A 137,511-nucleotide genomic window follows, 5' to 3' on the forward strand; every position below is an offset into this window, starting at 1 on the left:
AAGCTGCGGGCCCCGCGTCCTGTCCGAAATCAGAGGTTGGTACCAGTACATGCGTCGACGCCGACGAGACGAGAATTTAAAAAACAAGGGTCGAGTCGGTCGCTCGTGACGCGACGCATTTGAAGGGCGGTCTAAAGATTGGGGGCGCTAGCTAGTGGCAGTATACTTAGCAGAAAGATGAGCAGGTTTAGTCAAAGACGCCTCGGCTCTGAGCTAGCCAGCAATTAGCAGACGACCGCGATGCATAATTAGCCGTCGTTGATTCTGCATTACGCGCATAATCGGTGGAGAGTTCATGCATGCGTAGTACTACGCTGATTAGATTTTGAATCTCCAAGACCAGGAAAGAATAGTCGTTATCGCTTCAGTCGTTGACACGTTTAAATTAAACAGTTTGGACTTCTCGTGGCATATGCTTGTCTCTTAGCATGTTATGGACGCAATGAGTTTGTCCTACACTCATTTGCTTAATTTGTGATCAGGCATTTTTCGCCTTAAAATGCTTGACGCGAAAGCTGAGTGCCCCAAATAAGAAAAAACTGATATTTATGCATGTGGCTGCCAAGTGGGCCTCCTTCAGTTTTCAGTGTGGGCTCCACTTGTCAGCCACACATCGGAAGATGCACACTTTGACAGGTCCAAAAGTTGAGTACTGAAGACCGAAACGTTCACACGCATAGCCGCCGCCGGCGTCTCGCCCGGCCGGCGAGCCGCGCGCGCGAGTGCTCACGCGTTCGACGAGGACTTTGATCGTCGTTGTCCGTCTGCTGCACGCGCGCGCACCATGAGAACAGTGCCCTTCTAGAACTCATAGACTTAGTCGCTCGCGCCCTTAATTAAATCTTAATAATTACTCATATTGCTTGGTGATGATCATCGATCGCATAATAACCTGGGCGGAGAGTAGGGACCATAGTAGCCATTTGCAGGCAGATATACTTGGGCACTTGGCAGAAATATTTTAGAGGCAGATCGTACTAAGAAGCAGGTGAAGTACTCGGCAATGGCGTGGCAAGCATTAGCCTAGCTATGTGCACTGTGAGCCCTAAATTATTGAGGAGCATTAGCATCCATAGCATCTACTAAAGCCCTGGCTAAAAAATTATTTTTAAGAAGCTGCTAGCTAGATGTGGAGCTCATGATAGGGAATCAACTAGGTTGGTGGTGAAAATTAATTACTAGTACTACAGCGCTCATGGATCATCTATTTCTACGGTGAAGTTGACGCCCAAAACAATGATATCTGTTACCTTGTAGGAGGATGCAAAATATCCTTTTGGTGGTTGGTAACTTTGTTGAAAGGCTGTAATTTTCAGTTATGCGGATAGAATGACCGTCAGGCTCGACAGCGAGTGCAGTGGAACTTTGCATTGGTGACATCCTTTTCCTACGGCACGGCTACATGACCCAGATCATTTAGTTATTCAACCAGGTTAGGGGAAACCCACACTCGCCGATATAGCGTAATAATAAGAAATCAACTGTGCATTTGGTAACTCTAATAATGATGCTTACTACTAGAATTCAATTCCGGTGTGCGTGTGGTAATAATGAAGTGAATCGTAGTGTACATCCGGATGTGTCCCTCACTAAGGCGCAGCAACATTTATAGATGAAAATATCTCTGTCACACTCAGCTAGAACTATTTAAAGTTACCTCATGTAGGAGTTCACTGCATACATTTTTGTTTGGTTGTGAATTCTTCAATACAATGTCAATTAAAAAGATTTCTTTGAGGAAGACCTTTACAAAACCTTTTTTTTTTGTCACTATGCTAACAGGCACCTCTTTGATTATACAGTATTAATCTATATATGTCGCTGACTTATCGTCATGTACGTAGTGATTATTGTTCACAGTATTGTTGTATTATTGTACGGACCTCGACGGACACTACCGCCACAAACACATGTCCCAATTGGAGTTCTTTAATCACACTTGCAGCATACGAACTGTCCAGTACTTTCCAAGTTTGCCGCAATTAGTAGACCTTTCCATGCAAATTTGTCTAAAAAATCATTTCAGATTGGTACCAGCAAAACTGATGCTAATACTTTTGTACCTACACAAACTTTCTTTTCCTCAGTTGATGTTGATAAGATTACTACAGAATCCCCAATCATTATACACCTCGAGCAGTTTAGCTCAATGCTTGGGAAAAAGAGACATCCAGATGCTTCATCCAAAGAATGGCCGATCCAACCACATGTTGCAAAACTTTTTCTTGTTTATCTGCGCTTGGTAATCATGATAAGAGAAGCCCTTATTTTCTATGCTTCCTTTAGTTACCATTGGAACCAACAGTGGTAGGGCACTGTTGGTGGAAAGTAGCAGGAACAGCCAGTTCCATGCAAAAGGCGAAGTTCACTCCAGCTTTGTGATTGTTAAAGGTAAGACAGCTTGATGGAGCAATTTAGTACGCAAGCAGAAGCAGAAAAGTAATTACACCATCACGCTCTTATTCTTCCGGTTAGTAATTCTTTTTGCCCGATGCTCTGATGATTCTGACTTGCAACAGCAGCGGCAGCACAAGGCTCTAAACAATTGTGCTCCAGTGTGCACGAAACAAAGCGCAAGTCCATTTCCACATCACCAAAGCAGTTTTGTAAAGCTTGGAATATGTTCTATACTGACTTTGATATGGAACTTCTAGATTTCGACAAAGTTGTTGGATATATATATGCTACCGCTAGACGCGGGCGACGCGGCTGGTTAGCTTCACCACGGCAATGCTATAATATGCTCAAATCAAGATTCTAGCAAGAAAAACAAGAAAGAGAAAGAGAAAGAAAGGTTATGATCAACTTTGTTGGTGTTTCACGATACTTCAACTTGGGAAATGTGCAGAACAGCCATCATATCTTGATGCCCATATAGAGGCTCTTTTTCTAAAAGCTATTGCCCTACTATTAGATGTATGTTAAGCATATCAAACAAGTGGTGCTTGCTTTAAGGGACATATTCTTGAGCTGTCCTTAAGCCCGGGGATGTTCCTTTCATCTAGATTTCTTTTTGTTTCTATCAACCTTATTTCAGCATCCATAAAGCAGTGCTAGCTAGGTATGTAGTGCCCCGATTTGGGCTCTTTGCACCTAGTTTAATCATGATGTGAACATTTATATGTATTTTTTTGTAAAAAAAATGCACACAATCTTACTTTTACTAATTGGATGCTCCTCTCCACGTTAGTTCTCACAAAACATCTGACCATCGATCCGTTAGGATCAATCAAAACCATTAGATCTAATTTATTTTAATTACCACCTCTGATATTAGAAAAGTAACCCAAAAGTTCTAAATAACTATGTATAAATTACCTATCTTTATCATTAGAGGAATTAACCAAAATACCCTATACCTGTTATAAATTACCCATCACCATTATGAAAAACAAAAACAAAATATCTCTGATATCTACTTCTAAAATACTCATATCTAACAGCTTTTCTCCTAAACATTAATTTAGCTCTCCCTCTCCTATGTCGCCGAGTCCTAAAACCAAACCAAAAAAACAGAAAAAAAAATTATGGCATGTATATATGGCCACAAAATATGAGGAAAAGCCAAGAAGAAAATTAATATGTGCAAGACCCTGGCTTGGTAGAGAAATATATATAGTAAGAGAATTACGTACAACTCAGAAAAAACAACATTATATTACACGTACATACAAGCAAAAAAAACTATAGCATATACCATGCACTATATGTGTCCATGTTATAACGGGAGCATCCATGGTGAAAATTCATCCAAAAACGCACTTTAAAGTTTCCAAAGGAAATGAAACTTCATACATCCAAACTTCGCACTTTGGTTGAATTTTCACAGTTTTCAATCGCCCCGTTTTCACTAGAGATGTTCCCGTATTATAACATCTCCATGTCAGCCTAACTACTTTGTCCTGATCAGCCGCCTCCAGGATCGGAACACGTAAAGTACTTGGCCGAAACTACCTGAAACAAGTTATTATACTGATAGCTTTTGCACCCTGAGCCCTTTGAAGCCTACAAATACTGACCCACACATCTAGTGCTCCCCTGATCGAACATCAACACGCTCATGCCTTCGCTTTTCCACCCGCACATCGCACACTGAACCTATGTGTCTCCCACTCGGCCATTAGCGTCCTGCTGCGCTAAAATATTTGCAAACGGCGATGGAAAGCCACGCAACCGTCCTTATTTTACTCGTCGCCGACGTGATCGTGTCTGATTTATACGAGGCCACGATGATCGGGGTGTTCGCTCGTGGTGGTGCGCTGCCTTTTCGCGAGTACTTGGATTCGAAAACGTGCATCGCGACTGATATGGAAGATTAAATTTGCTTAGGTTTTTGATACGGTGGTAGGGGTGCTTTAGTGATGGCTTCCCCTGTCCTGGCCTATTCTATCGCCACTGCCCTCCTTGAGGGGCGCTTTGGGGACAAGAGCTGCCTCCTTGTCGATGGAGCAAGTGCTAGCTAGGGCGTGCAAAAGACAGGCCGCCATACGTGAGACGCTCCTTAGTTTTTGGCAGCAAAAGGCTCATCAGAGCTGTGAACATTGTGGCGATTAATAGAATAATGTGTGCATTTGTCACGCTTTATTTGACAATCATGCTGCACTGGGATCCTTGGGGTTGTTTTGTTCAATTCTCAAGGCGATCCACCGCTCACCCTCGCTACTTGTAGTTCCACCACCAAAGAAGGATGCTACATCGTAACTCTAAGAGGCACAAATTCCAGAGCACCGTCCACCTAGCTAGATACACATGTCTCTGGGACCTCCTCTGCGACCCGGCTGTGGCTGCCATTTTCAGTTTGTTTGAGCAGGCCAGGAGAGAGAGCAGAGAAGCACTTGTCGAGACAGAGTTGGAGAACTTAAGGCACGGAGATAATCATTTCAGGTGAGATTTAACTGGCCACTAACAGGCTTTGCACGTGAGCTTACGTACAGGTACAGATCAAACGAACGAACGTTTCACCATCGTTGCGCACAGCATGTGGACGGCCGGTCTCCGCCTCTTGTTACTACTGCCTGTACTGCGTGCTTATCCTCGTCCAAGTCGTGGAAACCCACCCATCTATCGTATCAGGCGTCTCCGCGCGTCCTCCTCCTATGACAGTACGACGAACAATGACAGGCCGTGGAAGAGAACAAAACCGCCGCTCAGATCATCATTCCCATCGGCTAAACGTGCGTTGCCGCGCCGGGGCCGGAACGATGACCGCCGCGCGCCGGCGGTTTTCCAGACGCTGGAGCCAAAAGAGAGCTCAGAACCACGTACCCCACCGCACTCCTCGCGCGCGCGCGCGGGGGCGCATGGGAATCGCGGCGCCCGCCCTGACGGGCGGGTTCCGTGCATCGCGGCGGTGGGGATGCTGGTGGTGTCACGTCCCGGCTCACGGCGGCTGGTGGATGGAGCGTTTCTTTCCTACGCCCGTGCGTACGCCCGGACCGCGGTGTACGTAGGGCATATTGGGCCGGAACGACTAAGATGATCCAGAGAGGACGATGATGATTTGTACTGTAGTTTGCGCAGTATGCGATCGATGAGGATTCATTCACGGTCGAATAGGAATTAGGAGCGCGAGATTAAAATATCACAGTGCAGTTTGTGAAGTCAATGAATACACGCTCTCGTGCTGCATAAATCAAATTGGCGAACTTGGACCAGTAAAGAGCACATGGATATATAAATATATTAGTTATAGCAAATAAATTGACCTTATATTTTTTTAAAGATTTTCTTAACGCTTCAGCGTATACGTACTCTAAATTAAATTGGTGGACAAATGCTGAGTCATAATGGGCTAGCAATCTATGGACTAGCAACTTCATACCCGGATTTGAATTCTCAACTCATTTTTTTCTGAATTTATTCTAGAAATTTCTAAAAGTTTCGTAGGTTGTTTTTATTATATTTTACTTACAGGAGTAGGCGGTCGGAATAGCAAAGAGGAGGTTGCTATAGGGAGCGGATAGGATAGGGTCTTACCGGAAGGCAAGTCGTCAGTGTAGAACTTTAGCGAGACCCCTAGCCGCTATAGACATGTCTGGGCTGCAGTGGGGGTACTGCATTGATGGAAGAAGATCACGTACCACAACCATCCGATCCTGATCGAAGGAAAAAAAAACTCGGGTGATTTTTATAGTTTTTTTAAAAGGAAAAAGACCTGGAAAACGGTTATACAAGAACGAAGAACTGCAAAATGCGCAAGATTCAGTGTACTGATCAATGGTCACGGGATGTTGTATGCATCTGCGGTTGGGCTCGCATGAGGACAGCGATCGACATGGCAAAAAAATTGAGGCAGCAGACCGCGCCGAGCTGCAAGTGGCCGCGGCCCTCAGCCGCAGTCGGGGGTCAACGGGCACGCCCGTCCACCTCAGCTAACGCTCTGACCTCCATCCGCACGACGCTACCCAACAAGCACCCAGCTCCGCAACCACGAAACGGCGCGTCGAACCAAAACCGTGGACTCCCCTCTGACCGATGCATCCCCGTTTGTTTAATTTAAACCCCAATTTAACAATTCGAATTCAGATCACGCACAAAATCCAAATCCAGGGAAACATTACAAAACCGCTGCTTAGCTTAGCTAGCAGCCTGGACGAATCCAAATGCTCAATCCAGATCAACGATTCAATAATGCCGCAGCCGCAGCCTGTCATCCGAGATGAATACCCCCGCCCGGCATGTGTTGAAAACCGGGCGCATAAGAATCCAGCCGAAGTGGCCGAGATTTTCAAACCCCGGCGTGGAATCCGACCGCACCGCCGGCCCGGCCTCCCTCTCTGCAACCAGTTTTTTTTTTCCCCGTGCTTGTTATACAAGCGTCAACTTGCATCGGCGGTTTTAAATTAAATTATTTCACACAGCGCATTCAGCAGAGGACTTCGCAGCAGCTCGATGGCTCACTTGGGGGAGTTGACTCGTGCGGAATTCCGTCTGATAATAATTAGGGGCGACTCCGGCCAATAAATAATGCCCCACACTTGCACAGTGGGAGACGACCAGGGGCGAGCATCGTTTGGCCTCCTTCCTTTGAAAAATTCGAGCAAATCGTCTTCTCTTTTCATCTTGTGTTTTCTTTTTCAGAGCAATAAAATGGAATGGCAAATCGTGGATCCGTGTTTGGTGTTCGTACACCGTGACAAGATTGGTAGTTCGATCGTTGTGTCGTTTCGTGCTGTGCAGGGGGGAGGGTAGATAGATAGACGGCTAGCTAGCTAGCTGCCTGCACGCACGTACGCCGGTGACCGGTGTGGCCGACCGATCTCGCGGCGACCGGCGGTGCTGGGGCGGGGCTAGAATCCGAGCAAAAATGTCAAGCGTCGCTCGGTTCCGTCGGCGCTGTTGCTGCCGCTTCGTAGACCATGCGTACATGCTGTACGCTCGGGGTTCCGTAGACAACTGCACACGGCCGGGGGCGTACCTGTACCTGTCACGTATAGCTGCACGGGGTAGATTTCACACGGCGGCGCGGAGACCGGAGCGCCCTGCCGCCAGGTGTGCGGATTGGACAGTGCGCGTGGACATTGGCATGCGGTGATGCGGATGGGAGAGGAGGCAACGGGTTCGCTGTCCCCGCGGTCGAGGAAACTGCTACGCTGATCTGGTGTACGTGGATCTCTTCATAGCATCTGTTGGGGATCTTTTTTGGTGTTGTTGTGAGATCGTTTGACCGAGGGGGCGCTCAGAACTCAAAAGTGGCGGTGGTTTTGAGATGAACAAGTACCGAACATTTCCGGGAGAAATTGAATTAGGACTTTCTCTTGTATAAGTGCATTTTCAAGCGAGCACCAATTCTTGGGCCACCGGTGCTATTGCTACTCTCATCCCAACTCGCTCTTCGTGATACGAAGCCCTTCGCTTATATAAACCTATGCTTCCGGAAATCATCCACGTATTCTTATTAGTTTAAACTTTCATGGTTTTTTTTCTCAGAACAACTTGTATTTGTTATGTTCGCTTTTCAACTATTGCGACGTCCTCATAAGAGTAGGTCAATTGGCACAATTTTAGCTTTTGATGCAAAAACTGTTTAGCATATCTTACTAGGCTCTCACGTAAAGCCACCTAGAATCTTACGTGAATGCTAAAAAAGATTGAGAAATCGTAGAAATTCTTACAAAACTAGAAACATTCGGCCATCAATCCGACAACTCTAATCATAATAGTTATTGGATCTATTATATTTCCTAATAAATTACCCACCTGTGCAATTATAAAAATAGACTAAAGTAACCCTCTAAATATGTATCTAAATTACCCACCTCTGCTATTATAAAAAAATCTAAAGTAACCCCTTAATCTTCGTGTAAATTACCCATTATAACAATAATGCAAATAATCCCATAAATTTGTACATAAATTATCCAATTATTAAAGTTAAAGTAACCCTTAAATCTGAATTTAAATTATATAATTATAATAAAATATTAAAGTGCACCAATATAGAATTCTATATTACTATTTCTATCATTATTAATATATTATTCATGTTATTGTTTATATAAAAATACTACCCACGATATATGAACCATGTATTCATGTATGATGGAATCAATAAGAATACCAATTCATAAACAAATGGTTCAATTAAATATACATTAAACACACATGGAGGTGTGATACAAAATAAAATCTATTGCAACTAGATAATAATAAATATATATTTTTGAGTATGTGTTAGATATTTAAAAGATGAAAGTGGATGTGAGATAGATAATCATAATTATTAGTTATAAATTTTATTTTTGTGTTAGTTATAATTAGCTTGTGCGGGAGCACAGGTTGATAGACTAGTAATTATAAATTGGGAGTTACGAAAGTTCGTTACATGAAGTGTAAAAGAACTAAAAGATCACCACCGGAACTATGTAAACTTGCTTAGGGGCATATCCTATCCTCATCGCCATCCAAGCCGCGCCAACATTTGTGCTGAATTCGGTTTGGTTTTCCATGTGCTCAAATCAAAACCCACCGATCCCCACCTGAGTACCTGATGTGCACCGAGAGAGCTGCCCTTTACGCGCATCCACACTAGCTGAGTATAGCTGGCTCGTATTTTCTACTCTCGAATCAGTAGCCCTGCTTCTTTTCAAGCCAGGCCCACATCTGCGCGCGGCGAGCGCGTGCTCGGCGAGCTCTTCTTCACCTCGGTGGTGCGGTGCCAGTGCGAGTGAGCTAGCCGGGGGCCAGGGGAGCGATGGAGTCAACAGGTCAAACTCCCCCCAACCCGTGTACGCCAGCCGATCCATTGATTAGCCGTTAATCCCAGCGATTAACCCACCACGCCACCCAATCGGAGAATGTCTTAATACCCCCTGATTAACCCCAGCACCCCCTAAACTTTTGGCTTTAAAAGGGAAAGAAATCAAAAGGGATAAACTAATCTCCCTGGTTGCGGCGTGCTCCCCCACATGCCTCTTTTCTTTCCCAAGTCCACCCAGCAGCCTACCTCCCCTCGTCCTGGCCGGCTCCGTCTATATAAGCCCCGCCTCCCTCCTCTCCCGCCCACTTCATCGCCTTACTCTTCTTCTTCCTTCTCCCGCCTTCTCCATCCTCCCAGCAGCAGCTGCTGACACCTCTTCAAACTCCAATCCTACTCCCACACACTGCTGGTCCAGCTCGCGCGCGAGCTACAGCAGCGATTTCCCTCTGTTCTCCGGTTTTGATCGATCGATCGACCAGCTGTAAGGTCAGGAGGAGTGATTGTGTGTGTGAGAGAGAATCTGATGGATATGACGCACGAGAGAGACGCGAGCAGCGAGGAGGAGGTGATGGCCGGCGAGCTCCGGCGCGGGCCGTGGACGGTGGAGGAGGACCTCCTGCTGGTCAACTACGTCGCCTCGCACGGCGAGGGCCGCTGGAATTCGCTCGCCCGATCAGCAGGTGGGATACATGCTCCACGTATGATCCACTTATGGATCGATTACTTGTCAGAACTGCATCGCTAATTAGTACAGGCACAATTCATGTGTTCTATATTTCTATCACATCACCCACCGATCACCAGATGCTTGCCTATCGCGCGCCTCCGATCCTCTCCGCGTTGCCGTACAGGCCTGGGGCTTGACAAAGATGTCACTTTGCATCTACATGCTAATATGGAAACAGATAGCTGCCTAGCTATGAGCCTAGCAGCCATCCAGCTAACGAGAGCCTACAGTGAGCGAGAAAGGAAGAGAATTTTTAGTGGTTAGCATCATTCCCGGCCATAGGGATATTTACATATAGTCCCCTCCATTACATCATGCATCTTGTCATCACATACCCCCATGTCTGTCGTCTCATCTGCACATAACTAATTACCCCGGCCGGGCAGCAATGGCGTGACGTGACCCGTGGATTAATCTTCGTGTGTTCCTGTCATGCAGGGCTGAAGCGCACCGGCAAGAGCTGCCGCCTCCGGTGGCTCAACTACCTGCGCCCCGACCTCCGGCGCGGCAACATCACGCCGCAGGAGCAGCTGCTCATCCTCGAGCTGCACTCGCGCTGGGGCAACCGCTGGTCCAAGATCGCGCAGCACCTCCCCGGCCGCACCGACAACGAGATCAAGAACTACTGGCGCACGCGCGTGCAGAAGCACGCCAAGCAGCTCAAGTGCGACGTCAACAGCCAGCAGTTCAAGGACGTCATGCGCTACCTCTGGATGCCCCGCCTCGTCGAGCGCATCCAGGCCGCCGCGGCCAGCGGCGCCGGGGCGGCGGGGCAGCAGGCCGGCGCCGCGGACACGCCGCTGTCCTCGTCGTGGCAGCACGGCGCCGACGACGGCCTCTACGCGTCGCCTGAGCTGCCCACCGACGCCTGCTGGCCCGCGGAGTACTACGGCACGGCCGCCGGTGATCATCCGCTGCTGAACAACCCCGCCGTCCCGGAGCTGTCGAGCACCACGGCCGGGTCGTCATCTCCGTCCTCGGACTCCGGCGCGGGGGCGCAGCCCTGGCTTGCGCCCGTGGGTGGAGCGGAGTGGTTCACCACCGCCTGCGATGCCTCCAGCGCCGCCGTCGCCATGAACGACACCGTCCTGGCCGGTCAGCAACAGCAGCTGCCGTGCCTGCTCGGGGAGACGTGGACGTCCTCCGAGCTCCCGGAGCTCGGCGTCGCGGACTTCGAGATCGGCAGCTTCGACGTGGAGAGCATCTGGAGCATGGACGACAACTTGTGGTACACGCAGACGCAGGGCGTGTGAACTGAAGCCAGCACGGCGGCATGGAGCTCCACGCCTCCACGGCATCGGCGGTGGACACATGCGCCTGCGCGTTGGATACAATCAGCCGCCGGGGACGCCCAGCGCAGAGCAGAGCTAGCTGAGAAACGGATTAGAAGAAGGAGGGAGATTATTTGGAGGAATAGAAGACGACGACGACGACGACTAATCTTTGTTAGGCTCAAGATGCAGTTCTTGGCCTCTTGCCTCCGGGACTATTCCACTCCAGTTCTACCTCGTTTCTTATTAATTTTATTTTCTTGTTTAGATCCCCTAGAGGCTAGGGTATATACGCAAAAAAAGGAGAGAGAAAACCGTAGCTGTTGCAGTGTATGTGTCAAGTGTTTGTACGTGGCCCGTCTAATTTTACTCATTCTTTTTGAGTAAATACATATTATATATGAAGCTGAAGTTACTGAACTATCTGAACTGGAGTTACCGAACTCCTTTTGGGGGGGAACGAAGTTACTGGACTGGACTGATACTAGAATTGCACAGCTTCTAGAAGCGGTAACAAAAGCACAAAAGAAAAAGGAAGCTCCGACGTCAAGTCGAAGTCGTCTACAAGTACTACTCGAGGGTCCAGCATACGTACGCCCCGGCCGAATTCTCGCCGCTAATTGTGATCCTCATGCGCGCCTGCCTCTCAGAGTCTCAGTGGCGATCGATGAATTCCTCTTTTTTTTTCCTTTCGGTTTCTGTTGCTGTGGTTGGTTTAGTTATCATCATGATTATACCGACGGCGACGGCGACGGCGACTGGCGATCCCATTTGTTTATGCCGACATGGGTGTGTGCGTTTACGCCTGGGATTATGATCGATGATCAGGGCGGATCTGTGGAGTCTTTGCCAGCCGTCGCGTGAGCGCCAACAGTTCCCGGATCGATCGACGTGAGCTGCAGGCCCGCGGCATTACACATGTTGCTCCCGCAACTGGTCAGGACTGGAAGATGAGCTCTCGGTCGCGGAGCACACTGGCAAGTTAGTAATTCGTATTATAGCAACTGGCTAAGCAGATTATTACTAGTTAGCAGAGCAAAAGGGCGATGAGTTTGAAGTGGATGCCGAGGAGATATGCTTTAAAATGGCAGCACTAGCGACCTGGGGCACGCGCATGGCTGATCGACGACGAGGCGAGCGCCTTACTGCAGCAGCAACAGCAGCGACGCCAACGCTGCTGCTGCTTTGCATGGAGATGCAGCTGCGGCGCGGGCCCCCGCTCCTCGTCGGATGATCGAATGATGGATAGGAAAAGCGCACAAGTGAAAAGAGGCGGGGCCAGGCCGGGCCGCCGGGCATGTTGCTCCGGCTTCGATATCTCTTTCAGGGCCGGCGGCCAGGGTCCAGCAGCGGCCACGTTTTTCTACCTTCCGGGGGCCTATTTTCACACCGTATTTTTTATTTCCCCCCTCCTTTTCTGAGGGAGGGAAAAGAAAAGAAAAACACGTCGTAAAGGCGGGCGTCGCCTGGGAAAAGCGCCCCGCGCGCGATTGTCGTGCCCCGGCCGACCTAAGCCGAGCTCCCTCCACTCGCAACTGTCAGCTCTGTTCCCGTCCACGATTTCCCGATATTCCCCCCCCTGCTCCCCGATGCAGATGCAGAGGCGGCACCTGCACCTGCTGATTGTTGAACCGGTAAAACAGGGGGCACGCAGTCCCTCTCCTGATGCCGCTGAGGAGGCAGGGCAGCACTACGCCGCCGCGGGGAGGAAGACTCGGTGCTGCGGCGGACTAGTACGTATCTACGCGGGCGCGGTGGATGGATGGATGGATAGATACGGGGACCCGTACGGGAGCAGAAGATCCGCGCCGCCGCCGCCGCCGCGGTGATGATGGATGTATCGGCTGGCGAGCACGACGCGGCGGTGCGGCGCGCGGGCCCTCGCGCGCGCTGAGCCACGTCGGTCACGCGCGGGTCAAGCAGCCACAGCAAGCGCGCGCGCGACGGGGGCCGGAGGCCAACTGGGCAACTGGCCCGGCCACCCAGACCGGCCGCGCGCGGCGGTTGTGTGAACGGGTCAACGGCGCGGCCCGGTGGGCGAGGACTCGCGGAAGACCCTCGTGCCGATATGCATGGCCATGGGGACGGGGCGCCCTTTTCACACCCGGCGCGTGCGTGCCGGGAGGGTTTCCCCGGGTTCCTACTGGCCGGCCGCCCTCGCTCGCCTCGTCCGGGCGGCCTCTCGTGGACGCCAACATCGGCCGCCACCGCCAAGTGCTCCTGCTCCGCTTCTGCCCAGTGGCTGGTGGCGGTGCTCGCCGGCTGAACCTGAACTACGCCGCCTCAGCTGTAGGCTGTAGCCTGCACTTGCACTGCATGTGTACGTACTGTAATACCGCACAGTACTGTGCATCTTGGTGAGGACTTTTTGGCGGTGCTTAAAAATGATGCTTTCAGTGCAGAGAGATTGCTCTGACGTAGACGCGGTCGTATAAGATTCGGTTATCTTACCCGCTTGCCTTTAATTTAGTCCCTATGCGTCAAACAGGCTCGTCTATAAGGCAACCTTGACTCTCCAGCTAATGAAACAAGGGTCTGATTCCCACTTATCGCTGTTCGATCGATCAAGTGGCCATGTTCTGTGGTTAATTTCTGCGACTAGTTAATTTAATCTGTCTCTTATCAAATTAAAAACAAAAGAAAATAAATGAGTGATTAGAACCCGTGATCTATTGGTTGCGATCACGAGCGAGGCGCCCCATAATCCAACCGAGATCGCGCCACTCAACTGCGTCCACAAACTCAGAAAACCGCTGGCATTACGACCAACTAGCTAGCAATGATAGGTTGGCTAGTGTAGGATTGGACAAAAAACTACAAGAGGCAGCAATGATAGGGGTTCACTTCTTCAGGGTGACCGAAAGAGCCGAACAGATGGTAACTGAAAGCTCCGATTCCCTCTTCGTTCCTAAACACGGGATTCTGATTGGCTTAAGGTGGCATCAGTGGTAAATGCACCTAGTCACTAGGCAACCTACTGATGATGTGAACGAATGGTAATGACATCAGAAAGCAGAAAGCGCATGCATGCATGTACCAGATATTAATCCGCTGCCGATTTTTTTTAAAAAAAGATCGAGACCCCCTCCCCTTCAGATTTTCAGCTGTTCCAATCATGCGAAGCACTAGACAAAGAGCGCGCATGATCTTATCTGTCTAATCGATATCACCCGGCGCCATATATTTACGATCGGATCCGCTGATGCTGGCTAATTAAACTGAGACCGGACGGGCCTAGTAGCTCTACCGGCCGGTGTGTTTGTGTGTGAACCTCCGAGTCAACAGGTCGAGTGTTTCTGCACCATACATTTCGCCATCATCTAGACCAGATCTCCCATTCAGGCCGAGTTTCTAGCCATAGCCTCGCCGTCGTCTAAGCGCTGTGGCCATCGCTGCCTCCTCCCTCCACCAGCAGAAAAGCGCAGGCACTGCCGGCCGGGCTTGTCAACGAAAAGAGGTCTGCCTCCCCGCTCAAAACTGAAAGACTTCGGAAAGCGCAGGCGAAAAGTCCAAGGGTTGTCCGCAACAGATGGGTGCCAAGTCGCTATGAGGTTGTGAAATCGACCATTCATGGGAGCAAGTTGCAGCTCGCGGATCTCTCCTGATCACGAGTTTTTCTCTTCTCTCTCTCTTGGCCCTGCGGCATGCGAGCGATCGCGATGTGTCCAAGTGGCTGGCGGTCAAACCGGCACGTTGTACTCGAGTCTTATACAAACTTACCTTAAAACTTGCCTTATGGGTGTATTATCCACTATCCAGATATGTTCGTTCATGGGTGTGGCAAAATTTTGAGAAAGGTACTAGCAGATAAGCTAGTGGTGGTCATTCCGTAGTATTCCCCATGTGGTTGATATGCTCTACACCTTCAGTGACCATACTGCAGATATATCTTCCTTTTCTTTCTTTCGTTCTTAATTATTTCAAGGAAACACAGTAAATAAACTATCACTTGTTTTTTTTTTGAAAAGTTAAAATATCACTGGTGAATACTGGCACTTGGCAACTTGGCATTAAGACTGAAGATGGTACTTGTATGATCTTTACTACTACTAAGAAGACAGAAATACAGTGTACTATTCAGTGGCCGTACTGATCAGTCTAGCAGCAGACATTCAGTACGTACAGGTTTCGGAGTCTCTCTCCCCGTAATCTTCTTCCTCACGAAGAAATCAAGTCGCGAAACCCTGTCAATACGGTCAACCATACATACGTTACACAAACATGCATGCCATGAGAGTGACGGACCGCTGTATTCTTCGTCATCCACCGATCTCTCTCGCATCATATCGTCGTTCCGGCAACTCGTCAGCTCCCCGTGAGCTGCCGCCGACTTCAGCAGCGCCCGCGCGCATTTCTCGAAGGCAGCTTCGGAGCAGCTTCTTCCTGGGCGCCACGAGCTGAGATCTCGGTTCGGCTGGGTTCCATAAGCACTGTGCGTGGCGCTTGAAGTCACGGGCCTGACAAGCTCAGCCACTAGTAGCTTTCCTAGGTCGTCCCAGTTTCTCCCTCCGCTTTCCACCGCGGTTGCAGTTCAGGCGCCGCGCACAGTCGCCGCGAACGAACCGGATCCTACCTGCCTCATCCTTCTTCCTTCCTGCGTGCATGCCTTTTCAGTTTTTGGCACCGAGATACATGTGCTCGCGAGGACGACTATGCAGTAATGTAGGTAGCTTTGGCAGTTGGCACCGGGGCATTAGCGGCGAAGCTCGCACGATGCATCGTCAGCCGGAGGCTGCTGGCAACTTGCCGTCGGGCCGGGCTTCGGTCAGCAGACCAACGGACCCCTACTGCCACTCGATGGAGCGCTGGTGGTATCCCTATCCAAGGCTGAAGGATCATGCATGCGTGCCACTATTGGAAATGCGTTCCAGATGTTGCCTTTTGCAGTACTGTATTAGCGGTGATCGGAGAATATTACAGATCCATCAGGTGATAAGTGATATCGCATTCCTACATCGCTCTTTTTTCTACTTGAGGGAGAATTTATACATCACTTCACTTGTTTAGTACTCCATTCATTCCAAACTGTAAGTCATTTTAATTTTTTTAATCTAGAAAAATCAAAACAATCTATATTTTGCAACGGAGGAAGTAACTCGGAGTCAGAGAGTGGGAAGCGATGGTAGAAAATGCGGCGAGTTGATGCAATCCCAACAGGAGTAGGAAGCGAGGCCGGTAAATATTATGGTGTTTGGTTTGGTTGTCCTAGGTTATAACCAGCTGAAACGGATGGAGTTTCTCTTCACATTTGTTCGATTTGATCGTACCCCCGTTCTGCTTTCACCCGAGTTGGGATGAAAATAGTTCATCTGAAGTCGATATTACAAAAACAAGTTGCGAAAGGAGGACTGCTGAACCTGCAAATTGAATATTTTGATTTTCTTCATTTTCCTTTGTTTGTGTTTTTTAGTCTACGTTAGTGCTTTCTAATGTCTTAGCTATATGTTTCTTGGAATATGTACCTGCCTACTGTAATAATCCTGGACCCAAGAATTCTTGTATGAAGATGCCTGAAATCACAAATATATCCATTATCTTCTCTTTACGGGGAATGAAAGACTCCCGTACTAGCTTACAATATGGAAGGTTTTACGGATGCGCCAGGCCTAATACGGCCCAATAGCGCGTAACGTTGTGTTCCAAACTGTATGGGTGGGCCTGGCACAAAAAGCGTACCGAAGGCTTCGCATAGTTATCTTGGATTTTTTTTATAAAAAAGTTATCTTGGATTTAGGCCCATGTGCCTTGTACTCCCGAATGAATTACGGAATAATTTGTTATTCTATCGCGTGCTTTGAAGTTTGAAGGCCAACGGCGGCCAAGGAATGGGCAGTGAGCCACTGAGTGCTGCAGTACCAGCAGCAGCACATGGACAGAAAAAACCTAGCATAGGTCCACCTTATCTCGGGTTTTATCCATGTCACGACATCCGACCCTGACAGTGCTGTGCATAGAAACAGTACTGATTTTTTTCCTTCTAATCTCAGCTCTGAGTAAAAACAACCCCTGGATTCTGGGTTTGTGTGATAGAAGAGGCCTGTGTTTGTCACGATAAAGACGAGTCAAACCTCGACGAGCTACGCCCGTGGGGAAGCTATGGTTGCGTGGCCGCTTGTGTCCCGACCAACCTCGGTCGGTAGGCTCGGCGTGCTCGACCTTCGACTTGCCGGAACAGCGCTGCAGGCACGCTGGCTCTGGCTTCAGAAGACGGATCATGATCGGACGTGGGCGGTATTGGACATATCGGTGTCGTCTGAAGTCCAGACTATCTTCCGAGCTTTCCGTCCGCACCGTGCTTGGCGACGGCACCTCGATCTGTTTCTGGCTGGACAGCTGGTCGGAGGGAGATGCCATCCCTAGCTTCGCACCAAACCCGCTCGAGCTCGTGCGGACCAGGGCCCGGAATTCGCGCACAGTGGTCCAGGCACTTGCCGACCAGCGCTGGGTTTGGGACATCACCGGAGCGTGGACTGAGCCGGATCTGCAAGAGTATCACATACTTTGGGAACGTCTTCAGGGCATCAGCACACGGCCTTCCGTTGTAGATTCTTTCATTTGGAGGTGGACGGCCAACGGTCAGTACTCTGCTCGCTAGGCGTACAGCGCCCTCCATCTCGGTGCGGCATCCATCCCGGGAGTCAAGCTCGTCTGGAAGTCCTGGACTCCACCTAAGGTGAAGTTCTTCCTCTGGCTGGCAATTCTTGGCCGGCTGTGGACTGCGGAACGGCGGTTTAGGCACGGGCTGCAGGCAGACGCGACTTACAAGCTCTGCGACCAGGAAGACGAAACTTGTGATCACCTTCTCTTCCGTTGCTCCTATTCGGGGCACGTCTGGTGGGAGATCCTGCGGAAGGTCGGCTTCCAAGACATCACACCTCAAGCGGGCATATCGCTCCCGGACTGGTGAATGCACCTTCGCTTGCAGCTCCGGAAGGACAAACAGAAAGGCTTTGACTCTTCTCTTCGTCTTGATCGCTTGGCAGCTGTGGAAAGAGCGCAATGCACGAACCTTCCATGGGAGCCGAGAACCTCGGTCGTCTCTTTTTGCGAGGAGTAGCCTTCAGTCTCTCCCCCTTCCCTAGGTTGTTTTGCTTTGTGTAATATAGCCTTTAGGGTTGGGTTGGCGTCTTAGCACGCCGTTGGGCACGGCTTGCTGTGGTTGTAATTCTAAAACTCTTTTCTTCTTAATACAGTGATGCGCACCTCTCCTGCGTATTTAAAAAAAAAACCCTCGACGTGCTGTACAGGTGTAGCAAGGGACTGTAAGAACAGCGTAAGCTACAGCCCTCAAGGAATGAGAATATCAAATGCTAAGAGCACGCAATCCCTGTGTCCACATTTACACGATTGCTTTGATAAGATGATCACTGCCTTATGGCGAATGGGACTAGGGATATGCTCATGACAAGTTGTGCTTGTACGGTGCGTCCCACATCAGTAGGACTTTCGTTTTAGGCAATTGGGAGGTGAGATTCCTACCTATTTTTTCTTTTTTTACGAACCGTGATGCATAATGTTGTACAGTGCATATGAATGCGTGATACAGTTGATGAGAAAAGAAACCAAATGAAGAAGAAGAGTAGATATTGAAATCATGGCAGAGTAAGAAGCGATTTTAGTCTGTATTAGCCTATTATAGCTTGCTGTGTGCATTTAAACCCATATACATTTCTTGTTGTGCTTTAAGAGGTTCAACATTTCGATGCAGTTTTGCTTTTGCTTGATCACTTCTGCATGTAAGGTGATCCCGTCAAAAGTCTTCCTATTCCTTTTTAACCTGCTATGATTACTATTGATAGTTCCAAGCTGTGTCTTTGGTTAGGAGCTCTTCTCTCGGTCATCATTATTATATCAATTCAGCTTGAGAGAGTGCTAGGAGTTGAAATTCTTCTCATACTATCTCTGTTCTTGAATATATGATATCATTGACTTTTTTCATTCGTGCAATCATTCATCTTTTCTTTAAATATTTATACAAATAGATATAATTTTGATGATAGGCATAGTACTCTCTCTATTTTCATTTACATATCGTATTAGATTTACCCTAAGTGAATTTTATCAAACTTTGACCAAATTTATAGAGAAAGATAATAAAATTTACAAAATCAAATTTATTTCATTAAATTCACCATAAAATATATATTAATAGTGCATAGGTTGGTTAGTATTGTTGTTGCTCTATTTTTCTTAGATTTGGTCAAAGTTAGCCACGTTTGACTTAGGACAAACCTAATAAGATATGCAAATAAAAACGGAGGGAGTAGTAGTACTCATTTTAATTTATTTAACTAATTCAATTAATAAATATTATTGATTAAAGTTTGAAGAAAATTTAACGGTATTATATAATTAAGAGAGGACGGAGTATTTTCTCTTCAGGTACGGTTGCTGCCAAATAACAAACGTTGCACTGCTTCCTCTTCATTACATCCGCAATTACGCATTAGCATTCAGAATATGTGACGCCCGTAGAGAGAGAAAGGAATCACAATATCACATGTTCTTACAAAAACGAGAAGCTCACACGAATAGCTGCCAGTGACAGAGTACCATACATACAAGTGCAGTGCAGCCCTTATCTTAAAAAAACAAAGTGCAGTGCAGCCAAGCACTTTTTGCTCGGCAATTCCAACGCGAATTCCCTTCTCCTCCCCAAACAGGCAAAACATCTCTCGTGGAACCACGAATCACCCGCCAACCGCCACATCTCCCCCCTGGGCCCACCTATCCGAAGCTCGTGTTAATTTACCGCCACGAACGTGGCGCGTTCTGCGCCGTACGATGCTACAGAAGCCTATATTTTGCACTTTCCCAAACCAAAAGCTACCCAGTCTGTCGTTAACGAGTTTAATCCCCTTCCAACTGCGGCTAATTACCGCGGCGCGCCTCTGATCGAATCGAGCGGAACCTCAATTTCCTTCCCGTCCCAAAATTCTCCGATCCCGAACCCAATCGCAGCGGAAACCTTCCTTCCCCGCAATCCACACCGGACGGGCGCCGACGCCGGCTCCAATGGCGGCCGCCGCCATCTCCCACCTCCGCCGCGGCGCGCAGCGCCACGCGCTGCAGTGCCTCTCGCTCTCGCGCCGCCGCTTCTCCTCCTCCGCGGCGTCCCCGCTCGCCGCTGCCGCGCGCCGCCTCCTCTCCACGACGGTGGACGCCGGCACGTCCTCGTCGGGGGAGCACTACAAGCCGCCGCCCTTCGACCCCTTCCGCGCCGCCACCCTGTCGCCATCGGCGCCGCCGCTGGAGTCGCCCCCGATTGAGGATGAGCCGCCCAGCAGCCCGCCGCCGCCTCCTGATGAGGCGGTCGCGTCCGAGGCGGCGCACGAGCAGGCGACGCTGGCGTGCCAGGAGGTGGAGCTCGAGGGACTCAAGGCGGGGGTGGAGGCGATGAAGAGCAGGGAGGAGTCGCCGGAGGAGAAGGAGGCGTGGTGGCTGCTCGGCCGCGCGGTCGTCAACTACTGCGGCAGCGCTTTGGGGACGCTGGCCGCGAACGACCCGTCCACCAGCCAGATGCTCAATTACGACCAGGTGTTCATCAGGGACTTCGTACCGTCGGCAATCGCCTTCCTCCTCAAGGGGGAGAGCGAAATTGTGAAGAACTTCCTGCTCCACACCTTGCAGCTCCAGGTGAGTCGTGCGAAACCCCGGAATGATTTGCTGGAGACCTGGAGTAATGCGTGGTACTTCATTCCTGGTGTAGTGGTCTGCTGTGCATGTTCGATCGAAATGTAGTTTTTGGTGTCCAATGTCCAGTATTATTTGTTGAAATAACCAAATTAATCTGAAACTTTCAGTCTCTAGAGAAGAACAATGATTCATTATAGTCGTACAGTCTCTTGGATTTGGACCCTCTACGTTCAAATTGAGCAGTTGAATACACTGGAGTATATTGGCTTTGTATGGTTGCTGGTTAGATAGGTGAGAAGTTTTCTGTGCTGTAATTCCCACCTATATCTAGTCCTACAATATTGCAGAACGCTGAAATACTGTTTCAGTTGAAAGGGGGCATGAATCCTCATGTTGGCCTTTCCAGCGGCTGCCAAGAGGTTTCAAATGTTCGAATCTAGATTACAGAAAATACAGCATGCCTGCACTTTGGTTATATTGTGTTTGCTAAGACCTTAGAACTCTGTTGCTAGGATTGTTGCACACAATTGTTCACTTTAGATCCTTACAGTTACGAGGGATTTAAATGTCCTATACTTTTGGCATTTGTTACTAATGTATGTGTAATAAACGTGTTTTTACCAAGCTGAAGTAGGGCTCTTGCTATGGCAATCCTCTCCATTTATAATATATGCCTCCATTATATGATCTTATTGTTACAGTTGCTTTAATATCATTTTTTTCCTGTGAACTTAGTTCAACAGTTGTCCATGATTCTTTTGGACTAAGTTAATTTCAGCTAACTATTTTGGTTTTCTATATCACTATTCTTCCCGTCGTGCTCAGGTGTAGTGTGAATAGTTGAACTAATTTATATGGCACATGTTTAGTGATATCTCCATATATTAGACCCCCTTAGGTCCTTTGGCATTAGTTATGAACTTCAATTTTGTTTCCATATGTAATGCATAGGAAACATTACAGTGCTAACTGAAAAAAATAAGAAGTTTTCAAAGTAGTCCACATACTATCATCTAGAGAAGCATTATTTAGTTGGCATGATGGACCTACCGTAAGTGGTAGTGCACATGAAGATTATATTATCAGTTTAGCGTTCAGTCTTGTCATCTTTGAGGTTTCTGTTTCATTCAATTAGCTAAGTTATTTCCTCCATGTCTGTTCATAAGAATATCACATTGCAAAACCAACATGATAATATGTCACCATTTTAGCTTATGAATATTGATGCCTGTTGATTATTTAGAATTATGCATGGATTCCAGGAAGAATAGTTAAAGTGATCAAGGAAATATATTAGAGAAAGAAGGGAATCTCGCCGATATAGTTGGTTTTTACTAATATTATTGATGGTAGAGAGATGTGACAACTGATATGTTCCAATGAGACATATACGATGTTTTCTCATCAAATGAAGTCTTTCATTATTTTGGTCCCTCATCCTCCCAAGAAGTGTGCATGGGATTGAAAACCCTGTAAAGTACTACAATATATAAGCAATACAGAGATATATGCACTCCTTTGCTTGACCGACTCAGCAGTCTGATAACTCATCACCCCAATTCTGATCCCTTTTAGATTGAGCAGCACCCAAGCCACCAATAGAGCAATATGTCCAGCCTCGTGATACCATGTACCCATCAACTTGTTGAGCACTTAGTCTTTGCATTAGCTGCATCTCGCCTCACTTCTCTACAGGGTGAAATGGTGTCAGGGTTTGTGTTTGTGGCCGGCCTCGGGGGGCGGGGGGGGGGGGGGGGATGTTGTAGGTCATCAAATTGTTGAGTATTATCTTGTCATGTCTACACTCGTAAATTGTCTTATTGTGTACTAGATGACTGGTCTGACTGGGTGCCTTTGTTTTAGTTCATGATGCTCTTGTTGTACAATATGTAATTTGCCCCCATTTAATTTGTACATCCTCTGTTTCAAAATAATTATTGCTTTTGAAATTTCATTTCACAAAAATACTTGGTACTTTATGATTCCCAATGCATACCTGCTGACTGGGCCATCTAGATAACTTTTACCTTTTTATGTGTGCTTCAGATATTATTGAGTGGTAGTTTGGTCAAATTTTATCCAAAATCTGTATTCTTTGTCATGCACGTTTTGTCAGAACTGTATTTTGAAAACAGAGGGAGCAATTTGAATTTTTCTGCTGGAATGTTTAACTTAACCCACACCAAAATCCTATCTTCACTGATCCTCCAGCGTTGCGGTGCTTTTCTGGTTGGATTATTTGGGTAGCTTGAGACGCTGCATTTAACATGTTTCTTGACTTCTTCACATCATACTACTAGCTCTTGGATGTTTTAACTCACTCTGAAGTCTGAATATCTAGTTAGTGTTTGGAATGAAATGTAATGGTTTGCTTTTCTTTTATTGACCAGAGTTGGGAGAAGACCGTGGATTGCTATAGCCCTGGTCAGGGGTTGATGCCTGCTAGTTTCAAAGTTAGATCTGTGCCTTTAGATGGAAATAGTGAAGCATTTGAGGAGGTTCTTGACCCTGATTTTGGAGAGTCAGCCATTGGACGTGTGGCGCCAGTTGACTCTGGTGAGTATTTCTATGGAGTCACATTATAATCCTGAAGATTAGTTTTTTTATTCACCTTTTTTAAAATATCAAGCTCTCTGTTTCTAAGGTCTTTGGTGGATAATCCTGTTGAGGGCATATGGCAAAATTACTGGAGACTATACTCTACAAGAAAGGGTTGATGTGCAAACAGGCATCAGACTAATACTGAATTTGTGCTTGTCTGATGGATTTGACATGTTTCCGACATTGCTAGTAACTGATGGATCATGTATGATTGATCGGCGGATGGGAATCCACGGGCATCCTCTTGAGATCCAGGCAAGCTGGTTAACCCTTGTTCTTAACATTATCAGATATATTAGGTAGCTTTTGTATAATGTTGTGGTCAGCCTCGGCTGTGAGGACAAATCCATGCTCTCTAGTCAGTTCATTATTCGTCAATTCATGTTTGAGCTACCATATGTTAAAGTAATTTTTGCATGATGATGTTGTTCAGACATAGATGTTTTTTTTTATCCAGTCCCTATTCAGTTTGACTTTGTTGATTGGTGTTTGAAATTTTAATAAGATACTCAATTTGAATATGTTGATTGGTGTTTGAATTACGTAATTTTAGGCAGTAAATTTGACTTTGTTGACTGTAATTTGCTATCTAGCCCCTATTCAGACAAGACCTTGAAATTTCTTTGAAGTTTGCATATATGGAGTTTCATTGTAAGATAAAATCAGTATATAAAAAAAGAACTGTCATCAGGCATCTTACGAGGACTACTTCACAGGCTCTGTTCTATTCTGCTTTGCGCTGTGCTCGAGAAATGATCGGTGTAAATGATGGATCAAAGAACTTGATCCGTGCTATTAACAATAGGCTCAGTGCTCTGTCATTTCACATCAGAGAGTATTATTGGGTTGATATGAAGAAGATAAACGAGATTTACCGCTACAAGACTGAGGAGTACTCCCATGATGCTATCAACAAGTTCAACATCTACCCAGAGCAGATTCCTTCTTGGCTTGCAGACTGGATTCCTGTGAAAGGTGGTTACCTTATAGGCAATCTGCAGCCAGCTCACATGGATTTTAGGTTTTTCTCTCTAGGGAATCTCTGGGCGATTGTCTCATCTCTTGCTACCCAAAGGCAAGCAGAGGGTATTCTGAACCTCATTGAAGCCAAATGGGATGACATAGTGGCCAATATGCCTCTCAAAATATGCTACCCTGCACTAGAGTACGAGGAATGGCGTATCATCACTGGCAGTGATCCCAAAAACACGTGAGCAACTGAAAGTTTTCCTGTCTTCCAGTTTTCTTCTGTATTTTCAGATGTTTCATGGGGATATAAAAAATTCAATACATAATAAATAATAATTTGGAAATTCAGCATATCGTGACATGTTTCTCGGGAGATCATAAAATGCAGTGAAGTAGTGCATCCTTTTTCTCTCTTAAGCCAGTAGCAAACTTCTACTTTTGGCCCTGTGATGTGAAGCCTTCACCAAAAGCATAGTCCTGAGGCATTAACCAAGTTGCATTGCATTGCCTTTATTTTCAGGCCCTGGTCATATCATAATGGTGGATCTTGGCCTACATTGTTATGGCAGGTACACTTAAGCTATGCCCCTCGTTTTGGAACTTATCATCCCTATCTTTGATGCTTCCTTAACTTTTGTTAGAGTGATGTTTACTAATTTCTCTTCGCTGTTCAGTTCACCCTAGCCTGTATCAAGATGGGTAGGCGTGACTTAGCACGGAGGGCAGTTGAAGTGGCAGAAAAGAGGCTCTCAGATGACAAGTGGCCGGAGTATTATGATACCAGGACAGGAAGATTTATTGGGAAACAATCACGGCTATATCAGACTTGGACCATTGCTGGTTATCTTAGCTCCAAAATGTTATTGGACTGTCCCGAGATGGCATCCATACTAATATGTGATGAAGACTTCGAGCTGCTGGAAGGGTGTGCTTGCAGTCTGAACAAGAGTGCTCGCACCAAATGCTCACGTCGTGCGGCAAAGTCGCAGGTCCTTGTGTAGTTCCATGCCTGGTCTTCACCCCGAGAACTGCACTGCTCCTTCAACTTTGTTGAATTGTTCGTCACAGAAGTTGGCACTAGTTAGTAGTTACTTCAGCAGGATGACCACAGACCACCTATGCCGGTTATTTTGGCGAGTTTGTGGTTGATCCATTCATACAAGAGCATAGATTGTTGTGTGTACATTTTACTTAATCGATCTTATGTATCTTGCCAGTCAACTCAAGTTGATTGGTTGTTGTTTTTGTAAGCAGACAGCATGTAAATATCACCAGCTGTGACAAATGTACCATGCGAAATACACAGAGATTTCTTAATAGTTCTTGGTCTTTCGCCGGACGTTGCTGGTCTTTCGTATTTCAGGTTCGGTTCAGAGGACTTAACCTGGGTACGTGACAGGGTGCAAGACATGCTCTGTAGACGACTGCATCGAGCAAGGTCTAGCAGCAAACAGTGATCATGACGGGTGAGCCAAACTGTCAATATCAGGTTTCTCTTCATGGTCAGCTCATGTGTGCTTCATGTGAGCAGTCAAGGTTTGAAATTGATTTTTGCACTGATGCACCACCCTCTTCAACACTGCCGATTGGTCCATGCATGCACCCTCTGGCACCTGTAAGAACAGGTGAAATTTCATCTCTGCAGTACTTGATTCTAATTTCTGCTGTGACTTTAGTCTGAACGTAATGGTTTGAATTTCTGCTCTGTTGCACATATATGGAGCATTTAACTTCTGCGAGAACTGACTTGACCATGGTGACTACTGAGTCTGCCTGGCCACTTTTTAATGCGCTTCAGTTGCACAGTTTTACTTATTGTGTAGGTGTTTTGTTACTGTTTGTTGATCAGAAGTTCAGAACACAATCATGTTCCTTTTGCCTACTAGTGATAGGGTTTTCACTGCCCCGTCTTTCAACATGCAGTGGGCGGCACAGATGCTGCCCTGCTTCTCTACCCTGCCGCTTTGCGTCTTGTAAACATCACTAGGATGCAGGCACAGACAGGCCGTCCCCTGGAACTGCGAGGTCTCCCACGCAGCACGAATGAGATCCAGGAGAGATCTTTAGCTTGACAAGTGGTTATTTTGATTGAATGACAACAGCTCTAGGAGCTGCAATTTTTATTGTGCAACTTTTATTATTAGAAGCTAGTACCCATTTATGATCATTTCATGATGTGTCACTGCCCTGTCCTGCAGAGTTGAGGTAAATACGGTGGTCCAGATCTGACGAGCTTTCAAGAAAATCTGATGGACATCATAGTTTTCCCTGAACAAAAACAATAGGCAGTTCAAATTCCTTAGGAAGCTGCACCTTGGGCTGGTAAAAAAGAATTTTTGCTGTCTGCAAGCTGCCATTGCTGTAGAAATGCCGATGCACACAAGGTTACTGAATGAGCTACAGACCAAAATGAAAACTCTAACAGGAACAACGAATTACAAGTAGCAACAGCTATTTTGTTCGTTCAGAGGCTGGCTTGTGCAAGCTAAATCCTTTTTCTTATCGAAAGAGAACTAGTAGATATTTTCTTCTAGTGTTATACTGAAGGAAAGAAACTTCTGGTCTCCAGGATGCATCAAAGTTGCCTGCTTGAAAATGACAGACTTATCAGTCGATCAGGTACATAATCAGTCTTGAATTGACATACACATTTCGAATTTCTTGGGATCCTTGTACTCCAGTCCAAGCAATTCATGCTGTGTACCTACCTTATTGATTTCTACTGACAGGAGAAAGGCTACCACTCCTACCCATCCTCTGGAATAACCGGTGTGGCAAGAAAAGTTTCTCTTTTCAAGGAAGATGCAAAGAGATATGGAGCCATTAACTCGAGCCGCTCGAATGCATGCATGCGCGCATTAGATTTCGACTAGTCGGGTTGCTGCAGCACAGTCTTGCATGCTTCATCAATGCCCTGTGCTGTTCTGAGCCGAGGCGCCCTGTTGGGCAAAGGTAATGCTATTTCTCTTTGCTTGTTGCTGCTTCTGTTCTCGCTACTGTTTCTGGGCATGGCATGGATTCCTTCCTGCCCATCTATTGTTTGTGCACAGGGGCCGTTTCGCTTCACTATTTGGAATTGAATCCATTCTGTCTGCTCACCACTAACTTCTGAGCTTCTTTTTTTTTAAAAAAAAAACTGGCCGAGTCTTTGCAAGCAAAGCATGCATGCCAGCCGTGAGACGGTGCTGAGGCACAAAAGCACAATGCAGTTGCTGCTGCATGTTAAAATTCTGCATCCTGTAGAGAGAGATAGAGAGGGGAGCATTGAAGGACAAAACTATACCCCCTGTGTGAACTGTTGAAGCAGTTGTCCAATTGTGGCATATAGGGGTATTTCTTTTCTTTTCTTTTCCTCTGGAGGGGACAGATGGAGGTGGTGGGCGCCTCATAAATGTCCATCTCAAAAGCATTGTGAATCTTGAAATTGTACAATGGGAAATACAAAAATTAGAGAGTTTCCTGGGTGTCACATCGGTTTCTCATTCAGATAACTGTTTCTCTTCCAATCCATCCTAGCAAGTAGCAATACAATTATCCTGGCATGATAGAGTCTAGCATGTTCTAAAACCGTTCCCATGCCCCTTAATTTTGTTCTCTCTTTTTTCGTTTATTTGAAATTATCTTCCAGAGGAAGTATAAGGACATTTGCATAGGCTGAATTCGTATTCGGGACTTAACAGTTCCTGAAGCGACCATTTATTGAAAGACTAGAGACTTGGATGTTGAAGATGAGGAACGTGGGGAGCATTCTATCCTAGTTTGTTCACATGGTGACTATGAAAAACCTCTTTTGTACCTCGACAATAGCATGTGTGTCCACACTCGATCTGGTGCGCCGCTAGTTATGCATCAATGGAGCCCCCGTGCCCCTTTTGTCTTGTCGCGTTTGTTGTGTGCACAAGAAACGCCTTTCCTTTGTTTTTTTTCCCCTCTCCATCCTTTTTACCAAATTGCTGCCTGAATTCTGGTCTGGACAGGGCTTGGTGGTTTTCACAAAGGAAAGCGAGGTCTAAGGCAATGATATTCCCGTATAGCTAGCCTTTGAGCTCCACTGTCCTTGGCTATCTCTTGCCGTGCAACGCGAGGCCGCTGCTCGCCCATGTGGAGAGCACCAACCAAACCAGCTAGTAGATCAGTCCATGCAGGCCATAAAGCCTGGTTAGTGTTAGGGCATTCTGCCGCCTCCTAAATCCTGCTCCTACCCGTTGATTCCTGCATGGATGCTTGCATTGTGCTGTGTAGTAGTGAAGGTAGGTTGCTCCATTTGATGCCTTTGAATGGCTCATTTACTGTACACAGAGGATTGTGTGTAAGTGCCTGCCAAATAGACGTACGTGCCTACATGGCCTGCCAACTATGATAGCAGGCTTGATTGGACCTGTACGGGTTGCTGTTACAAGTGAAAGACGGACGTATTTATGTAGGATTTACTTTGTTTGCTGATTACTTAGGCCCTATTTAGATGCACCTCAAATTCTAATTTTTTACACTCTCTCTCCATCACATCAATTTTGGGACACATGCATGGAGCAGTAAATGTATGTAAAAAAAATAACTAATTGCACAGTTTAATTGTACATCACGAGATGAATCTTTTGAGCCTAATTAGTCCATGATTAGATAAAATTTATCAAATACAAACGAAAGCGCTACAGTTCCACTGTTGCAAAAAATTTGCAATCTAAACAAGGCCTTATTATCACGAGTTCAAGAATGCATATGGATGTAAAAGAGAGATGCTTTTTGGCATTTTGCTCTCCTTTCCCATTTCCTATGCAGGTCAGTGCTGTCAATGATTTATGAATTGACTTTCTATGCCTTGTGGAGCAACCTAGTCACAACCTTTTGCGCCTTTTCCTAAAGATATGTCCAGCGAGTGTTGGTGTTTGTCCCCCCGTAGTTCGGTAGTTGCTGGCCTATAGTGCTCCCTATTCTTGCTTAAGCTACACATTTTTAAGTTACCTCCATTCTGTTAGTTTCAGAGCAAATGTTGCACCTACGCTCTTCATTTCTCTCCATACATTTCTAGGATAGTTTTCAGAGCTCCCAGCTAAGCTCGAACAAATAAACAGTAGAAGCTTTTTAGAGCATAAATTGATCAGCATATATACAAGGTGGCATTGATCAGACGATCAGTGTAAAGGGGTAAGGATGCTCCGGATATACATGATCATGCTTTAGTAAACATTTAATTTTATTTTAAGATGGACTGAGTGTGATATAGAGCATTCTATTTACTCACTCTGACAGCTCGACCGGGAGCTACGATTGACACTTGCAATGATTTCTATCCTTTATCTTTCAGACTTAACTGGAACTGTTCTGCTAGGTCAGGATTGTACTACCCTTGGAACTATCTGTTCAGTTCTTTCTTATCATGGATACATACACCTGTCACGAGCTCTAGCTATTCAGGTCTAAGCTGTCCCCACCAGGCCTAATTAAACAATTTACGGTGAACTTAATTAGCCTCACTAACTCGTACTTGTAGCCTTAATTTGAATTCCTTGCATCAAATACCACGATGAAATGCATGGGAGATCGAATCGAGAGTGGGGGGCGGCATAACAAAATGAAATGACAACATATTAGTCTCGCATTGCGTGCCGTACCAAAATGAGCAGTTCTCAATATAGTAAGAAATAAGCACATGGATCCAAAATGTTTCAAGCAGCACACAGCCTACTTATTCCACTGATGGGATACATACGAAGCTAGCTTACAAGTAGGAGCCTACTTCACATGCCTGAGCATCATGGCGCAACAGGAACATGCTTTTGTGTCTCATCTACTGCACTCTACAATCAAAACAAACAAAATATACAATGGAAGGGATGGTTTTACACGATGAGTTCACACTTCATAACAGTGCACACATGACTATATGAGAAGCACCACACCACATCAATATACTATATTACTATATAGCTACTGATACTGATATCTAAGCTACTACTAAACCTGGGAACACAGCTCAAGAGGGATAGACGGAGGAAGGGCTGAAGAATGAGGAGGAAGATGCGAGGTAGAGAAGATCGAGCTAAAGAAAAGAAGCATCGTAAAGTTGGGTCTTACAAGGTCAAGAAAAGGTCTTGCAAGGTCAAGAAGATCTAGTTTTGCAAGATTTCAAACATTACGATGGTGAGAATATGAAGAAAGATGAGGATGGTGGTTTGAATGAAAAGCTCAATCAGGATAACGCCGTGATAGAACTAGACATGAACCATTGCTCCCGGCAGCCAAGGTGCACGCGCTCTTGGGTCTTCATGCCATGTGAACATCTGAAGCTCACGGGGCTGCTTGGTTATCGCAGAGCTCCTCCTCTCCATCTGATGAAAGCAAGAGAACAGCAAGAGTATCACTGTAAGTGCAAGATCAGATCGACACGCAGAGAATAAGGCTGCGTAATATAAGGGAATCTCCTGAGTTCTTACCGCGAGCTCCATCATGCCTTCCGTTGGGCTAGCGAGCGAGAAACACTGCAGGAAAGTGGCATCCAAACATTAGCAGGGCACACACAAACCGCAAGAAAGTAGCCGGTGAAGCTTAGAACGAGGAAGAGAGATTGCAAGAGCTTGCTCACTCACCAATCGAGCCAGGTAGCCAGCGGCGCTAAGGAAGAAACGCCCAGCTTCCCCCAACTCGAGAGGTTGGTCACCTTTGTGAGGGGAGTGTGTGTGGTAGTGCACAGGTGCTGTGGTGAATAAAAAGGCCGAGGAGGGCAGGAGGCGGAGCAGCCTAGGAGAGAGAGGGAGGGAGAGAGAGAGAGAGAGCTGGTTCAGGGGCCAGACATGGAGACCTGGCAGTGTGTGTATGCAGAAGCTGCAGCAGATGGAGATTTGGGGTCAGGAAATCTTTTGGGGAGTTAAGGGGGATTTGATCTCTTCATCCTTTCCAAGAGATCGATGTGCTATAGCTGGCTGTGGTCTAGTGCTCTAGTGACTAGTAGTCTGTAGCGTGTGAGCATGCGCCAAGCAGTTGACAGAGAAAGAGGTGTGGAAGAGAAGCAATGCGGTTGTGTGTTTGTGTGCTCCAGCTGAGAAGGGTTGGAGCCTTGGAGGAGGATTTATTGCTCATGGTTGGGGTCATACATGTATGGATTTCAATGTTTCCACTTCGAGCGGTCAAAGACATGTTTGAATCTATTATGAATAACAGTTAGCTGTTAAAAATAACAGAATAAAATTGCGAAATGCCAGATCAAGGCGCAATTGCTAACCAGGAATTCAGGAAACAGGGAAACATAGAATATCGGTCCTATATATTCAAAAGAAAATGGTGCTCACATTAAACTGAAGTTGTGTGGACAAGGTGCTCACATTACAGAAAATATCTCAACTTTCCTGTTCTTTTTGAAAGACATAATTTTCCTGTTCGTGGCTTCGTGCTCACCACCACCGTTTTTTTCCCTGTTCGTAGCAGAATCCTACACCATCAGGCTAACCTCCCGTTTGTGCAGTAGACTACTTACATGGTGGGGTCACTTCTCTCACCAGCCACCACTATGCCTGATCACCGGTTCCGTTGCACCATTTCCTTCTCGTTGTACTGCCGCCGCCGCCGCCGCCGCCTCCCGTCCTCCGCCGCTACGGCGGCGTGCAATCGCGTCGCGTCCACTCAACTCACATCCAAATCTAGCGCCGCCGGTCACATCCACGTCCAAAACTAATTAACAACAACAGCTAATAAGAACTCGCGGTGTCACGTCCGCTCATGCGCTTCACGCGAAAATATTCTCTCGGGGTCGATCGATTTGATGGGGAACGGGGAAGTCAAGCTGTTCTTTTTTTACCGCCGTAAAAACGCAACCCGACCTGCCCGTTCCACGACGGAGACGAAAGAGGGCCTCTCCGGCTCTCCCTCGCGCGCAGGCCAGGCCGTTAATGAGCGGATCCGAGCGCCGTTCCCGCGAAATATTTTGCCGGAATCCCCAGGCGCGGGCGCATGGAACTTCACGTGCGCTGCCTGCCGCTTGCTCGGCCCGCCCGCCCGCCCGCACCACTCGCGGAGTGCGCGAGCACGGGCGCGTGAACTGTGGGGAGTGGCGGAGGCCACAGTCCACCGCCTCGGCGCCGCCTCGTCTCGGCCTCCGAGGACCGGGCGGGCGAGCGTCGGTCGGTCGTCAGAACTCGGAGCAGGCTGGGGCCTGGTTGACCTGAGCTGAGCGGCGGCCGAAGCCCAACGCCGGCGAGTTGCCGTTTATTATTTATCCGGCCGATCGGAGCACGAGGATTTACACGGCGTTCGATCAGTTTGCCGCTCGTGTTTCATTCCACCGTCGACGGACTGGATTAAGAAATGGCGGGGGAGGGGGACACGTGTCGATGCGGTGGGATGATGCTTGCTTGCTTGGCTTGGTGATCTAAGCGGTAGATAGGACCTGGTGGTTAGGAAGGATGGGAGCGTACTACTGCTACAGCGCCATGACTATTCCGTAGGAGTATCATGGTGCACGGCTGCACGGCCTGCGAAAACCCTAGCGTGTCAGGCGCCAGGGCGTCACACGGCTGTTGTACGAACTGGTGGTCCACCACCTACACCTTGGTGGGTACAGAACTGGTGAACGAGCTCACTATTGGGCCTTTGAAGTGGGTCGGGGGGCTCGGGGCGCATTGCGTCGATCAGATGCGGCCCAAATAATTAGTTGGGTTTTCTGAGACCAGATGCATGGCGAATGGATTGAATTACTCCAGGAACGGCCCATCCACGAAAATGCGTGCCATGTGCCGGGCCTGGCCTGTTTGCGTTTGGTGCTAGGAAAAATATAGTTCAACTTCAGACAAAAGCTGTACAAATTGCAGAGTAGAGTTGCAAGAAAGGTAAAATTGCAGTTGGAACTGTACCTCCGGCTCTTCATGGGGCTCATAATAAAAAATAGAAAATACGCTTGGATTGAAAGTCAGTACACAGTACATTCCAGTGGACATATATGTTCAGAATCTTCAGATCGTATGGAATTCTGAATCATCTGAGTTCAGGTGATGAAAAATGCAGGGACGAGGCACAAAACCGTGTCCATTGACAATGCTGCTGCATTTCAAAATTTCAATACAAGCACAGCAGAATTTTGCAAGTTACACGCATGACGATCCGATGTATGTATATGATAATTTCATCATCTTATTTGCCGTCGACTGAGTGATGCATATCTACTTATCTAGAGAGTCTTCTAATGGGTGAATACCACGTTGGTGATGTCCGGGAATTTCTCTTTGATGGCAGCCTTGATGCCGCTGCCGATGGACTCCGGCCCGTCGTACTTCACCAGGCAGTCCTCGCCGTCGACGGCCAGCACATCCACGGTCCCGCCGTAGTTCGCGATCGCCGGCCGCAGTATGTCCAGGTGTTGGTTCACCGCCTGCAGCACCAAAGAATCGATTGCCAATGAGTGCTCATAGTACCAGTACTAGAACGGTGCCGTGTCCATGGTGGAGGAGTTCGTTCAACAACCTCGGGCGTCGTCTCCGCCGGTGGTTGATCCCCGTCGAACACCTGACGGATTTCCTTGAAAGCGTCGCCGAACTTCTCCTTGAGCACGCGCTCGATGCCCATATTCATCGTCGTCGTCGAGCTGGGGCAGCTGCCGCATGCTCCTACACGTCGCAACCAAGGAAAATCACTACAGCTACAAGATTTTGAACCCACCAATTGAATTACCAACAGATTTACTTTTACCTTCGAGCTTGAGGGAGATGACGCCGTCCTCGACGGACACGACGGTGACGTTGCCGCCGTCAGCGATGAGGTACGGGCGGACGTCGTCCAGGACGCGGTCGACGTTTTCCGCCGTCAGCTCGTAGGTCGCCGCCGAGTACAGGCCGCCTCCCGGCGCCGGCGGCGTGGATGCGGAGGCCGCGGCCAGGCATGGCCGCGTGCCGGAGGTCCGGATCTTGGAGGTTCCAAATTGGAGCCGCCGAGGGGGTGGAAGTGGACTCGGTTTGGCGATTCGGAGGCGGATTCGCGGCGGAGGCAACGAGGCGGCGGCGGTGGTCAGCGACGCCTCCATGGATTTGTGTGGGGGTGGGCGCTGTGGGCGTTTGCTCTTTGCTGCCGTCAAGAGGTTGGGGACTTTGGGCCAAGAACTTTTCGTTGGAAAATGAAGCGAAAAGAATCTGTGTGTAACCCGGATTCAAGATTTTTCATACGAATTACTCTGTTATATGAAGCAAATTTACTAGTAAAAGTCTACTATAGGCTAGAGATTAATCGATCAAATTGGTTCAATGAGCTTTTAATTTGACAAAAATAAGTTTAAAATGCATGCAGAAATCTTAACTTAACCCAACAACTTTCATCCGGTTCGACACTAGAATTTCCACTTTCGCTTAAAATACAATTAAAATATACTAAATGTTTCTTCTAGCCTCTACTTCTAATTTTCGAGTTGACCATTAAGATACTTACATCCCCTTTAGCAGCGTTGTAGGAGCTAGCCCGAGGCGCAGGTCCAAGGCGGAGGAGGCAACCTACTACGGCCAGTGGACGTAGAGGGGCGGGGAGGATGTGAACCAGGGGAGAAGGGAAGAAGAGATAAGGTGGAGGGAGAAGGGAAGAAAGAAAAATAAATGAGAAAATTAAAAAATAAAAAAGAAGGGTATTATGGTCATTTTATACTTTCTTTGTATTTTAAGAGCTAGATAAAACTATTTTGCCAAACTTTTTTCCAAAATGGCTTCAGCTCCACCAGAGAAGCCGTTCCACCAGAGAAACTGGAGCCCTACCAAACATGCCTTACTGCCCGAGGGTGAGGCCACCGGACCACCTATGTTGTGGGAGGAACAAAGAAGATATGTATTCCCGGTAAGCATAGCAATGAAAGTAGTTTTTTTTCTGGTTTTGTTATGTACAACAAACTCAAACGTTTTTTTTTGCTTGGATCTACATGGGACTTCTACTAGCACCTTGAAGATTGTTCAAAAAATATATTCTCATAAGGTTAATTTTGAAATCTTGCCAAAGACTATTGGAAGAAAATACCCTCTCAACCAATATTTACCTAAAAATTGGTTCCCACAAAGATTTAATTGCTACCACATGATTCATTTGTGGGTCCAATGCTTGTTTCTCTTGTGTGAACAGTGAAACTCCTAATTTTTCCCTCTCTCTGCCATCTCCTCCACGGGATTGGGAGCGTGGAGAAAAGGTGGAGGTCTAGTTTAGACCCCGTTTGGATCCTGAAGCTAATTTTTTATCCTCAAATTTGGATGTCAATCAGGAGGGCTAACTACGGGCTAATTTGCACATATAATAGCTAATTGATGGTTAGAAGCCATTAGTCTACAATTAGTTTATATTTAGTCCATTATCACATCTAGGACTAATTTTAGTCCATCCAAACAGAACCTTAGTATGGAGCCGATTTTGAGCACACAGAAAAGTTGATAATAGAATTAGGCATCTGCTGGAGCAGCTTTTTTTCTCACCTTCGTTCTCAAAAATGCTTATTATGAGTATTTATTGGACACTCTTGGAGATGCTCTTATGGCCACTAGAGAGCAACAATCACTGTGTAGAGGTGTGAATAATTATTAAATTTATATGTTGATTTTAGAGGTTAGGAAATGAGAATATAAATTGGGTAGGAATAGAAATCTTCATATTTATGAGTCGTTGATGACCCTCAAAAGAATATTGATACCATGTTCCTAAAAGCTAAGTTGTCTGATAGGTGCACATCCTGTGTATAACAAATCACAATGTTACAATATCATAATCCGTTAGGATGAATAGATATGCAGCGTGTAAACCATGCTCCAGAAGCAAAATATGTGATGAATAATTGAACAAAACACATGTTCAAAAGCAACTCATAAAGGAATTGTACATCTTTCTTTAGATAGGGGAAACTTAATTAACGAGACTATGAAGGGGTCCTTGCCAGTGCATCCAAAGATGTATGTTGGGGATACTTATTACAAGTTTTTAAACCAACAGGCGCCAGCGGCCAGCCGAAAACGAACAGTGCATTTCAAACACATTTTGATGGAACAAACAAAGGTCCCTCCGAACAAGAAGAATTTGTAGATGACTAGAAGCACGACTGCAAGGATCAGCAGTGCCGTTTCGGAATGCAAATCTGGCCAGTCATGTGCCAGCTTTCACCTCCATCAGGGTGAGTATATGGGCATGCCGGGGTGTACTCGTCCTCCATGACCAGGAGGTTCCACTGTGCATGCGGGTCATGTGTCGAGAACACGGTCCAGGCAGGAGTAGAGTTCTCGTACCTACTGTGCGTGACACGCACGAACCCCTCTACGTCCTTGTTCTTCTCCATGTCATCTGGGTCGATGTCGACGGAGAAGATGTCGCCGTAGGGCCTCACGGAGTGAAGGAAGGTCGGCAGCGACATCGGGTCCGCGGACACCGCAGCGAGATCCGACGTCACGGCGATGCTCCGCCCGTCTGGGCTGAACACCGGGTGGTTCACGTGGCCGGAGAGGTCGTACCCGCTCCTGATCACCCTTACCACCGAGCGGTCGGTGACGTTCATCAGGTAGACAGCAAAGTACCCCGGGTCCAGGCCGTGGTCGCGCTCTGGCGCGTCAGCAGGCTTGTCGCGGTTCGACGCGAACACGATCAAGTTCCCAGTTGGAGACCACTGACAATGCGTGTCAATCCAATTGCCTTCAGTGACCCGCGTCACCTCGCCACCCCCGACCTCCCCGAATTCAGCATCCTCCATAATGTACAGATTCTTGTAGTTCTTGTCTCCCCCATCTCTTGTTGATCGGAAAACAAATTTAGTACCTACATACATCATGGTTTTATCATCAGAGCGTAACAGCTAAATCAAGTATTCAGGAGATATAATTGGTACGAAAAGTAAACATGCATCAGAACGGCAGGAGCGGCAATGTCTACCAGCAGGATTGGTGAAAGGGAAAGCATTGTTGAATTTCCCCTTCGTGAGCAGTCGTGGCTGTCGTCGTGCACGTGCAGCACTGGATACATCAGGGATGGCATGGATTTCCAGCGTTTCGTTAGCTTTGAAGGACGGTCCCATGCATACGTACAGTATATCTTTCTTTTGGTTCCACACTGGTGAGAAGATGCTGTCTGGGCCATTTGTCTGTGGAAAACAGACCAAACAAGTCATAGTTGAGAAAAATATGCTCCCCTAGTTGTAAACCATAGCAAGCCTGCAAGAGTTGGATCATTTCAGGGTTAGAGATACTAATGGTAGCAGTTCGTTACCTCGAAGACCACACGCAATCCCTTGCTATCTGCCAGCCACACGGCTTTGAACTCGTTATCGACGAATGCAAGTTTAGAACCATCTTTGGAAAATGTTGGGAACACACCAGACACCCTAAACACTCCAACATCTTCATGTGGCGACTGCACCTTATGGAAATGTCTTGGAACATCATCTCCATGCTGAAGAAAACAGTATTGAACATAGCTCCAGATTATGAACTTGTATTCTGAGCAAACCCAAGTGCAACAAACAAGTGTGCAAAGGGACAAAAGGACTTGGCATTGGCAGTACATAATGCCATATCTATGTACCTGGAGAAGGTCGCTTTTGCAACGATGATAACCAATATATTTGCCACCGTCCATCACAAAGGGATTGAAATGGTCAGCTTTTGCCCTGGCGTTCTGAGTTATTCGCAACGGTTGTTCCGGTGCATTCATGTCGAATATCTCAATGTGCCGGTACTGGGTTTCGGTGCGGACATCGGTGAACTCAGACTTCTGGCGAATGGTTGCAACTGCTACTTTGGTCTCGTCGATGGCTGCCGGAGTCACTGCATCAAATGCCTCTGGAGTCACCCGGATGGTTTCCCCAGTGCTCAGGTTGTACTGAAACACTCCCCAAATGTCTCCAACCTTCCTGTGAAAAAATATAACGTTTTCGCTGCCCCATGATGGCCAGCCACCATTTTCTATCACCCGCTTGCGCTCCAGAAATGGATTCTCCAAGCTCATCACGTAGATGTTGGTTTTCAGGTCCTTGATCTCACCATCCCATCTCTTTCCTTGGAACGAAGCTACTGCGACCTTCTTCCCAGATGGTGACACAGAGGGACTTAGATCAAATGTTCCTATTGACATAAAGTTACAAGATCAAACAGTTAAGTGGAAAGGAAAATAATATCTAGTCATGCATCTGACCACAAGTAGGAGAAGTGGCTCGAATAGCAGGCTACGAGAGTAACCAAACCTAGTGGAGTGAGGCGCTCAGTTTCCCCAGTTCTAAGGTTGGTTTTGTAAACAATATTCCACGGGCTGCGACGTTCTTGCACTGGCTCCTTGGTGGATACATAAACGAGGTAATGATCAATTGTGGATCCATTCACCTCGTAGCCACCAGCAATGCAGCCATTGTCCTCCAAACGGGCGCCACTGAACAAGTCCGTGCCATAGATGTCCGCCAAGCTGAAGACATTGACTTCACCACTGGCAATGAAGCGAAGGGCTACATGAAGTGTTTCCAAGTTGTGCTCTCTTTCAGAAACAAAGACCAAACCAGTGATCTGGCCTGAATCAACATCATCATCTATGATGGTTTCAGGAGCCAGTCTCAAGCGCTTGATGATTGTCTTGAGAGCCGCCGGTGGAATGGGTCGGCAGTTGTAGTTGTAGGACAAGCCGTCCGTCAGATGGAGCTCACTCTGCCTCGATGATGGTGGAACTGGACAGCAGAATATGTCCAGGGGCACTGGTGGTCTATAGCTCGTAAAGAAGGCAATGCTGCCTCTACTCTCTCCCATTTTAGCTAACTATATCTTTGTGTGTGTAAGAATGTAAGCAAGAGTAATGAAATGATTGAATGCAAGCATGAGTAAGATATTTTGTAGGAAGTGTAGGGTATATATATAGAAGGTAGAGCAGTTGTGCATAGTTCAGTATGTGATTCCACAGGACCATACTCTTTGCTAATCAACTGATTTCCCACTTGCAGGTTCCTGGCAGCTGACTATTCACGTAAATAGTACCCGAGGCGTGTAGCAGGTGGCCCTATCTTAACATTTTAGTTAGTTGTCCGGAGAGATTTGATAGCAACTATATATATTAATATATTTGATTTGTTTGGGATTTGATACAAGTTAGTGATAAGGTTAGTTTCCTTTTTAAATTAGGAGAAAGTTTTCTGAAGATAGCAAGAAAAACTCATATCCCTGCCCTTGTGGGTGGCCGCAGTTCTCCGGCGTGGTCACGCTGCTTAGGCTCAGGGCTATTTTGATCAGTCCATCACAAATTACTAAATCATTATGTCCACAATTGGATGTCCTATTTGTATGATCTGATCAGATTTGACATATATTTTTTATGCACATAAGGGACAGTTGCTCATAATTTTCTATCAAAGACCTTACATGTGGTTGCTCACAATTTCAAACAGATATGTCATTGTAGTGCTATTTTGCTGACTCCAAGGATAGCATCTGACATCAGAATATCTGAACTGACCAGTGTGCCCAAATACTTAATGAACTAACAATTATGAGCCAGTAAGACCTCAATTAATCTATTTAACAAAAGTGTAAGCTGTCCACACCTCGTGGATCGGCAGAATGAGTATATAATTCCATGCTAACGTATTTAGGCACCACATATTGTAATGCTGAAAACTAGCGAGTTGTTGGATACATCCGTCCTAATAGCTATGCTATTTTCTCTTGCTCAAATGGTGATTGTCTTCAGCCCCAGCACAGATTCTGTCAGTCAATGAGCTTAGGTTCTTTCTTCCCCTTTAGAATGAATCGACCTTAATTAGCTCATTAGCTGGCACTTCACTAATATAACAACAAAACAGTTTTCTCAACTTCAACAGCCATTGCAAATTCTCACTTCCATGTGCAAAAAGAAAAAGAAAACATGTCCTAGATTTTATCAAAACATCTCATAGTATAAAAGAAAACACTTGATCATATATTTAATCCCTTCAAGTCATAAATAGTTAATTTAGCATGTCATCAGCTAGTTGTATCTCAATTATTCAGACGAGTGAGGGTAGACCTAGCAGCAAATATGTGAGATTGCTGCGAAGTGTCACAGCCCTGGTCAGGGGACCGTGCAGAACTAGGGGGATTGGGGGATTGAGAGGGATAGACGGATGTTGAACCGGATACTTGAGATCGGGCACGCCGGCAGGAAGTCAATAGAAGTATTGCAAGGAATCACATATAGTAAGTTACTCCAGCAAACTACTCCCTCCGTTCCAAATTGTACTTCACTTTACCTTTGTCCTAAATCAAACTTCCCTAACTTTGATCAAGTTTATAGGAAAACGTTCACAACATCAAATTAGTTTCATTAAATCCACCATGAAATATGTGTTGATAGTGTATTTATTTGGTACTATAGATTTCAATATATTTTTCTGAAAACACGGTCAGAGAAGTTTGACTTAGGAGAAAGCTAAAGTGAACTATAATTTCGATTTGGGGGGGGGGAGTATTAATCAACAGTTCAAAACAGAAGTCATTTAGGCACTGAACTTTGGTTTGCAAATACTAATCATGTAGAGTTTATTTTTTGAAATAGACAATCATGTAAATTTTTCAAGGTAATATTTTGAACCTAGTGATTCTATGACTATATTAATTGCTTACGGGTAATGAAGCTACTGGGCTTGTTCAGAGGCATAGCTACCTGGGTTTCATCTCCATATGATGGCTGGGCTTTTACATTGGCCCACCAAGCCTATCACTACCCACACCCTTTCAGAGAAGGGACCCCTTAATCATCAGGACTTGAGATTCGATGACTTCATTTTTGTTGTCGTTGTCTACTATGTTAGATACATATTCTAAACCAATAGTTCGATAAATGCTTTTAAATTTGATTGTTATCTATATGCTCAAAACTCCATATATTTTCACGAAAACTACCAAAAAGCTACAATTTCATAGAACTTCACATATTTTCGCGCAATGGGTGGGATAAACATATTCAATACACCAGCATGATGGTCCTTCCTGTCAGTTTTGAAGGCATTTAACAGTATCAACGATGCTGGAAGCTGAAACTTGGTGTGAAGTTATCTGAAATTCAAACTGAAATTTGTAATTTTCTTAAATGTAGACCAAAATATTTCTATTTTTGAGAAATTGACTACGTAGGAGACAACCACAACCTACATACTGAATCCCTTTTACTATGTCCCCTATCTAATTGAACATTTCTTGATTTATTAGTTGGTATTATATTGTTTTTCCCATAACAAGTACATACATCAGACTGAACAGAAAGTAATTAGCTTGCACTTACCAATTTTTTCTGTTAAAATCACCTCTGAATGAACTGTGTTGCACCTCGCTCATTGCCAGATAAATGTTGCCATTATGGTGGTAGGGAAAATCATTTTAGCTGTATTGCAAAAACAGAGAGGAACCATGAACTGGATGGCAAGATCTGAGAACACAGGCAATAGCTAGAACACAATCTAAGCATATAAGTAAGGATCAGATAATGGCTATGTAATACTTCAAGTGAAACCCACACTCTATGCATTCTTCGTTCTAATGACATCAAATATTACAACCTCATGAAGAATGTGGTGATTCAACCACACTATAGCCTGCGGCTTTTGCTACATGTTGCTTCATGGAACCCCTTAGGTCCTTTACGCATTGCCACATCCCCTCTGAAGCATATATGTTAGATAACATAGTTTGGAACCCGTCATGATGAGGATCCAGCTCGACAAGCTTCCGCCCAACCCTTTCCCCAACTTCACTATCACCATGTTTCCAACAGGCACCAAGCAATGCACCCCATGCTGGAACATCAGGTGACATGGGCATGCTCTGAATCAGATCCTCAGCTTCTCTGACATATCCAGCTCGTCCAAGGAGATCAACCATACATCCATAGTGCCTGATGTTTGGTACAATTTGGTACTTGTTTTGCATCAACTTAAAGAATTGGCGGCCCTCCTCAACTAGGCCAGCATGTCTGCAAGCACTCAGAACTCCGGTGAAAGTTATCTCATTTGGGACAGCAGTTGCAGAGGCTTCCATCTCTGAAAACATGTCAAGGGATTTTGTAACAAGGCCATTCATGGCCAGCCCCACGATGACAGCATTCCAGCAAGGTGTTCCTTTTTCTTCTACCGTGTCGAAGACTTCTAGTGCAGCATCCAAGCATCCACATTTCATGTACATGTCAATGAGGCTAGTGCCAAGTACAACAGTGATGTTATATTGGTATTCCTTAATGTACTCATGCACTGACTTTCCTTGTTCCAACGCAGACAGATTAGTACATGCAGAGATGATACTCACTAGTGTAACCTCATCAGGTCTAATTCCATGGGCTTTCATGTTGTCAAAAAATGTGAGCGCCTCGGATGACTGGTTGTTTTGCACACAACCAGACATCATTGTACTCCAAGAAACATTGTCTTTGTCAGGCATCACACTGAATAACGCCTTTGCATCCTCTACACGGCCATTCTGCAGATAGCCAGCAATCATTGAGTTCCAGGAGAAGTGGTCCAAACTCTCACCACTGTCAAACAATCTCCGTGCTGCAGCAACATCCAGACAACTTGAGTACATGTGGATAAGTGTATTCTGGACATTCAACCGCAAACCAAGGCCAGCTCTGAAAACCAGTCCATGGCACACCTCTCCATTCCGAATTACCTCTGACTGTGTGCACGCAGCGATCACACTGACCATCACTGCCTCATCCACATGCCAACCCTCAGCACGCATATCTGAGAACACGCCCAATGCTTCCACAAACTGGCCATTCCGCTCAAAGCAGGAAATCATAGCTGCCCACGTGAAAGCATCCCTATGCTCTGCCCCGTCAAACACCCTCTTCGCCTCATCCACCATCCCACTCCTCCCGAAAAGTGCCACCATCGAACTCACCGCTGCAGCGCTCCTCTCTGGCATCCTAGCAAACACCCCGATCGCCTGCTCGACGTCCCCAGCACGCACGTACGCGGCCAGGATCGTGTTCCAGGAAACGGCGTCCCACACGGGCCCCTCGTCGAACACCCTGCGCGCGTCCGCGACGCAGCCGCAGGCAGAGTACAAGTGCACCAGCGCGTTCCTGAGGTACACATTGTAGCTGAACCCGTGCCTGAAGGCGTGTGAGTGGAGCTGCCGCCCTTCCCGCGCGTCCCCCCTGGCGGCGCAGGCGGCGGCGAGGAGCGGGTACGTGTAGCTGTCGGGAAGCGTGGGCATGGACGCGTAGAGCGGGAGGCAGAGGTGGGGAAGGCCGTGTCGCAGGGCGGCTTTGAGGATGGTGTTGCAGGAGAACGCGTTGGGACTGCGCACGAGGCGGAGGAGGCGCAGGGAGTGGTCGAACGGGCGCGGGAGGAGGCGCCCGGCGGCGGTGGAGGTGGTGAAGAGGAGGAGGCGGCTGGCGGCGAACGCGTCCGCGAGGAGGCCCGAGGCGAGGAACTGCGCGTGGATTTGGAGGAGGTGTCGCGCGGAGCGGCAGCGGGAGAGGTGCGCATCCAGGAGGGACACGGTGAGCATGATCAGCGGGCGGCCGGCGCCGCGGCTAGGACGAGGGGGAGCAGCGGCGGGCGGCGGGCGCCGAGTAGGGGATGTATTCGTACCAACGGCTTCGTACGGAATTTTGCGCTGGTGGGCTACTACGGTGGGCGAAGCGCGCAGGTTGCGCTGGCGAGATGGGCTGGCGTTTGTGTCAGTTGGTTGCTCGGCCCAATGCGATGGCCTGATTAGCCCGAACAACAACCAGGAAACTCGCAGCCCGACACCAGCAAAAAATGCGAGGCATTCCGAACTCGTTGCATTTGCAGGCTCGCAGCGCATCGAATGCCCTGCACAGGGCAATTAATTTTGTCTTTTTGAGTAGTCGCAACCGGGTGATTTTGTTTGATCTCTCATCCTAATTTCACACCCAGCTACCAACATACTCTCTCCGTTCAAAAAGAAATAGTGTTTTGTCCTTACTTAGTTTTTTCTAAAGTTTGATCAAATTCATAAATAAAGTATCAACATTTACGACACCAAAAAAAATAAGTATCACTACATTCATTATAAATATATTTTCAGAATGTACCTATTTGGTGTCAGCATATTATGCTAAGATATAGCTGAGTCGGCAGCCTTGGAGGATGCCTAAGGTGTTAACACTAGTATTTTTATCCTACATGGTAGAGAGTAAAGTTAGCTACTAATTACTTTCCCGCTTGGATATTTAAGTTCATTTAGGTTTGTGCTAAGTCAAAATCTTTTTACCTTTTAATATGAACATCTAAAAGTTTGTATGGATTGATAATAACATAAACTTGGCACTACTAGATTCATTATGAAAAAAATAATTTCATGATACATGACTCTTTAGACATAAGATAAGAATATTTATAATTACTAGTCAAAGTACTATTTTGCTGACCATGGTGATTTTCTAATGGACTAAACTTTATGACCAGAAAATAGTAATCGTCTAAAATGCATTCACATACATGTGCAAATTTAGCATCCCGTTACTTGCTGTCTCATATTAGTTTTGAAAACATGTTGTGTCTAGACCATTTGGGGGAATTATCCGTTGCGCTATTCATTATTTATATGGACAATCTTATATAGTTAGTAGGTTAGGTTCACTGTTGAAGCGTCTCTTAGGTCTTCGGCACTATTTCAATCTGATGTTTGGATGGCACTGCCTTTTCAAGCTCTGATAAGCACCGGCAAGGCTGAGATGGGCGGGACGAGGCCACGGCCGATGAAGTCGTAGTAAAGAAATTTGGTATCTTTCTTCCGTTCTAAATTATTAGTAGTTTTGGTATTTCTAGATATATAATCTTTGATATGCATCCAGATATAGATTATATATATTTCTATAGCAAAATTTATATATAAAAAATTCAAAATAACTAATAATTTAAAGCGGACGGGGTAATTTACATGCCGTGCGACCCCTGCTGAGTTAGGACGCGCACCACCAAACAATGGACTCTTCAGCCACTTTCCACGCAGAAGCAAAGGTGGCTGTTGCTATCGATCCATCGCCTTGACCCAATGCCGAACGCATTACTACGTTCAGCCTTCTCCAAGCCTCACAACAGCACTCCAACTTCTTCACCACGTACACCAGGGCAAAAGATATCGCCTCGGATCTCTGAACAACCCTCTCCTGTCCAGTTGACTTCAAGTTCCTATTTTGCATTCTTCTTTCTGTGTCCGTACATAAATTAAACTAAACTACTGGCTCCGGCCATGGGTCTGCGTAGGAGACCGCGAGGCACATACGGTGCTGATAGCTCCGAGTTACTACCACGCCACGCAGTTTGTTTATGAATAGCGGTCGAATATTATACTGACGGGAGAAAGATCTCTCTGCAGAATCTGATGCTTTCAATTAGACGAGCTGACTCCGCTGGGCGAGGCGTTAATTGCTTTCAGTGCACCGAAATCCAAGAGCAGAGCACGTAGAGATCAAAGGTTATTATATACTAATCATCGAGAACACAAACACAAGTAAACGCGAGAGAAATAAGAAATGCAGAGCTGCCGCAAGCACGCCCGACGCGGCAAGATCCAGGCGACCGACAGGGGCAACCATGTCATTTCGTAAATCCTACAATTTATTTATATATTCTGAATCCTTGCAAGTGCTTATTGCATTTCTAGTGGGAAAGAAAAGGAAAATTATTTTTCTAGTTTCTCACCAGAATCTACCTAACTCCGCTCTCCTTTTTAGTTTTTTTCTGAAGCAATCTCCTTTTTAGTTACACGGTCACTTCCGAGCCCCACCGGCTGCGGGCCCCACGGCCCAGGGAACTTCTTCCCTGTCCCGCCGTCAGTGACCGCGGCTACCACAGCTGATCCGTTCCTGGACCCACGCGACAGTCTCCGCGGGGCTCCCACTCCCTCGTACCACGCGCACATCCGGTCGTGCGCCCTCCGCTTTAAACCGGCGAAGCATTTCCTCTCGAGAAAACCCGCGCTTGATTTTCTTTTTTCTATCACCCACCTACTAATTTCCGTACCCCTGTTCGCGTCGCTCGCTCGGGTTTGGATCCGAGCGGAGGCCCGGCCGGCGGATGCTGTAGAGAAATGGCGGAGGCCGTCGCGTCCGCGGGCGGGCTCGCCATGGCGGCAGCCTCGACCTCCGTCACGCCCGGCCAGGTGAGCCCTAACTCGCGCCATCTCGATTGTCCCCGGGCGCGCGCTGGCGCCGGCATTCGCTTGCTCCCACGGTTTGGGGATTGGCGTTGTTCGGAGGCGATTGGGGCGGGTTGGAGAGGTGGGTGGGTGGATTTGGGGTTGGGGGGCTGGAGAATGGGATGGTCGGGTGTGGGTTCGTACGCGGTGGCGACGCTGAATCGCGGGCTGGGTTTTGGGCTTTTGGTGATCATGGAGACGGAGAAGCGCTGGAGATGCGATACGCGTGGAATTTCTCGCGCGAATTCGGCGATTGGCATCATATGCTGCTGTCCTACGGAGTAATTGCCCAATTTGAGGGATGCTGTGATCGTTGAAATACTGTTGGGTGCTGGCTGCGCTTGCTCCGTTGGTGCAAGTTACTGTTAATGCAAGTGTTAGGATATGGTGATACTGAGGTGACATTCTGAGACAGGGAATCACTGAAGCTAATGTGGGTTGGCATTTGTGGCTTGTTTTTTTTTTCTGTTGTGGTTTTGTGGATCAAGTAGCGTTGGTCAGGTTGCAATCCTTGTAATTTTAGACCCGAATGGAAAATCAGTAAATTCCGGGTTTAGGGTTTAAATGTTGGAGAATCTGCAATTCTTCCATATATAGTCAGTGGATCTGGAGATCTTGGACCTTAAGGCAGCCTTTAAGTTCATGCAATATGATGTGTATTTTATTTGGGACCTCCATCTCTGGAACTATGTGAACTTGCTTTCTACTCCATGCAGGTTTCTGCTATTCTGGGGTTTCTTTGGGTTTTCGCAGCCTGGGCGTATGCTGAGGTTCTCTTTCATAGGAAGAATGCTGCTTCTATTAAAACGTAAGCATATGTTGCTTTGGGCCTGAGAATCCATGATTTATGTCTTCTTATATGCTGTGTTTTATAATATTATATTCTCTTTCGTTTGTTATCCGTGAAGAACTCTGCTTCTGTTACAACTTACAAGAAACATAGCTTTAGATGTCCGTCTCTTGCCGTACGTTCTGTATTCCATTCCTCTGTGTGTGTGTGTGTGTTTTTTTTTTTTTGATAATAACCATTCCTCTGTGTTGGAATGCCTATTGCTCTGCACCATTGCATATTGCTTTGAATGAGACTACAGTGTAGTAACATCACAATAACCTTCTATAAGGAGTCTTATTGGAGTTTATGCCTCTTCATCTTTGTCAGTAGACACTCGGATGTCAATTTAGCAGTAATGGATAACAGTTCAGTCAAAGAAGATCAAACACTTCTGTTGGAGGAGGGTGGCCAAGCTGTAGCTGCAAAGCCAGCTTATACTTCCCTCACATCACAAATGCTCAGGTTCTCTTTGAATTTCAATTTCTCAATAGATATTATGTTTTAAGATATCAGGGCTCAAAAGGCATCGAGTCTCTGACAGAAAAAATGTTGGGTTCAACAGACTTTTCTTCATGGACCAGATGCTTCTTCTGGAGAATCGTTTAACACTGAGGGCAATGTAAGCTACAGTTGCTCCTTCAATAATCCATGCTTCCATGGTTGCACTACTCTGCTAACTGAGTTGCAATGATTCTTTCAGATCTGAGTTTGGAGGGTATCTACTTTATTTTTACATATGTGATCGTACTGACTTACTCGGAGAGTCTGCTAAGGTATTCTTGTGCTTATAATTGTTACACAAAGTTTGGCCATGTGCCTAAGTGACATACTAGTAAAATTGCCATTTGCTAGAGCTTTCCAGATTTGCTTACTTATTCAGATTGATTGCATGGAAGGTGCATGCATCATGTGTTATACTTTAACCCACTAACCCTTTTTATTGGTATGCTGCATCTGCAGAATTACAGCCGAGATCTGTTCCTTTTCCTCTACTTTCTTCTCATCATTGTAGCAGCTATGACTTCCTTTAAAGTCCATCAAGACAAGTCTGCATTCACAGGAAAATCTATATTGTACCTGAACAGGCATCAAACTGAAGAATGGAAGGGTTGGATGCAGGTACTTAGCATTCTTATCTTTCTTCTGTGGTCTTTCCTGGTTCCACAGAAACATATTCTTCTTATATTATCCCCCCAGAAACATAGTTGGGTGAATAGCTACAGTTCATGCATGAGCATTGGTATATCAGAACTACAGGAGTGATGTATATGTATGCGGTTATAAGCATCTACTCTCATCTGGCACCGCTAACATGTATACTGTAATCGTGTTCATGATGGTCCATTCATGGTATATGGACCTCTCTTGAGTTGCAAATAAGCTTATTTGGACATTAGCATCTTTTGTTGTGAATATGGGGTTTTGACCTGTCCTAGCACCAAATCTTTTGCCATGCTAACTTTTCCACTACACTGCCTTGTGATGGTTCATTTCTCTGCCCTAAGTTGTAGATAATTTGCTCAGGAATTTCCTTGTATGGACAGTACTGGGATCAACTTCTCTGCTCTAGTACAAGCAACACCACAACAGTTTTCAGCATTACTTTGTCTAATTTCCAGGTGCTATTCTTGATGTACCACTACTTCAATGCTAAAGAGATCTACAATGCAATCCGTGTGTTTATTGCTGCATATGTCTGGATGACTGGATTTGGCAACTTCTCTTATTATTATGTGAGGAAGGATTTCAGTCTCGGACGGTTTGCTCAGGTGCATCTTTACGGCCCAGTAGTTCCTGATTCTTTATATTGGAGTTTTCCTAACATGGTTACACCTTTAACAGATGATGTGGCGCCTCAATTTCTTTGTTATATTCTGCTGCATTGTCCTGAACAATGACTATACACTCTATTATATTTGCCCTATGCACACCCTTTTCACCCTAATGGTTTATGGTGCTCTTGGAATTCTAAACAAATATAACGAGATTAGATCGGTGATAGCAATGAAATTTGTTGCTTGCTTCTTGGTTGTTATCCTTGTATGGGAAGTTCCAGGTGTCTTTGACATAGTATGGAGTCCATTTACGTTTCTTCTAGGTCAGTTTTCTTCCAAAACCTTTTCTACTGTGCATATCACATGTGTTTTCCCTTCCAAAGATGAACGGTGCTATTTGCCTTTGGGTGCAGGCTATACTGATCCTTCTAAACCAGATCTCCCCCGTTTGCATGAGTGGCAATTCCGATCTGGACTGGATCGCTACATTTGGATCGTGGGGATGATATATGCGTATTACCACCCAACTGTACGCTTCCAACCTTTTGTTTTCTTTTGTGTGTGTGTAATATAGCTGTTCTGTACTTCTGTTTCTTTAGACTCAAAGAAAGTTGTACTTGGCACGAAAAGCATTGATGAACTATTTTCTGTCTCAGGTTGAGAAGTGGATGGAGAAGCTGGAAGAAACTGAACTGAGAACCAAACTCTATATTAAGGGCTCGATAGTTACAGTATCTTTGACGGTATTGATCAAACAAATGTGCCAAATTAATCTTTTAACTATCTTATCTTTTATAACACATGCTGTGTGTTGATCGCAGGCTGGTTATTTGTGGTATGAATACATCTATAAGCTGGATAAGATTACATACAACAAGTTACATCCCTATACATCCTGGATCCCCATAACGTATGTACCTCGCCTTACTAATATATTTTGTTTGGATCTGTAACTGTAAGTGCGCAGGATCTGATTTGTTCCATGGTTGTTGTGCACTTGTTACTCAAAAAGTGTCTACATATGCCTACGCAACTTCACCCAGGAATTCAGGAGCTTCTCTCTCACACTATTTGCGTAAGTAATGGTTTCTTGTAATGCATTTTACCTTTGTCATTGAACTACACCATGATGTGGGAATATGTGACTCATGTATTTGTTCATTGCCTTTTCTAGCTGGCTTGGAAAGATTACACTGGAGACATACATATCTCAGTTCCACATCTGGCTCAGGTAACAATATGCTATTCCTCTTTGTTCTTCCATTTGCACCACTGGAAAAAAGTTGACTTCAGATTATTTATGACTGACATTGTCTTATTTACTTTAAACTAACTTCAGATCAAGGGTGCCCAATGGACAACCGAAATGGCTATTGTCAATAATCCCAAATTACCCACTGCTCAATTTCATGCTCACTACTGCTATATATGTCGCGGTATGTAGATCTTCCTTATGTAAGCTATTGAAGACATTAGTGTGCAGCAACTTACGTTTTCATGTTTTCCCACAGGTTTCCCATAGGCTCTTTGAATTGACTAATACCTTGAAGATCGCATTTGTACCTAGTCGTGACAACAAGCGCCTCTCATACAATTTTGTAGCAGGAATTGCCATTTCGGTGGCAATATACTGTGTATCATTTGTTCTAGTTGGCATCGCAGGATACTAGGAAATTTTTTTTTTCATTTCAAGTGTTCTATTTGGTGTTCTAGTTCAACGACTAGGCCAGTTCAGTTGTGAGCAAATTCAAGGCAACACGTCATGCGCTGCCCAGAAAGCTGCCATTTCTTTCACTGGAGTAAGTTTTACCTGAGTTCCTTGGTGAAAAGTTATCGAGCTGCGTTGCGCAAGAACAGATCAGTGTAACATATGAGTGAACCAACCCCTAGAAGGGCATATGATAAGAATAGATATTCCTGTATAGCCGTTGAGATGCATACGTCGGCTGTTGAAATCAGATGTTGTTTCCTATTTTTATTTAATATAGACAGAATGGTGATGAGAAGTTCGACTAGTTGATTCTCGTTTTATATGCTCAGATGTTGATAGAAGTGACCGGGATTATGGATCCCCATGTGCATTGTTTTAAGCCGTGTTGCTTGGACTTGTCAACGCAAAAAGTAGAAAGAAAGAATACAGGGCCTTAATTTGACTTGTCTGCACAATAAGGGTGGCATAAAAGGCATAAAAATGTCACTTCCACAACGAAGACTATTTTCAACAATTGAGTATTTCGAGTATCACCTGTTAGCACGTCTATTTAGATGACATGCTATTTTTATATATACTTCACCGTGTCACAGAAAAAGAGGAAAACCGGGAAGCATCAGCGTAAGAGCTAAAACTACGAACATATATCAGCACTTCTCATTGAAACAGGTGCAACATGGCACAAATAAGAAAACGAAAGTCTTCAGACTGATAATCAATCTGCACTACCCTTCTAAGAGAAGAAAAACAAAGACATGACCTTGATGCTGTTACACAGTAGCATCAGCAAACATTTGATAATGTTTACAAAATAATCACCATGCTGATGAAATGTGGTGCCGAATACATCGAGTTGTTGCTTACGGTGGGGGCCCAGACGGCAAGATGTATCAGGGGGACGGCCAAGGCTTCACTTGAGTTCTGGCTCTGGCCCTTAACTGGCAGCACAACTACGAGCACTGGGCAAAAAAAACTTCAACCTCTGTTCGTGGTCCTTTCCCTCTCCCGCTTGTTATACAGCCTCTCGAGAACACGCTTTGCCTCGCATGACGGGAAGTTGCTCAGATCATAGTAGTGTGGAGCGATATCAATCAGCCTGAGCACAAGGCACATAAAAACCATCAAGATATCTTTCAAATGCTTAAACATCAATGTATGACCAGCTTTATTAAGGTAGTATCAACTTACCATTCCCCACGGATATCAGTGACAGTGCGGATGAAATTCCTAGTTGTCAGGACGTATTCGTTGTAGATGACCCACTCTGGCTTATGGTCCATGCAGTTCGAGGGATGAAGATGGACAACCTGGTGAGGAAGGAAGAGTTATAAGACTGTAATACTACATCCTGAGCAAGAAAGCTTTAAGATGTTAGTTATCTTTAAACATGAAGAATACAGACCTGGTTATCTTTTACAGTCAAGTAATGTCCAGTGCGCTCCAGGTGAGCAACCTGCATGAAATACCCTGCGAGCAGTGCTTTCCTGATATTGACATAGTACTCACGGTTATTGAAGTCTGTGCTGCACATCTTGAGATTGAATCTAGTCATGATGCGAACAAGCTGTTGTCTGACATTGTCCGCAGACTTTAGTGCTCTGGCATTGATAAAGTTCTCATAACACCACTGGGGATCTTCATCTGCACCGTCAACAAGAAAATTGTTATTACATAGCATACTTCACACTGAACTGGTAATTAATTTTGTATGCATGGTAGGACCAGACAAAAATACTAGGATACCTATTTGCATCCCTAACTGAATGAGGATTATGGACTTACTGTTTTGCTTGTACGCATGGTATACATTCAGAAGTGTGAGATGGTCCCCATCAATATGGCCAAATCGAGCCTTCGCCTCATCAGCAGCCTTTTGAGCCTCCCTAGGCCGGAGGAAGCAATTGGGTACTAGAGAAAGAATATGATAATAACAGACGAAGTCCACGGTGGTCAGCAGATGCAAAGAGGCGAGACGTACTCAACAAACAGCAACTATCTGCATCAGCCTAAACTGTATGATCATTTCGACCAATAGCTCAAGAAGCCAGGTGAATGACAGTTGCTGATGACAGCCATATATGCACAAGAAAAACTGGCACTTTGCTTGCACAAAATTGACAAGCAAAGTAGTCCAGATAAGCATAATAATTCATTTGTAGAAATACAGTTTGGTGACCTGAAGTTGACATACCTGACAGCATGGCAGATATTGATAGGATCTCATTCGAACAGTTGTACTTTGGACTGATGACAAGCATCTTCGACATTTGTGGATCCAGGGGAAACTCACTCATCATTTCACCTAACTGTGTTAAATTACCGTCATCATCAAGTGCCCCCAAGTAGTTCAAAACCTCTAAAGCCCTCATAAGAGTTTCCGGTGCTGGAGGATCCATAAAGTCAAAATGTACTAAATCATCAATTCCAAGTTTCTTCAAGGTAAGAACTGTATTTGCCAGGTTCGACCTAAGAATTTCTGGGTAGGTTTGTGGTTGCAAATCCTCATTAAAACTCTTCTCTGTGTATAGCCTGAAGCACTTTCCAGGCTGCGTTCTTCCAGCACGACCAGCTCTCTGATGAGCACTTGCCTTGGAAATTGGCGACACCAGGAGGGATTCCACCCTTATCCTTGGGTTGTAAACTTTCTGTTTGGAAAATCCTGGGTCTATCACATAAACTATACCATCTATAGTTAAGGATGTCTCAGCAATGTTTGTAGACACAACAATTTTTCTCCCAGGAGGGCCTCCTTCCTTCAACGGGGCAGGAGCAGGCTCAAAAATCTTCTGCTGCATGGCTGGAGGCAGCGTAGAATACAAAGGCACAACTTTAACTGGGCCAACCTGATCTCCCATGTTATTAATTTCCTTATTAATTTTACGACAGGCATCCTCAATCTCCTCTTCTCCCGTAAGGAATACAAGGATATCACCAGCAGGTTCACACATGTGTATTTGCACAACTGTCCTGATAGCAGCCTCTAGGTAGTCCCTTTCTGGTTCTTGAGTATAGAAGATTTCAACCGGGTGAAGTCTCCCTGGTACCTTCATCAATGGTGCGCTACTGAAGTAACCCTGAAATTTCTCTGCTTCAAGGGTAGCACTCATAACGACAAGCTTCAAATCCGGTCTATTTTTTAGAACCTCTTTCAGAAGCCCAAACAGAACATCTGTTGCCAATGTTCTCTCATGAGCCTCATCAAGAACAATCACCTTGTACTTCTCTAAAAGTGGGTCTGCCATTGCTTCTCTCAGAAGCATACCATCTGTCAAATATCTGATAGGAAGCAATAGTGTTCAACACAACATGATTAGATCAGAATACCTAAAAAGGAAAAGAAACATACACTCCATATCAATCTGCCAAAAGGATAGTGCATCTAATCATGCTCTTCAATGAAACATTAAGTTCAAAAGGCTTACTTGAGAACAGTTTTGTGGCTGCTGCAATCCTCAAAACGGATGCTGTATCCCACTTCCTCCCCAATAGTAACATCCATTTCCTCAGCCACACGCCTGGAGACTGACATTGCTGCAACCCTCCGCGGCTGAGTGCAGGCAACCATTGAGCGGTTACCCAGGCCTTCAGTCTCGAGTACGAATTGGGGGATCTGTTCAACATCACATGAATCAATCATCACAACTCACTGAGCAAGAATGACACACAAACACCACAATCACAGTAACAAGAAAAATATCGAGCTACAGTGAACCTAAGATCACAATATGCATAGCCTCGCCTCCGTTATACATGCGGGCACAAATAGACCTGACCAATTTTCCTTGCCCAAAAGTAAGTAGCCACTAGAGCATCTATCACCTAACCTTAACAAGAAACTATACAATTAAGGAAATTAAATATTCCAGTAATCCAAGTACCTAATTTGGGGATGTACATTCAACATAACACAAATCAATCATCACAACTAATTGAGCAAGAATGGCAGACAAACATCGCAATTACAAAGTTAATCGCAAGAACAAAACGAGCAATAGCCTGACTTCAGTTACAGAAGCAAGTGCAGAATCATATCTGAACAATTTACCAAAGCAAAAGGCTGTTAACCTCTAAAAAACCTATCTCCTATAAGAACATCAAAGGCGTACGGGTATCCGAGCACGGATTGCTGCACCTGGGTGGTCTTTCCGCTTCCCGTTTCGCCGACGAGGATGAGGGTCTGGTTGTCGCGGAGGGCGCGGAGGAACTCGTCCTTCTGCTGCCACACGGGGAGCGTGCGGCGCTTCTCGAGGATCTCAAAATACCGCGCCGAGTATGGCCGCCCGTTCCACCGGTTGACGGTGGGGTTGGCCCCGCCCGCGGCGGCGGCGGCGCCGTTGGTGGCGCCGCGGCCGAGCTTGGCGGAGACGGAGGTCTCGTCGACCACGTCGAAGAGGCTCACCTTCCGCTTCCGCTCCGTCCCCATGGCGGCGGCCTGGCGGCGGCGAGAGCGGCGCTGCGGTCGCCGGGAGGAAGAGGCGGGAGAGCGGGAGGGCGGGGGGAGGCGAAACCCTAGCTTGGTTCTGGAAGGGTCGTTCGATTTATATTTGGGAATTGCAGAGACAAATACTAGGTCGGCGAGACCGCGAGCGCGAGAGCGTGAGGCCGAGCGATTGGATGGTGCGAAAGCGGGTTCTTGGATATACAAAGGCGGGTTCGGGAGTCCCGCCCCGACTCCCGACTGCCTTTCGCCCCTTTTTCCCAACGCTAACGCCCGCGCGCGGGGGGCGCAGAAGATCACATGGAGCCCAAGTAGGCAACATCTATTGTAAAAAAAAACTTATTACTATATGTCCTAACATTTAAGCGTTTGTAGTTTGTTCTAAGGTAAATGATTTCAAATTTGATCAATTTTATAAAAAAATATTTTTTATCTCAATATAATTTTTATAGTTTACCATTTTGATGTGGTTAGTTGATGGTTATACTCTTCTCAATAAATTTAATCAAATTTAATTAAATTTAGAAATAGTTATGTTTTGGGATGAGAGAATAACAATAGTCTCATACTCATACACACAGTAGTGTAAATGTGCAACCTCTAACACACGTCCATAACTGCGTTTTCAAGTATAAATATGCATTCGGATCATCATGGATGTTAAACGGACCAGTTTGAAATAATTTCACCAAAAAAATAACATATTGTAGACTCATGGAAACATACATATTTAAATTGGGCACCACGTACAAGTGCTATCTTATTACAACATTGTCTCTAATGGTTTATTGCTTCAATTGTGCTTGTGTGTTATTATCCTTTCCCTTTCATTTATTTCCAAAAAAGGTCTGGCGGGTGTTTTGCAAAGGAGATAAGGCTATGGACTAGATCGTATATATATACAACTCCCCCTCTAATGGTGGTTTCTTGATTTGTTGTTAGGCTCCGTTTGGTTTAGCGTTGGCAGGCAGTGTTTGCGTTGAAAACGCTGAAGTCGAACCAAAGGAGGCCTAGCCGACACCTGCTTTTTCAAAAGCAGCTGCATTTCCGTGTGCAATTTCCACCGCAGGTTGAACCTGCTTTCACAGCATTGGAGGCGATGGAAAGTCGTCGAAATTACCCGCAAGTGCCATCCGTTGAGTGATACCGATTCGCTCATGTTCTTTTCTCCACCCCTCCCAACTCTCCCCATCAGAACGCACGACACCACCGCAGCAGCCGGAGCTCGCTCCTTGACTCGCAGGCCGTCGGATCTTGCCCATCCCCTTGATACGTATTTGAGAATGGCTAATTGAGATTTGGGAATTAATATAATTGAGAGATGGAATGATTAATTAAGATTTGAGAATTAATGAAATTGAGAGCTGGAATGACTAATTGATATTTGGAAATTAATAGAATGGTTAGTTAACAGCTCTCAGCTTTTTCACAGCAGCTTCAACCAAACAGCGTTCAGCTTTTTCACAAATGCCATCTCATAGCAGTTTTTTCACAGTTGTCATCTCACAGCTGAACCAAACATACCCTTAAGCGTGTTGGAGCTTGTTCCGCTGAAATTTGCAGGATGAAATTATCGAAGTTGATCGCTTTCTATAAAAGCAGATGATTTCTACTTTCAAAAGAAAATACCGAAGTTGATGATAATTTGTATCAAAATTTTAGCACGTCTTCACTGGCCCACGACACAAACAAGAGGGCTCCGGGCCCTGGGCCATGGACCGAACACTTCCTGAACGCACCAGGCCTAGCAGGCCCAGGACACCACCAGACGGGTCGCCCTCGGTCAGGCGGCCCACCACCATGTGACCCTCGCGGCAGAAAACCCGCGACTCTCGCCACGCACGCTAGCACGGCGCGCCACACACGAGGCGGAGGTGGAAGTAGAACACGTTACACAGCCATCGGCCCATCACATCGCCACCATCAAGACCGAAACAATCTCTCAAACCAACCAAACAACGCAACACGCCTCCGGCCGTTCAACAAAACACCCGCTCGGCCACCGCGACCGGCCTAGCCGACGGCCGACCGAAGCCGACGCACCGCGCTCGGAACCGAAGACCCAGAGACTCCGAGAGGGGCGGAGGGAGGGGAACTAGCCAGCGGGTGGAGCCGCCGCCGCCGCCGCCCGCGCGGGGCCGGCCGCCGCCGCCCTCGGCCGCCCCATGGGGGGAAGCCTAGTGTCCATGCTCCGGTGGCCGCCGGACCTGGGCCTGCCCAGCCTGGCGGCGCTGCTCCCCTCGCCGCCAGCGCACCTCCGGCTCCGGGTCCAGGAGTGGTGGCAGTGGTCGAGCCCCGAGCAGCTCGGCGCGGCGGCGGCGCGGCGGTGGCCCGAGCTGGTGCGGGACGTGCCGCTCCTGGTGGACGCCGCGCTCTGGGGCGTCGTCACGGCCGTCGAGTCCGTCGCGCTCGTCTCCATGATGTGCTGCTTCTTCCTCTGCTGCGGCTGCACGCTCTGAGGGGCGGCCTCCGACGAGCTCCGCAGGTGCCGGCAGTATGAACGATCCCCCCCCCCCCCACCGGTGCGATTTCTTCGTTTTGCCGAGTGTGATTGTGGTGAACTAGCTGCGTCGGGTATGGATGAATTAGCTCTGTTACTGCCATGGTAATGATAACTAGGATGTGCCTTTTTGTGATTGGATTTGACTGTCGGTTGTGCGTCATTTGCCCATTTGGGGATCTCTGACTACGAGCGGAAATGCGCTGCTGTAGCAAGAACTAGTGGGGGAGATCACTAAATTGGAGGATGTAGGTGCGTGGTGGGAACGGAGTCGACTTTATTTGCGGCAAAATATCTCAGTTTCTTCTGAATCAGCCGGGTCAATGGCTTCCGCTGCGTTTCAGTCTAAAAATATCATACTCTTGTTGTACGCTTGGTAGGTTGTAGCGCAATGGTACAAGTCACGTGCTAGTGCTATTGGGCTCCTAGCTAGTACAAGACCATTGGGAGCCAGGACACCATCTGGATCGTACTTGGTCGTGTTTCGGTTGTTCGGCCAAATTCCTGCGAAGGATCGCACGGGCTGGTTGGTCCATTGTCCTGCAGTTCAGGTGGTTCATGAATTTCGGTTTCAAGCACACTTCTCTCTTCAGGCATTTCGGCCGCAGTTCAGGTAGTTCACGCTGTTTCGACTTTTGCTGTTGGTAAAGGCTGAAGAGTCCAACAATTCCGTGATGTCCGATGATGATCCCATCGAATTCAATTCAATTCAATCCCTGTTCTGTCACTAACGAAAGCTCCGCCCAACAGCAGGACCACGCCGCGCGCCACATGTAGCTGCGGAAGAGAGTAGAGACAAACGGCCGCTCCACGTACGACTCGTGGCGCCGTCGCGCTCGACGTTCCTGCCAAAAATCACCGGCCAGACTACTAGTTGCAGCACAGCGGCGATGCCCAAGCTGCCAGCCAGCAGCGGTCTTGCTCCCAACCGAAACGCACAGGAGCCGTGGTCCCAGGCCTCCCTCTACCGGAGTCCAGAGGCAGCCAACACGGCCGTTGGGCGAGTGTTTGTCTCCGGCAACGGCAAGTAGAACGCACGCAAGGATTGACCCCCTCCGTCTTCCGTGCCGTGCAGCAAAAAAACCCCTCTCGGAAGCTTGTAGTGGGCGCTGAAGCTGAACGGGGCTGGATAAGGATGAACAAACACCGTATCGGCATCACATCTTCTGGCGTCAATTCCAAATGGGTGGCTGGTAAATTCGTAAACCTCATTTTCTGTCGCTATCGAGCTTTGCAAGATGCAAACGAATCGCGAAATGTGTGTAGAACCGAGGGGGTATTTAACGATATCCAAAGTCTCCTTTTGCCGCATCTCAATGCTTTCGAAAAGAGAGAATAACACAAGTAACCTACTTAACCAAAGGAAGCAGCCTAACGTATATGGTATTTTGGCTAGTTTTTCAGAGCTCATTTTAACTTGGACCGCTGCAACACAACTAATTATTGATAAAAATCGATCAAGCACTTTTAGCTTGATAATTTTCCCTCAGGATACAGCTGGGCAGCCGGCACAATTCCATGAGCCGCATTTTACATATTTTAAATGAGAACCAGGTAAAATTAGCGTGGCAGACAATCCCCTGAGGCCACAACAGATCAGTGTTCTCTGGAGCTCCATTCTGTTATTTTTGCACCGTCATTGTCAAAAGAAAAAATTGTGGAGATGATTATCCATTTTTTTAATGGAAGCTCACTTGATCTTGAATCCAGATTCTAGATCAACCAACTTCTCGATGTCTTTCGCCAAATCCTCTGCCAGTCCAGTATAAGAATGCGGGGTTAGCTTTGCAAGTTTTGATCGAACCTCCTCTGGTATGTCTAGACCATCAACGAACTGCTGCATGCTATCCTTGGTGACAGCTTGGCCTCTAGTCAGCTCCTTCAGCTTCTCATAAGGTTCAGGTATTCCATATCTCCGCATCACCTACAAAGATTAATAACAGTACGTGATGATGTGATATATACTTGATGGGGAAACAACAATCGATCTGGCTTTGAGAGTTGAAACTTGAAGTTATTTGGCAATACCAAGATGCGCCTAGAAATGCTATTGATTCAGTCAAGCTAATGCAATATTAAGTCAATCACACAATAAGCACTTTCGACAAACTAATAGCAACTCAATCCATCCAAACTTCTTATAGTACAACTACTCAATTTAAGCATATGATTGACCATTGTGATGGAAACCAAAACAAAATTCACAAGGGAAAATGAAAACAAGAATACAGGATGTCTTACAGTCTGTATTGGCTCAGCAAGGACCTCCCAAGTTTTCTCCAGGTCTTCAGCCAAACGTGATTCATTCACCTGTGTAAACAGCCAATTCAGCGTAAAGTTCTGGCTTGATCATAATTACTTAAAAGTGCATGTAACTCTAACTGAGTTCATCTAAGGTTAATGGCAAAGCATGTAAACATCGGATAATCCCATGCAATGGCAAAATGCAAGCATATGCAGTTAAGCACTGAACGAAGGGATATTCTCATCCTACTAGGTCAGTTATCATGAACTTGAGTGGTGTAAATAATAGTTGGGTAAACGCCTAGCAGTCTCCTGTCTCAACTAACTTAAGTGTGTGTTTCCTGTTAGACCAAAACTTATGAAAGAAGCAAGTCGTGAGGTGGGTCTATCGGCTTGAGCATCAAGCATGATTCAAGTACTTGATAAATGATAATGATAAACTGAAAGTCACGTATACAAGAACAATATTCAAGGTACAACCATATCAAATATGATGCAAGAAAGGACAAACTCTGGGCCACGTACCTGAACCTTGCTGATTCCACGTATTGTAGCTTTGTAAGCCAATAGAGAATGACCTAATCCCACACCCAAGTTTCTCAGAACAGTCGAGTCTGTCAGATCACGCTGTCAATGGTATAACATGGTGGTTCATTAGTACAGCTGCTACCGAGATGAAATATAAAGGCCAAGTTCCAACCTTGCATAGATGCAGCAACACAAGCACCAATTTTTCATTTTGACACGTCACATTGGAAAAAATAAAATTGAAGAATAACATAGATTTAGCGGGAATACCTGCAGCCTGGATATCGGCAGCTTTATGCTTATAGCAGACAAAATACCATTCGCCAAATGCAAATTGCCATCACTATTTTCAAAATCAATGGGATTGATTTTATGAGGCATAGTGGACGAACCAACCTCACCAGCTTTTGGTATCTGAAAACAGAATTTGAGAAGATGTAGCAAGTTATAATGGAAGATATAAATCAACAATCATTACTTCTTCTCTCCCCTTGCAGTACGAATGTAATTCCCTCAAACAGTCAACCCTTTTATAGATACCTGCTTGAAGTAGCCCAGTGATATATAGGACCACATGTCCCTATCAAAATCAGTCAACACATTGTTGAACTGGATGAACAGATTGAAGAGCTTTGATATGTAGTCATGAGGCTCAATCTGTAAGAAGGATAAAACTGCATTAGAACAATGTTTGATGGTTATGATCATGGTAGTATTTGAGAAACATAATAAGGTAAATAATGGGGGAAGATTCTATTTGTACAAGAACATTGAAGACCAGAGAAGAACGAGAAACAACTGAATGTCAAAACAACAAATATGGATTACCTGAGTCACATAAGGGTTGAATTGCAAACCCAAGGATCTAACAAACTCTTCTGCCACCTTAGGCCAGTCAACTTCTGGATAAGCAACCACATGGGCATTATAATTACCAACAGCACCAGCAAATTTCCCTAGTATCTTCACCTCTGAGAAACTCTTCCCTATATCAGATAATCTGGCTGCAAAGTTTGCCATCTCCTTTCCCACCGTTGTTGGTGACGCTGGCTACAAGCAAGAATTGAAAACAATTCAAGATACTATTCCAAAAGCAACAAGCAATCAAGCAAAGTAATTGGGTAGGCTGTTGCATCGAAAGAATTACTGAGCTGAACTCTACAAAGTGACCCTGCTGAAGAACAGAATTTTTACTTAGACATATAATTCCCCCATTTTCCTGTACAAGTGAAAAGTTTGAAGAATATTCGACCGAATAGTATAATATTTTTTAATATCCTAGTAGATGTTGGTGAAGAATGTACTCCATCCCTGTAGTCTTGGAATAGCAGAGTGAGTTGATCAATCAAATGATTCCATTTTTTTCATTATGAACTTATCAATTTATCATTAATCAGAATCACCTTACTGCATCAACAACAAGAAAAGGCTCCAATTGGTAATTGTTTATACCATATTATCTCACACAGAAGTCTTTGAGAGCTGTCTATGGGAAAGTTATACCTCAAAATCAGGGTACATAAAAACTTGTTATTGTTGCTGTAGAACAGTACAAGCAACTATTACTCAAGATACAACAAAGGTGGCTTCATACCTGCCCATGAGTTCGAGACAACATAGGGTAGGCTGAATTTTGTGTTGCCAAGGAACACATTGCTTTGCATATGTCGATCATGGCAGGGAACATAACTCCATTTACCCCCTCTTTCAGAGCCAATGCATGTGACAGGTTGTTGATGTCCTCAGAGGTACATGCAAAATGGAAGAACTCCGACACCTGGGAAGTAGTTCAAAATGTCACTCAGCTTTAAGGCTAACCACAAATAAATAATCTACCCATTAAAATCCTGGCTGCAACCTGAAGGCCAGCATACCTTTGCAATCTCTGGATTTGAGCTGCATCTCTGCTTCAGAAAGTACTCAACAGCTTTCACATCATGGTTTGTTATTTTCTCGATTTTCTTCACTTCCTTCGCATCATCAATGCCAAAATTCTGGACAATCCCATTCAAGAAGAGCTGGGCCTCCTCGCTGAATGGCGGCACCTCAGTGATTTCAGGAATTTGAGAAATTTTCAGTAGCCACTTCACCTGCAGAAGGCACCTCAGTTAAGCAACATTGACAATAATACCAGAGGCACACTCTTATGCATTCCACTCCCGGATCAAGATTGGGTGCAGATATACTGTACACTAGGAGAACAAACCGGGCTAAATTAAATGGCAGATACCTCGATGAGGACGCGGTATCTGATGAGTCCGAACTCGCTGAAGAAGGGCATCAGGTCCTTGATGAAGCGATCGTACCGCCCATCCAGCGGCGAGAGCGCCATCAGGCAGAACGTATCGTTGTCCGGCAAGCTGCCGAGCTCCTCCAGCGACCTCTCCGCCCAGCCCAGGTTATCATCAGTCATCTGACCAACAGAACACAACACGACCGTAAGTCACAAGCATCAGTACCGCTGAATAGCTGGAGTTGGGGGACTCTACGGGAAGCTGCGCCTCGTCACCTCGGTGGAAGCTCCGGCGACGGCAGCTGAGGCTGAGAACTGGAGGCGTCGCGTCGGGCGGGCACAGGCGCTGCGGAGCGCGGTGGCCCTCGGGGCGGCGACCGCGCGGGGAGAGGCCGCGGCGGCGGTTGCCGGGGGTTTGAGCGACGGCGGCGCCGACATGCTTCGAGAGGCGCGGCGGGTGTTGTGGTTAAACCCTAGTGGCGGCGGAAGGATACGGCGGGGGTGGCTGCGGGTGGGCCGGTGGGGCGTGCAATGAGGGAAATGGGGGGGGGGGGGGCGGCGGCGGGGATAGAGGGCGTTGATTGCAGCCTTGCGGGGGTTTAACAAGAGCAGGGGATTTGTTGATTTGATTTGACGGCGGGGATCGGGAACTTCGGGCTGGGATTTCGAGTTTCGAGATAAATGGTGGCGGGTGGTTTTCCTCGAATTGCTTTGGACAGCAGCCGTTCGTTTGGAATGTAAGCACATATTCTCTCGCCTCCTGCGAACTGTCACATTTCAATGTCTTTATATTTAAATCACTTATAATTTGTCTTGTTGAACATCACCGAGTAGCAAGATAGATATATATATATACGCGTTAGAGTATACTTATTGATAGTGAATCACTTCTAAACATACCCTTTGATTCTTACCTAATTGATCGGGACATAGTTAAATGTATCCAAAATTATATAATTTACCTTCGGAGAAAGAATAAGTATGGAAAACTACTAGGCGTATGTCTTGAAAAGAAATATGAGAATACCATGGTGGTGTTGTAAATTTACTATCATTGCAAGTTGAATTGTTGGAAACAACATCTCATCATTAATTCTCTTCTATTCTACTTCATATAGAAAAAGATAACCTTACAGTTCTAGAAAATACGTCAAGTCTCCTCTAAAAGAACCTAAGTTATGTGGCATACACGCTAAATGGTGGAGCAAGCTTCATTTCTTTCTCTCCTCCGAAAAAATTGGCTTTCTTTGTTTGTTTGTAGAGTTACGAGGGCATGTACTTGAGCAACTCCATATTATTAGCCGTTCTATCATCATTCGGCCTTTAAATATCAAGGAGACATCGACAATAACACTAAAATTTTTTATCTCTTTTACATGTATTTTGGAGCCTTGATCCCGACTAATAAAGGAGAGAAGCAAAAGCGACGCTTGTCAAATGACAAAAAAAACATATTAGTCCAATTGATGTGATCAAGGTCTAGCAAAAACTAGTACCGGACTAAACACAATGATAATATAGACTGCAAGGCCTCATGGATCAACAATAGACGAGAGAGAGAAAAGACATATTTGAGTCTAAAAACCAAAAGGCGAACTAATCCACTCAGGTTAATTAGATTTTTTGTATGGACTAGTCCACTTAGGTTCAAGTCATTAACTTAGACGAGGTGCCCAAATTTTTCTAGGATTTCTGAGTTTATTATAAGAGTATAAAAGACGTTATTCTTTCATGGTAAACAACGTACTTATCACCATCTAGACGATTCAAAGTTTATTGGAGCGATAAATCGAAAGTATTTATAGTATAAACTTAGACATCCTTGAACTTTACTACTCTTTACATGCAATATGATAGGACGTTATATTAGTTTGATCATAGCTTATAACAATGAATTTATCAATAAATTTTGAATCATTGAATGTCAAAAGATCGAAGTGGATAGCTGAATTGGTCTTCGGTAATACTTCGGTAAGTTACACTAAAAGCAAGGGCGGATTTGAAGGGAGACTATGGGAATCAAGCTCCCCTACCTCCCAAGATCAGTGGATAACCCCCTCAGCCTCCCCCTCCATTTTGGGAAGAAAGAATGGAGAAGGAGGAGAAGGAAGAAGATAAAGGGAGGAAGGAGAGAGAAGGGAGATGAGCCCCGTCTTCACTCCCTAACTGGATTCGCCACCACCTAAAAGTGTAAAAATATAAAAATAATATCTTAAGTTTCTCGAACTTGGAAACTAGAGAACTTGATATCTTTATTCCTTGTTAGACTTATAAAACAATGATTTTTTGCATAACATGACATGTTCTTTTTGGAAAAACAATTGTTCAATTCAAGATAAAAATTTTTGGTTGAAAGCGACACAAAGAAACAAGGGAGAGTCCCGATTGCATCTCTATATAGGAGTAACTAACAACACGAAACTTTAGAAAAGAAACAACAATACAATACCCTTAATCTACCGACAGTGCTGAACCGACCAACCTTAGAAAACGCATGGGGCCATTTCCAGGTCAGCACCGCGACCTTCCTCTTCCTTGCCAGCCAACCAACGGCCATCCCCAGCCAGGTACCGCGCGCGGGGCACGCTCCCCAATGTTCCACCGCGTCAGCTCCATGCTCCTCCCTCCGGCTTGGGTGGTGGGGTGGGGGGCGGTCGGGGCGAACAGCCCCGTCGCGCGGCTCGCGCCTGTATAAAAGCCTCGGTGTCTCCTGTCGTTGTCCCCGTTTCTCCTCCCCTTCTCCTATTCGGTTCCGTCCAGTCCATCTCCTTCAAAACCCCAAAGCTGCCTTAAACAATTTCAAAACGTGAAGCTCTCCTTCACGTCGTCTCCGCGTCCGGCACCCACCGAACGACGCGGCGGCGAATCGCCGCTGGCCGGCCGGCGACCGCCTCCTCCCCGCGCCCCGCCGGAGGCCCGCTCCGGCAACAATGGCGCTCGACCTCGCTGTCGCGGGCTCGGCGGCCCGCAAGGCCGAGGTCCAAACCCTAGCGCCCGTGCTGCTCATGGGCCCACCGCCTCCGCCGCCGATCCCGCCGACGCCGGGGATGTACCTCCCAGGTCCCCCGCCCCCGGGGGTTCTCCTGCCGCGCCCGATCCCCGCACCGCTTACTCGCGAGGTCATCGCGCACATGGACGAGTGCCGGAGCCGCTCCCTCCTCAAGGTAAGCGCCGGAGCTTAAAGCTCGCAGGCACGGCTTTCCGTTACGGTGTAATTCCGTATTTCCGTGTGGATTCGTGGTTGATTTTGGTAACTGACGTTTTACGAGGTAAGTTCATTTCCGACGTGGGGATTATGCCTTCGCTAGAGGACGAGCAGAGGAGGGAGCGGGTGGTACGCGAACTCGGCAAGGTAATGGGGGTTAGGGTTTTGGGCTTAAAAGGTTTCTGCTTGCAATATTAGCTGGAATTGATGTTTTGATCTGGTGGTGGCTGTTGCAGATAGTGATGGATTGGGCAAAGAGGGTGGCGTACGAGCAGAGGAAACAACATTGGATCACATCAGCCGCAGTGTTGACCTTTGGCTCCTATGCCTTGGGGGTAAGCAGGGATGCAAAATTTGTGCATGGTTTCTTGAATTTTTTTATGGGGATGTGACATCCAGTGGGTATAGTTGGTCATGTCATTGATTTAGAATGTTCTGTTGTGTCTGTGTTGCATTTACTTATCTTTTGTATACGGTGTTCTATATAAGCGCATTAATAGTTACTGAAGTCGATGCCAGTAATCTTCATTGCCCGTTATGTGTGTCAAGTTGATCATATAAACCTTTTGAATCGCTTAGCTAGACATGCGGTATTGTTAGTTTTATACAATATTCATTCCACAAGTTGTCTCTTCTGTGCAACTGCCTGTTGGAGTTGCATACTAGCATATGTGCCATGATCATATTAGTAAAGAGTGTCTTTTGCATTGATAAATCTGTCAATTATGATGGTTTTGAATTTTGATAGTGTTTTAATGAAGCAAATGAGGAGCACATAGCTCCTCTGTTTTTCTCCCGTTTGTTTTCTGGGCTTGCTGAGTTAATGATATGGTGGAACCATCTGGCTGACTGCAATTCTCTTATACAATTGATATTGATATAAGGCCAATGATCTGCAGTGCAACTGCAAACTGCAATCATATCATTTGCAAATATCGAACCTCAATGTTCAAAAGATATATAGCTAGCCATTGTTTAAAAAAGTTGATTGCATGTAAACCAAAAAGACGTATCTGTATGACTTGGAAGGAGTATGGGAGATTGCTTATTGGAGTCTTCTTCTATGGTTATAAAAACATGCATGAGCTTGTATAAACTGTGTGCTTTGAAAGCTTTAACAGAAGTTAATCCAGACAAGTAAGTCAGGGAGTTAGAAAGAGCTGCTAAATATGATTGTTGTATTGTTAACTATATGCAGGTTTTCAAGAATGAACATTGTACTTCATAGAATGGTTTGTTTTGCATTTTCCAAATCATTGTTACCATGCCATCATTTTGTTTTCGAGTTTCTTGATCTTGATTTATTTAGTTTTTGATAGTTTAATTGCATGTTCAGCAGCTCAGCTAGGATAATTGAAGGTTTATAATTTGAGTTTGCCTGTTTATACTTTACAGTTTATAGTATTGCTTCTGTTATTATCCCGTTGAATTTTCTGATTTATCTTTTTTTGATAAACCTTGACTAAAAGTTTTCTACTTTGAACTTTGAAGGCATATGGACCTGAATCCGATATTGATGTTCTCTGTGTCGGTCCCTATATTGCATCACTGCAAGTGAGTATCATTTTTTGTATTTTGTTTTTGCTGACTAATTTGAATTTTACTCAGAAAAGTGTTCATGTGTTGATTTGCAGCATCATTTTTTTGTTGTCCTGCGACACATGCTTGAAGGGAGGCCAGAAGTATCAGAATTGCATTCAATTGAAGGAGCTAAGGTTCCATTGATGCGTTTTAAATTCAACGGAATTTTAGTTGACTTTCCTTATGTCCAACTCCCAGTGATCAATGCTGCAGAGGTAAGCATCGTGGTCTCCTGTAGGTGTTTGTTTACTACCTTATATTACATGTGTTACATTTTGTTCATTCCATGGAACTTGTATTTCTAGTTTTTTCAGAACATCTTTGCTCTGCCCATCCCGTAACATTATGCTTCGTTTTGGTCATGCTATACCTTTGTTTAGCTATTTCTTGCTATAGCTTGTGGTAACATATAGTGAGGTGTACACTATATCTTTGGAAAGCGACGCCTGATTATGAAGAACTAGATTTTCCTCCATGAAATTTCAGTCCAGCAACTTAATGAGTTGTACTACATTTTATCAGCATGGTTTGGGTCTTTCATGTATTCGAGTAAAGCATGGTAACATTTGTGAAAAACTGAAAACTATCTTTGATGTCCTTATGCCTATACTATACAATAATTCCATCTTCCCTTGTCTCTCATGTGATTTTTACGATTAGTTTGAAGTCATTTAGCTATTTTTCAGTTTGTAGACAAGAGATATTTTACATGGTATCTGGTGCTCGTTTTAAGTTCTCACACTCTTTACACTGTGCAGGCTATACATGCATTTGATCCCCGTGTGCTAGAGAATGTTGATGGGGCAAGCTGGAAATGTCTATCTGGAGTTTGTGTTAATAGACAAATCATTCAATTGGTTCCTAATATGAAGGTCCACAATAACCTCATTAGATTTATTTGCATTCTGTTATCCTTCATTTATTTTATTCCACTCTGTGCCTTTTTTTGTGTTTCAGACCTAATGTTGTCTCCCATTGTATCACTCTGTTCCTTATATATAATTGGTTATATTCCTCAGTTTGGTCTCTGCTAATGTATTTTTTTCACTGCTGGATCAAATGTTATTTTGCTATTACTGTTAGATTCTGTTATAATTTTTTATGAGTTCCTTAAACATTTCTTGCTACCACACTTCCTATTCTAATCTTTTTTCCTTTTATGGGGGTAAATCAACGCAGAAGTTCCAATATCTGTTGCGGTGTCTTAAACTATGGGCAAGAAAAAGAGGACTTCATTGCCATGTAGGTGATCTGTCTATAGTTGCTTATGATGTCATTATCTTCTCTAACTATGCTACTAATGTTTGCCTGATGATATTTTCAGCTACTTGGCTTCTTTGCTGGGATTCATTTGGCGATTCTTGCTGCATATGTTTGTCGCAGACATCCAAATGCTAGTATTAATACTTTGTTATCTTTGTTCTTTGAGATTTTTGTTCATTGGCCTTGGCCTCTCCCAGTGAGTTTGCTTGATCCGCCAGCTCTTTGTCGGGGTACTGATGGGTGCTCTCTCATGCCCATAATGTTGCCCTGTATTCCACCAGAATTTTGCTCTTCTAGTATGACACAAAGTACTTTCAGCAAAATCAAAGAAGAACTTCGGCGTGGTTATGCTTTGACCAAGGTATAGCTATTCTTGCTAGGCTTTTATTTATTTAATAATGTCCTCTCTCTCTGTGTGTGTGTGCGTGTGCGCGTGTGTGTGAAAAAGTCAATCCTTGTTATTCCTTGTTTATATTTCCACTATCACATCATGCTGGAATCCAATATATGAATTACTGAATACATATGTTACCAAGGAGACTTGAGATGTCATATTATCAAGATTTCAATACCTTTCCCCTTTTTCTCTTTGCTGAATTATCGTATTACATATTTTAAAATTGGTAGAGATTCCAAGTAATTTCCTTTTTAGCATTTTGTTAAAAGCTACCGAGTAATTTAGATCTGAATGGATCGTTTCTTACTTTCAGGTTTGCTCTTTTAAATTGTTGAATTTCCTTTTTTTTCTTTTCATTTGGTCACTAGTTCATTTTCTCGTAAAAGGAAAGAGGTTAACTGGTTTTGTTTCCACTGAAAAACTGAAAGCTGATAGATATCTTACAATGCCATTTCCTGCACATGTGAACTTCGTGGAGCCCAAGATGGATATGACTCCTCCATGCTCAATAAATTTCTCATTTACCAACAAGAGACTTATCTTCATCATTTAACTAGCCACCAAGTAGTTCACTGACTCCATTGCTGTTTACGTTTTAGATTTTCACTTGCTGATAATTTTTCAAATATGTTATGCTGAAGTCTTTGTGCTAAATGTCTTAAACAGTTTTCATTTCACTCACCTCTGTTATTGGTGCAATGTAGAAGGCTTGCATGTTGTCCCTGAGTGGCAGGTTGATATTATCTCATTTGTTTCTTCCACAGGATACCAGAACTACTGATTTTGACTGGAGTTGGCTCTTTGCACCTTTTCCATACGGTGCAAGATACAAATGCTTTCTCCGCATATTTCTCTCTGCTCCGATGGCTGAAGAATTACGTGACTGGGTTGGATGGGTGAAATCACGTTTCCGCAACCTTATTCTCAAGGTTATTTCACCTGTTCTTAAGCATGTGTGTTTTTGTTTTTCACATTTCTGGGTTGTCGTGTTAATGCTGATCTTGTAACTCTCCAAACTGATGCTCTGTCAGCTCGAGAGTCTTGGTGTTTACTGTGACCCAGATCCATTGGAGCAAGCTGATCATACCATTAATGAGCCAAATGTTGTATTCTTCTGGGGTCTCATGTACAGAAGGAATATTCAAATATGTACAAGTTCTCTCAAAGAAGACTTCATGAAAAGTGTCCTGAATAACATCTATGGAAAGGAAAAATGTGCCCATTCGGATATCACAATGTCCATTGTTGGGCCTCCCCAGCTGCCTAAAAGTGTTTTTGATCACTCAGTTTACTCAGAGAAGCTGCCACCACATATGATGGGGCACCAACTAATGAAGCAGAGCTACAATGCAGTCAGTTAGGGCTCCAATATCATATTGTCCGCGAGCTTCGTTTGTGAATATGAGAACAGTGAGAAGCCGATGTTGAGATCGTTTCCAACATCAGAACTTCAGAATTTTTGGCTGTCCTTTTATATGTAGGGGCTTGTTCATGCCTTTGGCACAAGGAATATGGAAGTATTCTATCGTGGAGCTGGATGTCGAGAGCTGGATCGTTCTTCAAGCATCCAGCACAAAATAGGGCCATTCAAGCGACTTATTCCTGTTGTGAGGCATGTGCAGGTACATGTATATTCATGTACACAGCATAGAAATTGGTATACAAGTGACAGGGAGGTACCATATAGCCGTATGTACACTGTAGGTGTAATGTTTGTACCCAGCAGCAAAAAATGTGTAAATTGCTTCCTGTTGTTAGAGATGCTGCTGGGCAGTGGGCAAAGATGTGGACGTTGATATGAAATGGATTGTGAATGGAAGTTATCCATTCTAGGTCAATATGAAAGTGTTTTGGATCGACCGATCCACTTTAGCTGTTGTAGGCTGCAAAAGAACTTTTGTCTGTCCTACCAACCAAGAATTTGTTGTAGTGATCATAGACTTTTGAGGAAGCAAAATTATGTACTCAAGCGTTAAGTCTGGCCTAAGCTTGTTGTAATTGCAGCCAATGCTGTTTCCGTTTCTCTGTATTCCCGTAATCAAGTGTTGTTGAAGGTTCAAAATTAGAATACATCCTTCTGGTTTGTGACTGAACCAACTTTTGTCAAAGATGACACTCATTTGGATGCATGCCAAAATTTGGTAAGCTTCTCTCCTTGACATGCTCTGTGCATTTCTGGACAGTCACTGGCTAAATTCTGGGAATATAATTTTGGTCGCGTACAGATGAAGCAAGACCTGTATGCATGGGGCGCGTACTGATTGCATTTCTGAGTATGCTTCTAGCCTCGTACCTTGCTTTCGTCCAAATTGATGTTTCAGTAATCTTGCCTCGTGTCCAAAAATAAAAGGGAAGAAAATAGAAAAGTTACCAGAATAGTGAAAAGTTACCAGCATAGTAGTACTCATTAGCCAGCATTGCTTCTTTCCCGTTCTCGTTGCTCTCTTGAATTAGATATGAGACAATTTAAAGGCAACATCATCTAAACTTTGGAGCGTTGTTTCTTCCTTTGTGGTGTGATGTACTCCCTACGTTCCAAATTTTAATTCACCAGCTTTGTCCTAAGTCAGATAAACTTTCAGCAAGTGTTTAGAAAATATATTACAGTAACATATATATAGTACCAAAAATAAATGTACTATAAAATCATATTTCACGGTGGATCTAACGAAATTAATGCATGTTGTAAGTGTTCTGTTTTTTTTATAAACCTAGTCAACGTTACAGGAGTTTGATTTAGAATAAATCTAAAGTAGACTATAGAATACATCGTAACTTCGCAGTGTCCCTACGCGTATGATTGTTTTAGGACATTTTTTTAGATAGAGGATTAAACGGGCCTACTATGCGTACGATTGTTTTAGAACATATCTAACACAAAGCTGTGGTTGTATCCTAATGGAACATTGTAACACAAGCTAGAGCAAGCTTGCTGACACGAGTCGATTGGTAACCACGCGGATTAATTCTTGGAGCGTCGAGATAGCCAGCCAGCAGCGAACCTCCATTTCCGTCTGCCCCTGCTGCTGCTGCTCTTCCTCCGCTTCCCGGACGAGGAACAGGGCAGCCATGAACACGCCGGCGAGGAAGAGCTGCATGAGAAGCATGTACGCGACCCGCCCGCCCTTGACAAGCGCCCTGGCGAAGGTGCCGACGCGCGTCGGGTTCTTCGGGCAAGGGCGGCATTCCACGGTGATGCCCACGACGGCGGCGTGCGGGGCCGGTGGCAGCGTAGGAGCGCCTTCTGGGACGACGGCGGGCGGCGTGCCGGCGGTGGTGGACGGGATGCCGATGGCGACGTGTTCCGGTGGCTGCGTAGGAGCACCTCCTGAGACGACGACGGGGCATGTGTCGCCGGTGGCCGGGAGCAAGACCGTGCGAGTTCAGGGGGCTTTTGCAAATATTGAATCCGGAAGCTTAAAAAATCCAAATCAAAGGGGTGTTTTGCAAATATTTGATCCGAACTTTGACAGAAAGACCCCTAAATTGGATCGCTGTCAATAATTGCCATCAAAATCAGAAGGCGTTTTGCAAATATTTCATCCGACATTTGTAAAAAAACTCCAAAATCGGATCGCGATGGATAATCACGATCCAATCAAAGGATATTTTGCAAATATTTTCTGCAATATTTACAAAACAACACCTATGCGCCGGAGCAGCCGGCATTAGGCCATCTCCAGCAGTGTCCCCCATCCCACACTTTACCCCAAAATATAGAAGTTTTGGTCCTATTCACCTCTCCAGCGGATCCCCCAACGTCTCCCCCATTCCTACGGGTGCCCTCCCTCTCCCCCATTCCTACGGGTGCCCTCCCTCTCCCCCATCCGCGGCTGCCCAATCCCGTAGCGACACGCGGCAGTGGGCCCCGCTTGCCGTTGGAGCCAGCCGAGGACGAGGACGATGACGCGGTACGGCGCGCGGAGGAGCTCGGGGAGGAGGCGGTACACGGCGAGGTCGCTGGATCTGGAGCGAGGTCGGCGAGGACGAGGGGCGCGTCGGGGTGGCCGAGGTCGAGCGAGTGCCGGGTCCGGCCGCGGCTGCTGTTGCTGCTGCTCGTCGGAGGAGGAAGAGGACGCGGGCCACGGAGCCGCGGCTGCTGCTGATGCTGCTCGTCGGAGGAGGAAGAGGACGCAGGCCACGAAGCTACGGCTGCTGCTGCTACTGCTCATCGTCGGAGGAGGACGACGCGGACCGGCGCCGCGGAGCTGCTGCTGCTGCTACTACTCGTCAGGGTGGCGGTGCTCGTCGGGGTGGCGGGAGAGCAACAGATGGGGGAGGGATGCGAGCGCCTGCTGGAGACCCTCTAGTGGACGGGGGAGACATGAGGTGGGTCCCACGCCCTTTTCCCTTAAAATGGACAGCCGTAATGGTAACACTACTGGAGATGGCCTTAGCCTGTGCCGCCGCCACCGACCTCGGCTCTGCTAGCCTCGTGTGCGTGCGCCTTGCGCGAGCCTCCGCCGACATCCGCTCGCCTACGCGTAGACGTTCCCCTCCGGCTCCTTGCGCGCGCCGCGTGCAGCCCAAGCTCCTCCGGAAATGCTGCCATCCTATGTATCACCGATACGCGATACGGGTACGGCGATACGTGAGTTTAAAAAACGACAGAGTAGTAATATAGAGAGAGTATCGGAGTATTAAGGTATCGAACTTCGGATACGGATATGGCTGGATTAGCGAGGTATCGGTGATTTATAGCTGCCATCTCCGGCGCGGCGTCGGAGCGAAGAAAGACGCGTACCCTGCAGCCCTGAGATAGCAACGGGCGACGGCCTTCTATATACAGGTCGACGAGGCTGTCGTCCCGCCTAGCTTTTTGCTCCGGCAGACACTGTAGCGTGGGCGGCGCACGTCTGACGGCAGAGCAGACCTGGCGGGCCTGGGCGGTCAGCCTCCGCTCGGCGACGGACACGCGCAGAGGCTCAGCAACCGCGCGCTCCGGCCGCAGCGCAGGATGGCTTGCCCGGACGCCCTGGTCGCAGAGGCGTGGACGCCGTGGAGAATTCTCGCCACCCGCCCGCGGAGGAGCGGCGAGGCTTGGGTGAGGCGACAACGCGTCAGGGGTAAAACTGTCCGCTTACATGATCTGGAAGAGAAAAGAAAAGGAACGAAAAAGGAGTAGAAACAAAGAATTCGCATGCCTCAGTGTTAAATTTTAAAAGGCTTAAAAACTGAGTGTCAAATAATGAAAGATGTGCCAATTTGAGACTCAAATACTAAAATTTCTCACCTACAAGGCACTAATCAGCATGACACGAGTGACACACAGGACACAGCTCAGGAACAAACAGCTCAGGACACAGCTCAGCTGAGGCCGTGCAGAAAGGGGAAGAGCAGCTCATGAGGTGCCAGCAAACTACACACCGATTCTGAGACAGGTATCCTTTCAAAAAAAATTCTGAGACAGGTGATTTTTTTAGGGAATTGGAGACACGAGACATGTGTTGCAAGAGTGCTTGTTGTGGGCTTCAGATTGCGAAAGGTTCCAGTTCTTGCATTTTCAATCACAAAACGATTACCAGATTCAGAATCCACTGATACTGTAAGGTTGGAACACAGGTCGAAACACACGGACAGCACATCGTCAACCTGGTCACCTTACAGATCACACGACACGAAAAGGAAATACCATTTTTCCAAACAGGCAAAACTTAATCGTTTCACAGAACACTGAAATTCAATCCGCGCTCCCAACACAAGCACCAAAAGAGTCGCTACAAGTATTCATGAACCCAAACAGCTCACCATCTATCCTAGAGATATAAACATATCCTCCAGCGAAACACGGCACAAAGGTTCGTGTACACAAGACAGTGGCAGACCTAGGGATAGATTAGAGCCCGGGCAACTTCTTCCTATAACCAGCTCAAGTGCATTACAAACACAGACGATCAAGTTTGAATACCTAGCTCCCATTGTAACATCGACATCGGAGCCTGGGCCGGTGCCCAGGGTCGCCGGGCCCTGGGTCCGCCGATGAAACAAGACACAGCCTAGGCCAATACGATGCGCCTCGACATGGGGCTTATTTCTTCTTCGACACACCAACAGTCTTTCCACGCCTTCCGGCGGTCTTGGTGTGCTGGCCACGGACACGCAGGCCTAGTAGTGACACGGCCCATGCTGGTTCCTGGATAGCAAAAGGGTTTTGTTACAGGACAATCATCATATAATGAAAGATGCAACAGAGCTGAGGTATATAAATCACAAATGAGCATATTCGGTGCAAAGAGCAGCTGGAAATATCAAACACAAATGTATTAATAGGCTATCATCACAATTACACTAACTAGGTACATTATTAATCGCATTATCAGCAACTAATGTAGAACAAAAATGCAGCTAGTATTTCTGACAATGCAGTGATGACAAATCTGTGTGAAGCAACATACAGTTAGATGGGCCAAGAGGCTGACCTGATCTTCTTCAGCCTCTCAAGGTCATGTCGAGGGCGTTGGGAACAACCTAGGAGAACCTACCATCCTTGTAGGCCTTCTTCCTGTTGAGGAACCAGTCAGGGACCTTGAATTGGCAGGGGTTGGCAACCACAGTCATGAGGTGCTCAAGTTCATCTGGGGACAGCTCACCAGCCCTGCACAAAAATATAACTGTCAAAACTGAACTTCATGCAATGGGCATTTAGCTATAATAACATAGACTAAGAATAACAACTATTGGTGTAGTAAGTTTGGCACATCGAAAAATTAGTGGGGAAGTGGTGCAATACTGTAATACATCCATCTCAGCTTAGCGTGAGCATGTGATGCTCCGCGATGTGTAACCAAATCCTATTTTCTTCTTCTTAATACAAAGAAGCGCAGCTCTCCTGTGTTTTCGAGAAAAAAAAATACATCCATCTCTTCCCAAAACATGAGCAAACATTGCAAAATGCCAAGGCTTCTGCATTGATTTTGTTTTAGATGGCAGGTGTTCTTTAAAACGTGTTTTTGCAATGGGCTTCACTATACTTTCTCAAGTAGTCAAGTAGCATTGAGAAAAGCTAATCATCAATCGGCATTGAGCTTCAGATGACCACCACTAGTGAACTAAAAAAACAATGCTGCCAAGTATCCATAAAATAGCAATTGCGCCAACCATGTGAGTGAGGTAGGCGACCAGGAGCAGAGTCTGAAACTGAAGGAGGAGCACCAACCCACTAGCTAAAGCAATCCGCTTCTGGTTGCAAGTACCACCGATCTGAAAGAACTTAGGCCGCTTCTCTTAAATGTTCAAGGCACAAATGTGTACAATGATGTAATGGTTTCTAGAAAACGCTTATTTCACTCCCATCTCGACATGATTACAGTACATTACATAACCTTCAGTTAGTGTGATGGTTCTAGATTTTGAATTATCTAACATACAGTGCTAATTCCACACAGTATCTTATAGTAAGTTCAATGAAACTTTGATAATTTCCGGAATTATCCATAAGTACGTGTAAAAGTGCAACAACACTTGGGATTAAGACATCCAGGAGACCAGGACATAGTCATGCTGACCTATGTGCTTAAAGTTCTTTGATCTTGTGAGTGTGATTTCCATCTACCTGAAGGAGATCATATAGCCTGAAAGATCGTAAACTAATCAAGAGAACTATGAGATTTGCCGCAACTGAAGTCTATTGGCAGGAAGCCGTCATAGTGGTTAAGGGTAGTTAGGAGTGAAATGGAATTTATAATTAGTACGCCTTCGCAAAATCTTGATGTCGTTAACTGTTACTCCTATTTGGGAAGCCGAGTGGTTAGTGGTATCTAGTTTTTAATCCAAGCACCAAATCCATGTAAAATTCCTTCAGCTTCGTTCCTAGCTCCATGGTCAGGCAATTTAAGTGGTGATTCTTTAACTCTATTTCTCTTTCACATCATTCCTAATCCTTATTAGCCTAATTACATGATACAAGATGTCATTATCGGTGTAAATGCAATGCAGATGGAAGGAAAGAAAAAGAAAGAAAGAGCTGACGTACCCGTACCTTGCTGTTCGTGCTCCCAGGCTCCAAAAATTGAGCCCAAATCTTGACAGCAGATTCGCTCCCCGCCTGCATTTCATCGTCCTGGACCCGATGCGCAGCCATCTTCTCCCTGCAGCTGCTCATGATCTCGTGCAGCATCGTCCGGCGTGTGCTGCATCATCTGTATCCTCACCACGAAGACCTCCTGCGTGCAGGCGCCAGCGTCCTCCTGCTGCAACTTGGGCGCCGCACCCTCCGGTTCCGGTCGCGGTTCGCTTTCCGAGCACTTGGGACGCGCCCTCGCCGTGCTCCCAGCGCAGCAGCTGCAGCCGGCTTGTCAGCGGCCCCAGCGACGCTTCGTCCCTTTCCAGCTCGTCCAGCCTCCCTGCAAAACCCGCCAGCTATGAAGCACCGATACTGCACCGAACCACAGTATCAGTATCTCGATACGTATCCGATACTTCGATACACCGATACTCCTCCGATACCGTATCGGTAAAGTATCAGAAAATAAGGGCAGAAAAATAAATAAAATTAATCCCGATACTTATTCGATACACTTTGATACCTCTTCGATACTTTATGGCCCATAACCACTCATTTTGCAGCCCGTAGACTCAACAGCCATGCAGCTAAATGTTACTTGCTATTTCATATTATTAGTTATTTCTCTTTAGAACTTTATTGCAAGAACAAAATACTATGCTGTCTAGAATGTGTTATTGAACCATGCTTTCTTTAATTATCTTTATTTTTATTTTTATTTTTATTTTTTATATTTTGGAGTATCGGAGTATCCTTATTTTTCGTAGCTGCCGTATCGCTGTATCGGAGTATCAGTATCGGAGTATCAGTATCCAGTATCCGTGCATCGTAGCCCGCCAGCCATGCCGCCGCCGCCGTCGCCGCCTCCGCGGCGAGTCCGCCGAGGCCGTGCACCGCGTTCAGGGTGAGGAGGCGGGACGGAGGAGGGGAGGTAGACGCCTCCTCGATCTCCGCGCGGTGGCGCTTGAGAAGCGAGCTGTCGGAGTCAGGGAGGCTTTTGTAAATATTGGATCCGAAAGTTTTTAAAAAGACCCCTAAATCGGATCGCGATCAATAATCGCGATCAGGGGTTATTTTGCAAATACTTAATTTTGTATTTACAAAAACACCTCTAAATTAAAAAACACCCCTAAATCGGATCGCGATCCATAATCACGATCCAAATAAGGAAGCTTTTTATAAATAATACATCAATAATTTTACAAAATAACCCTTAAATCGGATCGCGGCTATTAATCGCGATCCAAACCGGGGGCTTTTCCAAAATAGTCCGGGGCGACGCCGGAGCAGCCGGCACAAGCCAGCGCCGCCGCCGGCGACCTCTGCTATGCTGGCCCCTTGCCGCCGTGAGCCTCCGCCGACGTCCGCTCGCCCACGCCTATCCGTCCCCGTCCGGCTCCTGCGCTCGGTGCTCACGGCCCGAGCTTTGCTTGGAGATGCTGCCGGCGCCCGGCGGCGCGGAGGGAGCTGCGCACCCTGCAGCCCTGATGGCGACGGATCTTCTGCATACAGGTCATGGAGGTGGCTTTCCAGTCCAGATTTTGCTCCGGCAGCCATGTAGCAGTGGGCTGCGTGGACTAGAGTCATCTGGCGGCAGAGGGAGCCGAGCAGAGCAGACACTCCGGCCGCCGTCACGCGTGATGGCCTCGTCGGAGAGGCCTGGACGCCGCCCGCGGAGGAGCGCCGCGGAGCGGCGAGGCTCGGGCTAGAATAGCTCAGGGAAGAACAGCACGAAGACGAAGCTCAGGCCGTGCAGAAAGGGAAAGTCAAGTTCAGACGTTCAGGTCGTGATGGCGCGAGCCCGAGTCGGCGAGTCGTCCACTCGATTGGCCGGCCCGTCGGCCCCCGGTGCGGCGCTGCGTCCGGCGGAGCTTGTGGAGGCCACTGAATGGAATCCATCTCCTAGTCGAGCGAGCCGCTAGCAGCACGTCGCGGTACGACCTGGCACCTCAATCAGATTCAGTCACGTCGCGCGGCAGCGCAGCCTGGCGTCCGGGCGGACGGCACGTCACGCGCCGTCCCGCCCGCGGCCGCGGCTGCCTGACCCTGACTTGCCTCCGCCCTGCCCCCTGAGGGTGACGACGCCGTGACCGTGAGGGGACGCGACGAGGCGAGGCGGCATCATCACGGCCTACCGCTTAGCCCCGACCCCGAGCGCGCGGGGACGGACGTCACGCACTCCGGCCTCTTCCCCGGACCCCGCGCCGCCGCGCGTGCTTCCAGCTTCCTGCCCGTCTCGTGCGTGCGGGCGTAGGCGCGTAGCCAGAATCCGAGCGAAGCGTATGTGTGCGGATTCAGCAACCCAACAAAAGAATTGAACGATCAGACGAACCAAGCGGCCGGGCTAAGATTGTGGAATGGGATTGTGAGCTAAGATTATACTACTATGGTGTAAAACCTCACCAATTTTGGCTTTTGGGTGGTGATATCATCAGTGGCTGTTTCCCTGGCCTGCTGGAAGTGAGGTGTAACCCATGAGCCTTCAACAGAGATGATGTCAATCATTTCAAATGAGAGAAGATTTTAAATTGGTAGGATGAAATCCTCCTATATGCCGTAATACAATACCAATATTCTATAGCACTCTCTCTGTTGAGAATGCGATGAATACATAAGCTTAGTGCTTAGCGCACGTTGAGATAAAACCGTACCACTAACAGTTCTTATTCCTAAATCCTAGACTTGTAGTCTGAAAAAAGGTGAAGCGTTGTGGAGTTCAAAAACAACTAAAAAGTTAGAGAAATGGCATATTTCACTAACACTAGCAAAAAATATGTAATAATTGTAAAGTTGCTTTTCTGTTGCTTAACTGCCATATAAATCGTGCACTCTTAATTTTGACAACTAATTTGGTAGTAGTTAGCTGTATATGACCGAATATTTTTGGATACCTTCGGTCAAACTAGTCGCGTAGTGTGATAAATACGTAGTGACGTTAAGAAAATTAGGATGTACGACAATTTAATAGGTGGCAAAGAGTTGTGGAACACCCATCGACTTTAAGTTGTAAATTTATCGACATCTAACTTATTAGAACTTAGGTATTCTCTTTCCCGCTCTTCCTTAAGCTTTGACCAAGAATAACATCAAGCTTTTCTGCTCACCAGTAAGGAAAAACAATCTGCCTCTGTCTCTCTCCCTCTCTCTGCATATTTCAGCTGTTGCAACACCTTCATTTTTTGTTATTAAAAAAAAATACCTTTATTTTTGAATTGTGACATACATATGTACGGATTCTTTTTCTCGTTGCGTTTACCATGCCAACTCTATTCAAATATTCAAATCTAAGACTGCCGTGCCGTATAACAAATATTATTCGAACTCGCAAATAGAAAAAGTATGGTCACTGGACTACGCAGTCACCGCCAAAAACATCCTAGCACACCAGGTGCGGAAGACCGGGACCCACCGCTGGCAGAGGCCATGCCAGCGCGTACCCCACCACCCTCCTGGCCCCCTCTTCCAGTCTTCCTTTTGCTTCCATTCCACTACTTGTTCTTCTGTCTGGTTCCACACAGGCCAGCCTCAAGACCAGCGGAGAAGCGCCGCCTCCCTGCCCCCATCATTTTCACCCCTGCGCCTATAAATATCCGCCCGTCCGCTCCCACCGCCTTTCCTCCGGCTCTCCGCCACTTCTTCCGCGAGAGCCCCGCCGCCCTCTGCCCCCGGCTCCGCGTTTGTTTCTCCCCTATTCTCTTCCCCTCCGAGGGGGCGAGCGAGCGAGAGAGAAAACCCACCAGGGCGGGTCTGAGGCTGATCCTGGCGATGTCGCCGCCGACGAACGGCGCCATCTCTCTCGCATACGGGCCGGCGACGGGGGCGGGGGCCCTGCACGACCCACTGCTCCTCCCCTTCGATGACGGCTTCACGGACGAGGACCTCCTCGGCGCCGACGCCGCTCTCCTTGGCGGGGCTGCCGGCGACCAGACCCTCCTGCTGCTGCCCTTGTGCCCCGGGGCAAACGGCTGCGGCGGCAGTGGCTCCGCCTCCGCCGAGGGTTTTGGAGCCCAGGCGGCGCCGACTTCACGTGCCGTCACGACCCCCGTCGCCGCGGCCGACGCCGGATCCTTCTCGCTCGCGCCCCAGCCTGCGCCCGCGCCGGTCTCGTGGGGGGTCGCGACCGCCGCCGCCGCCGGATCCTTCTCGCTCGCGCCCCAGCCTGCTCCCGCGCCGATTTCGTGGGAGGTCGTGACCGCCGACGCCGCGGACGGCGGCTCCCCCGCGCCCGCGCCGCCGTCCCCAGCGCTGCCGCTGGTGCACAACACCGGCAGCCGGACCTCCATCTACCGCGGGGTGACCAGGTACGTGAGCGTGCGCGGTGGTCGCCAGCCGATGCGCTTAGCGCGACTAAGCGTGGTTAGGGAGTGTGATTAACGGATATCACGTGACTAACCGCCGCCGCCGCCCGTGTGGGGCCAGGCACAGGTGGACGGGGCGATACGAGGCGCACCTCTGGGACAACACGTGCAGGAAGGAAGGCCAGAAGCGCAAGGGCCGTCAAGGTAATTAACTCCGTCGTAAACCCAATCCATCCTCTCTTGTGAAAGTGAAAAAATATTTAAGCTTGAGGCGGCGATTTCCGCGGGTGTGGCCGGCTGGCTGGGACCCACGGTGCAGTCACATGGTGTTGTTGGGACGGGGACGGGACGGGGTTCCCCTCGTTCTGCCGTGTGCGGATCTTTTGTGTACGGGGCGAAGAGGATTTCGATGGGACGCCGCCGTTTCAGGAAAGGGGCGAAGTGACGAGCATCTCTGCGTGGCAAAAACCTCCCCTTTTGAGACTTTGACCGTGCAGTACGTAGTGTAGATCACTAGCCACTAGGTAGTCTGGGTGTCTCCTGTGGCTAACGTCCGCTTGATTACGGTTTACCTGTGCTCGAGTTTATCTTGGGATGCTATCTGTTAATCTCCTAGCGTGGTAAGTAACCTACCGTTGTGGGCCATCGAGTACGGGTGTCAATTCAGTTTGCTCGGGTCAGAGATGCAGCAGCGTACCCAGCTTTTGCTTTTTCCACTTTTTTGTTTTTTTGGCTCATGCACCAGGCGTCTATGGCTGGATCGGTTAGTTTCTTTCTTCGACGCCAAGTTTCCCGTTTTGTTTCGGCCTGCCGTACGTCGGCCGGGTTTTGAATTTGCAAATGCCTGGACTCTTGCAAGTTGCAACACTAGCTAGAGCGCCAACAGACCAGGGACGCCTGCCGTGACGTGTTTTTTCAGTTGGTGTTCAGCCGTTCAGGGAGGCTTTGTCCTTGTTAGAATAGGCATGCGCGCACTGGTTAGACGTACATGAGCAGGTTTTCCTGTGGTATTCACCTGCTGTACGGTGGGAGGTTTTTAATCTTTGGATATGAAGGTGTCTGGGCATTTTGTAACGGTAGCTTCTAGCTAGAATGCTGCCAACAGCTCAGCAATGCTGCAGTGACGTTTTTTCCCCCTTTCAGTTAAGGGCTGTTTTCTTGTATGGTTGTTGATCGTCGTCAGGAAAGTTTGTCCCTTCTTGGCTGATAGGCATGTAGAAGTATCTAGCTTGAACATCATGTACTGCAACTGTTCTAGATAGCTTAATAAGACTGTGTGTAATGCTGGTAAGCTAGTTCCTATTGGTGAAAATTTTTGTTTTGGAGATGGATAGAGGACTTGTACATGATTGCTGAATTTCTGTCAACCTAGATGATGGCAACGAGCTCAATTGGTATATACTTGAACTACCGAACCCGGCCCACCACTGCACGTCCGCATTTGGCAGTATTGGCTTCTAGCTGCATATAGGATGCTACAGGCCAGTTGACAGTTCATTTGTGGGTCAGTCTTGGAAAGCACACATTAACACCATGGATGGACTGTGATGTGCTAACCGGAATGTTGGCATTCAACTCAAGAATCTGGTCGGCCATATATCGGTACTATTAGTAATCAGATTTCATGCATCGCAAAAATACACTTGGGCTGTTGGGCAGGCATGCATAACTTTGAGGGAAAGATGGGAACTGTTACAAATTCTGATTATGACTGCAGCAGAAGTAGCGCCATAATTTCACAATGAAGTGCTACACCTGGTTGCTCACTCGCTGTTGCTTGCAGCTGTTGTGTATGGCAGTGAGTTGCAATATGAGTTTAGAGTAGGAATCGAAAACTATACAAAGTACCTCATTAGATTTGATGTGGCTTACCACCACTTTTACTCATGTTGCATAACTACTTGTACTTGGAAATAAGATATGAACAATACAATTTAATCTGATGTCAGACCATGCCTAGTTTGTTTGGGGAAGCCATTCCCCTAGATTTTAAGCCGAATGCCTTTTGTATTATTGTTACCATAATGCAAAGAAAAAGTGGTTTGTGACATTGTAGATGATACATATCTTACATTATCTTGCTCTTATTCAATGCCTACCTGATACAGTTTCTTTCCTTTTCTAAATAAAAGATAAAGTTTCTCATTTGCATTCCATGCATGGATGGTACCAATTTGTCCATTGAATATTTGCTCGACAGATGCTAAGGCTTGTAAAATAAAATTCTTGCAACAAACGAAGGAATAGTTCATACGTTTTCCTTTGCGCAACTGAGTATTTTTCTCTTCTCCTTTGGTTCTAACTAACTGGGCTTTTCATGTCTACTCTGCTTATGTCCATTATCCTGCCGACTATATGTGGATTTTCTGCAGTTTACTTGGGTATGAAGAGTTACCTCCTTCCTTTTATTTTTTAAGTGTATCTTCTCAACATAATGTTATAAGCTGAAAATGCATGTGGTGCAGGTGGCTACGACAAAGAAGATAAAGCTGCTAGGGCATATGATATTGCTGCTCTGAAGTATTGGGGTGCTAATGCTACTACCAACTTCCCTGTAAGTGCTTGCTGTACTTCTCTTTATTTCTGAACACTTAAATCACAAAGGATCAAACATCAGGGTTCAGTTCAGACATGCACATAATAAGACATCCTGGTAGCTATTGTCATGAATATATGCCCTTTGTCCTTCAGGCATGCGTTGAAATCCATCTTACTGCACGTTTTAAACTTTTTTTAAGAAAAATCATTATTTTTTTCCAGGCTGAAAGTCATCAATTTCTTGTTTGTATTCTGAAAATCGCTCAATTGTTTAGTACACTATGAATATACTTCCATGTCCTAGAATTAGGTTCCTACAACAATGTCTTGTTCTGTTTTGAAATCAATTATTCTGGCTGTGAACTGAGAAATGTCTGGTTACAAATTACTTTTTGGTGCAGTTATGTTCTATTCTCCATTTTATGCTGCACGAAGAATTTTGTAGATGTACTCGCATCTTTGCTCGTGATAAATGACTGAAAAAGGAGCTTGTTTTTCTGTTTAGAGAGAAAATTACATCAGAGAGATTGAGGATATGCAGAACATGCGAAGGCAAGATGTTGTAGGTTCACTGAGGAGGTATTTCTGTAACTTCATACTACTGCAACCATAAGATGTTCATGGCTGTTTGTACATGTACGCTTGCAAATTTATGATGTCAATCTTCAGGAATAGCAGTGGGTTTTCTAGAGGTGCATCAATCTACAGGGGAGTAACAAGGTACTTTTCAGTTACAGGAGTTCATCAATTGATCGATGTCTTTGTTGCCGGTGATAATCTGCTTCACTCCCTCGATTTGTTTTGTCAGGCATCACCAACATGGACGCTGGCAGGCAAGGATCGGCCGTGTTGCAGGCAACAAGGACCTGTATCTTGGGACTTTCGGTAAGAGCCTGTAATTCTGACGTCTCCTCGTACCAAGAATATACTGAACGAATTTAGCCTTTCATATCAGAGCCTAGCATGGAAGTACGCTTATGTAGTATATAGGGAGCTATGCTCATATCTTAGCTTGCTTTAAAGATTCTATACATGTTTCATTATGCAATGGTTATTTTTATGAGCTATTGTTCTAGTCATGAATCGTGCCTCATCGGGATTAATATGAATCCTGCTCCTTCCAGCAACCGAAGAAGAGGCTGCAGAGGCGTATGACATCGCGGCACTGAAGTTCAGGGGCGAGAACGCCGTCACCAACTTCGAGCCCAGCCGGTACAACCTGCGAGAAATCGCTCAGCGCGACATCCCCATCCTTAGCCCCGGGAGGAAGCTGGATCAGAAGCCAGCTCCAGAGGCACAAGGCCAGGCCGCTCTCAGCGCTCCTTCATTCTCCCAGTCCCAGCAGTCAAGCAACAGCCTGCGGCCGTACTTCCTCCCCAACCCCCAGCAGCCGCTACCGCCCCAGCCCCCGCTGGCCCAGCCTCTGCCGATCTACAACTACAGCTCCGGGTTTGGGGAGCCCAGCTTCTACTGGCCCTATGGCAACGTGGAGCAGAAGGTGCAGCTTGACAGCAAGCTGGAACTCGTGAACGGCCTCCTGCAGCTGGCTAACTCTGCCGCGAACTGACAGGGTTGTCTGAAGTGCCCGTGTTTTGTGTGGGAGCTGCGAGGAACTGATGGTTTGGTTGCGTGACTTGGAGGGTATATTTTGTGGAACTGATAGCCTCAAGATAGGGTATAACATTCTGTCGTGCCGTTTGTTTCTGTGATTCTGTCCTTTTTGGTGTAGAAAGACATCCAGAACTCCAGACTCCAGTTAAGTTGGCTAAATGCTGTTACCGGTAACAACGATAGGTCTGTGGTCTGTCTCCCCGGAATGGCTTGTACTTACCTCAGAAGTGCTAGGCTATTAATCAATGGGTTCTTTTCGAACATAAGTTTTACTAGCCTAGCTATGAATCTATTCAGTTTTATCTCCGTAGCTATGAATCTATGATGCTCAGCTCAGTGATCTTGGAGAAGTGGGTTCTTCGTATTAATGTTTACTGATACCGATACAGGAGCGGCTTTGTGCCACCTTCCAGCCTCCACTCCAACGGCACATCGCCTGCGTCCCATCCTATGACGTCGCGCGCGCCGGTTGCGGCTGGTCTCATCCTTTGATCGCCGCAAAGTGCAGCGCTCCAAACTGGGCCTCGGCATGCCAGTATGCCACCGTAGAACGCAGCTCGTGCCGACGAAACAGTGCCAGCCCTGACCCGGCTGCCTGACCAGCGATCCAGTTCAGATCACCGCTCGCCGCACCCGAAGTCAGGTTGCCGTCCACGGCGAGCTAGGTAGTTTTGCGGTGCGCCAGTGTGTCCGTACCAGGCAACATTCACACAATCACCATGAGATGTCAACTCAAAGGAAGTGCGGGGGTCTCGTACAAGAAACTGAGCCTGAGCCAGAGCCCAACTAGCATTCGATATTTCGTCAACATCGATTAACATCAAAGTAAACGATGTTTCGAGGGTATTAAGTATTCATGGACAACAAATTTACTGTGTCAAATCACTGAGTTGAAACTCACTCTTTGATAGTACTCACCAGAAATTTATTCTGCTTGGGACAACAAGCACATTGCTGGCAGATGACACAAGAAACTAGTCTCTACTCAACGCAGCAAAATGTGAAATGCCATAATCGTGAAGACTCCCCATCTTTATGCCTTCACTTGAGGAGGAGCATCGCCTTGCAGAGTGGGATCAGATTTGACAGCATCTAGTGTCTTGAAGAACTCCTCAGGAAGCGCAACAGGCCGGTGCTGAGGAACATGCTTAGGAATTGGGGTGTCGTCTTCAATCACCTCGCATTCATAGTCCTCAGGAACACCCCAGGGATCCCATTCTGCCATTCATTGCAATGCAGAATCACATTATAACAAATTGAAGCACAAGTTTTGTATCAGCTGACAATATACGGAAACATATATGCTGGAACTGAAAGCATAGATCGATCGTTATGCAGATAAGCAGCGTTGCAAATACAGCATTAGTACACTTGGCAACCTATAAATTGAACATAAATCTTCCAATCCATGCACTCAACAGAGCTTTTGCAACTAAAAAAGTTTGTTTCTCAAATATCACACTGATATAAATTTAAAGTTCTGCAGCTCTATGGACAAAACATATATGAATAGATTTGCATTCTTGCTAGTAAGCTAAAACAGTAAAACCAGATTAAGAAATAAGAACAAAGGGCACATATATTATTTGGGATTTATTTCAGTTATACTCTATAACTCAGAAACAGACAGACTAATTAAACACATCAAATTTTCTTCCCACATTTTTCACAAAAGATAAAATGGCACACTGACACTTCCATCAGAACTAACACAAAATAAGAGGTTAAATGCTGCACAATCAACTTAGTGGTATACTACAAAGGATACAGTGTGATAGAAATACTAATACATTAGTCCGATGCACTGCTCCTGATGGGAGGAAACAGGCATTATAAGTGGCCATTTCCTGATTTCCAGGTGCAGCATGCACCATGAGACTAGAACCACACATGACATCCATAAACACTCCAGTCACCAGTAGTATTTTCAAGTGCCAATCAGTCCATAATAAAGCTCACTCTCATTTTGTGTAGACACTAAATGAACATTACATGGAGACTTCTTGGGGACATAAGGCAACCCTCACACCTACCTTTCATCTATCTACAATTCCAATGACTATCCAAAAAATTCCAATACTACCACTAACTATTATCAAACGATAGCATTTGTCCTAGATGAGCTAACCATGCATTAATCGCTATTATATTGTATTATTGATGTCCCCAAATCAGTGAAGCCACCTATCACGCAGGCAAAACTTATTGAACCAAATACATCAATTACCCTAACTGCTGGCTACGGATCAGTAAATCATAAAAGGGGAATCAAGTGTGGAGATAACGAGGGCGGCGGTAAGGTAGACAAGAATTACATACCAACCATTTTGGCGATGAGCTTGAGCTCGTCCTCGGCCTCCTCGATGAGCTCCTCGACCTGCCCGCATCCGATTCGGTCCTCGATGCGCTTCCAGTCGTCCTCCTCCTGGCAGATCTGGAGGCGGTGGTTGGTGAAGGACTCGACGGCCTTGCGGTAGCCCTCGTCCTTGGGGACGGCCTCGATCTCCTTGAGCGTGCGCGTGTAGAGGCCGATGAGCACCTCCCGCGCGTTGGGCACCACATCGAGGCCCACGATCCCCGTCGTCTCCTTGACGGCGCGCGCCGCACGCAGCGCCGCCAGGCCGCCCCCGCCGGTCAGGATCCGCCGCAGGAACATCTCGCCGTCGTCGCTTTGCGAGTGGTGGTGGTAGGGGGCGTCTCTCTGATGAGGTGCGGGGGCGAGACTCCCTCGAGGGAGGCTGCACTGCTGGGTTGGGGCGAGTTGGTGTGGTCGTATGGGCCGGACTCCCTGCTGAGTGGGCCTCCATGTTTTGCGGAATGGGCCTTCGTCGCAAAGAAGCGATGACTTTTAAAAAAAAGATAAAAAAATTGGGAAAAGGGGTGCCGGTGGGGAATATTTTGGAAAATGGTACCTCCCGCCCGCTGATCGGGCAGGAGGCGACCTCCCGCCCACACAGCGGGCGGGAGGTTCCCCGAGGGACTCTTCGCGAATTTCTTATTTGCGAAGAGGTCCCTGTGGGGCCCTGCAGGGGCATCCCGCCCAACCATAGGGCGGGTTGTTGTCCTGAGGGGCATCCCGCCCTTTGGTCGGGCGGGAGGGCCCCCCGGCTATATAAGCCCCAACCTGCCCCAAAAATTTCATTTTATCCAGGAAAAATCAGGAAAAAAAGAAAGAGAGAAGAGAAAGAGAGAAGAGGACGCGGCGAAGCCGTGTTCACACGTCGATTTGGAGGTATATTCTCATTCAAGCCGTATAATTACTTGAAAATAACTATAATCTAGAAAATATTTCTTATAGTAGTTATGTTTTAAATAGTTTTTAGTATTTTCATTTGTTTTTAGTATAATTTATATTCTGAATAATTTTGAATTTGTAAAATATAATCTGAGAATTGCTGAAACTTAGTGTCGTCGTTGTGTATTAATATGTAATATAACTAGTTTATTCAACTGTGCGGTATTTTCAGATATGTCTTCCGAGAAGGGTATTTTCAGTATATATTACGGAGAAGGAAATGTGATTTATGGGTCAAATGGGGTAGATTTAAGTGAATTCAACTGTGCAGTCAGAGGAATTATCAGACCGCACGAGAGGACATTTGAATCCCTATGCAACTGGTTAATGAGAGGATTAAGGATTAATCAGGAGACACACACTGTGAGTGTTCAATGAGTCATAAATCATACCACTCACGCTTTGATCTGGGAGCTGATGCCACTTGAAAGCAACGAGGAGTGGTTAACTTATTTGCAAAATGCAAGTCATTGGCAATTGTCACTGGTACTCCTTGTCAGTGTGCACCAGAACCCTTTGATAAATATTGAAGCTGCTCCGGGGGATGAAAATATTAATGAAGAAGTTGAGGAGGCAAACATTAAGGCAGGTGGCACCGCAGCACCTCAATGCGTGGCTGATGAGGGGGAGAACATACCCTTCATTGTTGAACAGCTGCAAGACAAAGAACGTGAATTGGACGAAGCAATGAATGCCGATTCGTCTGATGATGATGATGATGTGCCTGAAGAATGAGTAAGCAGCGACTTCAGTCATCTTGTCATAGATGACGGATCTAACTGGCCTTCGGATTGCAGGGAGAATGGAATTGTCCAGGGTGCGAGGTACCACTCAATTGAAGAGGTGAAGGAAGCTGTTAAGTGCTGGTCTCTCTCTTATGCGAGAGTTTAAAACAGTCGAGTGCAAATCTCGTAAGTACGATGTGGTATGTGTGAAGGAGGGTTGTCCGTGGCGGGTGCATGCTTATAAGGGTAAATGGAAAGATTATTGGGAATGCTCCATTGTCACTCAGCATACTTGTCATTTGCCTGGGGTGCAGAAGACCCATCGCAACCTTACATTGCAATACATCGCAAATGAGATGTACGGGATGATAGTAGAGAACATGTCATATGAACAAAAGTCTATTATCTGGTATATTCAGGAAAAGTACAAGTATACCATCTCGTACAGTAAGGTGTGAAGTGCAAAACAAAAGGTGTTGGAGATGAGGTTTGGTACGTTCGAGGCTGCATATGATGATGTTCCTCGATTGCTGGCCGTCCTATGTCCTGAAAGCTATTATGACCTGAAAACTCTAGACAGAGGAGAAGGTCCGCCGTACATATTGCAGCGGGTCTTTTTCAGCTTGGGCCCATGCATTAACGCATTCCAACATTGCCGGTCTCTCCTTTGCATCGATGGGACTTTTCTCACATGAAAGTATAGATTGCAAACGCTGACAGCTATTGGAGTTGATGGAAACAATCAGTTGCTTCCTGTTGCTTTTACTTTTGTTGAGAGTGAGAACACAGACAGTTGGTACTGGTTCCTGGAACGGGTTAAGCTTGCAGTCGTTCGGGATAGGGAAGATGTCTGTCTGATTCATGATCGTCACGCCGGTATACTGAGGGCAATACTAGATTTGCAGCAGGGGTGTGTGGAGACCGGAGAGCCACCCAAGTGGCATGATGTTCGCAGTAGATGGTGCACGAGACATATCGGCGCAAAATTTTTCAGGCAATTTCAAGAACAAGCACCTTATGGATATGTTCAAGAGTCTATGCAAGGAAACGAATCAGCAAAAATTTAACAAGCAGTGGCAGAAACTTGATGAACTGATCGGAAAGAAAAGAGCCGAGGATGCATCAAAAAACAGATATGCACAGGATGAAGCAGAGGCTTTGTGTCTGTTGCCAACAGATACTGCACGTACTCGCAGAAGGTCTGGGTCAGCGGTGAAAATCTTTTCTGAATGGATTGAGAATGAACCAAAAGAGAAGTGGGGGTTACTTTACGATACCGATGGTGCAAGGTACGGCATAATGACCACCAACTTCGCCAAGGTTTACAATTGGGTGCTGCGAGGTGTTCGTGGGCTTCCACTGGTTGCAATTATGAAATTTATCGTCCGCGGGTGTACCGATTACTTTATGGAGCGATTCACTAAAAATCAGGTATTCATGCACGATCGAAACAGATATTTTGGGAAAATGATAACAGAATATATGACTAAGAAGGCAGAAAGCGTCCGGCTACACCACGTACGGCAATGTGGTACACAGGAGCTCAAGTTTGGGGTATCTTCTAAAGACAGAGCGCGACGTGGCATGAGACGTCAAACTCGTGTAAAGGAGTGCATTCTCAAGTTTAATGGAACTTGTTGTTGCTCATGCATGAGTCCCAAGTTGCTGCACTTACCTTGTTCTCATGTAATAACTGCTTGTGCGGATATTCGACATCCTGTCGATATATATATGTTTCCCATTACTTCGGAAAGGAGACAATTGCCAGCACCTGGCAGTATAAGATCTATGGGTTCCTTTTGGTTGGATGGTTCACTGAGACAGCGAATCCTGTTATATATATTCCAGACCCAAAATCATCACGGGTTCAGAGAGGGCGCCGTCAGACACGGCATATTCGTAATGATATGGATGAGTCAGAGCTCCGTCCGAGGATACAGCGCTGCAGTGCATGTAATCAGATTGGACACACGTATAAACGTTGTCCAAACAATGATGCTGGCCCCAGTTGTAGGATCGAGATGGCGGACTAGAGGGGGGGTGAATAGTCCTTTCTAAAACTAATTGCGCCAGCTAACCGAAACTTATGCGGAATTGAAACTATTCGCTTAGCCAAGACTTCACCCCTCTAACTATGACTCTAAGACACTTCCAAAAAGATCCTACACAAAGCAAATGGAGTGCCAAGCTAGTAAGAGCTCTCCTAACAATTCTAATGCCAAGCCACACAAGTCTAAGCACTAGTACTTTACAAACAAGGGGAGCTCCTACACAATTCTAATGGGCAATAGCACAAAGCCAAACCTAAGCTCACTAGATGCTCAAGGACAAAGATACACAATACAAACTCAAGAGCTCAACTTGCTTAGCTACACAATCTAAGTAGAGCAACTAATTAAACTACACAAGCTAACTAGTTACACTATGATCTCTACTTCTAGCTACACAAGCAAGAAGATGATTAGCAAGCTACACAAACTAACTAAACACTAGAGAGCAACTACACAAGCACAAGATATATATGAATTTAAATACAAGGCTTGTGATTTGGAGAATGCAAACCACCGAGAAGAGTAGACAAGATTGACACGGTGATTTTTATCCCGAGGTTCACTTGGTTGCCACCAAGCTAATCCCCGTTGAGACAAGCTCCAAGGTTGCCGCCGATCCTCTTGCTAGTGGTGACTCTCAAGTCACACTCTCCCACGTGGAGTGCTCACACCGAGCTCTAGCACATGATCCGGACGAACCACTTGTTGCTCTTCACGTCTCGCTCAACTAGAGTTGCTCTTCGCGGCTCCCGCGGGGTGAGCACAATACCCCTCACAATCTCTTCTCCGGAGCACCGCACAATCTTCTTGCGGGCTTCAACGGAGCCTCTTCCCACCAAGCCGTCTAGGAGGTGGCAACCTCCAAGAGTAACAAGCACACCGGCTTGCAACACGATCACCTAGTGCCACTCGATGCAATCTCTCAAAGCAATCGCACTAGAATCGCTCTCTCACTCAATTGGATGATCACTATCAAGTTAGAGTGAGTAGAGGGCTCTCAAGCACTCTCACACATGGACACCAAGTCCCCAAGGTGCTCAGCTCACTCAAATGGCCGGCCACACCCTCTATTTATAGAGGGAGGCCCCAAACTAGCCGTTACACTCAAATCCCGAGAAAACAGAGATTTCGCGGACTGTCCGCCTCACAGAAACCGGACCGTCCGCCATTCAAAACCAACGGCTAGAACAGCAATTATTATGTGTCAGAGTCGATCGTTAGAGCCCCGGCGGACTGTCCGCTCCCCTGGGGCGGACTGTCCGCGGTTCAAAACTTCGAACCAACCGATTTGCAAACATCTCTGACTAAATCTGGAAGTGACCGGCGGACTGTCCGCACCCCATGGGCGGACTGTCCGCAGTTCAAAAAGTGAGCACACACAGAAACCGTAGTGTTTCTGTTCCAGAATTTTCAGTAGGAGGCGGACCGTCCGCCCCCAAGGACCGGACGGTCCGCAGTTCATTTTGGACACCCAAGATAGAACTACCAAGAATCTGCGCCCGTTTCAGCTTTTAATGGCGGACCGTCCGCCCCCATGGACCGGACGGTCCGCAGTTCATTTTGGACCACCAACAGAGCCAAAAATGGCTCTGTTAGAGCTCATCCGGGATAACGGCGGACCGTCCGCCCCCCATGGGCGGACCGTCCGCAGGTCTCTTTCCAGCAGAAAAGTAGCTCGGTAAAACGGCCATAACTCTTAGCTCCGATGTCCAAATTAGGTGATCTTGGACTCTATGGAAAGCTAATTCATAGGGCTACACAACCGAACTGAATACTTGGTCCAAAACACAATGGATCAAAGCAGTATTCCACTCCAAGAGACAACCTAATTTCCGGAGAAAACCGAAAAACCTTTCTTGCTTCCCAAAGTTGATCAACATCAACTCCAACTCTTTCTCCTTTGCAAAAGTGCCAACACCACCACGTGAACAACACCATGTGCATGTGTGTTAGCATTTCACAATCATTTTCAAAGGATTTTCACTTGATCTCACCACGCCACTCGATCCTAGCAACATCGCAATGTTAGATCGCTCAAGTGGCACTAGATGACCGATATGCAAACAAGTTTGCCCCTCTTGATAGTACGGCCATCTATCCTAAATCCGGTCATGCACTTCTCTACACAACCTTTGACCGGTGAAATGAAATGCCCTACAAGTCATACCTTTGCCTTGCGCATTTCATTTCATTTTCCCAAATATTGATGCCACACAAGCACCAAATTCCATCAAGCCTTTTGATCATCTTCATAAGTCAACACTTGGCTTGATCTTCCTTGAATGATATGATCCACTCCATATCATCACATGACCTCTTTGGTCCATCGATCTTGACCTTGCTCGCTCTTCACCGTTGCCTCGGTCCATCGGCGCCAAATCTTGCTCAAGCTTCACCGCCTCGCGGTCCCTCGCTTCAAAGCCTTGACTTGCCCTTCTCCATTGCAACCGGTCCATCAAGCCAAGCCTTGTCTTGATCTTCTCCATTTTGGTCACATAACTCCATGTTATGTCTCATATGCAATGAGCTCCTCGATCACACTATATGAGCATAGCATCAACCCTTAGCCATTTCTCCTCCATGGCACATGTTGCTCATACTAGTGTCTTTGTGTGGACTAATCTCCTGTGTATCTCAACATAAACACTTATTAGTCCACCTAAGTTGTCCATCAATTACCAAAACCAAACAAGGGCCTTTCAATCTCCCTCTTTTTGGTAATTGATGACAACTCTACAAAGATATGGAAATTAAGCATATTCCAAGCTAGCACTTTACACACGTGTAAATAGCTAACTTGGTTTGGATTTTATGTTTCTTATCCATCATTTCCCGCCCGTTCAAAGGGCGGGATGTACCCATTTTTCTAATTTCTCCCATCCGGCTCCCCTTTTCTGAATTTTAATTTTTTTATCCCCTTTTTTTAAAAAAAACTCAAGAAGCGATCACTATCAAAACGCTCCCTTTCCATAAAGAAAAAAGCTCGCTTTCTTGTTTACTTCCGGATTTCAGGCAATTGGAATTACAGTTTCAGCAAACAAGAAGACTATAATTGTGGCAGTGATAAGATGATGTTAGCCAAAGGTCAATTTGACCATAGGTCCAGTTAAGGATTACGTTACTCAAGACTTGGCGCGAGAGATTACATGGCACAACTGGACCTATTCAGCTTTGCATCATCAACCTAGCGATTCAACCTCCAAGGCCCAAAAAATACGGCATGCACTGCCAGCACCAAGATACGAGTTTACAAAAAGTGCTTGATTTGATTTACAGAGTAATAGCAGAGTCAACAACCTACATATATCAACAGTTTTTTTTGCCAGTTAGGTAAACCTTAAACAAGCGCCCAAAATCATGGATTATCCATCAGTGCACCACCAAGTTGCTGTTTGGTTACCCTGCCAAGACAAAGCTTAACAACATCAGATTGGAATTAAAGAATGTAAAAGCAACTAGCACGAGGAAAGATGTCATCTCATCTTGGCCTTTGACTAACAATGCATTGTGAGATACTTCAAAAAAAAAAAATCTGATGCGCAGTATATGATGAGAGTTAATAATGTACTATATAATTTGCTCTTTTGTCAAGTAACAAACACAAGTATATGCTGGTTCGATTAGTACCTAAAATGCACATTTACATCCAATGAAGACTAGTGCGTGATGTCAACAACTTTCTAAGATTCCAAAACACTGACTGCATTAGGTAAAACTCAATTTAAATGGAGCAATACTATAATACCTCAAAAGCCAAAATGAGCCACTTCCTCATCTTCTCCTTCATCTTCGTCCTCTTCATCATCCACAATAAACCCAGACTTTTCGAATTCCTCATCTTCTTCACCCTCAGCATCATCCATCATGTCTGAAGCAGGATTTTTGTCCTTCAAACCAGTGTTGAGCACCACAGTTTGTCCTTTGGACTTCATCATATCTCTCTGCAATTTTTCCATGTTCTCCTTCCTGTGTTCTGCCTCCAATCTTTCCTTCTCAGCAATCCTCTTGTCAAGATCAGCCCTAAAAATTTCCAAATACCAATTAGTAACACAAGGTTGCAAGTATGTGCAGGCACATTAGTTTTCTATCTCATCTTAGGAAACAAGACCTGTAGGTTTCCATATATTCCTTGGCGCTTGCTTCTATAGCTTCATAAAATGTATTGACTCCAGTACCAGCCACCGCAGACACTCCAACAGAGCGTAGATTCTTGTAGAATTCGTCAAGGACCAGAGAGAGGCTACGGGTATATGTAGCGGAATAAGATTTGTCCGACTCCAAAGCTGTCTGAAACGCCTCAAAGTCTTCCATCCACTGGCCCAGTAATAAAACAAGATATCAATGCCAGATTGTGAAAAGGCCAAACTGGTGGAATATATAGCACGATAAACTCAGGTGAGTAGAACATACACATACTTCACAGTAAGAAAATTCAGCCAAGTAAAAGGAGAGCCATTGCATGGCATGCAAATTGCAATTTTGGCATGGTGCAAATGTAAGACAGATGCAAATGGGATAGAATCAGCAACAGAGGGAAGTCATAAATGGTATACATACTTCGATAGCAAACTCGTGCTTGGCGACATCAACCTTGTTGAATGTCAGGACTAGAGGGAGGCGGGTTTTGTAGAGAATGCTGCAGGCATAAAGCATATTGCTCATAAAAGTAACAGGGCTTGTTGATCTGGGTGTGTCGACAACATATGCAACAACCGTTGGAAATGTTGATGCAAAAGCTTCAGTAATGATAGCTCCCGAAGCCGACCAAGTGAAGATCTCAATCTGCCCAGGAGTGTCCACAAGTACATAATCCAGTTGATCTGCACGTCTTTCAATGACAGACACAACCTACAAATGAATATCAACGTCATGTTAGCTGAACAAAACGAAGGTAGCAGGAAAATGCATTTCCCATATACACAAAAGAAACAATATATTTAAGTTGAATTATTCAGCATGGCATCAGATAAATACCCTGACACTCCTATGTAGGCGGAATTGAGCACAATTTCTATGGAAGTTAGCATGGGATGGTAATAATAGGCATGGCATCTAGAATGCATCATTTAGCACTTTAAGCAGTATAGAGACATCATTTCACAAAGTATATTCAGTTCTATATGTCTTTCATCCGAAATTCTGTTATCTTCAGTAGAATCTTCACATTGCACATCATCTTGTTACTACTGCTGAGCATTCACTTTCCTGTTACCGGAAGATCCATGCCTGATCCGCAAATTGAAAAATTATCCCTGAGTTCAAGTGCAACTCCGAAGCTATCCAAACATTGATTGTGAAGCTGCAACTGATAAATTATCATTCAACTCTTCTGATACATGTAAAAAATTATTTGCTTTCCTAGTAACTATTTAGTCCCATACACAGCATACTGGCAAATTTATCCTGTTCACCATGGATTATATGTTTAAATTACCTCATATTTTCACTATCAAAGTTGTTCAAACTTGTCAAATCAAGTATTCCTCTTTCCAATACACGTGGCAGAACTCATAGAACCAGAAAGATAACAAACAGAACTAAGAAACTATCTGAACGACAGACCCACGTTTGTGCAATAAAAAAAAGGTTATAACACCCAACCTCATCGAACTTGGTGGCAAAAAGGTTGAGCGAGGTGAGGATGCCACCATTGGGACCAAGGCCGTACTCCTTCATCACGTCCTTATAGCGCACCGTGTCACGGATATCAATGTTGGCCCCAAATGGCAGAGTCATCACCGCAGGATCAAGGTTAACGACATAGCCCCTCTTGTTTGAGGCTTGCATATCGCACACCAGCCGGTGCATCAAAGTCGTCTTCCCCGTCCCTGCACGAGACCGTAGACCAAAACTGTTAGCTCTCAAGTCGGTTGAGGATTCACCACGGGACAGTTCCACAATACATGCCACTAAAGCGTCAATTAAACAGCGGAGGGGGGGGGCGAATTCGACGCACCGGCCATTCCGATGACGATGATGATCACGGGCTTCTTCTTGAAATTGGTGCGCCCCGGGCCAATGGAGAGGCCCCCGATGGAGTCTGCGAGCTCCTCGCTCTTCATGCTCCCCTCCTCTGATTTCCCCTTCCCCGTCCCCTTCGCGTCCGTCTGCACATGTTCGATAGCAAGGGCGCAGAACAGTCACTGGTATCCAAATCAACAAAGGGAAAAATCATCAAGGGGAGTGTTGGTGGTAGGAGGAGGCGGCGGCGTGCCTGTTCCTCGAAGTCCATCTGGGTGGGCTTGCTCGTGGCGGCGGGGTCCGAGTCGACGTCCATTGGCGCCGCGGTGGTTTAGCCGCTAAACCCTAGGCTTCACTGGGGCTGGGGGCTTGCACGGAGAGGAGAGAAGCGGCGGAAAGGAGAAGCCGAGAATGGGGGAGACCGCGGTGGTTTAATCGCTAGGTTGTTGCCTTTGTTGGTTGGACTCGCCGACTAGATACGGTGGGCTGAATGGGTAAGTTCGCTGGGCTTGGCCCATGCATGCTGCTTCTTGTGCACGATGGCCTAATCCGGCCCACACGCTGCGGCGATAGTTTAATGGGCCAATTGGTGTGTGCCCTGCTCTTAAACTCCCAACTCTGGCAAACGCAGGTAAGCAACACAACGTGTAAGCATGCAACACAATTTTCATGCTACTGTGGCCCTGTGCCATTGCATCACCGCTCAGATAGACAATTTTTTCTTAGCTTTCCACAAGTTTTAAATTTTGTATGCTCTAAAAAAAAATTGAGTTTCCTATGGGATGGAACAATAACTTCGTCAGGCCACGCCAGGTTATCTTTTTTTTTCTTTCCTTAATTATTCACCCGCTCAGTCTTCTTCCTTGACCTTGACTCTGACCAGGTATCCATTTCATCACTGATTGTTAACGGGTTGCCCTCGGCAGTCGCTACTGCCCTCCCACGGCGGCCACCCTGCCAATCATCTGCATGTTGCTAGTCATGCCACGCCCTGAGCATCCTCTAAACCCTCCCGTCCGAGCTCTAAACCCTAACCTTGTAAAGTGTTAAGTGTTAAAAAAAAAACTTGTAAAGTGCTGAGCCCCTACCTCACTAGTATAGGGGCACCAAAACAACAGAGGTCACGAAGCTGGAAACGCCTTGCTAGGGTTTGTACTTGAGCAACGTGCGTGATTGAGAGAAGCAAGAAAGAATCCTATCCATCTGCTCTTTCCCACGCATGAACAATAATGGACACAAGAGTAAAAAAAACACGACTGTTCTTACATTTATCACTTCCACTGCAAGCAGGTATACACACACATGGCGGCCGTTCACAAGTATATATGAATGATTACTGTGGAGGAAAATAGTATGAGCAATAAATCAAATAACATATACACATATCCAACAATTCGAATTAACATGCAAGAATCAAACAATTCGTATGAATAATGAATTGGATTATAGTGTAGTAGTATGATCCCGTCGATGGCCCGATCAAATCATGGACACTTTAACACAACTGACAACTCCTTGTATAAGCGCTTGCGCGCGAGAGAGAATTCGTCGTCACTCGTCGGAGAGCCTGTCGAGCAGCATCCGCATGACCTCGACCTGCACCTGCAGGCCCTCGATGTAGTTCGCGGCGTCCTGGAACAGCTCGCCGAGCCCGCACGGCTCGCGGCAGGCCGGCACCAGCCTCCGCAGCTCCCTCACCTGCTTCACCAGCCTAGCGTCCTCCAGGATGTCCCGCTCGCTGATCGCCGGCGCCGCCGTCGGTCGTGTCGTCGTCGCCTTGCTCCTACCATCTCCTCTCATCCTCGACCCGCGCCGCGCCGCCTTCGTTACCGGCCGCCGAAAGAGGGGGAACGATCGAGAGCCAGCGATGAGCTAGCTGATCGATGGGGAGGAGCGAGGAGCGGAGTGCTCTTCCACGGGAGAAGGCACACGTCACCCGGGCAAAGGCCAATGAGTGCGCACTCATATATAGCCGCAATCTTTGTTGTTTGCACCATGGATGGATAGGGATATGTTCGCGCGAACATGGGCGCGGGCAGCAGCTAGCAGCTAGCACCCAATCATGCGCGGGCGCGCCGGTGCGGCTTCCAGATGCGCATGTCCGGGCCGTCACCGCGAACCACCCGCAAAGGTGCGCGCGCGCGGCCTATTCTAATGGCGCCCTTGCTGCGGTTGGCGGGACAACGCCCGGCGCCGCCGCCGCCGCCGCGGTGGCTTCGCGGAAGGTTTGCGCCGTCACGCTGGCGGCCGGCCGATCGACCAGGCAGATGCGTACATGCCGGTAGGCGCGACGCACCTATCGATACGCTTTTGGCGGCTAGGATTGATAGATCAATCAGCCGCGCGCGACGGATAGGTAGGGCGTGCGTGCGTGCATGGGTGGGGTGGTGCCCTGTTCGGCGCTGGCGCGTCGCGGCGAGCACATGCGGCCACATGCACGGTACGCCGTTGCCGTCCAACAAACCGGAACGCCAGCTGCGGCGGATGCACCCGTCGCTATTATATCGGCCGATCCTCCCCTTGTGTGTGTGTTGTGTCCATGAAGGCGCGTGTGCGTGCTATGAGATGTCACTGGCCTTGCCTGCCTACAGGCTATAGCGTCGTTCCATGCCATGCCCTTTTGTCATCGCAACACCCTGGATTATTCTTCCCGTCGTCTCTGCAACTTTAATTTCTGTTGCCCGTACCCATCAGCAATCTGCAAGTATATTTTAGCACGTTAGGAGGAAGGCCTGGGAGGAGGGAGGGACGTGCTCCTAATCGCTAATCAGCCGCCGCACCGTCACTCCAGCTCAACGAGCATGTGTCGTGTGTAGTGCGTTTTCGGCTACGTCCCTTGCACAGAGAGAGAGAGAGACGTGGTTGGTTAGCCGGCGAACTTTGGCCGTTGCATTATTATTGGGTAGATCGATGACACGTCCATGCTAACCATCTGGCAAGTTCTAGACTAAGGATACAGATGATTAACGTTTTGGCAATCACTTTAATCATATGCTCTAGCGGGGGTTCGCACCGAAAGAAGCGGTGTTCACACACACAGATGTCAGTGCTGCAACATTTGTGGAGTTGTTTATTTTCCATCCGGCACACCCACCCCTGAAGTTTCAACGAATAAACTGCTTTCAGGCTCTTTTAAAAATTCCATTCTTATGAGAACTGGAAAATGGAAATGTGGTCTAGCACAATTGGTGTATCAAAGAGCTTGCTTGTATTCTTTTTGGATAAAGAAGCGAGCTTGTATTCTGCTCAATGGAAATTGTTGCGTCTAAGATATTAGCGCTAAGTTATTTCCAAAAAAAAAGGATATTGGTGCTAAGCAGAACTTTAACATTTGCATATAAGTAGGATTATGAAAATGAATTCAGCACACCGAAAGGTTCATTGCAACTGCACACTGCGTGTACTTGATCCATTTTCTTAACGACGTCTTTTCTAATGAGATATCGCACATATGCAGAGACTCGAAATAAACTACTGCTCAAGGCATGTTACTCCCAGTGTGATAGCACATTATATTATCCTCATGGGAGAGATAGAGGTGGAGCCTATGCTTCCCTGCAAGAAACCGCGATCAAGTGGCTATCATTGTACTCCAATGACGCCTGTACACGCGCGTGCAAGCTCGTCAATGCCGGTGCAAACACACACGCAAAAGAGGGACGATGCATATGCATAAATAAATAAGCACCTAGATTCTCACCGATCCCTGCTAGGATAAGGATGTGGGTTCATCTTCCTTTGTATATAGTTAGTTGGAGTTCATTAGGGGGGAAGAATCAAACAAACAAATGTAACTTTTGAATCATGTCCCCACGTGCCTGCACTGCATGCATCCATGGCTAGCTGCGAAACCGCAAATTAAAGAGAGCGCTGGAGTGGCCCGCACGTATCGTGCCCTCCAGCCCATGGTGTCGTTTATAATTAGGAGAGGAGACAGAGGAGCATTAGGACGGCCTAACCATCATTAGCCTTCAATCAAATTATTGGGGGCCATCAAAGTAGAACTCAAATCAAGAACATAGCTAATTTAGTACTCTTTTTTCCTCTTATTAATTCAGCCTCCCCAGCTCAAAGTTAACCTTTTTTAAGTTTTGACGGTGGGGCCTGGATCGAAGAAAAAGTCTGCACATACTTCCTCCATCCCAAAATAAATGCAACTCTCTCTTCCTCAGAAGTCACACAATTTTAAATTTGACCAAATTTATACGTAATAGTATTAACATTTACTCCCTCCATCCCAAAAAATAAGTCATTCTAAGATTCAAAATTTGCCCAAAAAACAAGTCATCCTACCCTATTTAGAAAGTGCATGTGCATGCAAGAATCAATTAGTACTAAATATAGGTAATAAATAGTGGCAAATATGGTTATTTTATCTTCTTGTTAATTTGTCCTAAAATTCCTAGGATGACTTATTTTTTTGGACGGAGGGAGTATGCTACAAAATAAGTATCATTAGATTAATCATGTAATATATTTAATACTAAATTTATTTGGAGATATAAATATTAATAATTTTTATATAAATTTGGTCAAATTTGAAACTGTTTGACGTGAGGTTGCATTTTTTTTTTGAGACGGAGTATGTGGTCATCTCTGGTACACCGTACACCTAGGTTGGACATTAGTCTGTTGACTTTGTGGACTGTGGTTATCAACTTACATGCATGCATGCGCGCGGCTCGTAAGGTGAGCTTAAATATGCTTGCATGTTTGTTAGTGAAGGAATGTACTTGTCTGTATCGATCGGTTCAAGTTCAAACACTGGTCTGAAGGGATCGGATAAGCCCTGAGCCACATCTGGTTGGGCAGTACAGTAGAGAAACATTTCTTCAGATTCTTCAGAATTATGCTCAACAACGAAGGCTAGTGAAGTGCCCAACCCTATGCGAGAAACTTGTCCGGCCGTGGCGTATCCGCATATTATTGGTATCAGGTCGTCTCGGCTCCACCAAACTCCCTTGTGAAGGTGCACAACATTAACACACTGCATTTGATTTATATATGCTATAAATATTCCAGAATACATCCTTCGTACTAGACATCTACTGCAATGCACATCTTCAGCTTAACGCCCCCCTAATCCTCTGCACTAGCAGGACTCAATTCTGTAAGCTAACATGCATGATCCTGACGGTGACAGTCCTGACATGTCTCCTTGCATTGTAATTACCATATATACTTACGTTCTTACCATGTACAGCAAGAAATTCTTCGAAAAAAAAAGATGAATGGATGCAGCAAGAAATGGAATGAAGAGCTGAGAGTCCTATCTATCGACTAGCAACAGCACACAAAAGGCACTGTTGGTGTCCCGTCCCCGAGTCCGGATGAGCAGCGACGAACCTACCCAGTAGGGATTATTCTGGTGTGCGAGTCAGTGAGTGATCCAGACACCCAACTAGTTCATCGTGTTCGGCGCCCAATGGCCCAGAACGTAACGCATCACTGATGCGGCATCAGTCTCTGCACTGCAGTGCTCCAGCCGAAAATGACAAGGAATCTCGTGAAACAGAGTGACCCTGTCCTCTCCGATGTCGACATCCCCGGCCGATCGTACGTGGTGTCTCCCGTCTCCGATCATCAGGAAACAAAAAAAAAAAAAGCGTGCACTCCGCTTTACATTTAACCCAAACGAACCGGAGACGACCAGTGCTCCGATCCTCCTGGATGCGCACGGGAGTGTGCGCGTCGACGCTCGACAGGATTCCTGGGGTGGTGCGGGTCGGCCCACCCACGCGAGTCGCGACTCCCTTTCGACGCCGCTACCGCGGGGACACGAGCTGCGCCGGTGAAGACGCCTGCTGGCCGCGACGCCGCCACTCCCTGGGGCACCGGATGGGCCGCTCCCTCCGTTCAAGATTCACCGCCACTGCGCGCCGCTACGAGGGGGCAGCGTGGCGCTTTATCTCCAAGACCCTCCGCCGCTGTCGTTCATCTCCACCTCAGGCTCTCCCCCCCTGCCGCATACACGTAATCCCCACCGGTACCAGTTAACTTTAGCTAGCACCGCTTTCGGTTGCGACCTTTGCATTTGTACCTGCCTATGATTTCTTTTATTCAGTGCTTAGCATTTGCATCACTATGTGGCTGCAATGTTACCTGCTCCACGTCAGTAGTGGCGATTTGGCTGATATGTTAGCATCCACAGCTAATACTTCAGGTTTACTTAACCTCTGAGAGATGAAGAGCATGATTGATAGAGCAGCAACATTTATTAGTACATTCTGCTTTCTGTCTCTCATCCCCAAGATGCAGTATCTTAGTGAAGAATCTCTCTCACTTGCCTAGCTGCAAAACATGTGGTTTACATTTTTTTCATGCATCGCTTACGGTTGCATTATTTAGTCAAAACTAACTGCTAGTAAAAAGAAGAGTTGTGGCACAGTAGTTTTCAGGAACTATGGTATGGTATCTTTCAGATATGCAGTTTTATTTCTCCTTAGTTGTCAATCTCACTTAGGTCAGTCACACTGCTGCACCAAAAAGTTCGAACTTTTCCTTTACACTTGGCTTATTTGTGAGTAGTGGCATTTAGATGAGTGAGCTACTGTCCTGCTCTATGTTTTGATTTCGCCGTGAAATATTATGTCAATTCCATCAAATAGGGAATCTAGAATTTTGAACATTCTTATTTGTTCTAATCAGTTGATGATTAATTGTTATTCTATTCATTGCTCTTATTCTATAACTATTTATGCTATAATAATTGTGTTTCATCCATAGTTCATACTTATGTGCTGACTTGATAAATTCTTATTTGTTGTTGCTTCATCTGTCCTCATGATATTACCTAAAGGATTGGATCGGATAAAATAAGACTAATATTTCATGTTTGTGCAGATAATGGATGTGCTACACATTCAAGGAGTTCGAGAAGCGCAGTAAAGCGGAAGAGAACTCCTCGACCAACCAGTACTCCAATAGTTGGAGGAGTACATCTCAATACCAAGACTCTGGAAGTTGTATAAGTGCAGGCCAGCAATGCAGTACAACCAAATGGTGATAGTAAAATTGTTGGTCATGACGATGACAACGAGAACATTGGTGATGGAGGATCAGGATATTGGCTATAGTTGGGAGGATGAGGATTTTGGAGATGGTTGGGAGGATGAGATGGATGAAGATAGGGTTGGATGTGTTGAGGGTCGAATTGAATCAGGAATGGTCAGTGGTTTCTTACATGAGGAGGAAAATAGGCAATTTAGATCCAAGGTTTGGAACGAGTTCGGTAAAATTCGTGTGGCTGGTATTGTTACAAAAGGATAATGTGGTCACTGCAATGCTGAGATCAGCACTAAGCGAGGTGCAGGAATGATCACTCATTTGAAGAGACGCAAGGTTAGGAAAAGTGTGATAAATATGGCCCGTCAGCTTAGGTCAACTGTCATGTCTCCTAAAGGAGTTTCTTTGGAAAACTGGAGGTTTAGTCAAGAAGTGTCTAGGAAAGAGTTAACCCGAATGATCTCGTTTCACGGGTTACCACTATCCATTGTTGACTATGAAGGCTTTTGACGGTTTATTTTCAGCCTCAACCCTGTTTTTAGAATGATTTCAAGAAGGACTATTTCAGATGATTGTTTGAAAGCTTTTGAAGAGAAAAAAAAACACTTCGAGATGTTCTTAAAAGTAACAAAAGTCGAGTTTCTTTGATAATGGACATGTGGACGTCTAACGAGACAATTGGATATATGTGCATCACATGTCACTTTTTGGATGATGATTGGAAGTTGCACAAGAGGATTGTCAAGTTCGCTTTCATAAAAACACCACACACAGGTGTTGCAATGTTCAATGAAGTCCTCAAGTTCATTCAAGAATGAAACATTAAAGACAAGTTGTTTGCAATAACCTTGGACAATGCCATTAATAATAATACAATAGTCAAGCTCTTGAGAAGTAATATGCTAGAGGAACAAAAGCTATATGGGAAAGAAAAGTTATTTCATCATCGATGTGCTGCCCATGTTCTCAACTTGATATGCAAAGCAAGGTTTGAGATTATCAATCCAATTGTGCACAAGGTTCGGGAAAATGTGAAGTTCATCGAATGATCTACATCACGAAAGTAAAAGTTTGAAGAGATCATTCAGCAGCTAGGAATAGAATATGAAAAGCGCCCTAACCTTGATACAACTACTCGCTGGAATTCTACCTACCTTAGGCTTAACTGTTGCTTGCAATTGAAGAGAGCTTACGAGTCACTTACACAGCAAGACCAAGAGTATACTTGTGCACCATCACTTGAAGAGTGGGAAAAGGCACGAATGGTATGAGTATTCCTAAAAACTTTCTATGATGCAACTATGGTCATCTCGGGATCATATTATCCAACAGCAAATCTATATTTTGATGAGATCTGGGAAGTTAAGATTATCTTGGATAATGCAGATCCTAAGGTGAATGCTAGCCTCTTTGAGACAATCCAGTACATACAGAGGAAGTTTAGAAGATACTGAAAATTGATATAGTTGGAAATCTCATTTATTTCCTATCATTTGTTATCCAAGATTTAAGCTTGGATTCATCGACTTTCATTTAAAACAAGCATTTGGGAGTCAAGCTAAGACAAAGATTGCTACAATGAAGAAGATTTTGGTAGAGCTATTTAAAGATTACTCACAGGTAAATATTGACAATTAAGATATGGCACAACAAACTCCTACACCTCAAATAGTTACAAATGCAAGTGGTAGGTATGCTGATTGGGATCACCACATGAGCCATAATATGCCCTCAACAAGTGAAATACCATCTGAATTTGAAGCCTATTTAGCGAAGCCTCCAATCCCTCAAAGTGATATTTTTGATATATTCGTATGGTGGAAGAGTAACTCAGGTTGACTATCCCACTCTTTCTCGCATGATGCTGCCGGCTGCTGGCTACATGCATACGGACCCAGGGTGCTGGCGTAGCTAACTAGCACGTGGATCGATCCACCTGAACCATCGGAGCACCGGGTCACAGTATATATTACAAATGGGATCAACCGGTGCTCCACGATTCCTCGAACGGGTCGATGGAGCGAGTATGGTTCGGTCCATGGAGCAACCATCCCCATCTATAGACAGGATGCAGGACCAAGCATGCACAGCATGGCCCTGCTCGCTAGTCCTGCCTAACAACGTGCGCGTCGATCGTCCCGATCGATCAACTCAGCCTCAGCGATAGCCAGTGCGTGCGTGCGTGCGTGCGTGCGTGTGCTGGTGGTGGCGCCCTGCTTTGTTGCGCGGACGTACGCGGCCGGCCGCTAGCTTTACCTGCTGGGCCGCCTGGGGCTGAGCCCGAGCTATCTATCAGTCGCCATCGGCACGCTCACGCACACCATGGCAAAGTGACAGCGCCGCGTGCGCTCTGCGCAGGCAACCTTTTCTCTCCTCGTGTGTAAAGCCACTGTTCCGGAAAGGGGAATCTGGGCCTGGCGAGAACAGGGCGGGCGGGCGGGCGGGCGGGTACACGCCGCTCGTTTCGAGATCGACGGTTGACACGGACAGGGGCCGGCCGGCCGTCTCGCGTCCGAATGGATCGACGGTCAACAGATTTGGGAGGGAGACACGCTGGTCCGTCTGTTGCTGGCGCGCTCGAGCCTTTGTCGCTTGAGCTGAGCGTTCAGGCGACAGACGAGCGGAGGGTGACATTGGAGCTTTCTGTTTTTTCCCCTTGTCTTCTCGAGTTTCTTTCGCGGTGACATTGGTTAGGCGTATCTACGAAAGTTATCAAAAACGCCACGAGAAAGAAAAAGAAAAACTAGGATTAAAGCAGCTGCACGTGACCATTCGCCATTCATGCAGAACTCTGACCTGAACGGCCGGCACGGTGGTACATTTTTGGCGTCGAACAGTCTTGGGCTTCTTGGCCGGTTGCGCTACAGCTAGGGCCAGTGGCCAGGGCCCGACCCAGCATGCACGAAGCCCCGGCCTCTCGCAGCAAAATCCACCAGCTTGCGACCACACGACACCGAGCAGCTACCGCCGTACGCTTTCAGCGGGCGGGGCCCCAGCAAAAGCGCGCTCCCGATACCGGATCGTGGAGAGCGGCAGCCGCAACGTACGCGCATGTGCCGACGCCGTGCAAAGTCGCGCGCGCAGGCGCAGCAGATGGATGGACGCCACTGCGGCCTTCCTTGCTTCCGCCCGCCAGCCTCCTCCGTCCATTATTGGTGGTCCACGGCCAGAAAGAGCCCCGCGCGCACGAGACTCCACAGCGGAGCGAGACCAGAGCCGATCCGACGTACGCCACCGGGGCTCGCCGGCCTGATCGCCAGCCAGCGCCTACCCGCCGGCCGGTCGACAGGCCACATGCGCTTGCTGCTGCGGCCACCGCGGGGCGTCTGCTTCTTCGGTGCTCGCTCGCTCGGCGCGGGCGCGGCTCTGCGGTGGCAGGCATGCGGGCATGCACGGCCACCGCCGGGCGGGTACGCCACTTGCATGGATGAGCGCGCGCGGCAGGCCGGGCCAGCCGTGCACGGGAGCAGGCGTGCGTGCGCGGCCGCCCGTACGCGTCGCGTGCATGCGCAGGAGAGGTGGATCCATGCGCGCTCGTGGTACGTCCCGTGGGCCGGCCGCCGCCCGGTCCACCAGCCAATCATGCAAGCGCCCGGCGAAAACAGCTTCGATTAAACTCGCAGTCGCAGAGGTGGGCTGCTGGCTCAGCGTGCATGTTGCGAGCATGTGATGTGCAAAGCAAGACATGGGGAGGGGGCTAGCTAGGGCCAGCCGTCATTGCCGCACCGCCCGCCGCCTCGATCGATCGGTCGCGAGTCCAATCGCTTTGCCATTTTGGTATGGCCGCGCGTCGCTCGCCGGACTCGCCCTCCCCCTGTCCCGGCTGCCCTGCCCGCCGCCCCATGTGCTGGGCCGCTCCTCGCCTCGTCAGCCCGCCCGTACGCGGCGAGGGTGAAGGAAGTGACAGTTTCGACGCCCACACCATGCTCTGTAGTCTATTCCCCATATTCTTTGTAGAATAAGGTGGTATTTAATTCTGGAGGATTAAATTTTAATTCTGTTGTATCAAAAGAATCTTATCACTTAGAAGTGTTAAATAAATTTTAATTATAAAACTAATTGAAGAACTCGTGGGCTAGTTCGCAATATGAATCTAATAATGTATATTAATCCATAATTAGCGAACAGTTACCGTAGCATCACTGTTGCAAATTATAGATTAATAAAACTTGTTAAATTCATCCCGCGAATTAGCATCTATCTGTGCAAAATTCTATAAACAGATTTTATTTAATATTTTTAAATAATAAAATTTTATTTGATGTGATGGGTCTAAAGTTTAGTAATGGTTTTAGGGTTTTCGTCTTAGGGTTTTCGTCTGGTATGCTCGCAGCTATGACGTAGTACTCCATATCACGTGCTGGATGGCAACCCATCGGAAAGCGTGGCTCGTCAGGTGATTGGAGTGAGGCTATGCTAGCAGCACGAGCAGTCGAATATATTTATATATATACGAGAGCGTGGCGCTGTACCCACATGGACGTCCATGGAGATGTATGCATGGAGCCAGAGAGGAGGGTCCTGATTGAAGCAGCACCGGCAGGGCCTAGCTCAGACCTTCTTACATGCATGGCTATATGCGTGTCATTTCTCGAGTGATCTGGGAAACCGCGCCGCTGCTCTGCATGCATGCATGCATCCGGTGACGACGACGTTGATGCAATTCTCGTGAGCTGTCCGTGCCCCCCGCCGGGGCGGAGAAGAGATCGGCACAGCGCTCACCTACATCCGCATGCTGGAGCAGGACGTGCCGTGGGTCAATTTGACCCTGATCCGACTCGTAGCTAGTCCGGCCGGCCCGGCCAGCAGCCCCCATCCTCCGAACCCCCCGGCCGGCAAGGTTGCATGGCTCCTCTGCCCATTTCTGCTCGCGCCTGCCCACTCTCAGTCACAAACTCGGCACATACATCTGCTGCACATGCATGCACCAGGCGGGTTGGTTGGAGGGCGCTCTCTTTTTCCTTGGGAGGCGTCGTGGCACCCCTCTCATCACTTGATCTCATGTCTCGCTTCTTTAAGTCACACTCCCTTGCCTTTGGATCGCTTTATTACCCCCATCCCGCGCGTACGCTAGTACGTACAGTACAGTACGACGTGTGGAGGCAGCAGTGGAGATAGACTTTTCCTCAATTGTGGGGTCAATGCAATTTGTCAAACACGTGGCGCTGCTAGTACATTCAGATCCACAAAAATTCTGTTACTGTAACATTTTATCTGACACCATGAGTTGTGACTGGATTTGGTTAGTACTCTCTGTTGTATCCAAGGAAATTAAGATGTTAGGGTAATAACGGTTGGGCAACTCAATTGGTCACTCTCAACGCCAACAAATAATAGTTCTCCTCGTCTTTTGCATCCAAATATTTGTTTTTTTATGTGTGTGTGCAACTAGCCACCAGTTGGTTTGACTTTGTAAGGTATGATACGTACGCCGTCGTGTCACGTAGGAGACCCTGCCGCCGTACCTGTGGTTGACAATTCTGGCCGCGCACTCCAATAGCCAGGACCAATCACTACGAAAAGCGCCACGCCATGCCAGCATGACACCTCCGTGGATGTCATGTGCATGCATGCCGTCTACCTACTGTGATGATTGCGTGCTTGTATCTATCCCCATTCCCTGTTCATGGCACTCATGCTGTTTGCTTACTTAAAACAAAAGAGGAGCAGTGACCATCAAGGTATCCAGCTACAAACAGGCAAGCATCCCGTAAAAGGGAAAGAAAAAGACATCAGCACCAATTAGGCCCTTTATTGTAGAAGGATATTTTCTTTCATTTTTTACTCCTTACATTGAACGGTAAAAAACTAAAAATTCTCTCATTCCGCGTGCATTGTTCTTGACCTTAATTTGTGCTTTTGTATGTTTATTTAGTCGGGTTTTTTTTATTTTGCAGATGAAGTTCTAGCATTTGAAAGACATGTACACGTCTATGGTATATCTAAACCCTTTTCTTTTTAATCGAACAGTTAGATTCAGAATATTTTACTAAAAAAACGCATATGCCCCTTATATATGCAGTACGCCTTGCATGTGTTTTGTGGTGCAGAGGGCCCTCACAGCAGCAAAGTTGTTTTTGCGATTTGAAGGCAGTTTGATGGAGGAGAAAGCGCTCGAGCTTTCATGGCGTCCGTGTGTAGGTGTGACGGCCGAGTCCAATCTGGGCCAAGGCACCACACCCCTCGCCATCGCCTTGCGTTGCGGTCTCCTTCCCGCATCGGGCGCGTTGCTTCAAACATTCGCTTGTCCGCCTGTCCCCGTGTGCCGACAAGTGGAACCGACAAGGCCGAGCAGGGCGGTCGCGAGGCAAAGGATGTGGACGGCACGCTCGAAATAGCCGGTGGTAAATACGGGCGCGGCAGAGTGCGCAGCCGAAAGCTACAAGGGCGGCGTGCAAACAGGGGGAGGTGGGCGCGGGCAGTATCTAGGGCATGGCGAGGCTGCAGTTTTCCCCAGAGGAAAGGAGCGCGGGAGTGTTACCTGATCCATCGGCGATAGATAAAAAAACCCCTGGCCTTGCCGGCCGTGCCCTACCACCAAGTGGCCGCGTCCGGCCCGGCCGGGCGCCGGGCCTCGCATGTGCGCGCGGAGGGGGGGCCAGGGCCCGGGCCAGGCCAATCAATCGCCTTTCGTAACCGACCCAGCCGTGGCAGCGGCCACGGCCGGCCAGCCATGAGCCATCCCACATGCGTGCGTGACGCGTCGCCGCTCGGTCCTCAGCCCCGCGCGGCCGCTGGAGGCCCCGCTTCCGGCAAGTTGGCGCGCGCCACTTGATGCGCGAGCTCTCTGATCCGCGGCGGTGCGCCTGCGCTGTGGCCTATCCCGTCCCGTGCCATCCGAGGGACACGCCGGCGGGCAGCCCAGGTGGGAAACCGAGTCTCCCCTGCTGTTTAAAGCAGGGTGGCGACGGAAGCTGGAGCGCAGTCCACATGGGATTATTTATCCCGCACTGCACTTATTGTTGGATTGGATTGGATCACAATCCTGTCGCGGCTAGCGCGCACGAGCTGCAATGCATTCAGAGACCGCGATGCTCGAACGATAACAGTGGATTCAGAACGCACATGCTAAATGGTTACCTTTCTGTGATTTTTCACAGTGATCCCCAACGCTTTTACTCACTGACTAGCGAAGTACTTCCCGTCTCGCGGGGGCTTCATCGTTCCGTCGAGAAGGAAAGTGTCCCGGTCAATTATGAACGGCCTCCGCTCCTTAATGCTGATACTTGACAGACCAATCCTTGGCCGCCAACTAGCCGTGCCCATCGGACGGTTGGAGGTGCGGCCCAGCTCTCGAGAGCCAATCAGTGGACGTCGGTCTCGCCGGGCTGCCTTTGCCTGCCGTGCATCGCACCTTGCACGCATGTGTGGCGATCGAGACCGACGGCTGAGGCGGCGCTCCTCCGCACTCCAGTCCAGTCCAGCACGCGTACGTACGCCAAGTCGCCGGCGCCGGCGCCATCGCCCCAGATCGCCCGCGGGGAAACACCATGATTACGCCCCCGCCCCCCGCGTCCCGTCGCTTCCCCCATCCCCGTGTCGCGGATTCACGGGGCAGCCGGAGCGGCGCAAAGGAACGAGCCGGCCGCGGGCACGCGCGTACGACGGCGATCCCGCTCGCTCGCCCCTCGTCTCCGTGAGCGCGTGCACGCCGGCCGGATCGGCGAGCATGTTGCTTGCTGCGCCCGTACTCGATCGATCGATCGGTTTCACGTGCCGTCGCCAACATGCAACGTGCGCCCTGGCCTGTCGTGCGTAACAACAGCTCGATAGGGGCACGCGTATGCGTGAGCATGTGTTTATACAGAGCGGCAGGCACGATCGACAGCGTGGCAGGCATATCTGTCCCCGTGTCGTATGCACGCGTTGTATGGACGAGGATCCGCTGCAGCAGCTGCCTGCAGTTGATGCGAGGGCATGAACGACAATCTGACCCGAGACAGATGCTGCGCGATTAAGCCCTGATCTGGACGCACAGTGATTCCCCATCAATACCACCCTGAATTAATGGCGACGTGGCCCGTAATCGAGCCGTCAGCGGCAGGCGCATACGACGCCGCCCATAAGATTCGGCTGCTCGCCTGGCCCGGTCCGCCATGGCGCGATGCGCATTTTCAGAGCGCAGGGGAGGGAGAAAGATCCCAGTGACTCCAACGAAGGCGCCAGAGCGAGACCTTTGCGTCGCGGTGCGTGAGGGAGGGAGGCCGGGCCACGTCAGCCGCGAAAAGGCGCCAAGGCCACCCCGCAAAGATTTTATGGTTGGGGGCAGCGGGTGGGCCCGGGCATTATCCGCCCACGTGGTGGGCTAGGCTCGGGCTGCTCCACGACGGCTTCCGTTTCGGTTCCGCCCGCCTCTGGCAAAAGCGGGTGGGAAAGGGGGCTTCAATTCAACAGCGCACAGGAGGAGGAGGGGGGCGGATCGGGAGGGCCGGCCCACGTGCAGCGAGAGGGAAAACGGAAGCGAAGCAGCCGCAGAGCGGCGCGCGGGTGCCGTCGCCGCGCCACCCCCCGCCGACCCGATGGAAAAGGGGAAGGATGGAACGCGCGCTGCAGGGCCGCTGGGGCGGGGCTCGGCTCGGCTCGGGGACCACGCTCGTGGCCAGGCATCCCACATGGCTCGTGGCGTCGCAGGGCTCGGCGGCGGGGCCCGGCCCGGCGCCGGTTACTCCGTTGGCTGTCCTGAAGCGACGGCAGTCTAACGCGAGCATCAATCGTGATCGGCCTGGTCCGGATCCCCTAACGTGCACGTACGCTCTGGGCCCGGCTTGTGGCTGACGAGAGTGTTGGTGGAGGTTTCAACTTTCAAGAGTTTTCGTTGAGAAAAGTTTGGAGCAAGTCCGTATGTTTTGGCAGTGGGATGGTAAGGCTTTTCTCTGCGCTCTCAGGAAGGCAGCATACGGAGTTAGGCCTCCAAACAAAGCATACTCTCTGACTCTCCAGGGGGTAGCACAGTCCCACGTTGGTGATGGCAGGCTCTGCCAGATAGAAAGAGGAGAGAACACGCGCATCACACATGAAACCAGGAAGGCAGGCTTTCAGAGCGCTGGCGCGCCAGCATACCACTAATGAACAACAAATCTAGGCTACTAGACAACAAGTCCTCAGCAAAGGCTGCGCGGCTCCGGCGCCGGCCACCACCGATACTGTCCTTCCATACGTCCAGCAAGACGACGAACGGCCGGCGCCGGAAGGAGGAGACTAAAACCACCGTGCCATAAGCGACCGGCCGGCCGGTTTCGGACGAGAAAATCACTCTACTTGGAAGTCAGAATTCGTGCCGTCAGTTTGGAGCAATGGATTGAACGTGACAGGTAGCTCGCAGCAGTGGCTAAAAGAGGACGACGGACGATGGCCTTCAGTTCGTCAGGGGGCCGGCCGAATGGCATGGACGGCAGGCACAGCACGAGCACGAGGGGATATTGCTCCCAGGCAAGGCATCGTCACAGCGCACACAGGGCGTGTAGAGAGGGGGAGAGGGAGTAGCTTGATAGGCGCATGGCACTCCAGTACACACAGTACGCGGCGGCATTGATCGATCGGTGGTGGCACACACCGCATGAGCGCGGGGATCATGATAGGCGCGCACGGCCCCTGTCACGTAGCCGCGTGGCGCGCACAGCCTAGCATGGCAGCGGCAGCGGCAGCGGCCACGCCCTACCTGAACCGGCGGATGGGGACGCGCCAATCATGCAGCGGCCACGTCGCCGCCGCCCCGTGCCCCGCCACCCGTACGGAGCACGTGGAGGCCTCGGCCCCCGGCGCACGGGCTCGCTGACGCCCGGGGCCCGCCCCCGCGTTATGAGCCAGCTCGGCCACCGTCCGGGGGCCGCGGCCGCGACGGTGCAGCACCGGCGCGCCGCTCCGAGCCTTGCCCTCCCTCCGTCCCTGTCGCGTAGCGCGGGGGCAGCGCCGTACTTTCCCCCGCGCGCCGGAGCTCGAGAGCCCCCGTTGCGGGGTGGGCCGGCGGCGAGCGCGACGGGCGTGAAGAAAGGAACGAGACCGTAGGATCGGACGAGCCACTGTGAACGGTGGGGCCGCCTCCTCGCCGGCACTGTCCGCGAGATGCTTTTAACTGCACGCGATGGCTAGGCGATGAGATGCGCGGGCCCTCGTCGAGTGACTGCACGCGGGCCCCGGCGGGGTTTCAACCGGGCGTGCCCCGCTCAGATCGGCCACGTGCCATTTAATCCCCCTCACGTCGCAACATTTCACGTTCCCTGCTGGTACTACTGGCCAGTTCGAAATAAACAATCGCGTATCACCCTCCGCTCAGATCCTTTTTTTTTCTGCGGTCGCCAATCCTCTCGTCTCTCCATCTTTGCTTTGAGCACAGGTCTATCGTCTAGGGGAAATTTTGGCGTCGCGGTCTGTACAGCTTTGGCGAATTTTCTATCCATAATTTCTAGAGATCCATTTTCAATTCAAATGCTGATGAATGTGGCCGCAATTTTTGAAAATTGAGAGATCTTGGTCGTGCAAGCCTCTCTATGCTAGTCAAGTTTATTACCAGGGAGTAACTTGGGATCGGGGGCACGTCATGAAAGGCTCACCGTTCCCGACCGCCAACGCACAAACCGAGCATCATTTCAGGTTCCTCTCAAGTACAGATCGGTAATTATGACTATGAGATGATACAAACCCTGAAGAACTTTAGGATTATGCTACAGGGCGTTAAGCAAGAGGCACAATTCACCATACAAGAGGTGCGATCTGAATGAACAATTCAAGGTGCATTCATCGGAGAGCGACCGAGGCTGAAGAGACCAACAAACCAAGCTACGAAAGAATCCTGAGCTGGAAGAAGGGGGAGGAGAGGACACAACAAAACCACTGTGGTCTACGGCTTCTTCGTTCTACCACATTACAGCACGGGTTAATCCTGGAACGCCATCATCATCTTCTTCATCATCACACTAACCGCTCGCCCAAATGAGAGAAACAAGACGACAAAGAAAAACTAGTGGGGAGAGAGGGAGAAAGCTAGAGGTTAACTAATCCCGAGGAAAAATTCGTTGGGAGGAAAAAAGAGGGAAAATTTACAACGAATGCACGAATCTTGGAGCTCCGGTCACGCCGGCTAGGAGGAGGAAGAGCCGGCGCCGGAGGAGGAGGAGGAGGTGGCCGAGATGGCGGACAGCGCCTCGGCGAGCGCCGTCATGGCGCGGACCTGCATCTCGAGGGCCGCGATGTAGTCGGTGGTCTCCTCAAGGAGCGTCGGGAAGGGCAGCCTCCGGCCGCCGGGCACCAGCCGCCCCAGCACCCTCGCGCTCCTCACCAGGGGAGGCGTGCTGGCGCCCTCCCCAGTCGCCGAGGTGGAGGCGGAGGCGGAGGCGGAGGTGGCGGCGCCGTGGCGCGACGACGGGGATGCGGGGGCGCGGAGGCGCGCGCGGCGCACGGCCTGGATGCGGCGGCGGCTGGAGGCGAGGATGGCGCGGCTCCAGTGCGTGCGCCCGCGCGCCGCGACCGCGAGCGCGCGGTCGGCCGCCTCGCGCACGGCCCTGCCGCGCGGCGGGCCCGCCGCGCCGGCGGTGGACGGCCCCGCGCGCACGAGGCGGATCGCCTCGAGGAGCTTGGACGAGTAGATCTCGTGCTCGCGCCGCGTACGCCACTTGGACGGCGGCGCATCGGCCCCCGCTGCGGGCTCCGGCCCTTCCGCGCGCTTCCGCTTCCGGCCCCTCTCCTCCACCTCCGCCGCGGGCGCCGAGCTCGACGTGGACGCCATTGCCAGTGCGAGCGCCGACAATTCCTGGTCGCAAACGCACCCGATGGATCGAGGACGGCGCGAGGGCAGGAGGAGCTGTGTGCGGACTGCGATCCAAGGAGCTGGCTTTGCGGCCGGCTCCGGACAGGGGATGGGAGGGAGGGAAGAGGCGATGCGATGGGAGAATGGGGAGGAGAAAGAGGGTGGGAGGGCGGGGGGAATATAAAGGGGGGTGCGGCACTGGCAAATGGCGACGCCGATGGTGCTCCACTGCCCGTCTGCGCGGCTCCCTCCTGTGATCCGCTTGGATTTTCTGCCGCCTCTCTTTTGCGCTGAGGTGTTAACAATAAGTGCGTGTGCATATGTATTTTTTTAATAAAAAATCCACTTTGTTTTTTTCCTTTCCTTCTGGTCTAATCCATTTTGCATGTGTGTCACTGGGAGTGAGCCGCTAATTATGAGGTCCACTGGGCTTGGACTTTGTGGCCCGGCGTCCACCAATGTGGTCACGGAGGTGTAGGGATCGCGTGGACATGGTGGCCCTTTGCTGGAGAGCAAGTGCACGCAAGTGACCTCTTCTCCCCTCTCATCCTAGGTCCTAGCCGCCTAGGCTCCTAGTCGTAGCTAGTGTGAAACTCAGAACTGAACGGCAGTGGCAATACCGTGTACGTACGGTGGCTGCCGTATGGCGTGGTATTCCGACTGATTGGGCAGATCGATGGCTGTGCGTATACCGTATACGCTTGCTGTACAGTAGCACAGATTATCGTTGTTAACTTTGCAAGAGCCTCTGATTCTTTTCGCACATGGTGATTGCCGTGTATGCACTGTCAGGGTTCTCTTCTTTTTTAAAAAAAAGAAAAGAAAAGGCTCCGTTTCTTCTTCAGACCCGGCCTGTTCCGACTCTCTTGCTGCTGCGCCCGTCCGATCGATCAAACACCACCAAAAAGAGACCTCATGTTCATGCCATCCACCGAGGAGTTGCCCACGCTACTCAGGCCCGCGCGCTACGCAAGTGACAAGGTTTACCGCCGATGCGTCAGTTCCTGGGCTGTGTTCGCGAGCCTAGCTGCCACCACAAGCAGACGCGATGCCTGACAAAACCCGGCGGCGGCCGGTCCTGTGATCCGGAGATCGACCAGATCGAGCGGCGGTGGCCGGCCTCAACCTAGGCATCGCGTTCTCCGGGGGCCTGGGCCTGGGCGTAGGCGCGGTGTGGTTTTGCGCTCTACTACTAGTAGTTTAGGCGGAGCCGGGCGAGTGATCCGATGCTAGTGCTACGCTTTAGCCATGATTAGGGGAGGGGAGGGGAGGGGGCAGCACACGCCGGCGCTGCCTGCTGCCTTGCTGTGGACTAGCTAGGGGGGGTATGTAGCCGGCGCTAGCGTGTGTAGCATGTGGCGCCATGTTCCTCATGGGCGCGCCGGCCCGGGGCGCCGATGGGTGGATCACGCCGGTAACATGGAGCGCCCGGGCGGCGGGTCACATGCCAGAGCCCAGAGGAGGACGTCGCGCGGCGGAAGCAACCCCCCCGCGCGGCAACTGGGCTGAATCATTCGTGTCTTGTTCCCCAGATTCTTGTCGTAGTCCTCCCGTATTTTAATATTCCTCCCAAAACCCGTGCTTATCCTCGATAACCTGCTGGTTTTTTTGCAGCTGCAGGAGGTGAGGAGGAGGGGGTTTAACCTGCCGTTTTCAATTCTGCCGTTTAGCTGAAAAACCAGAGCTGGCCACATGCTTGTCGAGTGTCGAGTTTTACTGCGTGCCGAGTGCCGTTGGCAATCGCCAACCAGATCTTACTGCTACAAGTTTGTAATCTTTTTTCGTGTGAGCAAAAGTTGTACTCCATTTGACCCATGACGCTGAAAGAAAGAGGGGAGGAGTATCAGGCCATGTGCGTTCCATGTTGGGTGGTATCAGGATCAAACGTTGCTTGGCCGTGTAAAAGACGGGGGCGTGCCCCCGTTTTATGAGGCGGCTGCCGAGCCTTTTAATGGCCGCGCCAAGTCAAACGCCCCTGCCTCGGCAGGCGTAAACTAGGTGAAAGCAAGCCAGCCAGGCCGCAGCCGCTCGTACTCCCCCTGCGTAGCCCGTCGTGATCCGAGCGCCTCTTTTTAATAAGCGCGTCGATCTGCTGCAACCTCTGCTCGCGCGTGTTTTTAATCCCAAAGCCTAGGGCTAGGCTGCACGCATGCCTGCTCCCTCGCTTCCTAACAAGCTGCTAGTCTAGCTGTTTGCATCATCCCCCGCCGTACACATGCGTGCGTGGCTCTCGTGACGGCGATCCACGGCGGCTTGGGGAAGGGAACCCAAGCAAGTACTAGTACCATTGGATCAGCAGCTAAAAGCACTTGCACACTGACACCGAACTCAGGTTTTCACATATATCGTTGCACAAATCTAAGTTACTCTCTGCCGGAATTAAGTATCAGCTTAGGGTGCGTTTGGTTCCTGCTAAATCAGCTAAGATTAGACTTGCCATAAATATTTTGGCTGGTGTTTGGTTTCCAACTAAAGCTAGGTTCGCCACAAGCCCCAGCCCAACCTGCCAGTTTTTCCTAACAAAGTTGTACCGTCATTTTTCTGCGCCACACCGCGCCCGGCGCCCCCAACGGTAACAAAATGAATCCATTCCATACTGATTCATACTGAGATGGTTTTAACATCATATGGTTGGCAACCAAACAGATGTCGCAATTTTTTGCCAAACATTGATGGCAGACATCCAAATAGCAGCCACACTTTACTTTTTTTTAGGAAAGCAGCGGTTATACTTCAGTTTAGTTACCAACCAAACCGTTCATTTTACCACAGAATGTGGCTTGCCACAGGTGTGGCTGGTACTTAACTTTAGACGTGGCAAATTATGACCGTGAATCAAACATGCCCTTAATCTTAGCATGGGCTAAGCAGGAACTGATCAGGCATCACGTTGACGAGTTGCCTTCCGTGGCTCTGGACCAACTGGCTAATTGAATACCGTTTGCTTCTTAATGGGGAGCCACATGGGCGTCACTGCCGCGAGGTGCCAGTACGTCTTTCTACGTCACGCGCTGGAACGCGGAGATTCTGCCCGAATAGTCTCCTCCTCTTCTACTACTCCCAAACCGTCTGGGCCGTCTGATCACGCAATGAATAGTCCAGATCAAACCTCCGAAATGAATGGCCAGGAAGGAAATCCACGCCCCCTGCATGTGCCTGTATGTGATAGCTGCTGCTCGAGGCCTCCGATCGAACAATAGGCAGTTAAGCCCTTCTGCACTCGAGCAGACGGCATCTTGCGTCATAAGGCATGCACACACATGCACGGCTTCCGCATGTAAAAAAGAAAAAAGAAAGGAAAAACGGGCGAGAATACAAGCATACAGTAAATGTCAAGGCACTCGATTGGTTTGATCAGGTATGGGCGACGGGAGGCCGCCCTTGGGGAGCAAGGCCTCAACGTTGCCATGATAGCATGCGAGCCTGCCTAGCGCGCGCGCACACAGCAAACCCCAAGCGCGCCGCACATGGGCCATGGCGCGCGCGCACGGGCTCCACCGCGCACTGTGTTCGACCCAGCCCGAGATCAAGGGAGAGGGAGAGGCGAACAGGGCATCGTCCGATCGAGAGGCAAGCCCGATCCGCGCGCTTCTGTTTCAGATGCGCGCCATGCCATAGCCATGCCAGCAGCAGAAGCGTGGCAGCCTGGCGGGGGGCCAGCGCGGGGGCGACGCCTCCTGCCTGCCGGTGCAGCGGGGTATTTACGCGCGCGGGCGCGCCTCAGGGTGGTGGGGGTTGATTGGATCGGATTGGATGGGTCGGCTGCGGCGTAATGGGATCATGTGGCGCGCAGCGAGGCCGGCGGGCGTGCGTGCAGCCGGTGCCGGACGCCGCGCCAGAGAGCTGGGCGCCGGGGGCCGGCTGCTGGGTTGCTCCGGTGGCCGTATTCGAGCTGGGCACCAGGCGTCCCTGGTGCCGAGACAGGGCGGCGGCCGACGGCCGGCGGCTAGCCAGCTTGATCGGTGTAGTTGTGCTTGCCTGCGGGTATGGTGGCATCTACGAAGTCGCGCACTCGCTGGAGCGGCGGGTCGGTCGCGATGTGGTTGACAGGTTGAGCACAGCAGTGCGTACGTGGCGCCATGTAGAGGCCCAATCATTGAAAGGCGCGACTCAGCGTGGAGTGGAAGCGTGCGTGGAGGCCCTTGCTTAATGCTTACCGGGGGGACGCGTAGCGTAGTGGCCTTGTGGGCTGCACCGCGGAAGTACTACTGATAGTAGCAGTGCACCTTCACGTAGGCCGGCCGTGTGGGGGCAGCGCGATCAATCCGCGTGACCCCTGACGACAACCCGTGCAAGATCCGGCGCCATGATCGACCCCTCATCAGTCGGCTGGATCGGATCGGAGCACGAGCCCGAGCCGCGGTGGGTGAGCGGGCGAAACGCGCCGCTGCGTCCTCGCGTCGCGCGCGCCACTGTGCTTGCGCCTGCCGCGCCGTGCCGTGCTGCCGGTGTCGCGTCCGGGAGAAAGGCAGGTGTCTCCCCGGGAGGGGCAGGGCGAGGGCGAGGCGAGTCCCTGGGCCGCGCGCGCGCAGCCCGGCCGGCCGGCCGGCAAGATTGGCAGGCAGGCCTTCCTTTTTCGCGTGGAAGCAACTAAAAAGACGTGCCGGCTGGCGGCTGAGGAGGAGAAGCGCGCACGCGCCCCCGCCCCGGCGGGCGGACAGCCCATGTTTGCTGCAGATTCCGCTGCCCGATCCGGGGCTCGGTACAGGATGTCGTCCATCTCTGGCGCCGCTGCCGCTGCCTGCGACTTGTGGCGGTGGTGGGGTGGGGGTTGGCGGCAGCCGGCAGGGCACTCTCGCTCTCGTGTGGCAGTCAGTGCCGGCGCCTGTTCCGCGTGGGTTTGGGTGCCGCGCCTCCTGCTCCGGCACGTACGTGTCCTGTCCGCCGCTCGTTTGGGAAGGAACGGGAGGGAGCAGCGGGAATCTTTTTTGGCGCCGTGGAGTATATCCCAGAACCAACGCCCATTTCACGTCAGGAAAGAAACCGTGCTCGTTGTCTGGTCTCTGTTTTTTTTTCCTGAAAAGATTGGTCTAAAAAAAATGGCCGCGACCTCTTGGCTAGAGCAGATGATGGCGCCACGACGGATGACAGATGACGCCACCTGGTTTTCGTTTTCAAACTTCCTCACGTGCTTCAGCCTTGAGGCCAGGCCGCGTCGTCGCGCAGCCTCGACCGATCGCCCCCCTACCGGCGGCTACCGCTAGCAGCACCCGACGAACGGTGCTTGGATTTTTGCGGGGCAGGTGGTGCCGCTCGCGGAGACCGGTTCGCATCGCTACACGCGGCTCGGGCCGAAGGGGATATATGCAACTCGCCCAAGCGGGCCTGCGTTTTCGCATAATCTCTGAACTCTGGGTGGTGATTTCCAGCTATATTAATTAACCGTGCAACCAACGGAACATCTCCTGTTAATGTGCGTAACAGAGGCACAGAGCAGTGAACCGAACAGCTTTGCGCCACCGGCTGTCCCAACTAAAGACTCCGGGTAGCAGCATCCTCAGGGCTGTAGCAGCCTGCCTGCATGCCTGCCTGCTGCCTGCACACGAGATAAAGGTGAGCACAGGTCCAGCTCCAGCTGCTGCTGCAGCCTGCAGGGCACAACCGCGCAACGCTACCGGCTTTCAAGCTCTCTCGGCTCCGGAAGGGCCGCCGGCCAGATGCCATCGGGCCATGTGGATGAACAGACTTCACTGAACAGGGCTGTTCCTGACAAAATTTGGCAGCCTCAGCTCAACAGGCCCTGGTCACCAGCTAGCTAGCTACCCATGGCGCTTGGTGCATGAACGTAAGTGTCGAGCACGCTCCCTGATGAGTCGATGGGTATCAGATGGGAGCAGACGACGATCTTGTGCAGGCCGCACAAAAGCTCGTGCCAGCTGGTTATCAGGCTATGCTTAGAACAACAAGATCGGTAGGCGTACCCAACAACCAGCTAATGGTAGGCACGGTCCACCTACGCACAGACAACAGCAAAGCCGCAAGGCTCGGCGGTGTCCGGTGATTATACAGTCCCAATAGCGAAATCTCGCTCCAATTTTTTAATATATTTTTGAGACAGCAAAAATGCTGCTCATGCAGAAACATGATGATCTAAAACAGAATCTGCTTTGCAAATGGCAGAAGTGAGGCCCAGGACACTGCTGAGACACATGGCAGCTATGGTCTAAATCGTGGGTTCTGAGGGTGACAATGCAACGATGCATTAACAATCAGAAAATTGGTCTAGTCACGAGTCCCACTAAAATTGACAAAACTAAATCACCAGATTCCAATCCGGCATGAACCTGTTACCCTAATCATTTGGAAGATGATCGGAGGGTATGGGGGAAATAAAGGTGTCAATGGTAGAGTATGATATCAGAGGTCAACAAAACGTGGCAGCTGCCTTCTGAAACTCTTGAGTTGAGAATTGCAAAAGAACTGGGGATAGCTTTTCGCCAGCACAGCTGAAAAAAATTCATGGGATCCCATGCTTTCCAACTGCCCCACATGCGATGAGCGATGTTGTGGCCACGAACCACGACGAAACGGTAATGACACACGATCAATCACGAATCAGCAACAGAAACCATCCCAACTTCAGGGAGCTAGTACTCCAGGTGTTGGTTGTAAAAGGACAGGCACTGACAGCTAATCTTGTTCTTGTGTCTCCTAACAAACAAAACTGACAGGGCGGCCATAAGCTGATAAACTGCATTATCATTTTAATTGAGATCAACAGCGTCAGGAAGCTAGAACTCCATAATGCAGGCTAGCATGATGAAAAACTGAGTTGTTATGCCACATGTCTGGCTCTCATCATCTGGAACTGATCCAATGATTTCCTAAATGTTATTTTTTGTTATGTGGTTAAGCCTCATGTGCAACAAATCAGTAGCTGATTTGCAAAATTGCAATGTGCCAGTGATTTTGCACTACAGAAGTGCAGGCACGCAGGCAGTATTTTGGGTCACATGCAGGGCACTACCACCCTTTGCTTGGAATCAAATTGTTCAATGCAACCAAACGTTCATCAATGATTAGACTTAACAGGATTCCAACAAATGTTCCAAGCAATCAATGAACTACAATATACTAATCTATCAATTCTGTTGCCCAGCAAAGGGAGACATAAGACTTGCAAAATCAATGCAGCTGGGTTACAAGAAGCATGTCAGCTATACAACATACAAGGGAAGTTAGCTGGAGCTTTGGCCAAAAAAAAAAAGGCAATCCCCACTTAGCATAGCGGGCCTGGAGCCAAATTGATTATATATACATTTTCTTCAAGGCACTGACAATCAATAGAACGACACAAGTAAACTTATCAACGTGAATCTGACTATACCTTGGCATTCTTTCTACCTGCTATTAATTGCGCACCACCTGAATTATCTCTTGGAGTCACAGAATAGGATAAAGTAATTTGTGCAGGACTGGGCTCCGTCCCTTCATGGAATTTGACATCAAAAGCAACAGATTGATAGAGACAAACTTCATCTTCTTTACAGTAGTAGACCTACAAGACAAAACAGAACAAAATCAGAAACACAATTGGTAAATATCAAAACCACAATGCTATTGTTAACTAATAAAGAAACAAAATGGATTTCATGATATGCCAAAGAGCCCCTCTAAGCCTGGGGAAACTAACGACACACATGATTTAGCCTCTACATAATAACTCAATACCACACGCACACTAATTCAAAATGACCATATGAAGAGGACAATCTGCATTTGACTATTTTCCTAGCAGGGAAGCTATAATAACCTGAAAGGGTCATTATAACATTTCAATTTTGTTTAGACTTGCCACCTTGAGTCAATTTTACCGCTGCTCCCATCCAATGCCCTATATTAATTACAGCATGCTCTGTATCTCTTAAGGTTTTGTTTGGAAACCCATTCCCACCCGATACGTATGGATTGGAGGGGAAAATGAACTAAGTTTCCACCTCAATCCCTCCCAATACGTATGGATTGGAGATGTATCCAAATAAGACCTAAGATGGTTTTCCATATCTTTATAGGCTTAACCTGGTCATTTGTCACATCTTGATTTATGTTCCAAGAGTTAGAATGACTAAAGTGGTGTGTATTATCAAACAAATTAATAATTTTATGGTCATTATGTTGCTACCTTGCAGTTTATCCTTCCCATTGATGCTGATGATGATATCCTTTTGAACTTCAGTGATGCGAGCCCTTCGGAGTCTAGAAAACCATTTGCCGGCTCAATCTCAATTGCATTAGCTGGCTCTGTTTCCACATCAAATTTACTGCGAGCTTCCTACACCTCAGCAAAAAGAAATGTTAATCTTAATATAAATAATCAAAGAAAGAATATTACTGTTTGAATGATGTGCCACATTCACTACTGCCTATCATCAATGATGCAAACTTGCAAAGCAAGATAAAAAGAACAAAGTCCTCTGGATATTATTGACCTTGGAGAAATGGTAACCATCAGGTACTGTAATTGCAAGAGACAAGAATCCTTCCATTGAAGAACCACCATCAACGTTAATAACATCTGTGTCTACTGATAGCCGCCGTCTTAGGCGTTTCAATGTCTTTGGTTTTGGTGATGGCGGTTGCACTCCAATCAAATCTAGCGTCTTCACCTCTGCACCTTTCTCATTAAGAGTTATATATCTGATCGCATTGTTATTTGTATCTGCTACAAGAAGCCTTCCTGTAATATATCAACAGTGTGGTCATTGCATTACATAAGTTTCAGTTTGCAGCGCAATGGATCACAAGGGTACTGATGAGGGCGAAAATTTTCAATATAGAATATGGAGAACTGTATTGAAGCAGTACTTTTAGTATCGAAGACCTGGAGCATATGTCTTTTTGCTTGTAAAATTACAATCTAACAAAGGCTGTTGGGATTTGCTAGGAATCACTTGGGATTTGTGTCACCAATAGTAAAGGATTGGGGAAGGCTTGAGGACAAGTTCTTGCAGGAAATATAATTCTGAAGGAGCTTATCACATTGGCTTGTTGGTTGCATAGAACCAAAATTTTTTTTATTTCTGAAGTGCCTTCTAAGAGGTACTGTTGGAAGAGAATGCTTCACCAAGGATTTGTTTATTAATTGGTCCTAATGGAGTCACTGCTGACTCCTAAAAATATTCCTCATCTAGGGAGTTATCTAAACGTGAATAAGATTGGCTGAAGCATAATATTAGTCATAAAATACATCAGGTTTTGGAGTCAGGTCATGTGAGTCTTATTTTTGTTTGTCCTTGTATTTTGGTCTTTTAGAGATGACATAAAGTTTCTATTTGTTTTACTAACCGTACTTTGTTTAGGGTAGTTCATAGAGATAGAATGTAAACAATTGATAGTAAAAGGCAGGTCAGGGTAATGACAAGATAAAATAAATCATGATGAGCTCTTTAGTTGCCAAATTCAATAAATCAATTGTATGAGAAGATTATGCAAAATACATGGTATTAGGTTCACTTGTATAGCAGTTCTAGTAACTCACAGTTCATGACTCGATTTATTTCAAGACAAACCACATGAAAATGAATGGATAATTAAAATTACCGTCTCCAACTTCAACAAGTCCTGCTGGCTCAGAAAGCTGCATTCAGAAAATTCAAAACAATTGTGATCAAGCAATTCCTAGTCACTATTTGTTTGTCAGAAATAATAAAGAAAGGAGAAAGCAACACCATTTATCAATCTATGGCAGAGCACTAGTACAGCTGACTAATGTAGCATCACAATTTAAAATGAATCGCATGATGGCTCTAACACAAATCAACTGAAGTAAAAGATAACAAAATTTGTCTTCTAAGTATAAGCTCACTTGAGCTGACAAGCCTGGACCATCCTTGTATCCTGCGCGTCCAGTACCAGCAACAGTCGTAACTTTTCCCGTGACAGGATCTAGCCTTTTTATCTGCCATTTCAGATTAAGACAAGGAAAAAAATGAGGATGGCTCAGCAAAAAAACAAAGGGCACATGATGCAATTTATTATTTATACAACAGTTTTTGCAGACACAGAATTGCTCCATCATGAAATGCACAACTGGAACTAAAATGGACCACGAGTAATGTTGGTATTTAAAAGATTTAATTGTTTATTTTGGGTGGGTGGGGGATCAAGATAGTTCCTGACCCTACCAGTAGCTTTGTCCAGTCACAGTTTTAGTCAGTTTGGTGCCAAAAACCAATCCAAGCCGGAAGAGTCCAGTTTCACGGCTTGGTCTCAGTGGTTTAGGTGGGTTTATACTGGCAATGATTCTACCTTCTACTGCCTTCTTTGATCCTCCCTGATCTCTGTTCCCCTCACTTTCCTCAAGAACAAGCAGGCGCACATCAGAGAGAGAAACTCGGGCGTCACCAGCGGTTCAAGCAGGAGCTCCGATCCTTCAGGCAGACACCACCCAGTGGCTCAGGAAGGAGCTCAAGATGTCGCCAGTGGCTCAGGAAGGAGCTCCGAATCTCCGACCCTTGTCCGCTTGGAAAGAACGCTACTGCTTCTGTCTGGATGGGTCTGAATCCCTGGCGTTACTTATGAGTTATGACAGGTTTGACTGTTTGTTGGCTAAACCAAACAAGCCCGTTGAAACCTGCTATCACGGTTTGGTCCGGATCGATTTGACTGTTTCAAAAGGTTTGGGTTAAACCATGAGCAGGGCTACCAACCACCCTCTGGCTGTAATTCACATCATCTTTAATAGCTGGTCTCGCACAGGAAACTGTCAGAAAAATAGGAGAAAACTGCCAAAGTTAATCCATGAGCTCTTAGCCTACATACAAAGAGGGTTAGTGTCGAATATCACATCATTCTGGACCCTACCCTAGCACACCAATATGCACACCTGAATGTCAACATGAGCAGTAGATATCATAAGGAGTATCAGTACTGATGACGGAACAGAAAAGGGAGAAGTGTGAAGAAGACTACGAGAACTCTGGGACAAAATTATAGTCAGAAAAGTATTAGGAGCTGCAGGTGAAACACAGGTTGTGGTAATGTAGTAGACTAATAGGAGGAGATGGAACCGAAGGTGATGTCGCAGAAGCTGAGCAGGACTCGCAATTGGAGGAACAGTTGAAGGAAACAGGATAGGATGGAATTGGAGGAGGGGGAGAAGAGTTCGGAGGAACTAGAGGCCAAGGAAAACAGAACAAACTATGCTCTGAACAATGTCAGAAGAACAGGATAGAAGGAATATCTATAGCTGCAAACTTTATTCCACTAGGTCGTATATATAGGTATAGAGCACATGGGAAACCCTAGACAGTATTAGCTACAAGGCCAACTTAGCAACACACGTATCTTAAACTTAAATAGAAAATAGATGATTATGTGTCAGAACAAGTGATTACCTTGTGATTGTACGAATCGGCTACATATACTTGATTGTCACTGGCATAAACAACACCCAAGGGATGTTGGAGTAGCACATCTGAGCCAGTCCCATCATAATCGCCAAACTGAACAGAACACAACAATCTAATTAAAAATGCTTGGAGTGCTTAATGTTGCAGTAACTAGCTGAATATCTTTAGTATCAAGAGACAGATACCCTAAACAAATTTTCTGGAAATACTGGATCTCCCCCAGCTAGCAATCTTGAGCCTCCTGTTTTCAGATTAACAGCTCGAATGGAACTGCTTTCACTATCAGCAACAAATAACTCCTGCAATTCTGTGAGAATGATTCCTGTGAGTCATATGCTCGGTGTCGTCAGATCACAGACAGGACAGAAAGAAAGGACTCGATAATGAATACCAGGAGCCAATGAAATCCCAGAAGGCTGTGCAAACGATGTGCGGGAGGCGCTGCAACATAAATTTGGATTTTCAGAAAATGCAACCAGAACATCAAAGTACCAACCAAATGAAGCACAAGGATGTGCAGGGGCCAAATGGCTGCTAACATATAAGAAGCAAACCTGTACACTAAGATCCAGAACGGTTATTCTACTTCAACTTTCATAGTAATTAGCATGAAAAATAAACAATTAAACGTGGCTTAAATCTGTTGGTACTTGTCTACAAACATGCCTGAAGCAATTATTAGCACTAGCTCCATAGGCAGCCTGCGTTGTATGACCACAGTAGATTTGAATATTTCCTGACAGATAATGCCAGAAAATTTGTTACCTTGAGCCATTTAAATTTCTCTCGTAGCCATCACCACTAAGAACATTGGTTACACCATCACGTATGGTGTGCTTCCAGATCTGGTGCTGCCCCGCCATCGCGATATAAACAGTCTCCTGTGAGGGATCATAGCAGACATCCCATGGCGAATTTAGGACCTACATAAAAACTTTCAAGTCAAGTTATTTTGTTCTATCAACAGGAAGTATGGTATGACAAATTTGGCAGTGTTGAACTAATCCAGAAATGACAGATGCGACTCTGGAGGAAATGCCACAAATATTGAATATGGTGAAAATTCATCAAAAAACATACTTTTAAGTTTAAAAAAAATTGAAATTTTGGAACATCCATGGGTGAACTATGGATTTGCAAAATTTCAAAAAAAAATTAAACTTCAAAGTACGTTTTTGGATGAATGTTCATCGTTTTGTTCTACAGGTGAAACAATCTGGAATTATATTTCATAAAAAAAACAATCTGGAATTATATGGGCAATCACTTGACCCCCTGTACTAAAGCCACACTGCACAAAGGCTATGGCCCTGTCTGGAATATTACCTTTTCTGATATGCATCTATCCATAAAAAGTTTTCGCTAGCTAATTAGTGTATGTAAGATGAGCCATGTGCCTCGAAATGTGCAGTGAGGGTGTGCTGGAGTAGCGGCTGGAAATAGAACACTAGATACAGCTGATCAGATACATCTAACTTTAGTGAGAACAAAGTATTTCCTGGAATAAATTCTACAGCCTAGGCACAGGCAATTCACATTTGAGGTTACTTGTAAAACATGTAAATGAATTGGTCGATGAATCATGCATCTGACCATCTAAGGCATTTCCAAATAGTTGTACCAGTATATCCGCAAGTGTTTTACTAACAATCTGGAGCATCACAGAATTCACATTTGAGTTTTCTAAGGCATTTAATCTGGAGCATTACTAAATTTCATATCTTTATATGGGTCACCAAAATTGTGGTGGGATAGGATAGATCTTTGGTTCTCACCATCTTGGTTCAGTTGTATGAGAATCAACTTAGACTGAACAGTGTAATGCCAATGATCTTAGCATAGTTTTCAACCAAATTTCTTGTTTCTCTAAAAGCCATTAATTACACTTGAGGGTAAACAAAACTGTGTTCAGCAACTATTTGCCTTGTAGGAGTTTCATGAAAATAAGGCAGACGTTTTGATAAGATGGTTCCAGAATGGTAGCAGGAAAAGAAAAGTCAAGCCATGCCTGATCAGTTCCTTGACCTCCTCCTTTGTAATCAGAACCTTTAGTCCCATTTCCAGCTAGTGTTCTCACAGTCTCGTCAACAAAATTAATCTCTCTGGAAGGATAAAAAGGCATTTAGAGGAGGACGCACAATGATATATTGAACACGATATTGATCTGAACACATACTTAACTATGCTAATCAAAATATCAAAGGAACAATTGCTAAAAAGAATATCAAAGGAAGACCATGGCTTAACAAATGTAAGGATTCCTAATGGAAAGACAAACACACAATCTATTCCATTTGAAGTATTTGCATTTCTTTGTTTATATATGAGAAATGATACATGCAGATCCCTGTAAAATGAAATGTAGGGCCCTCCTGACATCATCAGGCAACATGAAGTAAAAAAGAGAAGAGGCTGAGAAATTGCTATTAAAATCAGAAAAAATAAGAAAACTCTACACAGGCAAATATCGACTCCATCGAAAACTTAAGACTTCTTGATCTCGTATACCTTTATTCCTTATTGTGGTTTGGGGTTTGGACTTCAAAAAAGATAAAGAAACTACAGATTTCTAATGTGAAAATTAAGAACTAGCTAAAACCCACGAGAAGACTACCTAAAGCCGTTGCAAAGGGGGAGGGAAAGGCTAGGTGAGAAATGGTCTGCATGAGTTCATTGTACATATAGAAGGGTTGTATATCAGACAACAACATAGACTATTGTTAATAAAATTCTCATGTTTGTAAAAATAGTTTTTTTTCTAAATGAACGGTATGGTCAAGGCTTAGGTTTGAACTTTGTATACTTATCAAAACAATTGAAGTGAGAAAAATCAGCTAACCAATGGAAATATGGACGTTATTTTACAAATGAAAACAGGACACCTGATACACCATGCACCCAAGTAGAGGAAGTACTCAAGCTAGCCTCTTAGTCCTATGTTAGTTCTGATACACCTTCCCTGGGTGCGTTTAGTCCTATGTTAGTTCTGATACACTACTAAAACTGTGGATGCCACTAGTTAAACAATGTAAACAAGTTTCAACACAAATACCAAGTTACACAAGAGTAGATAAACAAATCAAACTGCACAATGGCATACAGCTCTCTATATACCTACAATCTTAAGATCAAACTGCTGAGACTGAGAAGGTTACTACCATGTCATTTTGCAAATTAACAGAAACTGAATGACCTAACAGAATTCAGTCAAGGTACTTACCGCAGTGCATGGTTCTCAGTGTCTGCAACATATAAGATATTCTTTTTGGAATTGTAAGAAAGACCCTGAAATAGGTTTCAAGGATATAAGTTGTATAAAATAACATGCACAACACAAAAGAAGTTCAGATCAAGAAGATCTAAAATTTTATTTCAACATATAAGTTGACTTAAGAAATAGGGCATCAATTGGGATCATGCTGACTCAGGACATGGCAATGCCCTCCATTGAGGGATAGCGTCTATACGTCTACTAAAGCCAAGCATATCTCAAAAATGAGCACTCATATCGTGTTCCTGAAAAAAAAAGTTGTAACCAGCCTGGGGAACTAGGTGGGTTTTTAATTCAGAAGAATTAGGCGCCTAAGTTTGTGTTGAAGAGAACCTGAACCTGGGTGGTGAGAGTGTACACCAACAAGACACCAACTGAGCTAGGGTAACTCCCTAACTTCCTAGTGACATTTATTGATTACAGGTTCCTCGAAGCATTTATTGAATACAGGCAACAATAGTTATGTTTCCTCACCTGAGGGCGGTTAAATAGGGCAGCATCAAATGGGCCATCAAGCAGTCCCTCCTCAGAACTCCCAACTTGGCATATGAACTGCCCTTCCAAATTGGTCACCACCTTAATTACATAAGAGAGGAGGGGGGAAGGCTATATTAGCTACAAAAATGAATCAACTTTATGTTAAGCGAATTGGTCTAACTGATGTTATGTCATACTGGTATAAACCTGAAAGAACAAGGACAAAAGTACTCACAATTCGATTATGATTACTGTCTGATATAAATAATCGATTGTTTTCTACATCAAGTGCAAGTTTCCCAGGAAACTTTAGAGGTGAAGTCAGTAAACGACTATCCTTGTCCTTCTCCAATGCCAATGGAAGGGGATCATTCCGCAATAATTTCTTGTCTTCATAAAATTCAAGTGCTGCACCAACAACATCATCGAGATCCTGAAAAGAGCATGAATAATAGATTTTATTGGATGTAACTATAAACTTTTGGCATGAATATATATATGGACAATAACAAGGCTGAAATAGTGAGGCTAGACGGGTAACTCACGTTTTATTTCATTATATTCTCTCTATCTCTCTCTTTGTAATGGGGGCAGGAGCACCGCCATTCCATTAAGTAAGAGGAAATTGTTTACGCAAAAGTCATGGAAAAAATTTTGATGCGTTCAATAGAAAAATTTTAAAGGGAATGACTCAGTTAGGATGGTAAACAATTAAAATGGTACCCAAAGATGAATGCTTGCGCAATTTCTTGATGTAGCTGCTTGGATTCCCAAACTGCAACCAGCAACTGACCACTACTTGTACACTAACAAATACTGAGTATGATGTGAGAGACATTGCTAGGAATATCTTGTGTCAGTTGGAGGCTCATTTTATGGAGCAATTCTGCAGGTTATAAGTTGTGTTTTTGGTTGGTTTTCTTACATGTTTAGTCGGTTTAAACCCTAGGTGCTGAAAGTCGGCTAAAAAGTGTTTGGTAGTACTTAGAGCGATAGAGATCTGGTGAAAAAGACTCTGTAACTGTAATTTCACTGCGATGAGTATGAAATTCAGGTTCATCCGTTCTGGGGGGAAAATAAGGATGCAGAAACAAACATTTTTTAAGAAATTATGTTAGCACACCACCATTCTCTTTCAAGAGAAATGTGTCGATACCTTTCTATGACCTTCGCCTGATATCCGTGCTAGAACCTTTCCATTGGGTCCAATAAGAACAAATGTAGGCCAAGAGTTCACACCAAGTTCTCTCCACAAGTACATGTCACCATCATTTACAACCTTCAAAATGATAACATCTCAGGTAAGTTCACAATTGAAAAGTAAGCAACACACAAAAGGGTTCTCCAAACATATGAAAAATGCTGATGCCAAAAGTAATTGATAGGTGTCTTCTGATATGGAGTACAAGTTAATGTGCAACAAAAACAAATAAAACAGGTACCTGAGCAAAGAGACTATGAGAGATCATGCAAACTGAGCAGGGACACAGGAATGATTGTACTTCATTTGAACATTTCAGAAGGTACATTGTTCTCATACCGGGTGAGTAATTTTGTAGCGCAGAACAGCATTACGAATAGCATCAAGATCTTTTTCATTATCAAATTTGGCAGAGTGCACACCAACAACAGTGAACTGCACAAAATTAGGAAACATATATGTGAAGTTCCAATTTATAGCCATCTTCAGACACGTTAGACAAAAAGAACTGTCTTGCATATGATTATATAATGCGCAATCGTAGGTTTTACAAACAATAATGGCTTGTCCTTTTCCAAACAAAACATGTACTAAGAAGTTAAGATAAAGATAGCTGCATCTGGAGTGGATCTGCTACCACTTCATAAGTTTAAATTTCCATAGCACTGAACTCAAATGCAATACAAATTTGTAATCAAGATCAGAGGTTCTGTGATATGGCATTGAGGTGAACATTACAGTTTCAGGACAATGAACAATCATATGATCAAAGTACTGAAAGTAGAAAATGGATAAGATAACCATGACACATAACAGATTACATGGAAATTATATGCCAAGGTCCACAACAAAATACTCTGGTTGTTGTACTTCTCAACTAGTACTAATCTAATAACTTAGAGATGATTCATTGATTCTAACCAAAGAGATTTTATTGCCCAAGAATACTTATCCAGACATATAAACAGGATCCAACATGTGAAGAGAAAACAAACACTCACAGGTTTATCTTTATACTTGTTCTCTACAAACTCCAGGTCTGGCAAGACATGCATGCAGTTGATGCAGCAATAGGTCCAAAAATCCAGCAGTACCACCCTTCCTTTTAAATCCTGCAGCACAAATTTACTCAATAATATTTTAAGTGCTGAATCAAAGTTTCCCAGACCTAACATTTGTAGCAGATAAAGAAATTCAAGGTTAGAATTGTAGTCATACATCATGTTTTAATTCTTACTGAAAAAGAAAATATTCTCTACAGCGAGATAGTAACCATATTTACCAATAACTACTACAAGCATAAAAGTCTACCACCTAGTGCAGTCTATATCGAATGAGTCAAGGAGCTACCCTAAATAGCTAAGATTTAGTTGATTACATTTCAAGTTGAATGAGTGAACAGTAAACATATGCTGGAAATACTTTTGGTTTAATCATGCCCCTAGAAATCATGTTTGATGTTGTTTCAAGCATTGTAGGTGTGATCAGTATACTTGCATGCAGTTGAATCGAGTAAATGTTCATGAAAACTGTATATGCATGAGTTAAACATAAGCAATGGAGCATCCTGACCACAAGAGTATCATCAGTATAACTGTCTTGACTGATATTTTTTCACACATGCTAGAAGGCTGTCAACAGGAACTTTTGGGTTATGTTAGTTACACTATCTAGTCAGCCCAATCGCATAGAGATACTTGCAAGATCCTAATAGTTCAAATCCAAAAGACTGACATGCAACTGGTGCTTTAAAAAAGTTGCAGCTACGATAATAACCTAAATGAGTTCTAAATTACTCTTCCAAACTGAAGTGGGGCCGTATTCAACCAGTCAAGCTTTCGTGGAAACTCAGGAACATATGTGGCGGAACCCCTGTGATAAAATTTGAAAGAACATTGGTGTCTAAGTGCAAAAGAACAGCCTTGGTACAATAAGCAAATCCAAGCCTTACAGGCCTTGAAAATAGATGAATATGCATTAGTCAGTTACCAACCCAGATTCAAAATCAGCTAAGTACTTCTTTATTTGTTGAGCTCTTGATGACAGCGAGTCTCCTGCAAGCAGATGGTAAGATCAGTTGACATAACTGATTTAAGTCACTGGCGACAACATTTTTTTTCCCCGAACACGCAGGAGAGCTGCATAGCATTTTTAAGAACAGAAAGGGGGTAAGAATCCTTACGAACTCACACCAACTCACCCCATGTAGAGTTAGAATACATGTGCAACCTTGTAAAAACAAACAAACGACCTCTACCAAAACCGTAGATGCAAGAACTCCAACTGACGACTGTCTGGCACAAGGGCAAGGAGAACCCTTAGCCCCAACCAAACTCCAGAAATAAAGTTCCTCCCTAGCGAGCTACAAGGCTTCAGCTACATTGGGAGAGGCACCATCAAACACACACCGATTGCGATGCTTCCAAATTGTCCAAGCTCCTAAGACAATGAAGGAGTTAAGACCTTTTCAGGCCTGACCATCAACCCAAGTTTCCACCCTAGACCACCACTCATTAAACTATCAAAGGAGAAATCATCTGGATGCGGAGAGAGGGCCTGCAGTCCAATCCTTCGCAGGAGGCTGAACCAAAATTGCCATGCAAAGACACATGAGATGAGCAGATGGCTTTGGGACCAAATATTTCTGAGCTAGGTTTCAATCATCTCTCGAGATATGCCAAAGGAATTAGTCCTTAGAATTACCTTGCAGGCCCAGCCTTACAGCCCACAATTGCACCAGTTATGCAAGATGAGATTTGGAATTGCGTAGTAACATTGTGCAGTGTTTAAAAAGGTGCTATACCCTAGGTGGGCAGTCGGGTGTCACCTAGCACCTAGGCGGCGATTAGGAGGGTTAGGTGGTCAGCTAGGCTGTATAGGCAGCAATTATGTGGTAGGCAGGAGTAGAGACCTAGAGTGCTAGAATGTTAGCACCTAGGTGAACTGGGAAGCCAATTCTTAAACTGTGGCATTGTGTTAGGCTCATCATTTTATTTTTAGCTCGCACCAAATTTCCAACTGAGATGATCCTTTAGAATTAACTGACACTTCAAATTGTTTGCAACAATTAACCTGTAAAATCCTCCTCGATCTGGATTTCTTACCTTCATTATTAACAAAAATTGAACTATTTCCACCCATGAAAAAATTCAGCAGCCCTTTGGGAGATGCAAACTGCATTGCCTGCATAAATTAACAGGTTTTTTGAAAATTAATCTCAATCTAATTAGAGTTACCAGCAAGAATTCAGTGATGACAAGAGCAAAAGATGTGAAACACTGACATGGAAACTCAGCCTTCAATATGAATTGTAGAAACTAATATGTGAAACTACATGAGAATATGGCAAAAAAATTTAAAAATGGACCCTCGCATTAGTAGTGTTAGTCAATAAAATCCAGTCGCATGCAATGTAACATTCTTCTATGAGATGATGGCCATGTTCATCAGTTTTAGTAGTATTTAAGATTCACAGCCTATGAAACAGGCACACTCTTACTAAATAAGATATTCCACAGAAAACTCCAAGTCCTGTTGAGCCAGGCTGGCCCCCTAGACGAGCTATGAACCATGGTAGTACCGCAGTACTAATATGTAATGGCCAATACAAGTGAGGTGAAGAAGAACAAGAAAGCAGAATCACAGAAGGTGTCTTCAATGGTGCGAACACGTGAGGTGTGTGTGGGACCCCTCGAACAGGGTAGAGCTCTGGTTATAAACCATCTCTGATGTAATTGGAGACTATGAACAATATCAAACCAATTCAGTAAACAACGAGGGTAGGGACTAAGAATCGTTCCTCCTCAAGTAACCGCCATTTGATTTCTCAAGTCTCGGTGATCTTCGCCAGTGGCTATGGGTTATCACATACACGCTAGAAGCTAAATATGGTCTATACAACACAGAAACGCCTAACACAAAGATACAAATTGTTAGCATAGACCCTCACCTTGTTTCTGAAGATGCTATCATTTGGTTACATTTAATACAAAATCAAGACAGATCCAGATCTTTCTGTAGATAATTACTCAATTTCAAAATAGTTGCCCAATTACCCTATGCACACAAACCTCGGATGACAACATTTGATACGCCTGTTAAATGATGCAATTTGAGTCACTTAACCATGTTTTGCATTAATAACAGGAAAGACCACAAGAGCTATAGCATCAATTTTCCTCAAAAGACAATTATTTTAAATGGAGGGATACAAGTAATTGTGCCACAAAGTTCAAATGCAGAATCCAGTAGGACTTTAAGTGAGAACATGACCAAAATAGAAACAAGGGCAAAAGGAGCACACTTCTAACAAACGCGGAGTCCTTTGAGTATCTTATAACTGCCATGCTAGTGCGCAATGAAAGGTTTTAATGTTTTATGCAGCTAAAGTGGTAGCAGTATTTACCAGTTTAGCCCACTACAAACTGTACACTAGCCGTGATAAAATGTCTTAACTCTAGTGGTGCAACCAGGCAATAACGGAGGATTATAACCATACTATATTTTGGCATCCTCAAGTGGTCTGCCCTAATTTTCACCTATCCCTGTGTTTTGCTTTTCCCACATGGAACTTGCATGTAACCTAATACTTCTTTTACATGTATAATTGTGTAAAATTCCAAAGCTACAAATAGACACCATCAATATACATATTAATGGATCAACCAAAGCAAGAAAAGAACTATGAAACAAGTTGGTTTTGTAACAACTGTACCTTCCAATTTCTGGCTGCAACAAAAAGACAGGAAACTGCTACACCCAGACTT

The 137,511-nt window shown here is 46.9% G+C and overlaps 15 protein-coding genes, 1 long non-coding RNA gene and 1 pseudogene across 24 annotated transcripts in view; 6 read left to right on the plus strand and 11 right to left on the minus strand.

Annotated features, from left to right (window-relative positions):
- Positions 1-9,518: 9,518 nt before the first annotated feature.
- Positions 9,519-11,617, plus strand: LOC112872541 (transcription factor MYB2-like). The gene is made up of 2 exons (XM_025935566.1): positions 9,519-9,879; positions 10,365-11,617. Exons 1-2 carry the CDS (start codon positions 9,723-9,725, stop codon positions 11,177-11,179), a joined length of 972 nt encoding a protein of 323 aa, XP_025791351.1. The 5' UTR covers positions 9,519-9,722; the 3' UTR covers positions 11,180-11,617.
- An 8,389-nt stretch (positions 11,618-20,006) lies between these two features.
- LOC112875472 (neutral/alkaline invertase 1, mitochondrial) lies at positions 20,007-25,740 on the plus strand. Its single transcript, XM_025939337.1, has 6 exons — positions 20,007-20,833; positions 23,224-23,389; positions 23,478-23,689; positions 24,151-24,644; positions 24,924-24,972; positions 25,078-25,740. The coding sequence occupies exons 1-6, from the start codon at positions 20,213-20,215 to the stop codon at positions 25,402-25,404; spliced, it is 1,869 nt and encodes a 622-aa protein (XP_025795122.1). The 5' UTR covers positions 20,007-20,212; the 3' UTR covers positions 25,405-25,740.
- A 4,306-nt stretch (positions 25,741-30,046) lies between these two features.
- LOC112876631 lies at positions 30,047-31,495 on the minus strand. Its single transcript, XR_003225346.1, has 3 exons — positions 30,991-31,495; positions 30,838-30,882; positions 30,047-30,732 (listed from the first exon to the last, which is right to left on the minus strand). It is a non-coding gene; the product is annotated as an uncharacterized LOC112876631 (long non-coding RNA).
- Positions 31,496-33,295: 1,800 nt separating this feature from the next.
- On the minus strand, positions 33,296-34,938 carry LOC112875478 (nifU-like protein 1, chloroplastic). Of its 2 annotated transcripts, none has more exons than XM_025939343.1 (4): positions 34,808-34,938; positions 34,079-34,515; positions 33,854-33,996; positions 33,296-33,761 (listed from the first exon to the last, which is right to left on the minus strand). In XM_025939343.1, exons 2-4 carry the CDS (start codon positions 34,407-34,409, stop codon positions 33,573-33,575), a joined length of 663 nt encoding a protein of 220 aa, XP_025795128.1. In that variant the 5' UTR covers positions 34,410-34,515; positions 34,808-34,938; the 3' UTR covers positions 33,296-33,572. The 2 variants fall into 2 exon arrangements, with proteins under 2 accessions (XP_025795128.1, XP_025795129.1); XM_025939344.1 differs by having other exon boundaries at positions 34,079-34,450; positions 34,808-34,916.
- A 1,221-nt stretch (positions 34,939-36,159) lies between these two features.
- Positions 36,160-39,159, minus strand: LOC112876506. The gene is made up of 5 exons (XM_025940634.1): positions 38,571-39,159; positions 37,913-38,451; positions 37,598-37,780; positions 37,265-37,472; positions 36,160-37,150 (listed from the first exon to the last, which is right to left on the minus strand). The coding sequence occupies exons 1-5, from the start codon at positions 39,118-39,120 to the stop codon at positions 36,453-36,455; spliced, it is 2,178 nt and encodes a 725-aa protein (XP_025796419.1). The 5' UTR covers positions 39,121-39,159; the 3' UTR covers positions 36,160-36,452.
- Positions 39,160-41,582: 2,423 nt separating this feature from the next.
- Positions 41,583-43,903, minus strand: LOC112876209 (pentatricopeptide repeat-containing protein At1g05750, chloroplastic-like). The gene is made up of 2 exons (XM_025940264.1): positions 41,898-43,903; positions 41,583-41,722 (listed from the first exon to the last, which is right to left on the minus strand). The coding sequence occupies exon 1, from the start codon at positions 43,849-43,851 to the stop codon at positions 41,899-41,901; it is 1,953 nt and encodes a 650-aa protein (XP_025796049.1). The 5' UTR covers positions 43,852-43,903; the 3' UTR covers positions 41,583-41,722; position 41,898.
- Positions 43,904-46,285: 2,382 nt separating this feature from the next.
- On the plus strand, positions 46,286-51,131 carry LOC112877093 (protein REDUCED WALL ACETYLATION 1-like). Of its 2 annotated transcripts, none has more exons than XM_025941299.1 (15): positions 46,286-46,473; positions 47,226-47,317; positions 47,669-47,803; positions 47,904-47,960; positions 48,042-48,114; positions 48,302-48,460; positions 48,961-49,110; positions 49,184-49,439; positions 49,530-49,645; positions 49,773-49,859; positions 49,938-50,026; positions 50,129-50,191; positions 50,291-50,347; positions 50,456-50,552; positions 50,628-51,131. In XM_025941299.1, exons 1-15 carry the CDS (start codon positions 46,402-46,404, stop codon positions 50,784-50,786), a joined length of 1,662 nt encoding a protein of 553 aa, XP_025797084.1. In that variant the 5' UTR covers positions 46,286-46,401; the 3' UTR covers positions 50,787-51,131. The 2 variants fall into 2 exon arrangements, with proteins under 2 accessions (XP_025797084.1, XP_025797085.1); XM_025941300.1 differs by having other exon boundaries at positions 46,402-46,473; positions 47,672-47,803.
- Positions 51,132-51,449: 318 nt separating this feature from the next.
- On the minus strand, positions 51,450-55,369 carry LOC112875147 (probable pre-mRNA-splicing factor ATP-dependent RNA helicase DEAH2). Of its 3 annotated transcripts, XM_025938880.1 has the most exons (7): positions 54,960-55,362; positions 54,250-54,437; positions 53,019-54,103; positions 52,610-52,735; positions 52,230-52,468; positions 52,016-52,134; positions 51,450-51,923 (listed from the first exon to the last, which is right to left on the minus strand). In XM_025938880.1, exons 1-7 carry the CDS (start codon positions 55,248-55,250, stop codon positions 51,803-51,805), a joined length of 2,169 nt encoding a protein of 722 aa, XP_025794665.1. In that variant the 5' UTR covers positions 55,251-55,362; the 3' UTR covers positions 51,450-51,802. The 3 variants fall into 3 exon arrangements, 2 of the variants coding, with proteins under 2 accessions (XP_025794665.1, XP_025794666.1); XM_025938881.1 differs by lacking the exon at positions 54,960-55,362 and having other exon boundaries at positions 53,019-54,151; positions 54,250-54,390; XR_003225128.1 differs by lacking the exons at positions 51,450-51,923; positions 52,016-52,134 and having other exon boundaries at positions 52,610-52,823; positions 54,960-55,369.
- Positions 55,370-57,159: 1,790 nt separating this feature from the next.
- Positions 57,160-58,057, plus strand: LOC112873847. Its single transcript, XM_025936925.1, has one exon. It carries the CDS (start codon positions 57,431-57,433, stop codon positions 57,722-57,724), a length of 294 nt encoding a protein of 97 aa, XP_025792710.1. The 5' UTR covers positions 57,160-57,430; the 3' UTR covers positions 57,725-58,057.
- A 1,118-nt stretch (positions 58,058-59,175) lies between these two features.
- On the minus strand, positions 59,176-63,309 carry LOC112873845 (adenylosuccinate lyase-like). Its single transcript, XM_025936923.1, has 10 exons — positions 63,047-63,309; positions 62,768-62,950; positions 62,412-62,627; positions 62,132-62,314; positions 61,366-61,587; positions 61,078-61,194; positions 60,808-60,951; positions 60,535-60,636; positions 60,007-60,075; positions 59,176-59,689 (listed from the first exon to the last, which is right to left on the minus strand). Exons 1-10 carry the CDS (start codon positions 63,206-63,208, stop codon positions 59,456-59,458), a joined length of 1,632 nt encoding a protein of 543 aa, XP_025792708.1. The 5' UTR covers positions 63,209-63,309; the 3' UTR covers positions 59,176-59,455.
- A 2,391-nt stretch (positions 63,310-65,700) lies between these two features.
- Positions 65,701-71,237, plus strand: LOC112873846 (nuclear poly(A) polymerase 3-like). Its single transcript, XM_025936924.1, has 10 exons — positions 65,701-65,934; positions 66,045-66,122; positions 66,212-66,310; positions 67,467-67,529; positions 67,610-67,771; positions 68,315-68,428; positions 68,736-68,798; positions 68,881-69,180; positions 69,981-70,145; positions 70,248-71,237. The coding sequence occupies exons 1-10, from the start codon at positions 65,701-65,703 to the stop codon at positions 70,575-70,577; spliced, it is 1,608 nt and encodes a 535-aa protein (XP_025792709.1). The 3' UTR covers positions 70,578-71,237.
- A 4,007-nt stretch (positions 71,238-75,244) lies between these two features.
- Positions 75,245-75,774, minus strand: LOC112873848 (annotated as a pseudogene).
- A 5,097-nt stretch (positions 75,775-80,871) lies between these two features.
- On the plus strand, positions 80,872-85,768 carry LOC112873849 (AP2-like ethylene-responsive transcription factor AIL7). The gene is made up of 8 exons (XM_025936926.1): positions 80,872-81,519; positions 81,638-81,720; positions 83,889-83,897; positions 83,982-84,070; positions 84,560-84,633; positions 84,724-84,774; positions 84,863-84,939; positions 85,179-85,768. Exons 1-8 carry the CDS (start codon positions 80,984-80,986, stop codon positions 85,619-85,621), a joined length of 1,362 nt encoding a protein of 453 aa, XP_025792711.1. The 5' UTR covers positions 80,872-80,983; the 3' UTR covers positions 85,622-85,768.
- Positions 85,769-86,430: 662 nt separating this feature from the next.
- Positions 86,431-88,398, minus strand: LOC112875494 (probable NADH dehydrogenase [ubiquinone] 1 alpha subcomplex subunit 5, mitochondrial). Its single transcript, XM_025939368.1, has 2 exons — positions 87,985-88,398; positions 86,431-86,883 (listed from the first exon to the last, which is right to left on the minus strand). Exons 1-2 carry the CDS (start codon positions 88,319-88,321, stop codon positions 86,699-86,701), a joined length of 522 nt encoding a protein of 173 aa, XP_025795153.1. The 5' UTR covers positions 88,322-88,398; the 3' UTR covers positions 86,431-86,698.
- Positions 88,399-94,906: 6,508 nt separating this feature from the next.
- LOC112875493 (GPN-loop GTPase QQT2-like) lies at positions 94,907-98,124 on the minus strand. Its single transcript, XM_025939367.1, has 7 exons — positions 97,951-98,124; positions 97,693-97,843; positions 97,338-97,564; positions 96,294-96,584; positions 95,845-96,050; positions 95,482-95,756; positions 94,907-95,137 (listed from the first exon to the last, which is right to left on the minus strand). The coding sequence occupies exons 1-6, from the start codon at positions 98,011-98,013 to the stop codon at positions 95,483-95,485; spliced, it is 1,212 nt and encodes a 403-aa protein (XP_025795152.1). The 5' UTR covers positions 98,014-98,124; the 3' UTR covers positions 94,907-95,137; position 95,482.
- Positions 98,125-115,331: 17,207 nt separating this feature from the next.
- On the minus strand, positions 115,332-116,579 carry LOC112876561 (transcription factor bHLH147). Its single transcript, XM_025940692.1, has one exon. The coding sequence runs from the start codon at positions 116,422-116,424 to the stop codon at positions 115,780-115,782; it is 645 nt and encodes a 214-aa protein (XP_025796477.1). The 5' UTR covers positions 116,425-116,579; the 3' UTR covers positions 115,332-115,779.
- A 6,904-nt stretch (positions 116,580-123,483) lies between these two features.
- Positions 123,484-137,511, minus strand: part of LOC112872864 (protein SUPPRESSOR OF QUENCHING 1, chloroplastic) — an 18,978-nt gene continuing 4,950 nt past the window's right edge. For 4 of the 5 annotated variants that reach the window (XM_025935898.1, XM_025935901.1, XM_025935899.1 and 1 more), the window contains exons 9-28: positions 137,460-137,511; positions 135,850-135,928; positions 134,739-134,799; positions 134,542-134,617; positions 133,747-133,857; positions 133,085-133,180; positions 132,701-132,823; positions 131,780-131,977; positions 131,542-131,643; positions 131,017-131,081; positions 129,805-129,898; positions 128,562-128,719; positions 128,188-128,237; positions 127,982-128,103; positions 127,782-127,889; positions 126,251-126,343; positions 125,986-126,022; positions 124,875-125,122; positions 124,568-124,717; positions 123,484-123,943 (exon numbers count right to left, since the gene is read on the minus strand). The exon at positions 137,460-137,511 is cut by the window's right edge. In XM_025935898.1, coding sequence (XP_025791683.1) covers positions 123,767-123,943; positions 124,568-124,717; positions 124,875-125,122; positions 125,986-126,022; positions 126,251-126,343; positions 127,782-127,889; positions 127,982-128,103; positions 128,188-128,237; positions 128,562-128,719; positions 129,805-129,898; positions 131,017-131,081; positions 131,542-131,643; positions 131,780-131,977; positions 132,701-132,823; positions 133,085-133,180; positions 133,747-133,857; positions 134,542-134,617; positions 134,739-134,799; positions 135,850-135,928; positions 137,460-137,511 — 2,200 coding nt within the window. In that variant the 3' untranslated portion in view covers positions 123,484-123,766. Of the gene's footprint in view, positions 123,944-124,567; positions 124,718-124,874; positions 125,123-125,985; positions 126,023-126,250; positions 126,344-127,781; positions 127,909-127,981; positions 128,104-128,187; positions 128,238-128,561; positions 128,720-129,804; positions 129,899-131,016; positions 131,082-131,541; positions 131,644-131,779; positions 131,978-132,700; positions 132,824-133,084; positions 133,181-133,746; positions 133,858-134,541; positions 134,618-134,738; positions 134,800-135,849; positions 135,929-137,459 lie in introns of those variants that run through there. The other variant, XR_003224733.1, reaches the window with a different exon arrangement.

The sequence above is a fragment of the Panicum hallii genome, chromosome 9 (assembly GCF_002211085.1).
Source record: "Panicum hallii strain FIL2 chromosome 9, PHallii_v3.1, whole genome shotgun sequence".
Classification (NCBI taxonomy): domain Eukaryota; kingdom Viridiplantae; phylum Streptophyta; class Magnoliopsida; order Poales; family Poaceae; genus Panicum; species Panicum hallii.

Excerpts from the sequence above, each read along its gene's own strand:
- LOC112872541 (XM_025935566.1), top strand. The coding sequence starts at position 9,723 with ATGGATATGACGCACGAGAGAGACGCGAGCAGCGAGGAGGAGGTGATG. Across the intron at positions 9,880-10,364 it reads TTCGCTCGCCCGATCAGCAG|GGCTGAAGCGCACCGGCAAG; the intron begins GTGGGATACATG and ends CCTGTCATGCAG.
- LOC112875472 (XM_025939337.1), top strand. The coding sequence starts at position 20,213 with ATGGCGGCCGCCGCCATCTCCCACCTCCGCCGCGGCGCGCAGCGCCAC. Across the intron at positions 20,834-23,223 it reads TCCACACCTTGCAGCTCCAG|AGTTGGGAGAAGACCGTGGA; the intron begins GTGAGTCGTGCG and ends TTTATTGACCAG. Across the intron at positions 24,645-24,923 it reads GGCAGTGATCCCAAAAACAC|GCCCTGGTCATATCATAATG; the intron begins GTGAGCAACTGA and ends CTTTATTTTCAG.
- LOC112875478 (XM_025939343.1), bottom strand. The coding sequence starts at position 34,409 with ATGGAGGCGTCGCTGACCACCGCCGCCGCCTCGTTGCCTCCGCCGCGA. Across the intron at positions 33,997-34,078 it reads CATCTCCCTCAAGCTCGAAG|GAGCATGCGGCAGCTGCCCC; the intron begins GTAAAAGTAAAT and ends TGCGACGTGTAG. Across the intron at positions 33,762-33,853 it reads CGGCGGAGACGACGCCCGAG|GCGGTGAACCAACACCTGGA; the intron begins GTTGTTGAACGA and ends TTGGTGCTGCAG.
- LOC112876506 (XM_025940634.1), bottom strand. The coding sequence starts at position 39,120 with ATGGGAGAGAGTAGAGGCAGCATTGCCTTCTTTACGAGCTATAGACCA. Across the intron at positions 38,452-38,570 it reads TGAGCGCCTCACTCCACTAG|GAACATTTGATCTAAGTCCC; the intron begins GTTTGGTTACTC and ends TTATGTCAATAG. Across the intron at positions 37,151-37,264 it reads CCCTTTCACCAATCCTGCTG|GTACTAAATTTGTTTTCCGA; the intron begins GTAGACATTGCC and ends TGATGTATGTAG.
- LOC112876209 (XM_025940264.1), bottom strand. The coding sequence starts at position 43,851 with ATGCTCACCGTGTCCCTCCTGGATGCGCACCTCTCCCGCTGCCGCTCC.
- LOC112877093 (XM_025941299.1), top strand. The coding sequence starts at position 46,402 with ATGGCGGAGGCCGTCGCGTCCGCGGGCGGGCTCGCCATGGCGGCAGCC. Across the intron at positions 47,961-48,041 it reads CGTTTAACACTGAGGGCAAT|ATCTGAGTTTGGAGGGTATC; the intron begins GTAAGCTACAGT and ends TGATTCTTTCAG. Across the intron at positions 50,553-50,627 it reads CTACTGCTATATATGTCGCG|GTTTCCCATAGGCTCTTTGA; the intron begins GTATGTAGATCT and ends GTTTTCCCACAG.
- LOC112875147 (XM_025938880.1), bottom strand. The coding sequence starts at position 55,250 with ATGGGGACGGAGCGGAAGCGGAAGGTGAGCCTCTTCGACGTGGTCGAC. Across the intron at positions 54,438-54,959 it reads GAAGCGGAAAGACCACCCAG|ATCCCCCAATTCGTACTCGA; the intron begins GTGCAGCAATCC and ends GATGTTGAACAG. Across the intron at positions 54,104-54,249 it reads AGCCACAAAACTGTTCTCAA|ATATTTGACAGATGGTATGC; the intron begins GTAAGCCTTTTG and ends GCTTCCTATCAG.
- LOC112873847 (XM_025936925.1), top strand. The coding sequence starts at position 57,431 with ATGGGGGGAAGCCTAGTGTCCATGCTCCGGTGGCCGCCGGACCTGGGC.
- LOC112873845 (XM_025936923.1), bottom strand. The coding sequence starts at position 63,208 with ATGTCGGCGCCGCCGTCGCTCAAACCCCCGGCAACCGCCGCCGCGGCC. Across the intron at positions 62,628-62,767 it reads GATACCGCGTCCTCATCGAG|GTGAAGTGGCTACTGAAAAT; the intron begins GTATCTGCCATT and ends TGCCTTCTGCAG. Across the intron at positions 60,637-60,807 it reads TGCCGATATCCAGGCTGCAG|CGTGATCTGACAGACTCGAC; the intron begins GTATTCCCGCTA and ends TACCATTGACAG.
- LOC112873846 (XM_025936924.1), top strand. The coding sequence starts at position 65,701 with ATGGCGCTCGACCTCGCTGTCGCGGGCTCGGCGGCCCGCAAGGCCGAG. Across the intron at positions 66,311-67,466 it reads TTGGCTCCTATGCCTTGGGG|GCATATGGACCTGAATCCGA; the intron begins GTAAGCAGGGAT and ends TGAACTTTGAAG. Across the intron at positions 68,429-68,735 it reads AATTGGTTCCTAATATGAAG|AAGTTCCAATATCTGTTGCG; the intron begins GTCCACAATAAC and ends AAATCAACGCAG.
- LOC112873849 (XM_025936926.1), top strand. The coding sequence starts at position 80,984 with ATGTCGCCGCCGACGAACGGCGCCATCTCTCTCGCATACGGGCCGGCG. Across the intron at positions 81,520-81,637 it reads ATCTACCGCGGGGTGACCAG|GCACAGGTGGACGGGGCGAT; the intron begins GTACGTGAGCGT and ends GTGTGGGGCCAG. Across the intron at positions 84,634-84,723 it reads GTTGTAGGTTCACTGAGGAG|GAATAGCAGTGGGTTTTCTA; the intron begins GTATTTCTGTAA and ends GTCAATCTTCAG.
- LOC112875494 (XM_025939368.1), bottom strand. The coding sequence starts at position 88,321 with ATGTTCCTGCGGCGGATCCTGACCGGCGGGGGCGGCCTGGCGGCGCTG. Across the intron at positions 86,884-87,984 it reads GCTCATCGCCAAAATGGTTG|AATGGGATCCCTGGGGTGTT; the intron begins GTATGTAATTCT and ends AATGAATGGCAG.
- LOC112875493 (XM_025939367.1), bottom strand. The coding sequence starts at position 98,013 with ATGGACGTCGACTCGGACCCCGCCGCCACGAGCAAGCCCACCCAGATG. Across the intron at positions 96,585-97,337 it reads TTGCCACCAAGTTCGATGAG|GTTGTGTCTGTCATTGAAAG; the intron begins GTTGGGTGTTAT and ends ATTCATTTGTAG. Across the intron at positions 96,051-96,293 it reads AGCACGAGTTTGCTATCGAA|TGGATGGAAGACTTTGAGGC; the intron begins GTATGTATACCA and ends TTACTGGGCCAG.
- LOC112876561 (XM_025940692.1), bottom strand. The coding sequence starts at position 116,424 with ATGGCGTCCACGTCGAGCTCGGCGCCCGCGGCGGAGGTGGAGGAGAGG.